Here is a 144,179-nt window from a genome sequence, read left to right on the forward strand (position 1 = left end):
ACTCCTCTTACCACTACACTATATCTGACTGGGTTAATAACTCCTCTTACCACTACACTATATCTGACTGGGTTAATAACTCCTCTTACCACTACACTATATCTGACTGGGTTAATAACTCCTCTTACCACACACTATATCTGACTGGGTTAATAACTCCTCTTACCACTACACTATATCTGACTGGGTTAATAACTCCTCTCACCACTACACTATATCTGACTGGGTTAATAACTCCTCTTACCACTACACTATATCTGACTGGTTAATAACTCCTCTTACCACTACACTATATCTGACTGGGTTAATAACTCCTCTTACCACTACACTATATCTGACTGGGTTAATAACTCCTCTTACCACTACACTATATCTGACTGGTTAATAACTCCTCTCACCACTACACTATATCTGACTGGTTAATAACTCCTCTTACCACTATATCTGACTGGTTAATAACTCCTCTTACCACTACACTATATCTGACTGGGTTAATAACTCCTCTTACCACTACACTATATCTGACTGGGTTAATAACTCCTCTTACCACTACACTATATCTGACTGGGTTAATAACTCCTCTTACACACACTATATCTGACTGGGTTAATAACTCCTCTTACCACTACACTATATCTGACTGGGTTAATAACTCCTCTCACCACTACACTATATCTGACTGGTTAATAACTCCTCTTACCACTACACTATATCTGACTGGGTTAATAACTCCTCTTACCACTATATCTGACTGGGTTAATAACTCCTCTTACCACTACACTATATCTGACTGGGTTAATAACTCCTCTTACCACTACACTATATCTGACTGGTTAATAACTCCTCTTACCACTACACTATATCTGACTGGGTTAATAACTCCTCTTACCACTACACTATATCTGACTGGGTTAATAACTCCTCTTACCACTACACTATATCTGACTGGGTTAATAACTCCTCTTACCACTACACTATATCTGACTGGGTTAATAACTCCTCTTACCACTACACTATATCTGACTGGGTTAATAACTCCTCTTACCACTATATCTGACTGGGTTAATAACTCCTCTCACCACTACACTATATCTGACTGGTTAATAACTCCTCTCACCACTACACTATATCTGACTGGTTAATAACTCCTCTTACCACTACACTATATCTGACTGGGTTAATACCTCCTCTTACCACTACAGTATATCTGACTGGTTAATAACTCCTCTTACCACTACACTATATCTGACTGGGTTAATAACTCCTCTTACCACTACACTATATCTGACTGGGTTAATAACTCCTCTTACCACTACACTATATCTGACTGGGTTAATAACTCCTCTTACCACTACACTATATCTGACTGGTTAATAACTCCTCTTACCACTACACTATATCTGACTGGTTAATAACTCCTCTTACCCACACTATATCTGACTGGGTTAATAACTCCTCTTACCACTACACTATATCTGACTGGGTTAATAACTCCTCTTACCACTACACTATATCTGACTGGTTAATAACTCCTCTTACCACTACACTATATCTGACTGGGTTAATAACTCCTCTTACCACTACACTATATCTGACTGGTTAATAACTCCTCTTACCACTACACTATATCTGACTGGGTTAATAACTCCTCTTACCACTACACTATATCTGACTGGGTTAATAACTCCTCTTACCACTACACTATATCTGACTGGTTAATAACTCCTCTTACCACTACACTATATCTGACTGGTTAATAACTCCTCTTACCACTACACTATATCTGACTGGTTAATAACTCCTCTTACCACTACACTATATCTGACTGGGTTAATAACTCCTCTCACCACTACACTATATCTGACTGGTTAATAACTCCTCTTACCACTACACTATATCTGACTGGGTTAATAACTCCTCTTACCACTACACTATATCTGACTGGGTTAATAACTCCTCTTACCACTACACTATATCTGACTGGTTAATAACTCCTCTTACCACTACACTATATCTGACTGGGTTAATAACTCCTCTTACCACTACAGTATATCTGACTGGGTTAATAACTCCTCTTACCACTACACTATATCTGACTGGGTTAATAACTCCTCTTACCACTACACTATATCTGACTGGGTTAATAACTCCTCTTACCACTACACTATATCTGACTGGTTAATAACTCCTCTTACCACTACACTATATCTGACTGGGTTAATAACTCCTCTTACCACTACACTATATCTGACTGGTTAATAACTCCTCTTACCACTACACTATATCTGACTGGTTAATAACTCCTCTTACCACTACACTATATCTGACTGGTTAATAACTCCTCTCACCACTACACTATATCTGACTGGTTAATACCTCCTCTTACCACTACACTATATCTGACTGGTTAATAACTCCTCTCACCCTACACTATATCTGACTGGGTTAATAACTCCTCTTACCACTACACTATATCTGACTGGGTTAATAACTCCTCTTACCACTACACTATATCTGACTGGTTAATAACTCCTCTTACCACTACACTATATCTGACTGGGTTAATAACTCCTCTTACCACTACACTATATCTGACTGGGTTAATAACTCCTCTTACCACTACACTATATCTGACTGGGTTAATAACTCCTCTTACCACTACACTATATCTGACTGGGTTAATAACTCCTCTTACCACTATATCTGACTGGGTTAATAACTCCTCTTACCACTACACTATATCTGACTGGTTAATAACTCCTCTTACCACTACACTATATCTGACTGGGTTAATAACTCATCTTACCACTCCACTATATCTGACTGGTTAATAACTCCTCTTACCACTACACTATATCTGACTGGGTTAATAACTCTTCTTACCACTACACTATATCTGACTGGGTTAATAACTCCTCTTACCACTACACTATATCTGACTGGTTAATAACTCCTCTTACCACTACACTATATCTGACTGGGTTAATAACTCCTCTTACCACTACACTATATCTGACTGGGTTAATAACTCCTCTTACCACTACACTATATCTGACTGGGTTAATAACTCCTCTTACCACTATATCTGACTGGGTTAATAACTCCTCTCACCACTACACTATATCTGACTGGGTTAATAACTCCTCTTACCACTACACTATATCTGACTGGGTTAATAACTCCTCTTACCACTACACTATATCTGACTGGTTAATAACTCCTCTTACACACACTATATCTGACTGGGTTAATAACTCCTCTTACCACTACACTATATCTGACTGGGTTAATAACTCCTCTTACCACTACACTATATCTGACTGGTTAATAACTCCTCTTACCACTACACTATATCTGACTGGTTAATAACTCCTCTTACCACTACACTATATCTGACTGGGTTAATAACTCCTCTTACCACTACACTATATCTGACTGGTTAATAACTCCTCTTACCACTACACTATATCTGACTGGGTTAATAACTCCTCTTACCACTACACTATATCTGACTGGTTAATAACTCCTCTTACCACTACACTATATCTGACTGGGTTAATAACTCCTCTTTACCACTACACTATATCTGACTGGGTTAATAACTCCTCTTACCACTACACTATATCTGACTGGGTTAATAACTCCTCTTACCACTACACTATATCTGACTGGGTTAATAACTCCTCTTACCACTACACTATATCTGACTGGGTTAATAACTCCTCTTACCACTACACTATATCTGACTGGTTAATAACTCCTCTCACCACTACACTATATCTGACTGGTTAATAACTCCTCTCACCACTACACTATATCTGACTGGGTTAATAACTCCTCTTACCACTACACTATATCTGACTGGTTAATAACTCCTCTTACCACTACACTATATCTGACTGGTTAATAACTCCTCTTACCACTATATCTGACTGGGTTAATAACTCCTCTTACCACTACACTATATCTGACTGGGTTAATAACTCCTCTTACCACTACACTATATCTGACTGGGTTAATAACTCCTCTTACCACTACACTATATCTGACTGGGTTAATAACTCCTCTCACCACTACACTATATCTGACTGGGTTAATAACTCCTCTTACCACTACACTATATCTGACTGGTTAATAACTCCTCTTACCACTACACTATATCTGACTGGGTTAATAACTCCTCTTACCACTACACTATATCTGACTGGGTTAATAACTCCTCTTACCACTACACTATATCTGACTGGTTAATAACTCCTCTTACCACTACACTATATCTGACTGGTTAATAACTCCTCTTACACACTATATCTGACTGGGTTAATAACTCCTCTTACCACTACACTATATCTGACTGGGTTAATAACTCCTCTTACCACTACACTATATCTGACTGGGTTAATAACTCCTCTTACCACTACACTATATCTGACTGGGTTAATAACTCCTCTTACCACTACACTATATCTGACTGGTTAATAACTCCTCTTACCACTACACTATATCTGACTGGGTTAATAACTCCTCTTACCACTACACTATATCTGACTGGGTTAATAACTCCTCTTACCACTGCACTATATCTGACTGGGTTAATACCTCCTCTTACCACTACACTATATCTGACTGGGTTAATAACTCCTCTTACCACTACACTATATCTGACTGGGTTAATAACTCCTCTTACCACTACACTATATCTGACTGGGTTAATAACTCCTCTTACCACTTCACTATATCTGACTGGGTTAATAACTCCTCTTACCACTACACTATATCTGACTGGGTTAATACCTCCTCTTACCACTACACTATATCTGACTGGGTTAATACCTCCTCTTACCACTACACTATATCTGACTGGTTAATAACTCCTCTCACCACTACACTATATCTGACTGGGTTAATAACTCCTCTTACCACTACACTATATCTGACTGGGTTAATAACTCCTCTTACCACTACACTATATCTGACTGGGTTAATAACTCCTCTTACCACTACACTATATCTGACTGGTTAATAACTCCTCTTACCACTACACTATATCTGACTGGGTTAATTACTCCTCTTACCACTACACTATATCTGACTGGTTAATAACTCCTCTTACCACTACACTATATCTGACTGGTTAATAACTCCTCTTACCACTACACTATATCTGACTGGTTAATAACTCCTCTTACCACTATATCTGACTGATTTAATAACTCTTCTTACCACTACACTATATCTGACTGGGTTAATAACTCCTCTCACCACTACACTATATCTGCCTGGTTAATAACTCCTCTTACCACTACACTATATCTGACTGGTTAATAACTCCTCTTACCACTACACTATATCTGACTGGGTTAATAACTCCTCTTACCACTACACTATATCTGACTGGGTTAATAACTCCTCTTACCACTATATCTGACTGGGTTAATAACTCCTCTCACCACTACACTATATCTGACTGGTTAATAACTCCTCTCACCACTACACTATATCTGACTGGGTTAATAACTCCTCTCACCACTACACTATATCTGACTGGTTAATAACTCCTCTTACCACTATATCTGACTGGGTTAATAACTCTTCTTACCACTACACTATATCTGACTGGGTTAATAACTCCTCTCACCACTACACTATATCTGACTGGTTAATAACTCCTCTTACCACTACACTATATCTGACTGGTTAATAACTCCTCTTACCACTACACTATATCTGACTGGGTTAATAACTCCTCTTACCACTACACTATATCTGACTGGGTAAATAACTCCTCTTACCACTACACTATATCTGACTGGTTAATAACTCCTCTTACCACTACACTATATCTGACTGGTTAATAACTCCTCTTACCACTACACTATATCTGACTGGGTTAATAACTCCTCTTACCACTACACTATATCTGACTGGTTAATAACTCCTCTTACCACTACACTATATCTGACTGGGTTAATAACTCCTCTTACCACTACACTATATCTGACTGGGTTAATAACTCCTCTTACCACTACACTATATCTGACTGGGTTAATAACTCCTCTTACCACTATATCTGACTGGGTTAATAACTCCTCTCACCACTACACTATATCTGACTGGTTAATAACTCCTCTTACCACTACACTATATCTGACTGGTTAATAACTCCTCTCAGCACTACACTATATCTGACTGGTTAATAACTCCTCTTACCACTATATCTGACTGGTTAATAACTCCTCTTACCACTACACTATATCTGACTGGGTTAATAACTCCTCTTACCACTACACTATATCTGACTGGTTAATAACTCCTCTCACCACTACACTATATCTGACTAGGTTAATAACTCCTCTTACCACCACTATATCTGACTGGGTTAATAACTCCTCTTACCACTACACTATATCTGACTGGGTTAATAACTCCTCTTACCACTACACTATATCTGACTGGGTTAATACCTCCTCTTACCACTACACTATATCTGACTGGGTTAATAACTCCTCTCACCACTACACTATATCTGACTGGTTAATAACTCCTCTCACCACTACACTATATCTGACTGGGTTAATAACTCCTCTTGGCACTACACTATATTTGACTGGTTAATAACTCCTCTTACCACTACAATATATCTGACTGGGTTAATAACTCCTCTTACCACTACACTATATCTGACTGGGTTAATAACTCCTCTTACCACTACACTATATCTGACTGGTTAATAACTCCTCTCACCACTACACTATATCTGACTGGCTTAATAACTCCTCTTACCACTATATCTGACTGGTCAATAACTCCTCTTACCACTACACTATATCTGACTGGTTAATAACTCCTCTTACCACTACACTATATCTGACTGGTTAATAACTCCTCTTACCACTACACCATATCTGACTGGTTAATAACTCCTCTTACCACTACACTATATCTGACTGGGTAAATTACTCCTATTGCAACTACACTATATCTGACTGGTTAATAACTCCTCTTACCACTACACTATATCTGACTGGGTTAATAACTCCTCTTACCACTACACTATATCTGACTGGTTAATAACTCCTCTTACCACTATATCTGACTGATTTAATAACTCTTCTTACCACTACACTATATCTGACTGGGTTAATAACTCCTCTCACCACTACACTATATCTGCCTGGTTAATAACTCCTCTTACCACTACACTATATCTGACTGGTTAATAACTCCTCTTACCACTACACTATATCTGACTGGGTTAATAACTCCTCTTACCACTACACTATATCTGACTGGTTAATAACTCCTCTTACCACTATATCTGACTGGGTTAATAACTCCTCTCACCACTACACTATATCTGACTGGTTAATAACTCTTCTCACCACTACACTATATCTGACTGGGTTAATAACTCCTCTCACCACTACACTATATCTGACTGGTTAATAACTCCTCTTACCACTATATCTGACTGGGTTAATAACTCTTCTTACCACTACACTATATCTGACTGGTTTAATAACTCCTCTCACCACTACACTATATCTGACTGGTTAATAACTCCTCTTACCACTACACTATATCTGACTGGTTAATAACTCCTCTTACCACTACACTATATCTGACTGGGTTAATAACTCCTCTTACCACTACACTATATCTGACTGGTTAATAACTCCTCTTACCACTACACTATATCTGACTGGGTTAATAACTCCTCTTACCACTACACTATATCTGACTGGGTTAATAACTCCTCTTACCACTACACTATATCTGACTGGGTTAATAACTCCTCTTACCACTATATCTGACTGGGTTAATAACTCCTCTCACCACTACACTATATCTGACTGGTTAATAACTCCTCTCACCACTACACTATATCTGACTGGTTAATAACTCCTCTCAGCACTACACTATATCTGACTGGGTTAATAACTCCTCTTACCACTATATCTGACTGGTCAATAACTCCTCTTACCACTACACTATATCTGACTGGGTTAATAACTCCTCTTACCACTACACTATATCTGACTGGTTAATAACTCCTCTCACCACTACACTATATCTGACTGGCTTAATAACTCCTCTTACCACTATATCTGACTGGTCAATAACTCCTCTTACCACTACACTATATCTGACTGGGTTAATAACTCCTCTTACCACTACACTATATCTGACTGGGTTAATAACTCCTCTTACCACTACACTATATCTGACTGGGTTAATAACTCCTCTCACCACTACACTATATCTGACTGGTTAATAACTCCTCTCACCACTACACTATATCTGACTGGTTAATAACTCCTCTCAGCACTACACTATATCTGACTGGTTAATAACTCCTCTTACCACTATATCTGACTGGTCAATAACTCCTCTTACCACTACACTATATCTGACTGGGTTAATAACTCCTCTTACCACTACACTATATCTGACTGGTTAATAACTCCTCTCACCACTACACTATATCTGACTGGCTTAATAACTCCTCTTACCACTATATCTGACTGGTCAATAACTCCTCTTACCACTACACTATATCTGACTGGGTTAATAACTCCTCTTACCACTACACTATATCTGACTGGGTTAATAACTCCTCTTACCACTACACTATATCTGACTGGTTAATAACTCCTCTTACCACTATATCTGACTGGGTTAATAACTCCTCTTACCACTACACTATATCTGACTGGTTAATAACTCCTCTTACCACTACACTATATCTGACTGGGTTAATAACTCCTCTTACCACTACACTATATCTGACTGCGTTAATAACTCCTCTTACCACTACACTATATCTGACTGGGTTAATAACTCCTCTTACCACTACACTATATCTGACTGGGTTAATAACTCCTCTTACCACTACACTATATCTGACTGGGTTAATAACTCCTCTTACCACTACACTATATCTGACTGGTTAATAACTCCTCTTACCACTACACTATATCTGACTGGTTAATAACTCCTCTTACCACTACACTATATCTGACTGGGTTAATAACTCCTCTTACCACTACACTATATCTGACTGGGTTAATAACTCCTCTTACCACTATATCTGACTGGGTTAATAACTCCTCTTACCACTACACTATATCTGACTGGTTAATAACTCCTCTCACCACTACACTATATCTGACTGGTTAATAACTCCTCTTACCACTATATCTGACTGGGTTAATAACTCCTCTTACCACTACACTATATCTGACTGCGTTAATAACTCCTCTTACCACTACACTATATCTGACTGGGTTAATAACTCCTCTTACCACTACACTATATCTGACTGGGTTAATAACTCCTCTTACCACTACACTATATCTGACTGGTTAATAACTCCTCTTACCACTACACTATATCTGACTGGTTAATAACTCCTCTTACCACTACACTATATCTGACTGGTTAATAACTCCTCTTACCACTGCACTATATCTGACTGGGTTAATACCTCCTCTTACCACTACACTATATCTGACTGGGTTAATAACTCCTCTTACCACTACACTATATCTGACTGGGTTAATAACTCCTCTTACCACTACACTATATCTGACTGGTTAATAACTCCTCTTACCACTACACTATATCTGACTGGTTAATAACTCCTCTTACCACTACACTATATCTGACTGGGTAAATTACTCCTATTGCCACTACACTATATCTGACTGGTTAATAACTCCTCTTACCACTACACTATATCTGACTGGGTTAATAACTCCTCTTACCACTACACTATATCTGACTGGGTTAATAACTCCTCTTACCACTACACTATATCTGACTGGTTAATAACTCCTCTTACCACTACACTATATCTGACTGGGTTAATAACTCCTCTTACCACTACACTATATCTGACTGGGTTAATAACTCCTCTTACCACTACACTATATCTGACTGGTTAATAACTCCTCTTACCACTACACTATATCTGACTGGTTAATAACTCCTCTTACCACTACACTATATCTGACTGGTTAATAACTCCTCTTACCACTGCACTATATCTGACTGGGTTAATACCTCCTCTTACCACTACACTATATCTGACTGGGTTAATAACTCCTCTTACCACTACACTATATCTGACTGGGTTAATACCTCCTCTTACCACTACACTATATCTGACTGGTTAATAACTCCTCTTACCACTACACTATATCTGACTGGTTAATAACTCCTCTTACCACTACACTATATCTGACTGGGTAAATTACTCCTATTGCAACTACACTATATCTGACTGGTTAATAACTCCTCTTACCACTACACTATATCTGACTGGGTTAATAACTCCTCATACCACTACACTATATCTGACTGGGTTAATAACTCCTCTTACCACTACACTATATCTGACTGGTTAATAACTCCTCTTACCACTACACTATATCTGACTGGTTAATAACTCATCTTACCACTACACTATATCTGACTGGTTAATAACTCCTCTCACCACTACACTATATCTGACTGGGTTAATAACTCCTCTTACCACTACACTATATCTGACTGGTTAATAACTCCTCTTACCACTACACTATATCTGACTGGGTTAATAACTCCTCTCACCACTACACTATATCTGACTGGTTAATAACTCCTCTTACCACTACACTATATCTGACTGGGTTAATAACTCCTCTTACCACTACACTATATCTGACTGGTTAATAACTCCTCTTACCACTACACTATATCTGACTGGTTAATACCTCCTCTTACCACTACACTATATCTGACTGGGTTAATACCTCCTCTCACCACTACACAATATCTGACTGGTTAATACCTCCTCTTACCACTACAATATATATGACTGGGTTAATACCTCCTCTCACCACTACACTATATCTGACTCCTCTGCATTTTTGTAGCCATTTGCTACAGCCTGTCAACTATGCCTCTGCCTATCCCTGTTCTCTCCTCTCTGCACAGGCTACACAAACAACGCACCACACCGCGCGGCTGCTGCCTCTCTAACCTGGTGGTCCCTGCACGCACCCCTCACCTGGAGTTCCAGGTCGCAGGCAGCCTCTGGAACTGCCGTTCTGCTGCCAACAAAGCTGACTTCATCCCAGCCTATGCCAACCTCCAGTCCCTCGACTTCCTGGCGCTGACGGAAACATGGATCACCACTGAAAACACGGCTACTCCTACTGCTCTCTCCTCGTCTGACCATGTGTTCTCGCATACCCCGAGAGCATCTGGTCAGAGGGGGTGGTGGTACAGGAATCCTCATCTCTCCCAAGTGGACATTCTCAATTTTTCCCCTAACCCATCTGTCTATCTCCTCATTTGAATTCCATGCTGTCACAGTCACTAGCCCATTTAAGCTTAATATCCTTGTCATCTATCGCCCTCCAGGTTCCCTTGGAGAGTTCATCAATGAGCTTGACGCCTTGATAAGTTCCTTTCCTGAGGATGGCTCACCCCTCACAGTTTTGGGGGATTTCAACCTCCCTATGTCCACGTTTGACTCATTTCTCTCTGCCTCCTTCTTTCCACTCCTCTCCTCTTTTGACCTCACCCTCTCACCGTCCCCCCCTACTCACAAGGCAGGCAATACGCTTGACCTCATCTTCACTAGATGCTGCTCCTCTACTAATCTCACTGCAACTCCCCTCCATGCCTCCGACCATTACTTTGTTTCCTTTTCTCTCTCGCTCTCCTCCCACACTACTCACTCTGCCCCTACACAGATGGTAATGCGCCGCCGCAACCTTCGCTCTCTCTCTCCCACTACTCTCTCCTCTTCCATCCTATCATCTCTTCCCTCTGCTCAATCCTTCTCCCTCCAATCTCCTGATTCTGCCTCCTCAACCCTCCTCTCCTCCCTTTCTGCATCCTTTGACTCTCTGTGTCCCCTATCCTCCCGGCCGGCTCGGTCCTCCCCTCCAGCTCCGTGGCTTGATGACTCACTGCGAGCTCACAGAACAGAGCTCCGGGCAGCGGAGCGGAAATGGAAGAAAACTAAACTCCCTACCGACCTGGCATCTTTTCACTCCCTCCTCTCTACATTTTCTTCATCTGTTTCTGCTGCTAAGGCCACCTTCTACCACTCTAAATTCCAAGCATCTGCCTCTAACCCTAGGAAGCTCTTTGCCACATTTTCCTCCCTCCTGAATCCCCCCTCCTCTCTCTCTGTGGATGACTTCGTCAACCACTTTGAAAAGAAGGTTGACGACATCCGATCCTCATTTGTTAAGTCTAATGACACTGCTGGTCCTGCTCACACTGCCCTACCCTATGCTTTGACTTCTTTCTCCCCTCTCTCTCCAGATAAAATCCTGCGACTTGTGACTGCAGGCCGCCCAACAACCTGCCCGCTTGACCCCATCCCCTCCTCCCTTCTCCAGACCATCTCCGGTGACCTTCTCCCCTACCTCACCTCGCTGATCAACTCATCCTTGACCGCCGGCCATGTCCCTTCCGTCTTCAAGAGAGCGAGAGTTGCTCCCCTTCTCAAAAAACCAACACTCGACCCCACTGATGTCAACAACTACAGACCAGTATCCCTTCTCTCTTTTCTTTCCAAAACTATTGAGCGTGCCGTCTTTAGCCAACTCTCTTGCTATCTCTCTCAGAATGACCTTCTTGATCCAAACCAATCAGGTTTCAGGACTGGTCATTCAACTGAGACTGCTCTTCTCTGTGTCACGGAGACTCTCCGCACTGCTAAAGCTAACTCTCTCTCCTCTGCTCTTGTCCTTCTAGACCTGTCTGCTGCCTTTGATACTGTGAACCATCAGATCCTCCTCTCCACCCTCTCCGAGTTGGGCATCTCAGGCGCGGCTCACTCCTGGATTGCATCCTACATGACCGGTCGCTCCTACCAAGTGGCGTGGCGAGAAGCTGTCTCCGCACCACGTGCTCTCACCACTGGTGTCCCCCAAGGCTCAGTTCTAGGCCCTCTCCTTTTCTCCCTATACACCAAGTCACTTGGCTCTGTCATATCCTCACATGGTCTCTCCTATCATTGCTACGCTGACGATACACAACTAATCTTCTCCTTTCCCCCTTCTGATAACCAGGTGGCGAATCGCATCTCTGCATGTCTGGCAGACATATCAGTATGGATGACGGATCACCACCTCAAGCTGAACCCTGGCAAGACGGAGCTGCTCTTCCTCCCGGGAAGGACTGCCCGTTCCATGATCTCGCCATCACGGTTGACAACTCCGCTGTGTCCTCCTCCCAGAGTGCGAAGAGCCTAGGCGTGACCCTGGACAACACCCTGTCGTTCTCCGCCAACATCAAGGCGGTGACCCGCTCCTGCAGGTTCATGCTCTACAACATTCGGAGAGTACGACCCTGCCTTACACAGGAAGCGGCACAGGTCCTAATCCAGGCACTTGTCATCTCCCGTCTGGACTACTGCAACTCGCTGTTGGCTGGCCTCCCTGCCTGTGCCATTAAACCCCTACAACTCATCCAGAATGCCGCAGCCCGTCTGGTGTTCAACCTTCCCAAGTTCTCTCACGTCACCCCCTCCTCCGCACACTCCACTGGCTTCCAGTTGAAGCTCGCATCCGCTACAAGACCATGGTGCTTGCCTATGGAGCAGTGAGGGGAACGGCACCTCTGTACCTTCAGGCTCTGATCAGTCCCTACACCCAAACGAGGGCATTGCGCTCATCCACCTCTGGCCTGCTGGCTCCCTTCCTCTGCGGAAGCATAGTTCCCGCTCAGCCCAGTCAAAACTGTTCGCTGCTCTGGCACCCCAATGGTGGAACAAGCTCCCTCACGACGCCAGGACAGCGGAGTCACTCACCACCTTCCGGAGACATTTGAAACCCCACCTCTTTAAGGAATACCTGGGATAGGATAAAGGAATCCTTCTACCCCCCCTCCCCCAATTGTAAAGTGGTTATCCCACTGGCTATAGGGTGAACGCACCAATTTGTGAGTCGCTCTGGCTAAGAGCGTCTGCTAAATGACGTTAATGTGCCCTTGAGCAAGGCACTTGGCCCTAATTGCTCCTGTAAGTCGCTCTGGATAAGAGCGTCTGCTAAATGACTAAAATGTAAATGTAATGTAAATGTTAATACCTCCTCTCACCACTGCACTATATCTGACTTGGTTAATACCTCCTCTCACCACTACACTATATCTGACTGGGTTAATACCTCCTCTCACCACTGCACTATATCTGACTGGGTTAATACCTCCTCTTACCACTACACTATATCTGACTGGGTTAATACCTCCTCTCACCACTGCACTATATCTGACTGGGTTAATACCTCCTCTTACCACTACACTATATCTGACTGGGTTAATAACTCCTCTTACCACTACACTATATCTGACTGGTTAATAACTCCTCTTACCACTACACTATATCTGACTGGTTAATAACTCCTCTTACCACTACACTATATCTGACTGGGTTAATAACTCCTCTTACCACTACACTATATCTGACTGGGTTAATAACTCCTCTCACCACTACACTATATCTGACTGGTTAATAACTCCTCTTACCACTACACTATATCTGACTGGTTAATAACTCCTCTTACCACTATATCTGACTGGGTTAATAACTCCTCTTACCACTACACTATATCTGACTGGTTAATAACTCCTCTTACCACTACACTATATCTGACTGGGTTAATAACTCCTCTTACCACTACACTATATCTGACTGGGTTAATAACTCCTCTCATCACTACACTATATCTGACTGGTTAATAACTCCTCTTACCACTACACTATATCTCACTGGTTAATAACTCCTGTTACCACTATATCTGACTGGGTTAATAACTCCTCTTACCACTACACTATATCTGACTGGTTAATAACTCCTCTTACCACTACACTATAACTGACTGGGTTAATAACTCCTCTTACCACTACACTATATCTGACTGGTTAATACCTCCTCTTACCACTACATTATATCTGACTGGGTTAATAACTCCTCTTACCACTACACTATATCTGACTGGTTAATAACTCCTCTTACCACTACACTATATCTGACTGGTTAATAACTCCTCTTACCACTACACTATATCTGACTGGTTAATAACTCCTCTTACCACTACACTATATCTGACTGGTTAATAACTCCTCTTACCACTACACTATATCTGACTGGGTTAATAACTCCTCTTACCACTACACTATATCTGACTGGGTTAATAACTCCTCTTACCACTACACTATATCTGACTGGGTTAATAACTCCTCTTACCACTACACTATATCTGACTGGTTAATAACTCCTCTTACCACTATATCTGACTGGGTTAATAACTCCTCTTACCACTACACTATATCTGACTGGTTAATAACTCCTCTTACCACTACACTATATCTGACTGGTTAATACCTCCTCTTACCACTACACTATATCTGACTGGTTAATAACTCCTCTTACCACTACACTATATCTGACTGGTTAATAACTCCTCTTACCACTACACTATATCTGACTGGTTAATAACTCCTCTTACCACTACACTATATCTGACTGGGTTAATAACTCCTCTTACCACTACACTATATCTGACTGGGTTAATAACTCCTCTTACCACTACACTATATCTGACTGGGCTAATAACTCCTCTTACCACTACACTATATCTGACTGGTTAATAACTCCTCTTACCACTATATCTGACTGGGTTAATAACTCCTCTTACCACTACACTATATCTGACTGGTTAATAACTCCTCTTACCACTACACTATATCTGACTGATTATTAACTCCTCTTACCACTATATCTGACTGGGTTAATAACTCCTCTTACCACTACACTATATCTGACTGGTTAATAACTCCTCTTACCACTACACTATATCTGACTGGTTAATAACTCCTCTTACCACTACACTATATCTGACTGGATTAATAACTCCTCTTACCACTACACTATATCTGACTGGTTAATAACTCCTCTTACCACTACACTATATCTGACAGGTTAATAACTCCTCTTACCACTACACTATATCTGACTGGTTAATAACTCCTCTTACCACTACACTATATCTGACTGGGTTAATAACTCCTATTGCCACTACACTATATCTGACTGGGTTAATAACTCCTCTTACCACTACACTATATCTGACTGGTTAATAACTCCTCTTACCACTACACTATGTCTGACTGGGTTAATAACTCCTCTTACACCTACACTATATCTGACTGGGTAAATTACTCCTCTTACCACTACACTATATCTGACTGGTTAATAACTCCTCTTACCACTACACTATATCTGACTGGTTAATAACTCCTCCTACCACTACACTATATCTGACTGGGTTAATAACTCCTCTTACCACTACACTATATCTGACTGGTTAATAACTCCTCTTACCACTAAACTATATCTGACTGGGTTAATAACTCCTCTTACCACTACACTATATTTGACTGGGTTAATAACTCCTCTTACCACTACACTATATCTGACTGGTTAATAACTCCTCTCACCACTACACTATATCTGACTGGGTTAATAACTCCTCTTACCACTACACTATATCTGACTGGTTAATAACTCCTCTTACCACTACACTATATCTGACTGGTTAATAACTCCTCTTACCACTACACTATATCTGACTGGGTTAATAACTCCTATTGCCACTACACTATATCTGACTGGGTTAATAACTCCTCTTACCACTACACTATATCTGACTGGTTAATAACTCCTCTTACCACTACACTATGTCTGACTGGGTTAATAACTCCTCTTACACCTACACTATATCTGACTGGGTAAATTACTCCTCTTACCACTACACTATATCTGACTGGTTAATAACTCCTCTTACCACTACACTATATCTGACTGGTTAATAACTCCTCTTACCACTACACTATATCTGACTGGGTTAATAACTCCTCTTACCACTACACTATATCTGACTGGTTAATAACTCCTCTTACCACTAAACTATATCTGACTGGGTTAATAACTCCTCTTACCACTACACTATATTTGACTGGGTTAATAACTCCTCTTACCACTACACTATATCTGACTGGTTAATAACTCCTCTCACCACTACACTATATCTGACTGGGTTAATAACTCCTCTTACCACTACACTATATCTGACTGGTTAATATCTCCTCTTACCACTACACTATATCTGACTGGGTTAATAACTCCTCTTACCACTACACTATATCTGACTGGTTAATATCTCCTCTTACCACTACACTATATCTGACTGGGTTAATAACTCCTCTTACCACTACACTATATCTGACTGGTTAATAACTCCTCTTACCACTACACTATATCTGACTGGGTTAATAACTCCTCTTACCACTACACTATATCTGACTGGTTAATATCTCCTCTTACCACTACACTATATCTGACTGGTTAATAACTCCTCTTACCACTACACTATATCTGACTGGGTTAATAACTCCTCTTACCACTACACTATATCTGACTGGGTTAATAACTCCTCTTACCACTACACTATATCTGACTGGGCTAATAACTCCTCTTACCACTACACTATATCTGACTGGTTAATAACTCCTCTTACCACTATATCTGACTGGGTTAATAACTCCTCTTACCACTACACTATATCTGACTGGTTAATAACTCCTCTTACCACTACACTATATCTGACTGATTAATAACTCCTCTTACCACTACACTATATCTGACTGGGTTAATAACTCCTCTTACCACTACACTATATCTGACTGGGTTAATAACTCCTCTTACCACTACACTATATCTGACTGGTTAATAACTCCTCTTACCACTACACTATATCTGACTGGTTAATAACTCCTCTTACCACTACACTATATCTGACTGGTTAATAACTCCTCTTACCACTACACTATATCTGACTGGTTAATAACTCCTCTTACCACTACACTATATCTGACTGGATTAATAACTCCTCTTACCACTACACTATATCTGACTGGTTAATAACTCCTCTTACCACTACACTATATCTGACTGGTTAATAACTCCTCTTACCACTACACTATATCTGACTGGTTAATAACTCCTCTTACCACTACACTATATCTGACTGGGTTAATAACTCCTATTGCCACTACACTATATCTGACTGGGTTAATAACTCCTCTTACCACTACACTATATCTGACTGGTTAATAACTCCTCTTACCACTACACTATGTCTGACTGGGTTAATAACTCCTCTTACCACTACACTATATCTGACTGGGTAAATTACTCCTCTTACCACTACACTATATCTGACTGGTTAATAACTCCTCTTACCACTACACTATATCTGACTGGTTAATAACTCCTCTTACCACAACACTATATCTGACTGGGTTAATAACTCCTCTTACCACTACACTATATCTGACTGGTTAATAACTCCTCTTACCACTAAACTATATCTGACTGGGTTAATAACTCCTCTTACCACTACACTATATTTGACTGGGTTAATAACTCCTCTTACCACTACACTATATCTGACTGGTTAATAACTCCTCTCACCACTACACTATATCTGACTGGGTTAATAACTCCTCTTACCACTACACTATATCTGACTGGTTAATAACTCCTCTTACCACTACACTATATCTGACTGGGTTAATAACTCCTCTTACCACTACACTATATCTGACTGGTTAATAACTCCTCTTACCACTACACTATATCTGACTGGTTAATACCTCCTCTCACCACTTCACTATATCTGACTGGGTTAATACCTCCTCTCACCACTGCACTATATCTGACTGGGTTAATACCTCCTCTTACCACTACACTATATCTGACTGGGTTAATACCTCCTCTCACCACTGCACTATATCTGACTGGGTTAATACCTCCTCTTACCATTACACTATATCTGACTGGGTTAATACCTCCTCTTACCACTACACTATATCTGACTGGGTTAATAACTCCTCTTACCACTATATCTGACTGGGTTAATAACTCCTCTCACCACTACACTATATCTGACTGGGTTAATAACTCCTCTTACCACTACACTATATCTGACTGGGTTAATAACTCCTCTTACCACTATATCTGACTGGTTAATACCTCCTCTTACCACTACACTATATCTGACTGGGTTAATAACTCCTCTTACCACTATATCTGACTGGGTTAATAACTCCTCTTACCACTACACTATATCTGACTGGGTTAATAACTCCTCTTACCACTACACTATATCTGACTGGTTAATAACTCCTCTTACCACTACACTAGCTTCCGAGATCAGACTAGATCAGGCATATTCAGGGAGGTATGGCCATAAGCTCAGGAACAACTCTTGGTACACTATATAAAGACATTAACAAAATTTACCAGTGATTCGAATTTCCGTGCAACTTAATGAACCGACTAAAAACAAAGGCTGAATGTACTGCCTATATTTTGAGGGAAAAACTTTGTCTATTATTTAATTTGACCAGGGCAGGGCAGCACATATAAAAAATGCATGTAGTCCAATAAAATACATGATATTATTAAGGTGATAAATAAAAGGCAATTGTTCCATGACACAAGACCACTCTCTAGTGGAACAATAAACTTACAGCACATGGTATTCCCAGGCGGTCTCCCATCCAAGTACTAACCAGGCCCAATCCTGCTTAGCTTCCGAGATCAGACGAGATCGGGTGTATTTTATTTTATTTATTTTTTTATGTTTAATTCCTCCACATCATAGCTTCCTATATCATGTCATAGCTCCTTATGAAACACCATAGCTTCAGAGCTTTTAATTACATGTCAAAGCTTCTTATATCACAGCTCCTAATAACCCATCATAGCTTCACAGCTTATTTTTTTTTTTACATATCATAGCTTCATATTTCACATCATATATTCACATCTCAGCTTATAACACAGATTATCATACAATGTCATAGCTTCTTATGAATCACCATAGCTTCAGAGCTTTTTAATTACATGTCAAAGCTTCTTATATCTCAGCTCCTAATAACCCATCATAGCTTCACAGCTTATTTTTACATATCATAGCTTCATATTTCACATCATATATTCACATCTCAGCTTATAACACAGATTATCATACAATGTCATAGCTTCTTACATGCTTTTACAGCAACTGGTATTCCAAGGTGGTCCCCCATCCAAGTACTAACCAGCCCTAAACCTGCTTAGCTTCCGAGATCTGACGAGATCGGGTGTATTCAGGCTGGTATGGCCTTAAGCGAGTTAACAACTCTTGGTACACTATATAAAGACATGAACAAAATTTACCAGCGTTTCGAATTTCCGTGCAACTTAATGAACCGACTAAAAACAAAGGCTGAATGTACTGCCTATATTTTGAGGGAAACGCTTTTTCTATTATTTAATTTTAACAGGGAAGGGCAGCACATACAAACTGCATTTAGTCCAATAAAAATACAGGATATTATTAGGGTCATACATAAAAGGCGGTTGCTCCATGACACATGTATTTTGAGGGAAACGCACTGTCTATTATTTAAATTGATTAGAGCAGGGCAGGGCAGCACATAGAAACTGCATTTAGTCCAAAAAAATACATGATATTATTAGGGTGATTAATAAAAGGCAGTTGCTCCATGATACATATATTTTGAGGGAAACGCACTGTCTATTATTTAAATTGATCAGGGCAGGGCAGCACATAAAAACTGCATTTAGCCCAATAAAAATACATGATATTATTAAGGTTATAAATAAAAGGCAGTTGCTCCATGACACAAGAGTACTCTCTAGTGGAACAAAAAGCTTACAGCACCTGGTATTCCCAGTCTGTCTCCCATCCAAGTACTAACCAGGCACGATCCTGCTTAACTTCCGAGATCAGACGAGATAAGGCATACTCAGGAAGGTATGGCCGTAAGCGCAGGAACAACTCTTGGTACACTATTTAAAGACATGAACAAAATTTATCAGCGATTCGTACTTCCATGCAAGTTAATGAACAGACTAAAAACAAAGGCTGAATGTACTGCCTATATTTTCAGGGAAACGCTTTGTCTATTATTTAATTTGACCAGGGCAGGGCAGGACATACAAACTGCATTTAGTCCAATAAAAATACAGGATATTATTAGGGTGATAAATAAAAGGCAGTTGCTCCATGATACATATATTTTGAGGGAAACGCACTGTCTATTATTTAAATTGATCAGGGCAGGGCAGCACATAAAACTGCATTTAGTCCAATAAAAATACATGATAATATTAGGGTGATAAATAAAAGGCAGCTGCTCCATGACACAAGAGCACTCTCTAGTGGAACAAAAAGCTTACAGCACATGGTATTCCCAGGCAGTCTCCCATCCAAGTCCTACATGTCAAAGCTTCTTATATCTCAGCTCCTAATAACCCATCATAGCTTCACAGCTTATTTTTACATATCATAGCTTCATATTTCACATCATATATTCACATCTCAGCTTATAACACAGATTATCATACAATGTCATAGCTTCTTACATGCTTTTACAGCAACTGGTATTCCAAGGTGGTCCCCCATCCAAGTACTAACCAGCCCTAAACCTGCTTAGCTTCCGAGATCTGACGAGATCGGGTGTATTCAGGCTGGTATGGCCTTAAGCGAGTTAACAACTCTTGGTACACTATATAAAGACATGAACAAAATTTACCAGCGTTTCGAATTTCCGTGCAACTTAATGAACCGACTAAAAACAAAGGCTGAATGTACTGCCTATATTTTGAGGGAAACGCTTTTTCTATTATTTAATTTTAACAGGGAAGGGCAGCACATACAAACTGCATTTAGTCCAATAAAAATACAGGATATTATTAGGGTCATACATAAAAGGCGGTTGCTCCATGACACATGTATTTTGAGGGAAACGCACTGTCTATTATTTAAATTGATTAGAGCAGGGCAGGGCAGCACATAGAAACTGCATTTAGTCCAAAAAAATACATGATATTATTAGGGTGATAAATAAAAGGCAGTTGCTCCATGATACATATATTTTGAGGGAAACGCACTGTCTATTATTTAAATTGATCAGGGCAGGGCAGCACATAAAAACTGCATTTAGCCCAATAAAAATACATGATATTATTAAGGTTATAAATAAAAGGCAGTTGCTCCATGACACAAGAGTACTCTCTAGTGGAACAAAAAGCTTACAGCACCTGGTATTCCCAGTCTGTCTCCCATCCAAGTACTAACCAGGCACGATCCTGCTTAACTTCCGAGATCAGACGAGATAAGGCATACTCAGGAAGGTATGGCCGTAAGCGCAGGAACAACTCTTGGTACACTATTTAAAGACATGAACAAAATTTATCAGCGATTCGTACTTCCATGCAAGTTAATGAACAGACTAAAAACAAAGGCTGAATGTACTGCCTATATTTTCAGGGAAACGCTTTGTCTATTATTTAATTTGACCAGGGCAGGGCAGGACATACAAACTGCATTTAGTCCAATAAAAATACAGGATATTATTAGGGTGATAAATAAAAGGCAGTTGCTCCATGATACATATATTTTGAGGGAAACGCACTGTCTATTATTTAAATTGATCAGGGCAGGGCAGCACATAAAACTGCATTTAGTCCAATAAAAATACATGATAATATTAGGGTGATAAATAAAAGGCAGCTGCTCCATGACACAAGAGCACTCTCTAGTGGAACAAAAAGCTTACAGCACATGGTATTCCCAGGCAGTCTCCCATCCAAGTCCTAACCAGGCCCAATCCTGCTTAGCTTCCGAGATCAGACGAGATCGGGTGTATTTTTTTTTTTTTTTTTTTAAAGAATTAACCCATCATAGCTTTTTTACAGCTTATATTTTTTTACATATCATAGCTTCATATTTCACATCACATAGCTTCACAGCTTATTTTTACATATCATAGCTTCATATTTCACATCTCATAGCTTCACAGCTTATTTTTACATATCATAGCTTCATATTTCACATCACATCTTCACATCTCATAGCTTCACAGCTTATTTTTTTCCATATCATAGCTTCATATTTCACATCTTCACATCTCAGCCTATAACGCAGATTATCAGTCCACGTCATAGCTTCTTACATGCTTTTACAGCAACTGGTATTCCAAGGTGGTCCCCCATCCAAGTACTAACCAGCCCTAAACCTGCTTAGCTTCCGAGATCTGACGAGATCGGGCGTATTCAGGCTGGTATGGCCGTAAGCGAGTGAACAACTCTTGGTACACTATATAAAAACATGAACAAAATTTACCAGTGATTCGAATTTCCGTGCAACTTAATGAACCGACTAAAAACAAAGGCTGAATGTACTGCCTATATTTTTTGAGGGAAACGCTTTGTCTATTATTTAATTTGACCAGGGCAGGGCAGCACATACAAACTGCATTTAGTCCAATAAAAATACATGATATTATTAGGGTGATAAATAAAAGGCAGTTGCTCTTTGACACATATATTTTGAGGGAAACGCAATGTCTATTATTTAAATTGATCAGGGCAGGGCAGCATATAAAAACTGCATTTAGCCCAATAAAAATACATGATATTATTAAGGTTATAAATAAAAGGCAGTTGCTCCATGACACAATAGTACTCTCTAGTGGAACAAAATGCTTACAGCACCTGGTATTCCCAGTCTGTCTCCCATCCAAGTACTAACCAGGCACGATCCTCCTTAACTTCCGAGATCAGACGAGATCAGGTACACTCAGGATGTTATGGCCGTAAGCGTAGGAACAACTCTTGGTACACTATTTAAAGACATGAACAAAATTTATCAGCGATTCGTATTTCCATGCAAGTTAATGAACAGACTAAAAACAAAGGCTGAATGTACTGCCTATATTTTCAGGGAAACGCTTTGTCTATTATTTAATTTGACCAGGGCAGGGCAGCACATACAAACTGCATTTAGTCCAATAAAAATACATGATATTATTAGGGTGATAAATAAAGGCAGTTGCTCCATGACACATATATTTTGAGGGAAACGCAATGTCTATTATTTAAATTGATCAGGGCAGGGCAGGGCAGCACATACAAACTGAATTTAGTCCATTAAGATTACATTATATTATTAGGGTGATAAATAAAAAGCAGTTCTCCATGACACATATATTTTGAGGGAAACACACTGACTATTATTTAATTTGATCAGGGCATGGCAGGGCAGCACATACAAACTGCATTTAGTCCAATAAAAATACATGATATTATTAGGGTGATAAATAAAAGGCAGTTGCTCCATGACACATATATTTTGAGGGAAACGCAATGTCTATTATTTAAATTGATCAGGGCAGGGCAGGGCAGCACATACAAACTGAATTTAGTCCAATAAGATTACATTATATTATTAGGGTGATAAATAAAAGGCAGTTACTCCATGACACATATATTTTGAGGGAAACACACTGACTATTATTTAATTTGATCAGGGCAGGGCAGGGCAGCACATACAAACTGCATTTAGTCCAATAAAATACATGATATTATTAGGGTGATAAATAAAAGGCAGTTGCTCCATGACACAAGAGTACTCTCTAGTGGAACAAAAAGCTTACAGCACCTGGTATTCGCAGGCATTCTCCAATCCAAGTACTAACCAAGCCCATTCCTGCTTAGCTTCCGAGATCAGACATATTTTTTTTTTTTTTTTTTTTTATTAACCCATCATAGCTTTTTTACAGCTTTTTTTTTTTTTTTACATATCATAGCTTCATATTTCACATCACATCTTCACATCTCATAGCTTCACAGCTTATTTTTTCATATCATAGCTTCATATTTCACATCACATCTTCACAGCTTATTTTTTACATATCATAGCTTCATATTTCACATCACATCTTCACATCTCATAGCTTATTTTTTTCCATATCATAGCTTCATATTTCACATCACATCTTCACAGCTTATTTTTTTTACATATCATAGCTTCATATTTCACATCTTCACATCTCAGCCTATAACGCAGATTATCAGTCCACGTCATAGCTTCTTACATGCTTTTACAGCAACTGGTATTCCAAGGTGGTCCCCCATCCAAGTACTAACCAGCCCTAAACCTGCTTAGCTTCCGAGATCTGACGAGATCGGGCGTATTTTTATTTTATTTTTTTTATTTTTTTTATTATCAAAAAATTCAATTTTTTACAATATTTACAGTACAATATTACAAAGAACAATACAGAAGACACTAGCCTAACATAGGCAGGTGAACAATTCACCCCCTATCAAATCAAAGAACCCAAAGAAATAAAAATAACAAAAACTAGTATACAAAAAACCCAGACATGACTAAGACATAACAAATTCCACCCACAAAATAGGCAGATTAAAAGCAACCCCCTATCAAATAAAAATAAACAAAGAAAATATTCAAAATAATTCTTTCAAAAATTATAAGTGATTCCTCCACCATCCACCTTTGCAATCAACCCACACCCCTCAACAAAATGTTCATCAAAATCTTCCATCCCATAATTAAACAACATATCCATGTGTTTACTAAACAGTGATATAAAAATACCCCACACCTTCACCCTCTTCCTTTCAAAAAAACCATAATTCCTCCTACAAAAAATCTCGTCTGATCTCGGAAGCTAAGCAGGATTGGGCCTGGTTAGTACTTGGTTCGGAGACCGCCTGGGAATACCAGGTGCTGTAAGCTTTTTGTTCCACTAGAGAGTACTCTTTATTTATTTATCACCCTAATAATATCATGTAATTTTATTGGAATAAATGCAGTTTGTATGTGCTGCCCTGCCCTGCCCTGATCAAATTAAATAATAGTCAGTGCGTTTCCCTCAAAATACATGTGTCATGGAGAAACTGCCTTTTATTTATCACCATAATATTATCCTGTATTTTTATTGGACTAAATGCAGTTTGTATGTGCTGCCCTACCCTGGTCAAATTAAATAATAGACAAAGCGTTTCCCTCAAAATATAGGCAGTACATTCAGCCTTTGTTTTTAGTCGGTTCATTAAGTTGCACAGAAATTTGAATCACTGGTAAATTTTGTTCATTTCTTCATATAGTGTACCAAGAGTTGTTCGCTCCCTTAAGGCCATACCAGCCTAAATACACCCGATCTCGTCTGATCTCGGAAGCTAAGCAGGATTGGGCCTGGTTAGTACTTGGTTGGGTGACCGCCTGGGAATACCAGGTGCTGTAAGCTTTTTGTTCCACTAGAGCGTACTCTTGTGTCATAGAGCAACTGCTTTTATTTATCACCCTAATAATATCATGTAATTTTATTGGACTAAATGCAGTTTGTATGTTCTAACCTGCCCTGCTCAATTTAAATAATAGACAGTGCGTTTCCCTCAAAATACATGTGTCATGGAGCAACTGCCTTTTATTTATCACCATATTAATATCCTGTATTTTTATTGGACTAAATGCAGTTTGTATGTGCTGCCCTGCCCTGGTCAAATTAAATAATAGACAAAGCGTTTCCCTGAAAATATAGGCAGTACATTCAGCCTTTGTTTTTAGTCTGTTCATTAAGTTGCATGGAAATACGAATCGCTGATACATTTTGTTCATTTCTTTATATAGTGTACCAAGAATTGATCCTGCGCTTACGGCCATACCATCCTGAATATGCCTGATCTCGTCTGATCTCGAAAGTTAAGCAGGATCGTGCCTGGTTAGTACTTGGATGGGACACCGCCTGGGAATACCAGGTGCTGTAAGCTTTTTGTTCCACTGGAGAGTACTCTTGTGTCATGGAGCAACTGCCTTTTATATATCACCCTAATAATATCATGTAATTTTATTGGACTAAATGCAGTTTGTATGTGCTGCCCTGCCCCGCCCTGATCAATTTAAATAATAGACAGTGCGTTTCCCTCAAAATATAAGTGTCATGGAGCAACTGCCTTTTATTTATCACCCTAATAATATCATGTATTTTTATTGGACTAAATGCAGTTTGTATGTGCTGCACTGCCCTGGTCAAATTAAATAATAGACAAAGCGTTTCCCTCAAAATATAGGCAGTACATTCAGCCTTTGTTTTTAGTCGGTTCATTAAGTTGCACGGAAATTCGAATCACTGGTAAATTTTGTTCATGTTTTTATATAGTGTACCAAGAGTTGTTAACTCGCTTACGGCCATACCAGCCTGAATACACCCGATCTCGTCTGATCTCGGAAGCTAAGCAGGATTGGGACTGGTTAGTACTTGGTTCGGAGACCGCCTGGGAATACCAGGTGCTGTAAGCTTTTTGTTCCACTAGAGAGTACTCTTTATTTATTTATCACCCTAATAATATCATGTATTTTTATTGTACTAAATGCAGTTTGTATGTGCTGCCCTGCCCTGCCCTGCCCTGATCAAATTAAATAATAGTCAGTGCGTTTCCCTCAAAATACTTGTGTCATGGAGCAACTGCCTTTTATTTATCACCATAATAATATCCTGTATTTTTATTGGACTAAATGCAGTTTGAATGTGCTGCCCTGCCCTGGTCAAATTAAATAATAGACAAAGCGTTTCCCTGAAAATATAGGCAGTACATTCAGCCTTTGTTTTTAGTCTGTTCATTAACTTGCATGGAAATACGAATCGCTGATACATTTTGTTCATGTCTTTAAATAGTGTACCAAGAGTTATTCCTGCGCTTACGGCCATACCATCCTGAATATGCCTGATCTCGTCTGATCTCGGAAGTTAAGCAGGATCGTGCCTGGTTAGTACTTGGATGGGACACCGCCTGGGAATACCAGGTGCTGTAAGCTTTTTGTTCCACTAGAGAGTACTCTTGTGTCATGGAGCAACTGCCTTTTATTTATAACCCTAATAAAATCAAGTATTTTTATTGGACTAAATGCAGTTTGTATGTGCTGCCCTGCCCTGCCCTGCCCTGATCAATTTAAATAATAGACAGTGCATTTCCCTCAAAATATATGTGTCATGGAGCAACTGCCTTATATTTATCACCCTAATAATATCATGTATTTTTATTGGACTAAATGCAGTTTGTATGTGCAGCCCTGACCTGCCCTGATCAAATTAAATAATAGTCAGTGCGTTTCCCTCAAAATACATGTGTCATGGAGCAACTGCCTTTTATTTATCACCCTAATAATATCATGTATTTTTATTGGACTAAATGCAGTTTTATGTGCTATCCTGCCCTGATCAATTTAAATAATAGACAGTGCGTTTCCCTCAAAATATATGTATCATGGAGCAACTGCCTTTTATTTATCACCCTAATAATATCATGTATTTTTATTGGACTAAATGCAGTTTGTATGTGCTGCCCTGCCCTGCCCTGATCAATTTAAATAATGGACAGTGCGTTTCCCTCTAAAGATATGTGTCATGGAGCAACTGCCTGTTATTTATCACCCGAATAATATCATGTATTTTTATTGGACTAAATGCAGTTTGTATGTGCTGCCCTGGTCAAATTAAATAATAGACAAAGCGTTTCCCTGAAAATATAGGCAGTACATTCAGCCTTTGTTTTTTGTCTATTCATTAAGTTGCATGGAAATACGAATCACTGATACATTTTGTTTATTTCTTTATATAGTGTACCAATAGTTTTTCCTGCGCTTACGGCCATACCATCCTGAATATGCCTGATCTCGTCCGATCTCGGAAGCTAAGCAGGATCGGGCCTGGTTAGTACTTGGATTGGAGACCGCCTGGGAATACCAGGTGCTGTAAGCTTTTTGTTCCACTAGAGAGTGCTCTTGTGTCATGGAGCAACTGCCTTTTATTTATCACCCTAATAAAATCATGTATTTTATTGGACTAAATGCAGTTTGTATGTGCTGCCCTGCCCTGCCCTGATCAAATTAAATAATAGTCAGTGCGTTTCCCTCAAAATACATGTATCATGGAGCAACTGCCTTTTATTTATCACCCTAATAATATCATGTATTTTTATTGGACTAAATGCAGTTTGTATGTGCTGCCCTGCCCTGGTCAAATTAAATAATAGACAAAGCGTTTCCCTCAAAATATAGGCAGTACATTCAGCCCTTGTTTTTAGTCGGTTCATTAAGTTGCACGGAAATTCGAATCACTGGAAAATTTTGTTAATGTCTTTATATAGTGTACCAAGAGTTGTTTACTCGCTTACGGCCATACCAGCCTGAATACACCCGATCTCGTCTGATCTCGGAAGCTAAGCATTATTGGGCCTGGTTAGTACTTGGATTGGAGAACTCCTGGGAATACCAGGTGCTGTAAGCTTTTTGTTCCACTAGAAAGTGCTCTTGTGTCATGGAGCAACTGCCTTTTATTTATCACCCTAATAATATCATGTTTTTTATTGGACTAAATGCAGTTTGTATGTGCTGCCCTGCCCTGCCCTGATCAAATTAAATAATAGTCAGTGTGTTTCCCTCAAAATACATGTATCATGGAGCAACTGCCTTTTATTTATCACCCTAATAATATCCTGTATTTTTATTGGACTAAATACAGTTTGTATGTGCTGCCCTGCCCTGGTCAATTTAAATAATAGACAAAGCGTTTCCCTCAAAATATAGGCAGTACATTCAGCCTTTGTTTTTAATCGGTTCATTAAGTTACACGGAAATTCGAATCGCTGGTAAATTTTGTTAATGTCTTTATATAGTGTACCAAGAGTTGTTCACTTGCTTACGGCCATACCAGCCTGAATACACCCGATCTCGTCTGATCTCGGAAGATAAGCAGGATTGGGCCTGGTTAGTACTTGGATGGGAGACCGCCTGGGAATATCAGGTCCTGTAAGCTTTTTGTTCCACTATAGAGTACTCTTGTGTCATGGAGCAACTGCCTTTTATTTATCACCATAATAATATCATTTAATTTTATTGGACTAAATGCAGTTTGTATGTGCTGCCCTGCCCTGATCAAATTAAATAATAGACAGTGCGTTTCCCTGAAAATGTAGGCAGTACATTCAGCCTTTGTTTTTAGTTGGTTCATTAAGTTGCATGGAAATTTGAATCACTGATACATTTTGTTCATGTCTTTATATAGTGTACCAAGAGATGCTCCTGCGCTTACGGCCATACCAGCCTGAATATTCCTGATCTCGTCCGATCTCGGAAGCTGAGCAGGATCGGGCCTGGTTAGTACTTGGATGGGAGACCGCCTGGGAATACAAGGTGCTGTAAACTTTTTGTTCCACTAGAGAGTACTCTTGTGTCATGGAGCAACTGCCTTTTATATATCACCCTAATAATATCATGTTATTTTATTGGACTAAATGCAGTTTGTATGTGCTGCCCTGCCCTGTCCTGATGAATTTAATTAATAGACAGTGCGTTTCCCTCAAAATATATGTGTCATGGAGCAACTGCCTTTTATTTATCACCCTAATAATATCATGTATTTTTATTGGACTAAATGCAGTTTGTATGTGCTGCCCTGCCCTGGTCAAATTAAATAATAGACAAAGCGTTTCCCTCAAAATATAGGCAGTACATTCAGCCTTTGTTTTTAGTCGGTTCATTAAGTTGCACGGAAATTCGAATCACTGGTAAATTTTGTTAATGTCTTTATATAGTGTACCAAGAGTTGTTTACTCGCTTACGGCCATACCAGCCTGAATACACCCGATCTCGTCTGATCTCGGAAGCTAATTAGGATTGGGCCTGGTTAGTACTTGGATTGGAGACCTCCTGGGAATACCAGGTGCTGTAAGCTTTTTGTTCCACTAGAAAGTGCTCTTGTGTCATGGAGCAACTGCCTTTTCTATATCACCCTAATAATATTATGTAATTTTATTGGACTAAATGCAGTTTGTGTGTGCTGCCCTGCCCTGGTCAAATTAAATAATAGACAAAGCGTCCCTCAAAATATAGGCAGTACATTCAGCCTTTGTTTTTAGTCGTTTCATTAAGTTGCACGGAAATTCGAATCACTGGTAAATTTTGTTCATGTCTTTATATAGTGAACCAAGAGTTGTTCTCTCGCTTATGGCTATACCAGCCTGAATACACCCATCCTGATTGGAGAAGTGACGACAGGTGCGAGGTTTGAGCTGTGAGTGAGTGTTTGCTGAAGAGTTTTTTCGAGAGAGCTATTTTTGTTAATTATTTGGATTTCGAAATATATTTTTTGTTTTAGCTTTCCCCCCTTGCAGTTTTGCTGCTTGGGGGAGAGGTTTTTTTTGAAGCACTATGACGGACAACATGGAAATGACAAACGGAATGGACAAAGACAACGAAAAGGCGAAACGGAAGAAAAATGAAGATAAAGAAGGAAGGAAATATGGCAAAGAATACACGGTGGCAATTGAGTTGGAAGGAGATGACAAAGTGACGACAATGGAACTACTACGAGCAATTAAGGAGGCGTGTGGAGAGGTGGTGGGATGCCGAATGAAAGGAGAAAAGAAGTATGAAATTACGATGAGAAACGGAAAAGGAAAAGAACGGTTAATGGATGGAATACGGATAAAGGACACCAGGATTGTGGCGAGAGACGTTAATGTGAAGGAATTGGTGGTGTCTTTTATGAATCTCCCAGTATATGTAGAAGATAGTGAGATACTGGACAAGCTGATTAGATGGGGAGTGGAAGCCGTATCGGAGATAAGGAGGAGAGTTTGGCCAGGAACGGAGGTGGCTGATGGGACACGTTATTGCAAAGTCAAGTTCACAGAAAAAGTGACATCATTGCCATACTCTACAAGAATTGAGACGTTGGAGGGAGCAGAATATTTTAGGGTCCTTCATGACAAACAGGTCAGAGTGTGTCGGTTGTGTATTCAACCCGGGCACATAGTTAAAGACTGCCCTGAATTTAAGTGTTTCAAATGTGGCAAGCAAGGACACTATGTGAGAGAATGTGTTGGAGAGAGGGAAAGGAATTTCTGTGGTGGATGCAGAAAGAGATTGGCGGAGTGCAACTGTGGAGAGGATAAGGATGAAGAGGGGAGTCAAGCACTATTCGAGGAAGAAGGTGTATTGTCGCAAGAAGGAGAAGAAGATGGAGGAGAGGACGTGGTGGAGAGTGGAGAGACGGAGGAAGGAAGAAGGGAGAAGGACCAGAAGATGAATGAAATTGGGAGTAGTATGGACTCAGAAATAAGAAGAGGGAGTTTTCAGGAGGAGGGGGAGTGGACTGGGGGGAAGTACGGGGGACTCACAGGTATTGGGGGGATAGCACAGTACTAACAAGTACCTCGGGGGGTGAAGAAATGGAGAGGGGTTCGAGTTTGAGAACAATAACAGAAACGACAACGACGGCTATACATGAGACGGAGATGAACACGGGGAGCACAACGATGACAATACCAGAGACGGAGATGAAAATGGGGAGCACAACGGATGAGGGTGACAAGAAATTGAGTTGGATGGATAACATGGACTTGGAGGAGATATCGGACACGGATGATGGAGAAAAGATTGAAAGAACGAGGGAAGGATACAGGAAGAGGAAAGCGGGGGGAAGAGGGGGAGAGAAAGGGTGGAAGAGGAAAGAAACTGGATAACAGGTAGAGGATAATGAAATTATATTTTATTATTCTATTATTTATTAGAATGGTAAATATAATGTCAATAAATGCAAATGGTTTGAGAACAATGGGAAAATTTAATAGAATAGTACAAATGAAGAATTCAGATATTTTATGTATTCAAGAGACGCACTGGGATAATGCATGTGTTTTAGAAGTAAAACAAATATGGAGGGATTTTATTTATGTTAACAATGGCAGGGGAAATTCAAGTGGGGTCGCAATTTTATTAAGGAAGGATGTAGTAGAAAATGTGAAGAAGATATATAATGATAATAATGGGAGGATTTTAATTTTGGATTTTGAATATATGAATAGGGTTTTTAGGATTATAAATATTTATGCGCCGAATAATGAGATAGAGCGAAAGAATTTATTTTTAGAATTAGGGAAATGGTGCAAGGGTAACTGTATTTTAGTAGGGGATTTTAATGTTAAAAATGAATAGATTAGATATGAAAAGGGGAGCTATTTTTAGAAATGACGTATCTAGGGGGGTCTTAAGGAAGATTATGTTTGAAAACAGTTTGATTGATATATGGAGGGAGGAGAATCCGAACAAGAGAGGAATTTCTAGAAGGCAGGTGGTTTTAGGGGAGTTGAAACAGACGCGAATAGATCTGGTTTTAGTAAATGAGGGTTTAAGGAATTTTATGAAAGAAATTAAGTATGTTTTTACAGCTTTTAGTGATCATGCGGCGGTGGTATTTTCTTGTGGAGTAAGGATACATACTAAATCTGGTGGGCTGTGGTGTTTAAATAATAGCTTGCTAGAGGAGGAAAATTATATTGAGATGATATCAGAATGTATTGGGAAGGCCAAAAGACAACAGTTAATGGAGGTGAATATGGGGTTGTGGTGGGAGGGGCTGAAAACCAAATGTAAGGAATTGACTATAAAATATGCTGTTAAGAGGAATTATTTTTTGAAAAAGAAGGAAAGGGAATTACGTAAGAAGGTTAAACATGAACTTGAGTGTATAGAAAAGGATGAAGGTCATGGGGTGGAGGATTATTTACTGGCTAAGGATGCACTTGATGAATATGAGAAGAAGAAATGCAATGCGGCGATTGTAAGGAGTAGAGTGCAATATGCGATAGAGGGGGGAAAGATGTACTTCATTTTTCTTGAATTTAGAAAAAAGAAGACAAGAGAAGATTTATATTACGGAGTTAATTAATGATAAAGGGGAAAAGGTTAATGATTTGGTGGGGATTCTGGATACGGTCGAGAGATATTATGAATGCTTATTTAAAAAAGAAGAGGTTAATGAAGCCTGTATGGATAAGGTGCTTGAACAAGTGGATACTAAGTTAACAGAAGGAGAAAAAAACATGTGTGATGAAGATATGAGTCTAACTAACATTAAGGAAGCCATATTAGAAGCTAATTGCAATAGGAGTCCGGGGTCTGATGGCCTAACTGCGGAATTTTATAAATCTTTTGCAGATTTGTTGGCTCCAATTTTAAGAAAACTGTATGAATATATTGAAAAGACTCAAGTGGTGCCAGATTCGCTGGCCACAGGAGTTGTAACCATATTGTATAAAAATAAAGGGAGTCGTGAAAATTTGGATAATTATCGACCGTTGACACTTTTAAATTGTGATTATAAGATCTTAGCCAAGGTCTTAGCTAATAGAGTTAAAAAAGTTATGGGAGGAGTAATAGCAGAGACACAAGGATATAGTGTACCAGGGAGGGATATTTCTGACACAGTGGGAACAATAAGGGATGTGATAAAGCATATGGGGGAGGTATGGGGGTTTGTGATGAGTTTGGATCTAAATAAGGCTTTTGATAGAGTTGATCATTCCTTTTTACTGCGTACACTTGGGAAATTTGGGTTTGGTGAAAGAATGATAGGTTGGATTAGACTACTGAATGGATATGCAAGGAGTAGAGTAAAATGTAATGGGATTTTAACAGATTCTTTTCCTCTGGAGAGATCTGTTAGGCAGGGATGTCCGTTATCAGCTGCTCTTTATAGTTTATCGGTGGAGCCGCTTGCAGCAATGATTAAAGCAAACAAATTAATTCGAGGTATACGGATACCGGATGGGGGGAGAGTGTTATACAGCAATATGCGGATGATACTACATGTACTGTGATAGATGTTGAAAGTGTGAAGAATGTAATGGAGTGTTTTGAGGTATATGGCAAGGCATCAGGGGCAAAACTTAATGTTGAAAAATCTGAAATAATGTATGTGGGGATAGATGAAAAAAGTGGACTGTGGATTCCCTTTCAAAAAGGCTGAAGGTTATATAAAGACTTTAGGGGTGGTTTTGGGGGTGGATAAAGAAGGGACGAGAGATGAGACATGGACTGGGGTTTTGAATAAAATAAAACATACTCTATCCTATTGGAAGGCAAGAAAACTGTTCTTGAGGGGGAAGGTGGTGGTGATTAATTCATTGGTGGCATCCAAATGTATCTATGTTCTAGGTTCGTTGGATATGCCACAATGGGTGTTAAAAGAATTCAATGGTTTGGTTACAGATTTCCTATGGGAGGGGAAGGGGACTAGGATTGCAAGGGCAACTCTTATCTCGGATTTAAAGGATGGGGGGTTGAAATTGGTAGATTTGGATGTGAAGAGAAAAGCAATGAGAATAAAAACTGTGCAAAAAATACTTATATGGGGAGGTAGATTATGGATGGAAAAGGTTTTTAAACATTTTTGTACAGAAGTGGGGGGTTGTGAAGAAAGTGGATTATTGATGGCATGGAAGAAGGATATGTTGGAGGGTTTGCCTGAGTTCTATAAAGAGGTGTTCTTGGCATGGGGGGAATTTCTTCCTAAGATTGAGTACACATGTACAAATAAGGACAACATATTTAATCAGCCTGTGTTTTTGAATCCGAAAATAGAGAGTGGTGGGAAGGTGCTGTACAACAAAATGTTCATGAAGGCTGGGTTAATATTGGTAAAAGATTTTCTTTACGAGGTTATACCGGGGGTTTTTAAGGGGGCAGGCAATTCTGGATACTGTGTGGGAGGTTGATGATACAGTGGAGAGAAAATTAGTATTGCAGATATATGAAAGAATTAAATTATGCATTCCGGGTGAGTGGATAAAAGTGATAAATGGGGAGGGGGGAATATGAGGACTTGTATGTGCTGCCAAGTCTCTATGTGGGTAAAGGATCGGGGAAACAAGTTTTATCAAAAGTAACACAGAAAAGATTGTACAAGTGTATGTTGAAGTCTGTGTGTGTGAGGCCTGCGGCTGAGAGGATGTGGAAAAAAATGTTTATTGATTTGGATGTTTCTTTGATGTGGGAGAATTTGGTTTTGTTTGGGAATAAACGAAATTGTGAGAACATGGATTTTATGATACGGCATAATCGTATATACACAAATATTATTTTACATCAGATAAACCGCGATGTACGGCGGGAATGTGATGTGTGTATGATGAAGCCAGAGTCTTTGTTGCATTTATTTGTTGAATGTCCAAGTCTGACAGGTTTTTTTAAGGAAGTAAAAATTTTACTGTGGAGGCACTGGAGAAAAGAGTTTTTAGAAAGCTTTGTATGGGATAGGTTAATATTATTTGGAGTAATGGGGAAATGTTTGGGTGTGAATGTGTACCTGTTGAATATTGTGTTGAGTTTTGTGAGGTATGCAATTTACTGTAGAAGGAATATGAAACATTTCGAAGGGAAAAAGGTGAATGTCTGGGTAATTTTTAAAGCAGGTTTAAGAAAGCAGGTGGATTTAATGTATAATGCAAAACTAGAGAAATTTGAAAGTATGTTTATAAAGGGGAGTACTTTAGTGTCTATGGAGGAGGGAGGAGGGGGAGTTAGGGTTAACTTCTGAAATGGAGTATGTCTAATGTCTATATTAGATTATTTTTTGAAAGAATTATTTTGAATATTTTCTTTGTTTATTTTTTTGATAGGGGGTGGTTTTTATCTGCCTATTTTGTGGGTGGATTTTGTTATGTCTTAGTCATGTCTGAGTTTTTTCTGTATTTTTATTTCTTTGGGTTCTTTGATTTGATAGGGGGTGAATTGTTCACCTGCCTATGTTAGGATAGTGTCTGCTGTATTGTTCATTGTAATATTGTACTGTAAATATTGTAAAAAATTGAATTTTTTGATAATAAAAAGAGAAAAAAAAAAAAATACACCAGATCTCGTCAGATCTCGGAAGCTAAGCAGGATTGGGCCTGGTTAGTACTTGGATGGGAGACTGCCTGGGAATACCATGTGCTGTAAGCTTTTTGTTCCACTAGAGAGTGCTCTTGTGTCATGGAGCAACTGCCTTTTATTTATCACCCTAATAATATCATGTATTTTTATTGGACTAAATGCAGTTTGTATGTGCTGCCCTGCCCTGCCCTGATCAATTTAAATAATAGACAGTGCGTTTCCCTCAAAATATATGTGTCATGGAGCAACTGCCTTTTATTTATCACCCTAATAATATCATGTATTTTTATTGGACTAAATGCAGTTTGTATGTGCTGCCCTGATCAATTTAAATAATAGACAGTGCGTTTCCCTCAAAATATAGGCAGTACATTCAGCCTTTGTTTTTAGTCGGTTCATTAAGTTGCACGGAAATTCGAATCACTGGTAAATTTTGTTCATGTCTTTATATAGTGAACCAAGAGTTGTTCACTCGCTCACGCCCATACCAGACTGAATACACCCGATCTCGTCTGATCTTGGAAGCTAAGCAGGATCGTGCATGGTTAGTACTTCGATGGGAGACTGCATGGGAATACCAGGTGCTGTAAGCTTTCTGTTCCACTAGAGAGTACTCTTGTGTCATGGGACAACTGCCTTTTATTTATCACCCTAATAATATCCTGTATTTTTAATGGACTAAATGCAGTTTGTATGTGCTGCCCTGCCCTGATTAAAATAAATAATAGACAGTGCGTTTCCCTCAAAATATAGGCAGTACATTCAGCATTTGTTTTTAGTCGGTTCATTAAGTTGCATGGAAATACGAATCACTGATACATTTTGTTCATGTCTTTATATAGTGTACCAAGAGTTGTTCCCTCGCTTACGGCCATACCAGCCTGAATACACCCCTTTTTGGAATTTCAGGAAGTGGATGAGCGGCAGGTGTCTGAGTGCTTGAGAGAGGATATCGTTTGTTTGGAGTTTTTTTTAAATTTATAAGTTTGAAAGTTTGTGTGTGATTGTAGTTGATTTTCTTTGAAACTTTTTTGTTATTATCCCCCATCGGCGTGAGCTGTTTGGGGGATATTGATTAAAATAACCGGATGGACAACATGGCGTCAACATCAAGAATACAAACGACGACGAGAAAGGACAACAGTGAAATCAGAATTTCAAATGAAGAACTGAAGAAAAGAAAGTATGAGAAGGAACTGACGGTGAACGTGGAAATAATTGGAGAAGGGAAAATAACAACGATGGAATTGCTGAGAGGAATAAGGGAAGTTTGTGGAACAATACTTGGATGTAGAATGAGAGACGGAAATAAGTATGAAATAACAATGTCTCATGTAAAGGGAAAAGAAAGACTAATGGACGGGCTAAAGATAAAGAACTGTCAAATCATGGCTAAAGAGCTAGGGAACGATGAGCTTGTGGTGTCCTTTTTGAACTTGCCTGCATACATTACAGATGGGGAGATATATGAGAAACTAAGAGGCTGGAAAGTGAAGGCGACCACGCCAATCAAGAGGAGGATGTGGCCAGGAACAGACATTGTAGACGGGACGAGATTTTGCAAGGTGAAGTTCACAGACAATGTGCAATCCTTGCCATATTCTACCAAATTTAACACTGTCGAGGGATTTGAATATTTTCGTGTAATCCATGACAATCAAGTGAAGGTATGTAGACTATGTATTCAGCCGGGGCACATACTTAAGGAATGTCCAGAATTCACTTGCCATAAATGTAGTGAACAAGGGCATTATGCCAGAGAATGTTTGAACATAGGTAATGTGTGTGAAATGTGTGACAGACCGAAAGTTAGATGTAGCTGTAAGAAGGGAAAAGATCACTTACTTTTGCAAACAATGGACCTCACTTCTGAGGAAGAGGAGGGGAGTGTGTTTATGGAAGGAGAAAAAGAGAGTGACATGGGGAGTGTGACTTCAGAGACAGTGGCAGATATGCCTGAAGAGCCTGTAATGTCTTCTGGCAAAACACGAGACGCAGTTTTGGTCTCTGCTGCTGACAAGGTGGAACAGCAGCACATGATGGGTGAAATACATACACAGGTAGAGATGGTGCAAGGTGCTTCTCAGGTGCCTGAGCCAGTTTCAAGCGTGTGTAAAAATGACACCAAAGAGCGAGCTGGGTCCACTGAAGTCACTGGCACTGTTAAAGCGCACTTTTCAAAAGGCTTCCCTGCCGCTCCAAATCAGGAGACGGAGGATGAAATAGATAGTGAGGATCATCAGTTGTTTGCAAAAAATAAGAGGTCATTGTCGAAAACTAGGGAGATGATGGGATTTGGAAAAAAGAAAAAAGTAGGTTTTGAAAGGACTTGTTTTGCTCTGATTATACCTCTGCACACATTACTAATGATTACAGTCGCATCCCTAAATGGTAACAGTTTGAGAAACATGAGCAAATTTGAGCAGGTTTTAGTGTCTGTTAAGGCAGACATGTTGTGTTTTCAAGAGACCAATTGGACAGATTCCAAAATACAGGAGATTAAGAGTAAATGGTCTGATTTAATTTTTGTAGTCATGGAAGTGATAAAACATGTGGTGTGGCTATTTTGATAAAAAAACGATGTGGTTCAAAATGTAAAACAAATATATGCTGACAATGATGGCAGACTTATTGCAATTGAATTTGAAGTGCAAAATGTAGTTTTTCGTTTAATCAATGTTTATGCTTCAAACATTGAATCTGAAAGGAGAGAAATGTTTCACAACTTAAAAACACTGTGCTCAGAAAACTGTATATTGATGGGAGACTTTAATGTGAGGTGTAGTAGAATGGATGCCTCTAGTTGTGCTAGATTCAGATATGACTCTTCTAGAAATGCATTATGGAAACTTATGAATGAGGAGAATCTAGTAGATATATGGAGGGCTGAAAATCCAAACAGAAGAGTGTTTTCTAGAAGGCAGGTGGTGCTAAAGGAATTAAAACAAAGCAGAATTGATTTATGTCTAGCAAAACAAGAATTGGTGCAGCATGTTAAGAAGATGTCATATAACTTTACAGCATATAGTGATCACGCAGTAATGTCATTTCAAATGGGTTTTGGTGTGGAGAGGAGAGGGGGAGGTGTCTGGTGTTTAAATGCCAGTCTGTTAAAGGAGGAAGGATATAGAAATGAAATTGTTGAATGTATTAATGATGAAATGTCTAATGTACTGTTAAAAGAGAATGTGTGTTTATGGTGGGAGGAAGTGAAAGGAAAAGTAAAAAACAGGAGTATTAGGTATGCTAGAAATCACAACCGGTTAGATAAGCAGAAAGAAACAATGCTTAGAAATAGGATGTTGCATGAACTTGAAAAAGGCTGATACTGATCCAGACTATGATGTTGTGAACTATTTGAAAATCCATGCAGAGCTGGGTCGTTATGAAAAAAAGAAATGTTTGGGTGCTATTGTTAGGAGTAGGGCACAGTACGCTTTGGAGGGAGAGAAATGTACATCCTTTTTTTGGGGCTTGAAAAAAGAAAACAAACTAAGAGTTACATTGTAGAGTTGGAAAATGAAAAAGGTGTAAAGGTAAACGATTTTGTTGAGATCTTAGATACAGTTGAATCCTTTTACAGAAATCTTTACAAAAAGAATGATGTAGATAAAGTATGTGTTGAAAAAGTGCTGGATACAATTAGTGCCAAAGTATCTCAGGTAGATAGAATGATGTGTGATGAAGAGATTTCGATTATGGAAATCAAGGAAGCAATTGTTAACACTCAAGGCAATAAAAGTCCGGGTTTGGATGGTTTAACAAATGAGTTCTATAAAGTCTTTGTAGATATTTTGGCACCCATTTTAGGGAAGGTGTTTCATTATATGGAAGAGAATAAGGAAATCCCTGAGTCTATGTCAACTGGTATGCTAACGATTTTATTCAAGAATAGGGGCAGTAGATTAAAGTTAGAAAATTATAGGCCTATTAGTCTTCTAAATTCCGATTATAAGATATTGACTAAAGTGTTAGCGAATAGGATGAAAAAGGTGATTGGGAGTATTATTGCATCAACACAAGCCTACGGTATACCTGGAAGAGATGTTGCAGATGTAATTTGTACAATTAGAGATGTTGTTAATCAAATGAAAAATGAAGGCGGTATAGTATTAAGTTTGGATTTTAACAAAGCCTTTGATAGAGTGGAGCATAGCTTCCTATTACAGACTATGGAGAGGTTTGGTTTTGGGCCAAAGTTTGTAGCTTGGATCAACCTGTTGTACAGCGGGGCTAAAAGTTGTGTCAAATGTAACGGAGTGGTAACAGATACTTTTCCTGTAGAGAGGTCAGTAAGGCAGGGCTGTCCTTTGTCAGCTCTGTTGTACAGTATTTCTACAGAACCGTTAGCTACTTTAATAAATAGTAATAAAGAGGTAAGGGGTGTCGGAATCCCAGGTGGTGGTATCAGTGTTGTACATCAGTACGCTGATGACACTACTTGCACTGTGAAAGATATAGGAAGCATTGGAAGCATTATGAGAATCATAGATATATATGGTAAGGCATCGGGCGCTAAAGTTAATATAGAGAAGACTGAAATAATGTTTGTTGGGGATATCGATGCAAATAAGTGTGAGATTCCATTCAAGATAGCAAGGGATTTTATTAAAGTGCTGGGAGTAAACATTGGTGTAAAGGAGAAAGAGGCAAAAGATATAACTTGGACTGGGATCCTTAATAAAGTCAAGCTAACGTTAAATTTCTGGAAAAATAGAAAATTAAGGTTAAAAGGTAAAGTAATTGTTGCAAATGCTTTGGTATTATCTAAATTTGTGTATGTTTTGGGAGTCCTGGACATGCCTGAGTGGGTGCTAAATGAATTAAATAAGGTGGTGTCTAATTTTATATGGGATGGTAAAGGTGTTAGAATATCTCAGAAAACATTGATAGCTGACTATGTGGATGGAGGTTTAAAACTTGTAGATTTAGATGTCAAAAGAAAAGCTATTAGGATAAAAACAGTAAAGAAATATTTGTATGACAGTGAAGATTATGGCTGGAAACACTTCTTTAAGGTCTACTTAGAGGAGAGTGGTGGATGTGGAGATAATGGTTTATTGATGGGGCTTAAAAGGAAAATGTTTGAAAAGGTACCAGATTTTTATAAAGAGGTGCTAAATGCATGGGCAGAGTTGTTGCCTAATGTATATTATGAATGTGGTCATATTGACCTGATTATGAATCAACCTATATTTCTGAATGAGAAAATCAAGAACAAAGAACAAGTTTTGTATAATAAAGTATTTAGGAGTGCAGGTCTACGACAAATAAAAGATTATACCTATGAGGTAATTCCAGGGTTTTTACCTGAAGAAGCTATTTTTGATATTATCAAGGAATGGGATGAAGAGGTGGGAAGGGGAACAGTGAATAATATGTATGACAAGATAAAGAATAGCATACCAAGCGCATGGGTGGATTTAATAAATAGTGAGGTTGAAAGAGAAAATCTGTTTGTATTTCCTAATTTGTTCATTGGTAGCAGTGAGAAGAAAGTACATTTATCTACTATACCAGTGAAAATATTGTATAGAATAATGGTAGGAAAATGTTATAGAAGGCCGGCTGCTGAAAAATTTTGGAAAACAGTTTTTCCAGAATTGGATGAAAAAAAGATATGGGAAAATTTAAATGTAAAATATAATAGTAAGGAGTGTGAAAATAATGATTTTAAGTTAAGACACAATAGAATATTTACAAAGGTGGTGTTACATCAAATTAATTGTGAAGTAAAAAAGGGAATGCGATATATGTGGATGTTTCCCAGAAACGCTTATGCATTTGTTTATAGAATGTGAGGAATTAAAAGATATGTTTTGTAAAGTTAAGGAAATGTTAAGTAAAAACTGGGGGGTGATTTCTTGAAAAAGTATGTGTGGGAGGAACTTGTGTTATTTGGAGTGTCTGGTAAATGTGATGGCGTTAATGTGTGCTTGTTGAATATTGTTTTGAGTTTTGTGAGGTATGCTATTTTTTGTAGGAGGAATTATGGTTTTTTTGACAGGAAGAGGGTGAAGGTGTGGGGCATTTTCATATCACTGTTTAGTAAACACATGGATATGTTGTTTAATTATGGGATGGAAGATTTTGATGAACATTTTGTTGAGGGGTGTGGGTTGATTGCAAAGGTGGATGGTGGAGGAATCACTTATAATTTTTGAAAGAATTATTTTGAATATTTTCTTTGTTTATTTTCTTTGATAGGGGGTGTTTTTAATCTGCCTATTTTGTGGGTGGAATTTGTTATGTCTTAGTCATGTCTGGGGGTTTTTTTGTATACTAGTTTTTGTTGTATTTTTATTTCTTTGGGTTCTTTGATTTGATAGGGGGTGAATTGTTCACCTGCCTATGTTAGGCTAGTGTCTTCTGTATTGTTCTTTGTAATATTGTACTGTAAATATTGTAAAAATTGAATTTTTGATAATAAAAAAAAAAAAAAAAAAAAAAAACACCAGATCTCGTCTGATCTCGGAAGCTAAGCAGGGTTGGCCCTGGTTAGTACTTGGATGGGAGACCTCCTGGGAATACCAGGTGCTGTAAGCTTTTTGTTCCACTAGAGAGTGCTCTTGTGTCATGGAGCAACTGCCTTTTATTTATCACCCTAATAATATCATGTATTTTTATTGCACTAAATGCAGTTTGTATGTGCTGCCCTGCCCTGCCCTGATCAAATTAAATAATAGACAGTGCGTTTCCCTCAAAATATAGGCAGTACATTCAGCCTTTGTTTTTAGTCGGTTCATTAAGTTGCATGGAAATACGAATCGCTGATACATTTAGTTCATGTCTTTATATAGTGTACCAAGAGTTGTTCCTTTGCTTACGGCCATACCAGCCTGAATACGCCCGATCTCGTCTGATCTCGGAAGCTAAGCAGGATCGGACTTGGTTAGTACTTGGATGGGTGACTGCCTGCGAATACCAGGTGCTGTAAGCTTTTTGTTCCACTAGAGAGAACTCTTGTGTCATGGAGCAACTGCCTTTTATTTATCACCCTAATAATATCCTGTATTTTTAATGGACTAAATGCAGTTTGTATGTGCTGCCCTGCCCTGCCCTGATTAAATTAAATAATAGACAGTGCGTTTCCCTCAAAATATAGGCAGTACATTGAGCCTTCGTTTTTAGTCGGTTCATTAAGTTGCATGGAAATACGAATCACTGATACATTTTGTTCATGTCTTTATATAGTGTACCAAGAGTTGTTCCCTCGCTTACGGCCATACCAGCCTGAAAACACCCGATCTCGTAAAATCTCGGAAAATAAGCAAGGTTGTGCCTGGCTAGTACTTGGATGGGAGACCGCCTAGGAATACCAGGTGCTGTAAGCTTTTTGTTCCACTAGAGAGTGATCTTGTGTCATGGAGCAACTGCCTTTTATTTATCACCCTAATAATATCATGTATTTTTATTGGACTAAATGCAGTTTGCAGGTGCTGCCCTGCCCTGCCCTGATCAATTTAAATAATAGACAGTGCATTTCCCTCAAAATATATGTGTCATTGAGCAACTGCCTTTTATTTATCACCCTAATAATATCATGTATTTTTATTTGACTAAATGCAGTTTGTATGTGCTGACCTGCCCTGCCCTGATCAATTTAAATAATAGACAGTGCGTTTCCCTCAAAATACATGTGTCATGGAGCAACTGCCTTTTATTTATCACCCTAATAATATCATGTATTTTTATTGGACTAAATGCAGTTTGTATGTGCTGCCCTGCCCTGGTCAAATTAAATAATAGACAAAGCGTTTCCCTCAAAATATAGGCAGTACATTCAGCCTTTGTTTTTAGTCGGTTCATTAAGTTGCACGGAAATTCGAATCACTGGTAAATTTTGTTCATGTCTTTATATAGTGTACCAAGAGTTGCTCTCTGGCTTACGCCATACCAGCCTGAATACATCTGATCTCGGAAGCTAAGATGGATCGGGCCTGGTTAGTACTTGGATGGGAGACCTCCTGGGAATACCAGGTGCTGTAAGCTTTTTGTTCCACTAGAGAGTACTCTTGTGTCATGGAGCAACTGCCTTTTATATATCACCCTAATAATATCATGTAATTGTATTGGACTAAATGCAGTTTGTATGTGCTGCCCTGGTCAAATTAAATAATAGACAAACCGTTCCCCTCAAAATATAGGCATTACATTCAGCCTTTGTTTTTAGTCGGTTCATTAAGTTATACGGAAATTCGAATCACTGGTAAATTTTGTTCATGTCTTTATATAGTGTACCAAGAGTTTTTCCTGCGCTTACGGCCATACCAGCCTGAATATGTCAGATCTCGTCTGATCTCGGAAGCTAAGCAGGATCGTGCCTGGTTAGTACTTCGATGGGAGACTGCATGGGAATACCAGGTGCTGTAAGCTTTCTGTTCCACTAGAGAGTACTCTTGTGTCATGGGACAACTGCCTTTTATTTATCACCCTAATAATATCCTGTATTTTTAATGGACTAAATGCAGTTTGTATGTGCTGCCCTGCCCTGATTAAAATAAATAATAGACAGTGTGTTTCCCTCAAAATATAGGCAGTACATTCAGCCTTTGTTTTTAGTCGGTTCATTAAGTTGCATGGAAATACGAATCACTGATACATTTTGTTCATGTCTTTATATAGTGTACCAAGAGTTGTTCCTGCGCTTACGGCCATACCAGCCTGAATACGCCCCTTTTTGGAATTTCAGGAAGTGGATGAGCGGCAGGTGTCTGAGTGCTTGAGAGAGGATATCGTTTGTTTGGAGTTTTTTTTAAATTTATAAGTTTGAAAGTTTGTGTGTGATTGTAGTTGATTTTCTTTGAAACTTTTTTGTTATTATCCCCCATCGGCGTGAGCTGTTTGGGGGATATTGATTAAAATAACCGGATGGACAACATGGCGTCAACATCAAGAATACAAACGACGACGAGAAAGGACAACAGTGAAATCAGAATTTCAAATGAAGAACTGAAGAAAAGAAAGTATGAGAAGGAACTGACGGTGAACGTGGAAATAATTGGAGAAGGGAAAATAACAACGATGGAATTGCTGAGAGGAATAAGGGAAGTTTGTGGAACAATACTTGGATGTAGAATGAGAGACGGAAATAAGTATGAAATAACAATGTCTCATGTAAAGGGAAAAGAAAGACTAATGGACGGGCTAAAGATAAAGAACTGTCAAATCATGGCTAAAGAGCTAGGGGAACGATGAGCTTGTGGTGTCCTTTTTGAACTTGCCTGCATACATTACAGATGGGGAGATATATGAGAAACTAAGAGGCTGGAAAGTGAAGGCGACCACGCCAATCAAGAGGAGGATGTGGCCAGGAACAGACATTGTAGACGGGACGAGATTTTGCAAGGTGAAGTTCACAGACAATGTGCAATCCTTGCCATATTCTACCAAATTTAACACTGTCGAGGGATTTGAATATTTTCGTGTAATCCATGACAATCAAGTGAAGGTATGTAGACTATGTATTCAGCCGGGGCACATACTTAAGGAATGTCCAGAATTCACTTGCCATAAATGTAGTGAACAAGGGCATTATGCCAGAGAATGTTTGAACATAGGTAATGTGTGTGAAATGTGTGACAGACCGAAAGTTAGATGTAGCTGTAAGAAGGGAAAAGATCACTTACTTTTGCAAACAATGGACCTCACTTCTGAGGAAGAGGAGGGGAGTGTGTTTATGGAAGGAGAAAAAGAGAGTGACATGGGGAGTGTGACTTCAGAGACAGTGGCAGATATGCCTGAAGAGCCTGTAATGTCTTCTGGCAAAACACGAGACGCAGTTTTGGTCTCTGCTGCTGACAAGGTGGAACAGCAGCACATGATGGGTGAAATACATACACAGGTAGAGATGGTGCAAGGTGCTTCTCAGGTGCCTGAGCCAGTTTCAAGCGTGTGTAAAAATGACACCAAAGAGCGAGCTGGGTCCACTGAAGTCACTGGCACTGTTAAAGCGCACTTTTCAAAAGGCTTCCCTGCCGCTCCAAATCAGGAGACGGAGGATGAAATAGATAGTGAGGATCATCAGTTGTTTGCAAAAAATAAGAGGTCATTGTCGAAAACTAGGGAGATGATGGGATTTGGAAAAAAGAAAAAGTAGGTTTTGAAAGGACTTGTTTTGCTCTGATTATACCTCTGCACACATTACTAATGATTACAGTCGCATCCCTAAATGGTAACAGTTTGAGAAACATGAGCAAATTTGAGCAGGTTTTAGTGTCTGTTAAGGCAGACATGTTGTGTTTTCAAGAGACCAATTGGACAGATTCCAAAATACAGGAGATTAAGAGTAAATGGTCTGATTTAATTTTTTGTAGTCATGGAAGTGATAAAACATGTGGTGTGGCTATTTTGATAAAAAAAACGATGTGGTTCAAAATGTAAAACAAATATATGCTGACAATGATGGCAGACTTATTGCAATTGAATTTGAAGTGCAAAATGTAGTTTTTCGTTTAATCAATGTTTATGCTTCAAACATTGAATCTGAAAGGAGAGAAATGTTTCACAACTTAAAAACACTGTGCTCAGAAAACTGTATATTGATGGGAGACTTTAATGTGAGGTGTAGTAGAATGGATGCCTCTAGTTGTGCTAGATTCAGATATGACTCTTCTAGAAATGCATTATGGAAACTTATGAATGAGGAGAATCTAGTAGATATATGGAGGGCTGAAAATCCAAACAGAAGAGTGTTTTCTAGAAGGCAGGTGGTGCTAAAGGAATTAAAACAAAGCAGAATTGATTTATGTCTAGCAAAACAAGAATTGGTGCAGCATGTTAAGAAGATGTCATATAACTTTACAGCATATAGTGATCACGCAGTAATGTCATTTCAAATGGGTTTTGGTGTGGAGAGGAGAGGGGGAGGTGTCTGGTGTTTAAATGCCAGTCTGTTAAAGGAGGAAGGATATAGAAATGAAATTGTTGAATGTATTAATGATGAAATGTCTAATGTACTGTTAAAAGAGAATGTGTGTTTATGGTGGGAGGAAGTGAAAGGAAAAGTAAAAAACAGGAGTATTAGGTATGCTAGAAATCACAACCGGTTAGATAAGCAGAAAGAAACAATGCTTAGAAATAGGATGTTGCATGAACTTGAAAAGGCTGATACTGATCCAGACTATGATGTTGTGAACTATTTGAAAATCCATGCAGAGCTGGGTCGTTATGAAAAAAGAAATGTTTGGGTGCTATTGTTAGGAGTAGGGCACAGTACGCTTTGGAGGGAGAGAAATGTACATCCTTTTTTTTGGGGCTTGAAAAAAGAAAACAAACTAAGAGTTACATTGTAGAGTTGGAAAATGAAAAAGGTGTAAAGGTAAACGATTTTGTTGAGATCTTAGATACAGTTGAATCCTTTTACAGAAATCTTTACAAAAAGAATGATGTAGATAAAGTATGTGTTGAAAAAGTGCTGGATACAATTAGTGCCAAAGTATCTCAGGTAGATAGAATGATGTGTGATGAAGAGATTTCGATTATGGAAATCAAGGAAGCAATTGTTAACACTCAAGGCAATAAAAGTCCGGGTTTGGATGGTTTAACAAATGAGTTCTATAAAGTCTTTGTAGATATTTTGGCACCCATTTTAGGGAAGGTGTTTCATTATATGGAAGAGAATAAGGAAATCCCTGAGTCTATGTCAACTGGTATGCTAACGATTTTATTCAAGAATAGGGGCAGTAGATTAAAGTTAGAAAATTATAGGCCTATTAGTCTTCTAAATTCCGATTATAAGATATTGACTAAAGTGTTAGCGAATAGGATGAAAAAGGTGATTGGGAGTATTATTGCATCAACACAAGCCTACGGTATACCTGGAAGAGATGTTGCAGATGTAATTTGTACAATTAGAGATGTTGTTAATCAAATGAAAAATGAAGGCGGTATAGTATTAAGTTTGGATTTTAACAAAGCCTTTGATAGAGTGGAGCATAGCTTCCTATTACAGACTATGGAGAGGTTTGGTTTTGGGCCAAAGTTTGTAGCTTGGATCAACCTGTTGTACAGCGGGGCTAAAAGTTGTGTCAAATGTAACGGAGTGGTAACAGATACTTTTCCTGTAGAGAGGTCAGTAAGGCAGGGCTGTCCTTTGTCAGCTCTGTTGTACAGTATTTCTACAGAACCGTTAGCTACTTTAATAAATAGTAATAAAGAGGTAAGGGGTGTCGGAATCCCAGGTGGTGGTATCAGTGTTGTACATCAGTACGCTGATGACACTACTTGCACTGTGAAAGATATAGGAAGCATTGGAAGCATTATGAGAATCATAGATATATATGGTAAGGCATCGGGCGCTAAAGTTAATATAGAGAAGACTGAAATAATGTTTGTTGGGGATATCGATGCAAATAAGTGTGAGATTCCATTCAAGATAGCAAGGGATTTTATTAAAGTGCTGGGAGTAAACATTGGTGTAAAGGAGAAAGAGGCAAAAGATATAACTTGGACTGGGATCCTTAATAAAGTCAAGCTAACGTTAAATTTCTGGAAAAATAGAAAATTAAGGTTAAAAGGTAAAGTAATTGTTGCAAATGCTTTGGTATTATCTAAATTTGTGTATGTTTTGGGAGTCCTGGACATGCCTGAGTGGGTGCTAAATGAATTAAATAAGGTGGTGTCTAATTTTATATGGGATGGTAAAGGTGTTAGAATATCTCAGAAAACATTGATAGCTGACTATGTGGATGGAGGTTTAAAACTTGTAGATTTAGATGTCAAAAGAAAAGCTATTAGGATAAAAACAGTAAAGAAATATTTGTATGACAGTGAAGATTATGGCTGGAAACACTTCTTTAAGGTCTACTTAGAGGAGAGTGGTGGATGTGGAGATAATGGTTTATTGATGGGGCTTAAAAGGAAAATGTTTGAAAAGGTACCAGATTTTTATAAAGAGGTGCTAAATGCATGGGCAGAGTTGTTGCCTAATGTATATTATGAATGTGGTCATATTGACCTGATTATGAATCAACCTATATTTCTGAATGAGAAAATCAAGAACAAAGAACAAGTTTTGTATAATAAAGTATTTAGGAGTGCAGGTCTACGACAAATAAAAGATTATACCTATGAGGTAATTCCAGGGTTTTTACCTGAAGAAGCTATTTTTGATATTATCAAGGAATGGGATGAAGAGGTGGGAAGGGGAACAGTGAATAATATGTATGACAAGATAAAGAATAGCATACCAAGCGCATGGGTGGATTTAATAAATAGTGAGGTTGAAAGAGAAAATCTGTTTGTATTTCCTAATTTGTTCATTGGTAGCAGTGAGAAGAAAGTACATTTATCTACTATACCAGTGAAAATATTGTATAGAATAATGGTAGGAAAATGTTATAGAAGGCCGGCTGCTGAAAAATTTTGGAAAACAGTTTTTCCAGAATTGGATGAAAAAAAGATATGGGAAAATTTAAATGTAAAATATAATAGTAAGGAGTGTGAAAATAATGATTTTAAGTTAAGACACAATAGAATATTTACAAAGGTGGTGTTACATCAAATTAATTGTGAAGTAAAAAGGGAATGCGATATATGTGGATGTTTCCCAGAAACGCTTATGCATTTGTTTATAGAATGTGAGGAATTAAAAGATATGTTTTGTTTTTGTTAAGGAAATGTTAAGTAAAAACTGGGGGGGTGATTTCTTGAAAAAGTATGTGTGGGAGGAACTTGTGTTATTTGGAGTGTCTGGTAAATGTGATGGCGTTAATGTGTGCTTGTTGAATATTGTTTTGAGTTTTGTGAGGTATGCTATTTTTTGTAGGAGGAATTATGGTTTTTTTGACAGGAAGAGGGTGAAGGTGTGGGGCATTTTCATATCACTGTTTAGTAAACACATGGATATGTTGTTTAATTATGGGATGGAAGATTTTGATGAACATTTTGTTGAGGGGTGTGGGTTGATTGCAAAGGTGGATGGTGGAGGAATCACTTATAATTTTTGAAAGAATTATTTTGAATATTTTCTTTGTTTATTTTCTTTGATAGGGGGGTGTTTTTAATCTGCCTATTTTGTGGGTGGAATTTGTTATGTCTTAGTCATGTCTGGGGTTTTTTGTATACTAGTTTTTGTTGTATTTTTATTTCTTTGGGTTCTTTGATTTGATAGGGGGTGAATTGTTCACCTGCCTATGTTAGGCTAGTGTCTTCTGTATTGTTCTTTGTAATATTGTACTGTAAATATTGTAAAAAATTGAATTTTTTGATAATAAAAAAAAAAAAAAAAAAAAACACACCAGATCTCGTCTGATCTCGGAAACTAAGCAGGGTTGGCCCTGGTTAGTCCTTGAATGGGAGACCTCCTGGGAATACCAGGTGCTGTAAGCTTTTTGTTCCACTAGAGAGTACTCTTGTGTCATGGAGCAACTGCCTTTTATTTATCACCCTAATAATATCATGTATTTTTATTGCACTAAATGCAGTTTGTATGTGCTGCCCTGCCCTGCCCTGATCAAATTAAATAATAGACAGTGCGTTTCCCTCAAAATATAGGCAGTACATTCAGCCTTTGTTTTTAGTCGGTTCATTAAGTTGCATGGAAATACGAATCGCTGATACATTTAGCTCATGTCTTTATATAGTGTACCAACAGTTTTTCCTTTGCTTACGGCCATATCAGCCTGAATATGCCCGATCTCGTCTGATCTCGGAAGCTAAGCAGGATCGGACTTGGTTAGTACTTGGATGGGTGACTGCCTGCGAATACCAGGTGCTGTAAGCTTTTTGTTCCACTAGAGAGAACTCTTGTGTCATGGAGCAACTGCCTTTTATTTATCACCCTAATAATATCCTGTATTTTTAATGGACTAAATGCAGTTTGTATGTGCTGCCCTGCCCTGCCCTGATTAAATTAAATAATAGACAGTGCGTTTCCCTCAAAATATAGGCAGTACATTGAGCCTTTGTTTTTAGTCGGTTCATTAAGTTGCATGGAAATACGAATCACTGATACATTTTGTTCATGTCTTTATATAGTGTACCAAGAGTTGTTCCCTCGCTTACCGCCATACCAGCCTGAAAACACCCGATCTCGTAAAATCTTGGAAAATAAGCAAGGTTGTGCCTGGCTAGTACTTGGATGGGAGACCGCCTAGGAATACCAGGTGCTGTAAGCTTTTTGTTCCACTAGAGAGTGATCTTGTGTCATGGAGCAACTGCCTTTTATTTATCACCCTAATAATATCATGTATTTTTATTGGACTAAATGCAGTTTGCAGGTGCTGCCCTGCCCTGCCCTGATCAATTTAAATAATAGACAGTGCATTTCCCTCAAAATATATGTGTCATTGAGCAACTGCCTTTTATTTATCACCCTAATAATATCATGTATTTTTATTGGACTAAATGCAGTTTGTATGTGCTGCCCTGCCCTGGTCAAATTAAATAATAGACAAAGCGTTTCCCTCAAAATATAGGCAGTACATTCAGCCTTTGTTTTTAGTCGGTTCATTAAGTTGCACGGAAATTCGAATCTCTGGTAAATTTTGTTCATGTCTTTATATAGTGTACCAAGAGTTGCTCTCTGGCTTACTCCATACCAGCCTGAATACATCTGATCTCGGAAGCTAAGATGGATCGGGCCTGGTTAGTACTTGGATGGGAGACCTCCTGGGAATACCAGGTGCTGTAAGGTTTTTGTTCCACTAGAGAGTACTCTTGTGTCATGGAGCAACTGCCTTTTATATATCACCCTAATAATATCATGTAATTGTATTGGACTAAATGCAGTTTGTATGTGCTGCCCTGGTCAAATTAAATAATAGACAAACCGTTCCCCTCAAAATATAGGCATTACATTCAGCCTTTGTTTTTAGTCGGTTCATTAAGTTATACGGACATTCGAATCACTGGTAAATTTTGTTCATTTCTTTATATAGTGTACCAAGAGTTTTTCCTGCGCTTACGGCCATACCAGCCTGAATATGTCAGAACTCGTCTGATCTCGGAAGCTAAGCAGGATCGTGCATGGTTAGTACTTCGATGGGAGACTGCATGGGAATACCAGGTGCTGTAAGCTTTCTGTTCCACTAGAGAGTACTCTTGTGTCATGGGACAACTGCCTTTTATTTATCACCCTAATAATATCCTGTATTTTTAATGGACTAAATGCAGTTTGTATGTGCTGCCCTGCCCTGATTAAAATAAATAATAGACAGTGCGTTTCCCTCAAAATATAGGCAGTACATTGAGCCTTTGTTTTTAGTCGGTTCATTAAGTTGCATGGAAATACGAATCACTGATACATTTTGTTCATGTCTTTATATAGTGTACCAAGAGTTGTTCCCTCGCTTACCGCCATACCAGCCTGAATACACCCCTTTCGGTAATTGAGGAAGTGGAAACAGGTGCGGTGGTATTGGAGGAGAAGGAGAGGGAATTGGTTGCTGCGTTTTGAAATCTTTTTTTGTTTGGTTATTTATGTGGAATTTGATTTTTGTTTTTGATTTATTAGTAAGAGTTGTTTCTCCCCTAGCAGCTTTTGCTGGGGGGGGAAGGAAAGGAGGGAAAAATACAGATATAATTAGTTAATCGGACGGACAACAATAGATACAACGACCTACGCGATGGAACAGACAAAGAGTACTGGACATGGAGGAAAAGTTCCTGATGCACCATCATCGAGGGAAAAGTCCTATGATAAGACTTGTACGGTGGCGGTGGATATCACTGGGGAAAAGAAATTAACGATGATGGAATTGCTGAGAGGGATAAAGGAGGCGTGTGGAACGGTGATAGGGTGCAGATTTAAAGGTGATCAGAAGTATGAGATTACGATGTCCCATGTCCATGGGAAGGAGAGGTTAATGGATGGACTAAAAATCAAATCGTGCACGGTAATGGCGAGGGACATTTCAGCGGATGAGCTGGTGGTGTCCTTTATGAATTTACCAGTGTATATTAGTGACGATACTATCGTGGCAAAATTGGAAGGATGGGGTGTGAAGGCGGTTTCTGGGATTAAGAGGAGATTATGGCCAGGAACAGAGATCGCTGATGGCACAAGATTCTGTAAAGTTCGGTTTACAGACGTGGTGCGCTCACTACCATATTCTACCAAGTTTGAGACGTTGGAGGGGACTGAGTACTTTCGAGTGATACATGACAGGCAAGTTAAAGTGTGCCGAATTTGTATTCAGTCTGGCCACGTAGTACGGGACTGTCCTGATTTTCTATGTCGGAGATGCGGAGCACAAGGGCACTATGCAAGAGAGTGCGTCGAGAGAGAGGAGAGACCATGTAATGGATGTGGGGAGAGAAGAATGCGCTGTACGTGTACTGGGCCAACAGATGGTGAAGACATGGAACAACAGGAGGAGGAGATGGAAGAAGAGAGAGTGGAGGAGGGGGACGTGATGGAGGACGGGGAAAAAGGAGACAAGGATGGTGGAGGAGGAGGAGATGGTGAATCTACTGCGACAGAGGGGGGATGGAATTGGGGCGAGCATGGATGTCGAATTCCTAGATGACTACTGCACAGATGGAAAGGAGCCTGATGGTGGAGAAGGAGGAGGAGGTGAGCAGGAAACGGAAACATCTGAAGGTGAGGGAGATGAAGATAATGGAGGGGTTGTACCTGACACTATTCCTGAAAGTATGGATGTGAAGGGGGGAATCCGCGAAGAGGAAGGACTCTGAGAGTGAAGTGTCCGCGGGTGAAGTCCAAAGGGTGAGGGAAGAAGCAAAGGAAAGTAGGAAGAGCAAGATCAAGAAGAAGAAGAAAAAGACTGGGTCTTGATGATGGGAAAAATCAACATATTAATTGTACTTATGGTGAGTGTTGTATCTGTTAATATTAATGGACTAAGGAATATGGGAAAGTTAGAACAGACAGTGAGTCTACTACAGGCTGATATTTTATGCTTCCAAGAGACACACTGGACTGACAGTATGATGGATGGAGTAAGAAAGAGATGGATGGATTTGATTTATTATAATAATGGTGGGGAGAGGACGTGTGGGGTTGCTATATTAATTAAGAGGGATAGTGTACAGAATATTAGGCAAGTGTATGCGGATAAAGAGGGTAGACTTTTGAGTGTTAAATTTGAATTTCTAAATGTGCAATACACTTTATTGAATGTTTATGCACCTAATAATGAGAGTGACCGAGAAGTATTTTTTAAGGCACTTGAGCAACATTGTGTGGGTAACTGTATATTGGTTGGGGATTTTAATGTTAGATTGACAAAACTGGACACGTCAAGGAGTACTTTGTTGCGCTCTGACATGTCTAGGCGAGTATTGTTGGGGATAATGAAGGATCATTGTCTGAGTGATGTATGGAGGGGAATGCATCCAGGTCAGAGAGTTTTTTCAAGGAGGCAGGTTGTTTTGAAGGTTCTCAGGCAAAGCCGCATAGATTATTGTTTAGCGGCGGAAAATATAGTGCAATATATACAAAAGATTAGGTATGATTTTAATACATTAAGTGATCATGCCTCTCTTGGTTTCCTGCTGGGTCCTAGTGTGCCTTCTAGAGGGGGTGGTGTATGGTGTTTGAATGCTGAGCTACTAAAAGAAGGAAAATATATTGATATGATTTCTGATTGTATAAATAGAGAAATATTGAGTGATTTTAAAAGTGTTAATATTGGTTTGTGGTGGGAGGGTCTAAAAGAGAAGATTAGAGGGTTGAGCATTAAATATGCAAGACGAAGGAATTTTCTTTTAAAGAGGGAGAGGATAGCTTTGAATAAAAGACTAGACATTGAGCTGGGGAAAGTTGATACGGTGGAGGGTTATGATATGGCAGGTTTTATGGAAGCTCAGGCTGCGGTACATAACTTTGAAAAGAGTGCATGTATGGGGGCAATAGTAAGGAGTAGAGTACAGTATGCCATAGAAGGAGAGAAATGTACATCCTTCTTTTTAGGGTTAGAAAAGAAGAAGCAGGCTAGAAACTATATTACAGAAATCGAGAATGAGAGGGGGGAGACAGTGAATGATCTGGTGGGGATTTTAGATACAATAGAATGTTTTTATAGTAATCTTTTTAAAAAGAATGCAATGATCAAGGATGTATAGAAGAGGTGTTGAGCTATGTAGATGCCAGAATATCAGAGGATGAAAGACTCATGTGTGACACAGACTTGGCGGTCACAGAGATACGGGGAGGCGATTTTGTCTGCTCATAGAAATAAGAGCCCTGGCTCTGATGGGCTGACAAGTGAGTTTTACAAAACATTTGTGGATATAATGGCACCTGTTTTATTAGATGTGTACAAATATATGGAGCAATCTCAGGAAGTCTCGGAATCGATGGCGACTGGCTTAATAACTATAATATATAAAAACAAGGGAAGTAGGAAAAGATTAGAAAATTTTAGGCCATTATCTATTTTAAATGTAGATTATAAGATCTTAACTAAGGTGCTGGCTAACAGAATTAATAAAGTAATGGGAAGTATTATTTCAGAGACACAGGCTTACAGTGTTCCTGGTAGAGAAATAGCAGACATTATTTGCACTTTAAGGGATGTCATAAGACATATGAAGGGTGAGGGAGGTGTAGTATTGAGCATTGATTTAAATAAAGCTTTTGATAGAGTAGAACATTCATTTCTAATGCAGACGCTTAAAACTTTTGGATTTGGGAGCAGAATGGTGGCCTGGATACAGCTGCTATACGGTGCTGCAGTAAGTAGAGTAAAATGTAACGGGTTACTTACTGATGCTTTCCCATTGGAGAGGTCGGTGAGGCAAGGATGTCCATTGTCTGCGGCCTTATATTGTATGTCGGTTGAGCCTCTGGTGGCTCTCCTTAAAGCAGACCACCAGATCCGAGGCGTTTCTATTCCAGGGGGTGGAGTCAGCATTGTGCAGCAATATGCAGATGACACTACAATTACTGTTAGAGATGTGGAAAGTGTAAATAGAGTGATGGAGTGTTTTGAGCTCTTTGGGAAAGCATCAGGTGCTAAGATTAATGTAGAAAAGACTGAGGTTTTGTATGTGGGGCTAGTGAATGATAATGGGTGTAGGTATCATTTTAAAAGAGCTAATGGCTATTTTAAAGCGTTGGGAGTTATTTTGGGTATTGATGAAAAGGAGGCATGTGATAGGACTTGGGCAGGTGTATTGAATAAAATCAAACAAACTATGGCATTTTGGAGATGGAGGAATTTAAAATTGAAAGGAAAGGTAGTGGTAACAAATTCTTTACTAATATCTAAATGTGTATATGTCATGGATGTGCTTCAGATGCCAGAGTGGGTTTTAAAAGAACTTAATTCTATTGTTTCTAACTTCTTGTGGGATGGCAAAGGGGCTAGAATATCTAGGTCTACACTTGCTGCAGAATATAAAGATGGGGGGTCTAAAATTAGTGGACATAGACGTGAAAAGAAAAGCATTAAGAATTAAAATTATACAGAAGTATTTATATGGGGAGGAAGAATATGGGTGGAAGAGGTTCTTTAGGAATTATTTGTATAATAATGGAGGATGTGAAGAGAGTGGGTTATTAATGATATGGAAAAAGCCTATGTATGAACAAGTTCCTCTGTTTTATCAGGAAGTGTTACGTGCATGGGGAGAATTTCTTCCTCGTGTAAAATATGTGTGTGAACATAAGGATATAATACTGAATCAACCTGTGTTTTTAAATCCCAAAATTATGTTCAATGATGAAGTGTTGTATAATCCCCCTTTTTATGAGGGCTGGACTGAGACTTATTAAAGACTTTGTATATGAAGTTATTCCTGGGTTTCTAAGAGGCCAGGCCATTTATGACAATGTGAAGGATGTGGATGATACAGTTTGGAAAGGTACTATATTGAATGGATTTGAACGGGTGAAAAGTAGCATTCCAGCAGAATGGGTTTCTGTCATTAATGGAGATGGAATTTGGGAAGATTTATATGTATTACCGAATTTATATATTGACAATGGGGATAAATGGAAAACATTGGCTAGTGTCAGAACAAATGTTTTTTATAAACAATTACTGGTTACTGACAGGCCTGCTGCTGAGAAGAGGTGGGTAGAACTGTTTCCGAAGATGGATCGAAAAGTATTATGGAAAAACTTATACTTACATGGGAATAAATTGGAATGTGAAAATAACGATTTTAAAATAAGACATAATCGGATATACACAAAAGTAGTGCTGCATCAAATAAATAAAGAAATAAAAAGAGAATGTGATATATGTGGTAAGGCACCAGAAAATTTATTACACTTATTTGTAGAATGCGAGGATTTAAAAGATATGTTTTGTAAAGTAAAGGAAATAATATGTAAAAACTGGGGGAGTGGTTTGTTGGAAAAGAATGCGTGGGAGGAATTGGTTTTATTTGGAGTGGGAGATGAATGTAAAGGGGTTAATGTGAGGTTGTTGAATATTGTATTGAGTTTTGTTAGGTATGCTATTTTTTGTGGGAGGAATTATGCTTATTTTGAAGGGAGGAGGGTAAGGGTGTGGGGTATTTTTGTAGCTTTGTTTAAGAAGCACATCGATATGTTTTATAGTTATGGATTGGAAGATTTTGATGAACTTTTTGTAGAGGGGAGTGGGTTAATTGCAAGGGTGGATGGTGGAGGAATCACTTATAATTTTTGAAAGGAATATTTTGATATTTTCTATGTTTATTTTTATTTGACAGGGAGATGCTTTTAAATCTGCCTATTTAATATGTGGAATTTGATATGTCTTAGTCATGTCTGGTTTTTGTATACTAGGTTTTTGTTTTTATTTCTTTGGGTTCTTTGATTTGATAGGGGGTGAATTGTTCGCCTGCCTATGGTAGAATAGTTTCTAGTGTATGGTTTTTTGTATATAACACTGTACATGGTATAATATAAGTGTATTTGATGAATATTTTACAAAAAAAAAAAAAAAAAAAAAAAATACACCCGATCTCGTAAAATCTTGGAAAATAAGCAAGGTTGTGCCTGGCTAGTACTTGGATGGGAGACCGCCTAGGAATACCAGGTGCTGTAAGCTTTTTGTTCCACTAGAGAGTGATCTTGTGTCATGGAGCAACTGCCTTTTATTTATCACCCTAATAATATCATGTATTTTTATTGGACTAAATGCAGTTTGCAGGTGCTGCCCTGCCCTGCCCTGATCAATTTAAATAATAGACAGTGCGTTTCCCTCAAAATATATGTGTCATTGAGCAACTGCCTTTTATTTATCACCCTAATAATATCATGTATTTTTATTTGACTAAATGCAGTTTGTATGTGCTGACCTGCCCTGCCCTGATCAATTTAAATAATAGACAGTGCGTTTCCCTCAAAATATATGTGTCATGGAGCAACTGCCTTTTATTTATCACCCTAATAATATCATGTATTTTTATTGGACTAAATGCAGTTTGTATGTGCTGCCCTGCCCTGGTCAAATTAAATAATAGACAAAGCGTTTCCCTCAAAATATAGGCAGTACATTCAGCCTTTGTTTTTAGTCGGTTCATTAAGTTGCACGGAAATTCGAATCTCTGGTAAATTTTGTTCATGTCTTTATATAGTGTACCAAGAGTTGCTCCCTGGCTTACTCCATACCAGCCTGAATACATCTGATCTCGGAAGCTAAGATGGATCGGGCCTGGTTAGTACTTGGATGGGAGACTGCCTGGGAATACCAGGTGCTGTAAGCTTTTTGTTCCACTAGAGAGTACTCTTGTGTCATGGAGCAACTGCCTTTTACATATCACCCTAATAATATCATGTAATTGTATTGGACTAAATGCAGTTTGTATGTGCTGCCCTGGTCAAATTAAATAATAGACAAACCGTTCCCCTCAAAATATAGGCATTACATTCAGCCTTTGTTTTTAGTCGGTTCATTTAGTTATACGGACATTCGAATCACTGGTAAATTTTGTTCATTTCTTTATATAGTGTACCAAGAGTTTTTCCTGTGCTTACGGCCATACCAGCCTGAATATGTCCGAACTCGTCTGATCTCGGAAGTTAAGCAGGATCGTGCCTGGTTAGTACTTTGATGGGAGACCGCCTGGGAATACCAGGTGCTGTGAGCTGTTTGTTCCACTAGAGAGTACTCTTGTGTCATGGAGCAACTGCCTTTTATTTATAACCCTAATAATATCATGTATTTTTATTGGACTAAATGCAGTTTGTTTGTGCTGCCCTGTCCTGCCCTGATCAATTTAAATAATAGACAGTGCATTTCCCTCAAAATATATGTGTCATGGAGCAACTGCCTTTTATTTATCACCCTAATAATATCATGTATTTTTATTGGACTAAATGCAGTTTGTATGTGCTGCCCTGCCCTGCCCTGATCAATTTAAATAATAGACAGTGCTTTTCCCTCAAAATATATGTGTCATGGAGCAACTGCCTTTTATTTATCACCCTAATAATATCATGTATTTTTATTGGACTAAATGCAGTTTGTATGTGCTGCCCTGCCCTGCCCTGATCAATTTAAATAATGGACAGTGCGTTTCCCTCAAAAGATATGTGTCATGGAGCAACTGCCTTTTATTTATCACCCGAATAATATCATGTATTTTTATTGGACTAAATGCAGTTTGTATGTGCTGCCCTGGTCAAATTAAATAAAAGACAAAAGGTTTCCCTCAAAATATAGGCAGTACATTCAGCCTTTGTTTTTAGTCGGTTCATTGAGTTGCACGGAAATTCGAATCACTGGTAAATTTTGTTCATGTCTTTATATAGTGTACCAAGAGTTGTTCACTCGCTTACGGCCATACCAGCCTGAATACACCCGATCTCGTCAGATCTCGGAAGCTAAGCAGGTTTAGGGCTGGTTAGTACTTGGATGGGGGACCACCTTGGAATACCAGTTGCTGTAAAAGCATGTAAGAAGCTATGACGTGGACTGATAATCTGCGTTATAGGCTGAGATGTGAAGATGTGAAATATGAAGCTATGATATGGAAAAAAAATAAGCTGTGAAGCTATGAGATGTGAAGATGTGATGTGAAATATGAAGCTATGATATGTAAAAATAAGCTGTGAAGCTATGAGATGTGAAATATGAAGCTATGATATGTAAAAATAAGCTGTGAAGATGTGATGTGAAATATGAAGCTATGATATGTAAAAATAAGCTGTGAAGCTATGAGATGTGAAGATGTGATGTGAAATATGAAGCTATGATATGTAAAAAAATAAGCTGTGAAGCTATGAGATGTGAAATATGAAGCTATGATATGTAAAAATAAGCTGTGAAGATGTGATGTGAAATATGAAGCTATGATATGTAAAAAAATATAAGCTGTAAAAAAGCTATGATGGGTTAATTTAAAAAAAAAAAAAAAATACACCCGATCTCGTCAGATCTCGGAAGCTAAGCAGGTTTAGGGCTGGTTAGTACTTGGATGGGGGACCACCTTGGAATACCAGTTGCTGTAAAAGCATGTAAGAAGCTATGACGTGGACTGATAATCTGTGTTATATGCTGTGATGTGAAATATGAAGCTATGATATGTAAAAATAAGCTGTGAAGCTATGAGATGTGAAGATGTGATGTGAAATATGAAGCTATGATATGAAAAAAAAAAAATAAGCTATGAGATGTGAAGATGTGATGTGAAATATGAAGCTATGATATGTACAAATAAGCTGTGAAGCTGTGAAGATGTGATGTGAAATATGAAGCTATGATATGTAAAAAAAAAAAAAAAAAGCTGTAAAGCTATGATGGGTTATTAAAAAAAAATAATAATAATAATAAAAATACACCCGATCTCGTCTGATCTCGGAAGCTAAGCAGGATTGGGCGTGGTTAGTACTTGGATGGGAGACCCCCTGGGAATACCATGTGCTTTAAGCTTTTTGTTCCACTAGAGAGTGCTCTTGTGTCATGGAGCAACTGCCTTTTATTTATCACCCTAAAAATATAATGTATTTTTATTGGACTAAATGCAGTTTGTATGTGCTGTCCTAACCTGATCAAATTAAATAATATATAGTGCGTTTCTCTGAAAATATAGGCAGTACATTCAGCCTTTGTTTTTCGTCTGTTCATTAAGTTGCACGGAAATACGAATCACTGATACATTTTATTCAAGTCTTTATTTAGTGTACCAAGAGTTGTTCCTGCGCTTACAGCCTTACCATCCTGAATATGCCTGATCACGTCCGATCTCGGAAGCTAAGCAGGATCGGGCCTGGTTAGTACTTGGATGGGAGACCGCCTGGGAATACCAGGTGATGTAAACTTTTTGTTCCACTAGAGAGTGCTCTTGTGTCAAGGAGCAACTGCCTTTTATTTATCACCCTAATTATATCATGTATTTTTATTGGACTAAATGCAGTTTGTATGTGCTGCCCTGCCCTGCCCTGCCCTGATCAAATTTAATAATAGACAGTGCGTTTCTCTCAAAATAGATGTGTCATGGAGCAACTGCCTTTTATTTATCACCCTAATAATATCATGTATTTTTATTGGACTAAATGCAGTTTGTATGTGCTGCCCTGGTCAAATTAAATAATAGACAAAGCATTTCCCTCAAAATATAGGCAGTACATTCAGCCATTGTTTTTAGTTGGTTCATTAAGTTGCATGGAAATACGAATCACTGATACATTTTGTTTATGTCTTTATATAGTGTACCAAGAGTTGATCCAGCGCTTACGGCCATACCAGCCTGAATATGCCTGATCTCGTCCGATCTCGGAAGCTAAGCAGGATCGGGCCTTGTTAGTACTTGGATGGGAGACCGCCTGGCAATACCAGGTGCAGTAAGCTTTTTCTTCCACTAGAGAGTACTCTTGTGTCATGGAGCAACTGCCTTTTATATATCACCCTAATAATATCATGTATTTTTAATGGACTAAATGCAGTTTGTATGTGCTGCCCTGGTCAAATTAAATAATAGACAAAGCGTTTCCCTCAAAATATAGGCAGTACATTCAGCCTTTGTTTTTAGTCGGTTCATTAAGATGCACGGAAATTCTAATCACTGGTAAATTTTGTTCATGTCTTTATATAGTGTACCAAGAGTTGTTCACTTGCTTACGGCCATACATTTACATTACATTTACATCATTTAGCAGACACTCTTATCCAGAGCGACTTACAAATTGGTGCATTCACCCTATAGCCAGTGTGATAACCACTTTACAATTATTATTATTATTATTATTTTTTTTTTTTTTTTTTTGGGGGGTGGGGTAGAAGGATTACTTTATCCTATCCCAGGTGTTCCTTAAAGATGTGGGGTTTCAAAAGTCTCCGGAAGGTGGTGAGTGACTCCGCTGTCCTGGCGTCGTGAGGGAGCTTGTTCCACCATTGGGGTGCCAGAGCAGTGAACAGTTTTGACTGGGCTGAGCGGGAAATATGCTTCCGCAGAGGAAGGGGAGCCAGCAGGCCAGAGGTGGATGAACGCAATGCCCTCGTTTGGGTGTAGGGACTGATCAGAGCCTGAAGGTACGGAGGTGCCATTCCCCTCACAGCTCCATAGGCAAGCACCATGGTCTTGTAACAGATGCGAGCTTCAACTGGAAGCCAGTGGAGTGTGCGGAGGAGCGGGGTGACGTGAGAGAACTTGGGAAGGTTGAACACCAGACGGGCTGCGGCATTCTGGATGAGTTGTAGGGGTTTAATGGCACAGGCAGGGAGCCCAGCCAACAGCGAGTTGCAGTGATCCAGACGGGAGATGACAAGTGCCTGGATTAGGACCTGTGCCGCTTCCTGTGTAAGGCAGGGTCGTACTCTCCGAATGTTGTAGAGCATGAACCTGCAGGATCGGGTCACCGCCTTGATGTTAGCGGAGAATGACAGGGTGTTGTCCAGGGTCACGCCAAGGCTCTTCGCACTCTGGGAGGAGGACACAACGGAGTTGTCAACCGTGATGGCGAGATCATGGAACGGGCAGTCCTTCCCCGGGAGGAAGAGCAGCTCCTTCTTGCCAGGGTTCAGCTTGAGGTGGTGATCCGTCATCCATACTGATATGTCTGCCAGACATGCAGAGATGCGATTCGCCACCTGGTTATCAGAAGGGGGAAAGGAGAAGATTAGTTGTGTATCGTCACCGTAGCAATGATAGGAGAGGCCATGTGAGGATATGACAGAGCCAAGTGACTTGGTGTATAGGGAGAATAGGAGAGGGCCTAGAACTGAGCCCTGGGGGACACCAGTGGTGAGAGCACGTGGTGCGGAGACAGCTTCTCGCCACGCCACTTGGTAGGAGCGACCGGTCAGGTAGGACGCAATCCAGGAGTGAGCCGCGCCGGAGATACCCAGCTCGGAGAGTGTGGAGAGGAGGATCTGATGGTTCACAGTATCAAAGGCAGCAGACAGGTCTAGAAGGACAAGAGCAGAGGAGAGAGAGTTAGCTTTAGCAGTGCGGAGAGCCTCCGTGACACAGAGAAGAGCAGTCTCAGTTGAATGACCAGTCCTGAAACCTGACTGGTTTGGATCAAGAAGGTCATTCTGAGAGAGATAGCAAGAGAGTTGGCTAAAGATGGCACGCTCAATAGTTTTGGAAAGAAAAGAAAGAAGGGATACTCGTCTGTAGTTGTTGACATCAGTGGGATCGAGTGTTGGTTTTTTGAGAAGGGGTGCAACTCTCGCTCTCTTGAAGACGGAAGGGACATAGCCAGCGGTCAAGGATGAGTTGATCAGCGAGGTGAGGTAGGGGAGAAGGTCACCGGAGATGGTCTGGAGAAGAGAGGAGGGGATGGGGTCAAGCGGGCAGGTTGTTGGGCGGCCTGCAGTCACAAGTCGCAAGATTTTATCTGGAGAGAGAGGGGAGAAAGAAGTCAAAGCATAGGGTAGGGTGTCCAATTGAGTTTTTATCCCTGTACCCTATGTGCAAAAAACATAACCACATTTTGAAATCCACCTAGCCCCCTCCAAAGCACATCGATGGACATCTATGGCCTCCCAGGAGTACAACAAAACAAACCCCAGCTCCCCACGACATTACCTTCTCCACATACAGAATTGGACAGGGGTGTCCAATTGAGTTTTTATCCCTGTACCCTATGTGCAAAAAACATAACCACATTTTGAAATCCACCTAGCCCCCTCCAAAGCACATCGATGGACATCTATGGCCTCCCAGGAGTACAACCAAACAAACCCCAGCTCCCCACGACATTACCTTCTCCACATACAGAATTGGACAGGGGTGTCCAATTGAGTTTTTATCCCTGTACCTATGTGCAAAAAACATAACCACATTTTGAAATCCACCTAGCCCCCTCCAAAGCACATCGATGGACATCTACGGCCTCCCAGGAGTACAGCAAAACAAACCCCAGCTCCCCACGGCATTACCTTCTCCACATACAGAATTGGACAGGGGTGTCCAATTGAGTTTTTATCCCTGTACCCTAACCCTAACTCTAGCCCCCTCCAAAGCACATCGATTGACATCTACGGCCTCCCAGGAGTACAGCAAAACAAACCCCAGCTCCCCACGACATTACCTTCTCCACATACAGAATTGGACAGGGGTGCAAAAAAAGTGCCCTGTAAAACCATCTAGGAGCACGTTTCAATACCCCCTGAGTCATCTGGAATAGGTTTGTGTTGCACTTTTTTTTAAGTCACCAAAGAGCCAAACACTTAGTCTCCGGCTGTTGGATTCTGTTAAAGCTGCGGCACATGTGCCGCAACTTTAACAGAATCCAACAGCCAGAGACTGTCGTGTTTCTTAAAAATAAAAAAAAGCCCTGTAAAACCATCTAGGAGCACGTTTCAATACCCCCTGAGTCATCTGGAATAGGTTTGTGTTGCACTTTTTTTTAAGTCACCAAAGAGCAAAACACTGCAGAATCCATCAGACGGAGACTAAGTTTTGAAATCCACCTAGCCCCCTCCAAAGCACATCGATGGACATCTACGGCCTCCCAGGAGTACAACAAAACAACAGGGGTGTCCAATTAAGTTTTTATGCCTGCTAACCCTAACCCCAACCCTAACCCTAACCCTAACCCTCTGATGAAGCCTAGTAAGGCGAAACGTCAGGCAGCGCTTTTTATTTGTATATTTGTAAACAATTTTTAATGACTTTTTGGACACCCCCTTTTTTTAAAACAGGGGATTCAGATACTTTTAAAACCAAAAGGACTACAAAATCAACAAACAATTCAAGTGCAGGAGCACACCGATAACATCCACTATTGGATTCTTCCATTCTTCCTCTATCACTAAGGGTAGGCCACCCAAACATTTCAAATGTGAGTATGGAGTAAAGGACCTGGGTAAGAATTTGTTTTGGACTAGGTGTGCACACTGAAGACAACAACATATATATATATATATATATATTGTCCACTTGTTCTTCACTAAGGAAAATACAAAATTGTTTTTATACTACCATTGGAACAAAGTGGAAACTACAAAGGAAGAACCACCAAACACTTCCAGTTCCATACATTTACATTTCAGTCTTTTAGCAGACGCTCTTATCCAGAGCGACTTACATGAGCAATTAGGGTTAAGTGCCTTGCTCAAGGGCACATCGACAGATTCTTCACCTAGTCGGCTCTGGGGATTAGAACCAGCGACCTTTCGGTTACTGGCACAACGCTCTTAACCACTAAGCTACCTGCCGCCCATACCTTTAATGGTGGATGTTTTTTGGTTTTGTGTAGTCTTTAAATGAAAATGATTACATCCTAAATCCACCAGATGGCAGTGAGAGTTTACTCCTTGAGAGTTCACCTGTAAAAGTGAGTGTTTGTTAGATTGAGTGTGGTTTCTAGTTCTCTTCCCAGTCCGGTCATTAATCATTGTGTGTTTTATGTAAACCCCTTTTTTTTTTTAAACCTACCCTACCCTTCCTCTTTTTCTATGCTTGTTTTAGATAGGGATCTTTATATGCTTACCTTACCTGTTTACATTGTTTTTAGCCATCAGCCTTAGAGACAACAGATGCCAATATGTCTGTCCCTCTCCACAATCGCTATGGGAGTTTGGCTCGGAATATTGACTTGGGTGAGTGCACCCCAGCCCTTACCATGAACATAAGGGGAGAGACAGATTATTAATAGACCTATGGCCCCTGTAGATCTGGTACTTACCAAAAAGTACTTTAAGTTACTGCAGGCTCTACACCATTCAGAGATTTTGGCCAACTCTGTTACTATGGGTTCTTGCCCCCCTGGGATGCTTAGACAGGTTGCTAAGCTATCTGCTTTTATTAAACCCTCTTCACCTACTATAGACACTTTAGAGAAGGTTAAGCAGAATACTGCACAGTGGATGGAGGTTAACATGAGTATATTACGGGAACATTATGATATGGTGATAGCTCTGGGTTTAGAGGAACTTCATGATTTTCACCTGGAGGCCTTTAATAAGGCAGTAGTTTGGGGAAAAGCCAGATATAGGCACAAGTTTACTATAACTTCAGTGGATACATTGAGATCCATGCTACAGGCCCGTCGAGTAGCTCCATCTACTCAGACACCTTTAACATTGTGTCTTGTGGAGTTTCCACCTTTGCCTAAGATTTCCCAACCTTTGAGGCCCAAATCGATGGACATCTACGGCCTACCAGGAGTACAACAAAACAAACCCCAGCTCCCCACAACATTACCTTCTCCACATACAGAATTGGACAGGGGTGTCCAATTGAGTTTTTATCCCTGTACCCTATGTGCAAAAAACATAACCACATTTTGAAATCCACCTAGCCCCCTCCAAAGCACATCGATGGACATCTATGGCCTCCCAGGAGTACAACAAAACAAACCCCAGCTCCCCACGACATTACCTTCTCCACATACAGAATTGGACAGGGGTGTCCAATTGAGTTTTTATCCCTGTACCCTATGTGCAAAAACATAACCACATTTTGAAATCCACCTAGCCCCCTCCAAAGCACATCGATGGACATCTATGGCCTGCCAGAGTACAACAAAACAAACCCCAGCTCCCCACGACATTACCTTCTCCACATACAGAATTGGACAGGGGTGTCCAATTGAGTTTTTATCCCTGTACCTATGTGCAAAAAACATAACCACATTTTGAAATCCACCTAGCCCCCTCCAAAGCACATCGATGGACATCTACGGCCTCCCAGGAGTACAGCAAAACAAACCCCAGCTCCCCACGGCATTACCTTCTCCACATACAGAATTGGACAGGGGTGTCCAATTGAGTTTTTATCCCTGTACCCTAACCCTAACCCTAGCCCCCTCCAAAGCACATCGATTGACATATACGGCCTCCCAGGAGTACAGCAAAACAAACCCCAGCTCCCCACGACATTACCTTCTCCACATACAGAATTGGACAGGGGTGTCCAATGGAGTTTTTATCCCTGTACCCTATGTGCAAAAAACATAACCACATTTTGAAATCCACCTAGCCCCCTCCAAAGCACATCGATGGACATCTATGGCCTCCCAGGAGTACAACCAAACAAACCCCAGCTCCCCACGACATTACCTTCTCCACATACAGAATTGGACAGGGGTGTCCGATGGAGTTTTTATCCCTGTACCCTAACCCTAACCCTAACCGCAGTGACTGTGCAAAGAAAAAAGGCCCAAAATGAAGCCTTGACCTCAAATTATATGCTTTTGGGCCACAGCGAGAGAACCGTTGAGGCTAGAAACACAATTCAACCACAGGAACGCTCCTAAGGTCCTCCCGATCCGTGCAAGCCTACCCGTGGCCATGTGGAATTAACCCTTAACAGTGACAACAGCGTGCATTTATTCACACTCATTTCCCCCCATAGAAATACATTGCCTGCTGCCCTAACTTCAAATTGATGCCTATGTGGGTTTTGATTGCCATATCAAACTGTCTTCTTTGTCAACCCATCAGGCCACTATAAGGATTACCTGTGTTGAGTTTAAGCTTCCTGGAGCAACCGGAGGTGGTAAGATTGACCCTAAACATGGTTTAGATTGACCCAACCTGCAGATTGTGAAAACACTACATTCAACCCTCTGTAAAAAAGGTTAACATGAGTATATTACGGGAACATTATGATATGGTGATAGCTCTGGGTTTAGAGGAACTTCATGATTTTCACCTGGAGGCGTTTAATAAGGCAGTAGTTTGGGGAAAAGCCAGATATAGGCACAAGTTTACTATAACTTCAGTGGATACATTGAGATCCATGCTACAGGCCCCTCGAGTTTTTCTCGGATTGACATGAAACTCAGAATTCTGTATGAGCGTATCCCAATGAGGATATGTGTGTAATTACAGCTTCCTGTGACAACCGGAAGTGCCTTAAAATGGGGTCATAGGTGCTGTTTCAAAGGGTTAAAAAGGTCACATCCTTCCAAAATGTCACATGTGTGATTAGGCAAACCTCATGAACCGGTAAATAGCAGAAAACCGGGTTTTTATCAGGGGTTTTTTGAGAGCACAGCTTACTCCATGGAACTATAGACCTCCAGGCCTACACACCCTGCCCGGTCGTCAGGTGCACTCCTGGTAATCCATGCTACAGGCCCCTCGAGTAGCTCCATCTACTCAGACACCTTTAACATCGTGTCCTGTGGAGTCTCCACCTTTGCCTAAGATTTCCCAACCTTTGAGGCCCAAATCGATGGACATCTACGGCCTCCCAGGAGTACAGCAAAACAAACCCCAGCTCCCCACGGCATTACTTTCTCCACATACAGAATTGGACAGGGGTGTCCAATTAAGTTTTATCCCTGTACCCTAACCCTAACCCTAGCCCCCTCCAAAGCACATCGATTGACATCTACGGCCTCCCAGGAGTACAGCAAAACAAACCCCAGCTCCCCACGACATTACCTTCTCCACATACAGAATTGGACAGGGGTGTCCAATTGAGTTTTTATCCCTGTACCTATGTGCAAAAAACATAACCACATTTTGAAATCCACCTAGCCCCCTCCAAAGCACATCGATGGACATCTATGGCCTCCCAGGAGTACAACCAAACAAACCCCAGCTCCCCACGACATTACCTTCTCCACATACAGAATTGGACAGGGGTGTCCGATGGAGTTTTTATCCCTGTACCCTAACCCTAACCCTAACCGCAGTGACTGTGCAAAGAAAAAAGGCCCAAAATGAAGCCTTGACCTCAAATTATATGCTTTTGGGCCACAGCGAGAGAACCGTTGAGGCTAGAAACACAATTCAACCACAGGAACGCTCCTAAGTTCCTCCCGATCCGTGCAAGCCTACCCGTGGCCATGTGGAATTAACCCTTAACAGTGACAACAGCGTGCATTTATTCACACTCATTTCCCCCCATAGAAATACATTGCCTGCTGCCCTAACTTCAAATTGATGCCTATGTGGGTTTTGATTGCCATATCAAACTGTCTTCTTTGTCAACCCATCAAGCCACTATAAGGATTACCTGTGTTGAGTTTAAGCTTCCTGGAGCAACCGGAGGTGGTAAGATTGACCCTAAACATGGTTTAGATTGACCCAACCTGCAGATTGTGAAAACACTACATTCAACCCTCTGTAAAAAAGGTTAACATGAGTATATTACGGGAACATTATGATATGGTGATAGCTCTGGGTTTAGAGGAACTTCATGATTTTCACCTGGAGGCGTTTAATAAGGCAGTAGTTTGGGGAAAAGCCAGATATAGGCACAAGTTTACTATAACTTCAGTGGATACATTGAGATCCATGCTACAGGCCCCTCAAGTTTTTCTCGGATTGACCTGAAACTCAGTATTCTGTATGAGCGTATCCCAATGAGGATATGTGTGTAATTACAGCTTCCTGTGACAACCGGAAGTGCCTTAAAATGGGGTCATAGGTGCTGTTTCAAAGGGTTAAAAAGGTCACATCCTTCCAAAATGTCACATGTGTGATTAGGCAAACCTCATGAACCGGTAAATAGCAGAAAACCGGGTTTTTATCAGGGGGTTTTTTGAGAGCACAGCTTACTCCATGGAACTATAGACCTCCAGGCCTACACACCCTGCCCGGTCGTCAGGTGCACTCCTGGTAATCCATGCTACAGGCCCCTCGAGTAGCTCCATCTACTCAGACACCTTTAACATCGTGTCCTGTGGAGTCTCCACCTTTGCCTAAGATTTCCCAACCTTTGAGGCCCAAATCGATGGACATCTACGGCCTCCCAGGAGTACAGCAAAACAAACCCCAGCTCCCCACGGCATTACCTTCTCCACATACAGAATTGGACAGGGGTGTCCAATTGAGTTTTTATCCCTGTACCCTAACCCTAACCCTAGCCCCCTCCAAAGCACATCGATTGACATCTACGGCCTCCCAGGAGTACAGCAAAACAAACCCCAGCTCCCCACGGCATTACCTTCTCCACATACAGAATTGGACAGGGGTGTCCAATTGAGTTTTTATACCTGTACCCTATGTGCAAAAAACATAACCACATTTTGAAATCCACCTAGCCCCCTCCAAAGCACATCGATGGACATCTATGGCCTCCCAGGAGTACAACAAAACAAACCCCAGCTCCCCACGACATTACCTTCTCCACATACAGAATTGGACAGGGGTGTCCAATTGAGTTTTTATCCCTGTACCCTATGTGCAAAAAACATAACCACATTTTGAAATCCACCTAGCCCCCTCCAAAGCACATCGATGGACATCTATGGCCTCCCAGGGAGTACAACAAAACAAACCCCAGCTCCCCACCGACATTACCTTCTCCACATACAGAATTGGACAGGGGTGTCCAATTGAGTTTTTATCCCTGTACCTATGTGCAAAAAACATAACCACATTTTGAAATCCACCTAGCCCCCTCCAAAGCACATCGATGGACATCTATGGCCTCCCAGGAGTACAACAAAACAAACCCCAGCTCCCCACGACATTACCTTCTCAACATACAGAATTGGACAGGGGTGTCCAATTGAGTTTTTATCCCTGTATGTGTAAAAAACATAACAACATTTTGAAATCCACCTAGCCCCCTACAAAGCACATCAATGGACATCTACGGCCTCCCAGAAGTACAACAAAACAAACCCCAGCTCCCCACGACATTACCTTCTCCACATACAGAATTGGACAGGGGTGTCCGATGGAGTTTTTATCCCTAACCCTAACCCTAACCCTAACCCTAACCCTAACCCTAACCCTAACCCCTAACCCCTAACCCTAACCCTAACCCTAACCCTAACCCTAACCCTAACCCTAACCGCAGTGACTGTGCAAAGAAAAAAGGCCCAAATTGAAGCCTTGACCTCAATTTATAGGCTTTTGGGCCACAGCGAGAGAACTGTTGAGGCTAGAAACACAATTCAACCACAGGAACGCTCCTAAGGTCCTCCCGATCCGTGCAAGCCTACCCGTGGCCATGTGGAATTAACCCTTAACAGTGACAACAGCGTGCATTTATTCACACTCATTTCCCCCCATAGAAATACATTGCCTGCTGCCCTAACTTCAAATTGATGCCTATGTGGGTTTTGATTGCCATATCAAACTGTCTTCTTTGTCAACCCATCAGGCCACTATAAGGATTACCTGTGTTGAGTTTAAGCTTCCTGGAGCAACCGGAGGTGGTAAGATTGACCCTAAACATGGTTTAGATTGACCCAACCTGCAGATTGTGAAAACACTACATTCAACCCTCTGTAAAAAAGGTTAACATGAGTATATTACGGGAACATTATGATATGGTGATAGCTCTGGGTTTAGAGGAACTTCATGATTTTCAACTGGAGGCCTTTAATAAGGCAGTAGTTTGGGGAAAAGCCAGATATAGGCACAAGTTTACTATAACTTCAGTGGATACATTGAGATCCATGCTACAGGCCCCTCGAGTTTTTCTCGGATTGACATGAAACTCAGAATTCTGTATGAGCGTATCCCAATGAGGATATGTGTGTAATTACAGCTTCCTGTGACAACCGGAAGTGCCTTAAAATGGGGTCATAGGTGCTGTTTCAAAGGGTTAAAAAGGTCACATCCTTCCAAAATGTCACATGTGTGATTAGGCAAACCTCATGAACCGGTAAATAGCAGAAAACCGGGTTTTTATCAGGGTTTTTTTGAGAGCACAGCTTACTCCATGGAACTATAGACCTCCAGGCCTACACACCCTGCCCGGTCGTCAGGTGCACTCCTGGTAATCCATGCTACAGGCCCCTCGAGTAGCTCCATCTACTCAGACACCTTTAACATCGTGTCCTGTGGAGTCTCCACCTTTGCCTAAGATTTCCCAACCTTTGAGGCCCAAATCGATGGACATCTACGGCCTCCCAGGAGTACAGCAAAACAAACCCCAGCTCCCCACGGCATTACTTTCTCCACATACAGAATTGGACAGGGGTGTCCAATTGAGTTTTTATCCCTGTACCCTAACCCTAACCCTAGCCCCCTCCAAAGCACATCGATTGACATCTACGGCCTCCCAGGAGTACAGCAAAACAAACCCCAGCTCCCCACGACATTACCTTCTCCACATACAGAATTGGACAGGGGTGTCCAATTGAGTTTTTATCCCTGTACCCTATGTGCAAAAAACATAACCACATTTTGAAATCCACCTAGCCCCCTCCAAAGCACATCGATGGACATCTATGGCCTCCCAGGAGTACAACCAAACAAACCCAAGCTCCCCACGACATTACCTTCTCCACATACAGAATTGGACAGGGGTGTCCGATGGAGTTTTTATCCCTGTACCCTAACCCTAACCCTAACCGCAGTGACTGTGCAAAGAAAAAAGGCCCAAAATGAAGCCTTGACCTCAAATTATATGCTTTTGGGCCACAGCGAGAGAACCGTTGAGGCTAGAAACACAATTCAACCACAGGAACGCTCCTAAGGTCCTCCCGATCCGTAAAAGCCTACCCGTGGCCATGTGGAATTAACCCTTAACAGTGACAACAGCGTGCATTTATTCACACTCATTTCCCCCCATAGAAATACATTGCCTGCTGCCCTAACTTCAAATTGATGCCTATGTGGGTTTTGATTGCCATATCAAACTGTCTTCTTTGTCAACCCATCAGGCCACTATAAGGATTACCTGTGTTGAGGTTAAGCTTCCTGGAGCAACCGGAGGTGGTAAGATTGACCCTAAACATGGTTTAGATTGACCCAACCTGCAGATTGTGAAAACACTACATTCAACCCTCTGTAAAAAAGGTTAACATGAGTATATTACGGGAACATTATGATATGATGATAGCTCTGGGTTTAGAGGAACTTCATGATTTTCAACTGGAGGCCTTTAATAAGGCAGTAGTTTGGGGAAAAGCCAGATATAGGCACAAGTTTACTATAACTTCAGTGGATACATTGAGATCCATGCTACAGGCCCCTCGAGTTTTTCTCGGATTGACATGAAACTCAGAATTCTGTATGAGCGTATCCCAATGAGGATATGTGTGTAATTACAGCTTCCTGTGACAACCGGAAGTGCCTTAAAATGGGGTCATAGGTGCTGTTTCAAAGGGTTAAAAAGGTCACATCCTTCCAAAATGTCACATGTGTGATTAGGCAAACCTCATGAACCGGTAAATAGCAGAAAACCGGGTTTTTATCAGGGGGGTTTTTTTGAGAGCACAGCTTACTCCATGGAACTATAGACCTCCAGGCCTACACACCCTGCCCGGTCGTCAGGTGCACTCCTGGTAATCCATGCTACAGGCCCCTCGAGTAGCTCCATCTACTCAGACACCTTTAACATCGTGTCCTGTGGAGTCTCCACCTTTGCCTAAGATTTCCCAACCTTTGAGGCCCAAATCGATGGACATCTACGGCCTCCCAGGAGTACAGCAAAACAAACCCCAGCTCCCCCACGGCATTACTTTCTCCACATACAGAATTGGACAGGGGTGTCCAATTGAGTTTTTATCCCTGTACCCTAACCCTAACCCTAGCCCCCCTCAAAGCACATCGATTGACATCTACGGCCTCCCAGGAGTACAGCAAAACAAACCCCAGCTCCCCACGACATTACCTTCTCCACATACAGAATTGGACAGGGGGTGTCCAATTGAGTTTTTATCCCTGTACCTATGTGCAAAAAACATAACCACATTTTGAAATCCACCTAGCCCCCTCCAAAGCACATCGATGGACATCTATGGCCTCCCAGGAGTACAACCAAACAAACCCCAGCTCCCCACGACATTACCTTCTCCACATACAGAATTGGACAGGGGTGTCCGATGGAGTTTTTATCCCTGTACCCTAACCCCTAACCCTAACCGCAGTGACTGTGCAAAGAAAAAAGGCCCAAAATGAAGCCTTGACCTCAAATTATATGCTTTTGGGCCACAGCGAGAGAACCGTTGAGGCTAGAAACACAATTCAACCACAGGAACGCTCCTAAGGTCCTCCCGATCCGTGCAAGCCTACCCGTGGCCATGTGGAATTAACCCTTAACAGTGACAACAGCGTGCATTTATTCACACTCATTTCCCCCCATAGAAATACATTGCCTGCTGCCCTAACTTCAAATTGATGCCTATGTGGGTTTTGATTGCCATATCAAACTGTCTTCTTTGTCAACCCATCAAGCCACTATAAGGATTACCTGTGTTGAGTTTAAGCTTCCTGGAGCAACCGGAGGTGGTAAGATTGACCCTAAACATCGTTTAGATTGACCCAACCTGCAGATTGTGAAAACACTACATTCAACCCTCTGTAAAAAAAGGTTAACATGAGTATATTACGGGAACATTATGATATGGTGATAGCTCTGGGTTTAGAGGAACTTCATGATTTTCACCTGGAGGCGTTTAATAAGGCAGTAGTTTGGGAAAAGCCAGATATAGGCACAAGTTTACTATAACTTCAGTGGATACATTGAGATCCATGCTACAGGCCCCTCGAGTTTTTCTCGGATTGACCTGAAACTCAGTATTCTGTATGAGCGTATCCCAATGAGGATATGTGTGTAATTACAGCTTCCTGTGACAACCGGAAGTGCCTTAAAATGGGGTCATAGGTGCTGTTTCAAAGGGTTAAAAGGTCACATCCTTCCAAAATGTCACATGTGTGATTAGGCAAACCTCATGAACCGGTAAATAGCAGAAAACCGGGTTTTTATCAGGGGGTTTTTTGAGAGCACAGCTTACTCCATGGAACTATAGACCTCCAGGCCTACACACCCTGCCCGGTCGTCAGGTGCACTCCTGGTAATCCATGCTACAGGCCCCTCGAGTAGCTCCATCTACTCAGACACCTTTAACATCGTGTCCTGTGGAGTCTCCACCTTTGCCTAAGATTTCCCAACCTTTGAGGCCCAAATCGATGGACATCTACGGCCTCCCAGGAGTACAGCAAAACAAACCCCAGCTCCCCACGGCATTACCTTCTCCACATACAGAATTGGACAGGGGTGTCCAATTGAGTTTTTATCCCTGTACCCTAACCCTAACCCTAGCCCCCTCCAAAGCACATCGATTGACATCTACGGCCTCCCAGGAGTACAGCAAAACAAACCCCAGCTCCCCACGGCATTACCTTCTCCACATACAGAATTGGACAGGGGTGTCCAATTGAGTTTTTATCCCTGTACCCTATGTGCAAAAAACATAACCACATTTTGAAATCCACCTAGCCCCCTCCAAAGCACATCGATGGACATCTATGGCCTCCCAGGAGTACAACAAAACAAACCCCAGCTCCCCACGACATTACCTTCTCCACATACAGAATTGGACAGGGGTGTCCAATTGAGTTTTTATCCCTGTACCCTATGTGCAAAAAACATAACCACATTTTGAAATCCACCTAGCCCCCTCCAAAGCACATCGATGGACATCTATGGCCTCCCAGGAGTACAACAAAACAAACCCCAGCTCCCCACGACATTACCTTCTCCACATACAGAATTGGACAGGGGTGTCCAATTGAGTTTTTATCCCTGTACCTAACCCTAACCCTAACCCTAACCCTAACCCTAACCCTAACCCTAACCCTAACCCTAAACCCTAACCCTAACCCTAACCCTAAACCCTAACCCTAACCCTAACCCCTAACCCTAACCCTAACCCTAACCCCTAACCCTAACCCTAACCCTATTCAACCTCAAAACTACCTGGTTTTGCAGTACATTCAAAACAGCAGGATAGTGCGAAATTGCCTGTGGGTGTTTCAAAATGACAGAAAGCTCTAATCTTTTCCCAAATGGTCTCAAATTATAGGCCTGATCACCCTGGACCAATGCCTGTTGGTAATTTCAGTAGAACCAAGCAACTCAAGTAGCTATTCAACCTCAAAACTACCTGGTTTTGCAGTACATTCAAAACAGCAGGATAGTGCGAAATTGCCTGTGGGTGTTTCAAAATGACAGAAAGCTCTAATCTTTTCCCAAATGGTCTCAAATTATAGGCCTGATCACCCTGGACCAATGCCTGTTGGTAATTTCAGTAGAACCAATCAACTCAAGTAGCTATTCAACCTCAAAACTACCTGGTTTTGCAGTACATTCAAAACAGCAGGATAGTGCGAAATTGCCTGTGGGTGTTTCAAAATGACAGAAAGCTCTAATCTTTTCCCAAATGGTCTCAAATTATAGGCCTGATCACCCTGGACCAATGCCTGTTGGTAATTTCAGTAGAACCAAGCAACTCAAGTAGCTATTCAACCTCAAAACTACCTGGTTTTGCAGTACATTCAAAACAGCAGGATAGTGCGAAATTGCCTGTGGGTGTTTCAAAATGACAGAAAGCTCTAATCTATTCCCAAATGGTCTCAAATTATAGGCCTGATCACCCTGGACCAATGCCTATTGGTAATTTCAGTAGAACCAAGCAACTCAAGTAGCTATTCAACCTCAAAACTACCTGGTTTTGCAGTACATTCAAAACAGCAGGATAGTGCGAAATTGCCTGTGGGTGTTTCAAAATGACAGAAAGCTCTAATCTTTTCCCAAATGGTCTCAAATTATAGGCCTGATCACCCTGGACCAATGCCTGTTGGTAATTTCAGTAGAACCAATCAACTCAAGTAGCTATTCAACCTCAAAACTACCTGGTTTTGCAGTACATTCAAAACAGCAGGATAGTGCGAAATTGCCTGTGGGTGTTTCAAAATGACAGAAAGCTCTAATCTTTTCCCAAATGGTCTCAAATTATATGCCTGATCACCCTGGACCAATGCCTGTTGGTAATTTCAGTAGAACCAAGCAACTCAAGTAGCTATTCAACCTCAAAACTACCTGGTTTTGCAGTACATTCAAAACAGCAGGATAGTGCGAAATTGCCTGTGGGTGTTTCAAAATGTCAGAAAGCTCTAATCTTTTCCCAAATGGTCTCAAATTATAGGCCTGATCACCCTGGACCAATGCCTGTTGGTAATTTCAGTAGAACCAAGAAACTCAAGTAGCTATTCAACCTCAAAACTACCTGGTTTTGCAGTACATTCAAAACAGCAGGAAAGTGCGAAATTGCCTGTGGGTGTTTCAAAATGACAGAAAGCTCTAATCCTTTCCCAAATGGTCTCAAATTATAGGCCTGATCACCCTGGACCAATGCCTGTTGGTAATTTCAGTAGAACCAAGCAACTCAAGTAGCTATTCAACCTCAAAACTACCTGGTTTTGCAGTACATTCAAAACAGCAGGATAGTGCGAAATTGCCTGTGGGTGTTTCAAAATGACAGAAAGCTCTAATCTTTTCCCAAATGGTCTCAAATTATAGGCCTGATCACCCTGGACCAATGCCTGTTGGTAATTTCAGTAGAACCAAGCAACTCCAGTAGCTATTCAACCTCAAAACTACCTGGTTTTGCAGTACATTCAAAACAGCAGGATAGTGCGAAATTGCCTGTGGGTGTTTCAAAATGACAGAAAGCTCTAATCTTTTCCCAAATGGTCTCAAATTATAGGCCTGATCACCCTGGACCAATGCCTGTTGGTAATTTCAGTAGAACCAATCAACTCAAGTAGCTATTCAACCTCAAAACTACCTGGTTTTGCAGTACATTCAAAACAGCAGGATAGTGCGAAATTGCCTGTGGGTGTTTCAAAATGACAGAAAGCTCTAATCTTTTCCCAAATGGTCTCAAATTATAGGCCTGATCACCCTGGACCAATGCCTGTTGGTAATTTCAGTAGAACCAAGCAACTCAAGTAGCTATTCAACCTCAAAACTACCTGGTTTTGCAGTACATTCAAAACAGCAGGATAGTGCGAAATTGCCTGTGGGTGTTTCAAAATGTCAGAAAGCTCTAATCTTTTCCCAAATGGTCTCACATTATAGGCCTGATCACCCTGGACCAATGCCTGTTGGTAATTTCAGTAGAACCAAGCAACTCAAGTAGCTATTCAACCTCAAAACTACCTGGTTTTGCAGTACATTCAAAACAGCAGGAAAGTGCGAAATTGCCTGTGGGTGTTTCAAAATGACAGAAAGCTCTAATCTTTTCCCAAATGGTCTCAAATTATAGGCCTGATCACCCTGGACCAATGCCTGTTGGTAATTTCAGTAGAACCAAGCAACTCAAGTAGCTATTCAACCTCAAAACTACCTGGTTTTGCAGTACATTCAAAACAGCAGGATAGTGCGAAATTGCCTGTGGGTGTTTCAAAATGTCAGAAAGCTCTAATCTTTTCCCAAATGGTCTCAAATTATAGGCCTGATCACCCTGGACCAATGCCTGTTGGTAATTTCAGTAGAACCAAGAAACTCAAGTAGCTATTCAACCTCAAAACTACCTGGTTTTGCAGTACATTCAAAACAGCAGGAAAGTGCGAAATTGCCTGTGGGTGTTTCAAAATGACAGAAAGCTCTAATCTTTTCCCAAATGGTCTCAAATTATAGGCCTGATCACCCTGGACCAATGCCTGTTGGTAATTTCAGTAGAACCAAGCAACTCAAGTAGCTATTCAACCTCAAAACTACCTGGTTTTGCAGTACATTCAAAACAGCAGGATAGTGCGAAATTGCCTGTGGGTGTTTCAAAATGACAGAAAGCTCTAATCTTTTCCCAAATGGTCTCAAATTATAGGCCTGATCACCCTGGACCAATGCCTGTTGGTAATTTCAGTAGAACCAAGCAACTCCAGTAGCTATTCAACCTCAAAACTACCTGGTTTTGCAGTACATTCAAAACAGCAGGATAGTGCGAAATTGCCTGTGGGTGTTTCAAAATGACAGAAAGCTCTAATCTTTTCCCAAATGGTCTCAAATTATAGGCCTGATCACCCTGGACCAATGCCTGTTGGTAATTTCAGTAGAACCAATCAACTCAAGTAGCTATTCAACCTCAAAACTACCTGGTTTTGCAGTACATTCAAAACAGCAGGATAGTGCGAAATTGCCTGTGGGTGTTTCAAAATGACAGAAAGCTCTAATCTTTTCCCAAATGGTCTCAAATTATAGGCCTGATCACCCTGGACCAATGCCTGTTGGTAATTTCAGTAGAACCAAGCAACTCAAGTAGCTATTCAACCTCAAAACTACCTGGTTTTGCAGTACATTCAAAACAGCAGGATAGTGCGAAATTGCCTGTGGGTGTTTCAAAATGTCAGAAAGCTCTAATCTTTTCCCAAATGGTCTCAAATTATAGGCCTGATCACCCTGGACCAATTCCTGTTGGTAATTTCAGTAGAACCAAGCAACTCAAGTAGCTATTCAACCTCAAAACTACCTGGTTTTGCATTACATTCAAAACAGCAGGAAAGTGCGAAATTGCCTGTGGGTGTTTCAAAATGACAGAAAGCTCTAATCTTTTCCCAAATGGTCTCAAATTATAGGCCTGATCACCCTGGACCAATGCCTGTTGGTAATTTCAATAGAACCAAGCAACTCAAGTAGCTATTCAACCTCAAAACTACCTGGTTTTGCAGTACATTCAAAACAGCAGGATAGTGCGAAATTGCCTGTGGGTGTTTCAAAAAAACAGAAAGCTCTAATCTTTTCCCAAATGGTCTCAAATTATAGGCCTGATCACCCTGGACCAATGCCTGTTGGTAATTTCAGTAGAACCAATCAACTCAAGTAGCTATTCAACCTCAAAACTACCTGGTTTTGCAGTACATTCAAAACAGCAGGATAGTGCGAAATTGCCTGTGGGTGTTTCAAAATGACAGAAAGCTCTAATCTTTTCCCAAATGGTCTCAAATTATATGCCTGATCACCCTGGACCAATGCCTGTTGGTAATTTCAGTGGAACCAAGCAACTCAAGTAGCTATTCAACCTCAAAACTACCTGGTTTTGCAGTACATTCAAAACAGCAGGATAGTGCGAAATTGCCTGTGGGTGTTTCAAAATGACAGAAAGCTCTAATCTTTTCCCAAATGGTCTCAAATTATAGGCCTGATCACCCTGGACCAATGCCTGTTGGTAATTTCAGTAGAACCAAGCAACTCAAGTAGCTATTCAACCTCAAAACTACCTGGTTTTGCAGTACATTCAAAACAGCAGGATAGTGCGAAATTGCCTGTGGGTGTTTCAAAATGTCAGAAAGCTCTAATCTTTTCCCAAATGGTCTCAAATTATAGGCCTGATCACCCTGGACCAATGCCTGTTGGTAATTTCAGTAGAACCAAGCAACTCAAGTAGCTATTCAACCTCAAAACTACCTGGTTTTGCAGTACATTCAAAACAGCAGGATAGTGCGAAATTGCCTGTGGGTGTTTCAAAATGTCAGAAAGCTCTAATCTTTTCCCAAATGGTCTCAAATTATAGGCCTGATCACCCTGGACCAATGCCTGTTGGTAATTTCAGTAGAACCAAGCAACTCAAGTAGCTATTCAACCTCAAAACTACCTGGTTTTGCAGTACATTCAAAACAGCAGGATAGTGCGAAATTGCCTGTGGGTGTTTCAAAATGACAGAAAGCTCTAATCTTTTCCCAAATGGTCTCAAATTATAGGCCTGATCACCCTGGACCAATGCCTGTTGGTAATTTCAGTAGAACCAAGCAACTCAAGTAGCTATTCAACCTCAAAACTACCTGGTTTTGCAGTACATTCAAAACAGCAGGATAGTGCGAAATTGCCTGTGGGTGTTTCAAAATGTCAGAAAGCTCTAATCTTTTCCCAAATGGTCTCACATTATAGGCCTGATCACCCTGGACCAATGCCTGTTGGTAATTTCAGTAGAACCAAGCAACTCAAGTAGCTATTCAACCTCAAAACTACCTGGTTTTGCAGTACATTCAAAACAGCAGGAAAGTGCGAAATTGCCTGTGGGTGTTTCAAAATGACAGAAAGCTCTAATCTTTTCCCAAATGGTCTCAAATTATAGGCCTGATCACCCTGGACCAATGCCTGTTGGTAATTTCAGTAGAACCAAGCAACTCAAGTAGCTATTCAACCTCAAAACTACCTGGTTTTGCAGTACATTCAAAACAGCAGGATAGTGCGAAATTGCCTGTGGGTGTTTCAAAATGTCAGAAAGCTCTAATCTTTTCCCAAATGGTCTCAAATTATAGGCCTGATCACCCTGGACCAATGCCTGTTGGTAATTTCAGTAGAACCAAGAAACTCAAGTAGCTATTCAACCTCAAAACTACCTGGTTTTGCAGTACATTCAAAACAGCAGGAAAGTGCGAAATTGCCTGTGGGTGTTTCAAAATGACAGAAAGCTCTAATCTTTTCCCAAATGGTCTCAAATTATAGGCCTGATCACCCTGGACCAATGCCTGTTGGTAATTTCAGTAGAACCAAGCAACTCAAGTAGCTATTCAACCTCAAAACTACCTGGTTTTGCAGTACATTCAAAACAGCAGGATAGTGCGAAATTGCCTGTGGGTGTTTCAAAATGACAGAAAGCTCTAATCTTTTCCCAAATGGTCTCAAATTATAGGCCTGATCACCCTGGACCAATGCCTGTTGGTAATTTCAGTAGAACCAAGCAACTCCAGTAGCTATTCAACCTCAAAACTACCTGGTTTTGCAGTACATTCAAAACAGCAGGATAGTGCGAAATTGCCTGTGGGTGTTTCAAAATGACAGAAAGCTCTAATCTTTTCCCAAATGGTCTCAAATTATAGGCCTGATCACCCTGGACCAATGCCTGTTGGTAATTTCAGTAGAACCAATCAACTCAAGTAGCTATTCAACCTCAAAACTACCTGGTTTTGCAGTACATTCAAAACAGCAGGATAGTGCGAAATTGCCTGTGGGTGTTTCAAAATGACAGAAAGCTCTAATCTTTTCCCAAATGGTCTCAAATTATAGGCCTGATCACCCTGGACCAATGCCTGTTGGTAATTTCAGTAGAACCAAGCAACTCAAGTAGCTATTCAACCTCAAAACTACCTGGTTTTGCAGTACATTCAAAACAGCAGGATAGTGCGAAATTGCCTGTGGGTGTTTCAAAATGTCAGAAAGCTCTAATCTTTTCCCAAATGGTCTCAAATTATAGGCCTGATCACCCTGGACCAATGCCTGTTGGTAATTTCAGTAGAACCAAGCAACTCAAGTAGCTATTCAACCTCAAAACTACCTGGTTTTGCAGTACATTCAAAACAGCAGGATAGTGCGAAATTGCCTGTGGGTGTTTCAAAATGACAGAAAGCTCTAATCTTTTCCCAAATGGTCTCAAATTATAGGCCTGATCACCCTGGACCAATGCCTGTTGGTAATTTCAGTAGAACCAATCAACTCAAGTAGCTATTCAACCTCAAAACTACCTGGTTTTGCAGTACATTCAAAACAGCAGGATAGTGCGAAATTGCCTGTGGGTGTTTCAAAATGACAGAAAGCTCTAATCTTTTCCCAAATGGTCTCAAATTATATGCCTGATCACCCTGGACCAATGCCTGTTGGTAATTTCAGTGGAACCAAGCAACTCCAGTAGCTATTCAACCTCAAAACTACCTGGTTTTGCAGTACATTCAAAACAGCAGGATAGTGCGAAATTGCCTGTGGGTGTTTCAAAATGACAGAAAGCTCTAATCTTTTCCCAAATGGTCTCAAATTATAGGCCTGATCACCCTGGACCAATGCCTGTTGGTAATTTCAGTAGAACCAAGCAACTCAAGTAGCTATTCAACCTCAAAACTACCTGGTTTTGCAGTACATTCAAAACAGCAGGATAGTGCGAAATTGCCTGTGGGTGTTTCAAAATGTCAGAAAGCTCTAATCTTTTCCCAAATGGTCTCAAATTATAGGCCTGATCACCCTGGACCAATGCCTGTTGGTAATTTCAGTAGAACCAAGCAACTCAAGTAGCTATTCAACCTCAAAACTACCTGGTTTTGCAGTACATTCAAAACAGCAGGATAGTGCGAAATTGCCTGTGGGTGTTTCAAAATGTCAGAAAGCTCTAATCTTTTCCCAAATGGTCTCAAATTATAGGCCTGATCACCCCTGGACCAATGCCTGTTGGTAATTTCAGTAGAACCAAGCAACTCAAGTAGCTATTCAACCTCAAAACTACCTGGTTTTGCAGTACATTCAAAACAGCAGGATAGTGCGAAATTGCCTGTGGGTGTTTCAAAATGACAGAAAGCTCTAATCTTTTCCCAAATGGTCTCAAATTATAGGCCTGATCACCCTGGACCAATGCCTGTTGGTAATTTCAGTAGAACCAAGCAACTCAAGTAGCTATTCAACCTCAAAACTACCTGGTTTTGCAGTACATTCAAAACAGCAGGATAGTGCGAAATTGCCTGTGGGTGTTTCAAAATGTCAGAAAGCTCTAATCTTTTCCCAAATGGTCTCAAATTATAGGCCTGATCACCCTGGACCAATGCCTGTTGGTAATTTCAGTAGAACCAAGCAACTCAAGTAGCTATTCAACCTCAAAACTACCTGGTTTTGCAGTACATTCAAAACAGCAGGAAAGTGCGAAATTGCCTGTGGGTGTTTCAAAATGACAGAAAGCTCTAATCTTTTCCCAAATGGTCTCAAATTATAGGCCTGATCACCCTGGACCAATGCCTGTTGGTAATTTCAGTAGAACCAAGCAACTCAAGTAGCTATTCAACCTCAAAACTACCTGGTTTTGCAGTACATTCAAAACAGCAGGATAGTGCGAAATTGCCTGTGGGTGTTTCAAAATGACAGAAAGCTCTAATCTTTTCCCAAATGGTCTCAAATTATAGGCCTGATCACCCTGGACCAATGCCTGTTGGTAATTTCAGTAGAACCAATCAACTCAAGTAGCTATTCAACCTCAAAACTACCTGGTTTTGCAGTACATTCAAAACAGCAGGATAGTGCGAAATTGCCTGTGGGTGTTTCAAAATGACAGAAAGCTCTAATCTTTTCCCAAATGGTCTCAAATTATATGCCTGATCACCCTGGACCAATGCCTGTTGGTAATTTCAGTGGAACCAAGCAACTCCAGTAGCTATTCAACCTCAAAACTACCTGGTTTTGCAGTACATTCAAAACAGCAGGATAGTGCGAAATTGCCTGTGGGTGTTTCAAAATGACAGAAAGCTCTAATCTTTTCCCAAATGGTCTCAAATTATAGGCCTGATCACCCTGGACCAATGCCTGTTGGTAATTTCAGTAGAACCAAGCATCTCAAGTAGCTATTCAACCTCAAAACTACCTGGTTTTGCAGTACATTCAAAACAGCAGGATAGTGCGAAATTGCCTGTGGGTGTTTCAAAATGTCAGAAAGCTCTAATCTTTTCCCAAATGGTCTCAAATTATAGGCCTGATCACCCTGGACCAATGCCTGTTGGTAATTTCAGTAGAACCAAGCAACTCAAGTAGCTATTCAACCTCAAAACTACCTGGTTTTGCAGTACATTCAAAACAGCAGGATAGTGCGAAATTGCCTGTGGGTGTTTCAAAATGTCAGAAAGCTCTAATCTTTTCCCAAATGGTCTCAAATTATAGGCCTGATCACCCTGGACCAATGCCTGTTGGTAATTTCAGTAGAACCAAGCAACTCAAGTAGCTATTCAACCTCAAAACTACCTGGTTTTGCAGTACATTCAAAACAGCAGGATAGTGCGAAATTGCCTGTGGGTGTTTCAAAATGACAGAAAGCTCTAATCTTTTCCCAAATGGTCTCAAATTATAGGCCTGATCACCCTGGACCAATGCCTGTTGGTAATTTCAGTAGAACCAAGCAACTCAAGTAGCTATTCAACCTCAAAACTACCTGGTTTTGCAGTACATTCAAAACAGCAGGATAGTGCGAAATTGCCTGTGGGTGTTTCAAAATGACAGAAAGCTCTAATCTTTTCCCAAATGGTCTCAAATTATAGGCCTGATCACCCTGGACCAATGCCTGTTGGTAATTTCAGTAGAACCAATCAACTCAAGTAGCTATTCAACCTCAAAACTACCTGGTTTTGCAGTACATTCAAAACAGCAGGATAGTGCGAAATTGCCTGTGGGTGTTTCAAAATGACAGAAAGCTCTAATCTTTTCCCAAATGGTCTCAAATTATAGGCCTGATCACCCTGGACCAATGCCTGTTGGTAATTTCAGTAGAACCAAGCAACTCAAGTAGCTATTCAACCTCAAAACTACCTGGTTTTGCAGTACATTCAAAACAGCAGGATAGTGCGAAATTGCCTGTGGGTGTTTCAAAATGACAGAAAGCTCTAATCTATTCCCAAATGGTCTCAAATTATAGGCCTGATCACCCTGGACCAATGCCTGTTGGTAATTTCAGTAGAACCAAGCAACTCAAGTAGCTATTCAACCTCAAAACTACCTGGTTTTGCAGTACATTCAAAACAGCAGGATAGTGCGAAATTGCCTGTGGGTGTTTCAAAATGTCAGAAAGCTCTAATCTTTTCCCAAATGGTCTCAAATTATAGGCCTGATCACCCTGGACCAATGCCTGTTGGTAATTTCAGTAGAACCAAGAAACTCAAGTAGCTATTCAACCTCAAAACTACCTGGTTTTGCAGTACATTCAAAACAGCAGGAAAGTGCGAAATTGCCTGTGGGTGTTTCAAAATGACAGAAAGCTCTAATCTTTTCCCAAATGGTCTCAAATTATAGGCCTGATCACCCTGGACCAATGCCTGTTGGTAATTTCAGTAGAACCAAGCAACTCAAGTAGCTATTCAACCTCAAAACTACCTGGTTTTGCAGTACATTCAAAACAGCAGGATAGTGCGAAATTGCCTGTGGGTGTTTCAAAATGACAGAAAGCTCTAATCTTTTCCCAAATGGTCTCAAATTATAGGCCTGATCACCCTGGACCAATGCCTGTTGGTAATTTCAGTAGAACCAATCAACTCAAGTAGCTATTCAACCTCAAAACTACCTGGTTTTGCAGTACATTCAAAACAGCAGGATAGTGCGAAATTGCCTGTGGGTGTTTCAAAATGACAGAAACTCTAATCTTTTCCCAAATGGTCTCAAATTATATGCCTGATCACCCTGGACCAATGCCTGTTGGTAATTTCAGTAGAACCAAGCAACTCAAGTAGCTATTCAACCTCAAAACTACCTGGTTTTGCAGTACATTCAAAACAGCAGGATAGTGCGAAATTGCCTGTGGGTGTTTCAAAATGTCAGAAAGCTCTAATCTTTTCCCAAATGGTCTCAAATTATAGGCCTGATCACCCTGGACCAATGCCTGTTGGTAATTTCAGTAGAACCAAGAAACTCAAGTAGCTATTCAACCTCAAAACTACCTGGTTTTGCAGTACATTCAAAACAGCAGGAAAGTGCGAAATTGCCTGTGGGTGTTTCAAAATGACAGAAAGCTCTAATATTTTCCCAAATGGTCTCAAATTATAGGCCTGATCACCCTGGACCAATGCCTGTTGGTAATTTCAGTAGAACCAATCAACTCAAGTAGCTATTCAACCTCAAAACTACCTGGTTTTGCAGTACATTCAAAACAGCAGGATAGTGCGAAATTGCCTGTGGGTGTTTCAAAATGACAGAAAGCTCTAATCTTTTCCCAAATGGTCTCAAATTATATGCCTGATCACCCTGGACCAATGCCTGTTGGTAATTTCAGTGGAACCAAGCAACTCCAGTAGCTATTCAACCTCAAAACTACCTGGTTTTGCAGTACATTCAAAACAGCAGGATAGTGCGAAATTGCCTGTGGGTGTTTCAAAATGACAGAAAGCTCTAATCTTTTCCCAAATGGTCTCAAATTATAGGCCTGATCACCCTGGACCAATGCCTGTTGGTAATTTCAGTAGAACCAAGCAACTCAAGTAGCTATTCAACCTCAAAACTACCTGGTTTTGCAGTACATTCAAAACAGCAGGATAGTGCGAAATTGCCTGTGGGTGTTTCAAAATGTCAGAAAGCTCTAATCTTTTCCCAAATGGTCTCAAATTATAGGCCTGATCACCCTGGACCAATGCCTGTTGGTAATTTCAGTAGAACCAAGCAACTCAAGTAGCTATTCAACCTCAAAACTACCTGGTTTTGCAGTACATTCAAAACAGCAGGATAGTGCGAAATTGCCTGTGGGTGTTTCAAAATGTCAGAAAGCTCTAATCTTTTCCCAAATGGTCTCAAATTATAGGCCTGATCACCCTGGACCAATGCCTGTTGGTAATTTCAGTAGAACCAAGCAACTCAAGTAGCTATTCAACCTCAAAACTACCTGGTTTTGCAGTACATTCAAAACAGCAGGATAGTGCGAAATTGCCTGTGGGTGTTTCAAAATGACAGAAAGCTCTAATCTTTTCCCAAATGGTCTCAAATTATAGGCCTGATCACCCTGGACCAATGCCTGTTGGTAATTTCAGTAGAACCAAGCAACTCAAGTAGCTATTCAACCTCAAAACTACCTGGTTTTGCAGTACATTCAAAACAGCAGGATAGTGCGAAATTGCCTGTGGGTGTTTCAAAATGACAGAAAGCTCTAATCTTTTCCCAAATGGTCTCAAATTATAGGCCTGATCACCCTGGACCAATGCCTGTTGGTAATTTCAGTAGAACCAATCAACTCAAGTAGCTATTCAACCTCAAAACTACCTGGTTTTGCAGTACATTCAAAACAGCAGGATAGTGCGAAATTGCCTGTGGGTGTTTCAAAATGACAGAAAGCTCTAATCTTTTCCCAAATGGTCTCAAATTATAGGCCTGATCACCCTGGACCAATGCCTGTTGGTAATTTCAGTAGAACCAAGCAACTCAAGTAGCTATTCAACCTCAAAACTACCTGGTTTTGCAGTACATTCAAAACAGCAGGATAGTGCGAAATTGCCTGTGGGTGTTTCAAAATGACAGAAAGCTCTAATCTATTCCCAAATGGTCTCAAATTATAGGCCTGATCACCCTGGACCAATGCCTGTTGGTAATTTCAGTAGAACCAAGCAACTCAAGTAGCTATTCAACCTCAAAACTACCTGGTTTTGCAGTACATTCAAAACAGCAGGATAGTGCGAAATTGCCTGTGGGTGTTTCAAAATGTCAGAAAGCTCTAATCTTTTCCCAAATGGTCTCAAATTATAGGCCTGATCACCCTGGACCAATGCCTGTTGGTAATTTCAGTAGAACCAAGAAACTCAAGTAGCTATTCAACCTCAAAACTACCTGGTTTTGCAGTACATTCAAAACAGCAGGAAAGTGCGAAATTGCCTGTGGGTGTTTCAAAATGACAGAAAGCTCTAATCTTTTCCCAAATGGTCTCAAATTATAGGCCTGATCACCCTGGACCAATGCCTGTTGGTAATTTCAGTAGAACCAAGCAACTCAAGTAGCTATTCAACCTCAAAACTACCTGGTTTTGCAGTACATTCAAAACAGCAGGATAGTGCGAAATTGCCTGTGGGTGTTTCAAAATGACAGAAAGCTCTAATCTTTTCCCAAATGGTCTCAAATTATAGGCCTGATCACCCTGGACCAATGCCTGTTGGTAATTTCAGTAGAACCAATCAACTCAAGTAGCTATTCAACCTCAAAACTACCTGGTTTTGCAGTACATTCAAAACAGCAGGATAGTGCGAAATTGCCTGTGGGTGTTTCAAAATGACAGAAACTCTAATCTTTTCCCAAATGGTCTCAAATTATATGCCTGATCACCCTGGACCAATGCCTGTTGGTAATTTCAGTAGAACCAAGCAACTCAAGTAGCTATTCAACCTCAAAACTACCTGGTTTTGCAGTACATTCAAAACAGCAGGATAGTGCGAAATTGCCTGTGGGTGTTTCAAAATGTCAGAAAGCTCTAATCTTTTCCCAAATGGTCTCAAATTATAGGCCTGATCACCCTGGACCAATGCCTGTTGGTAATTTCAGTAGAACCAAGAAACTCAAGTAGCTATTCAACCTCAAAACTACCTGGTTTTGCAGTACATTCAAAACAGCAGGAAAGTGCGAAATTGCCTGTGGGTGTTTCAAAATGACAGAAAGCTCTAATCTATTCCCAAATGGTCTCAAATTATAGGCCTGATCACCCTGGACCAATGCCTGTTGGTAATTTCAGTAGAACCAAGCAACTCAAGTAGCTATTCAACCTCAAAACTACCTGGTTTTGCAGTACATTCAAAACAGCAGGATAGTGCGAAATTGCCTGTGGGTGTTTCAAAATGTCAGAAAGCTCTAATCTTTTCCCAAATGGTCTCAAATTATAGGCCTGATCACCCTGGACCAATGCCTGTTGGTAATTTCAGTAGAACCAAGAAACTCAAGTAGCTATTCAACCTCAAAACTACCTGGTTTTGCAGTACATTCAAAACAGCAGGAAAGTGCGAAATTGCCTGTGGGTGTTTCAAAATGACAGAAAGCTCTAATCTTTTCCCAAATGGTCTCAAATTATAGGCCTGATCACCCTGGACCAATGCCTGTTGGTAATTTCAGTAGAACCAAGCAACTCAAGTAGCTATTCAACCTCAAAACTACCTGGTTTTGCAGTACATTCAAAACAGCAGGATAGTGCGAAATTGCCTGTGGGTGTTTCAAAATGACAGAAAGCTCTAATCTTTTCCCAAATGGTCTCAAATTATAGGCCTGATCACCCTGGACCAATGCCTGTTGGTAATTTCAGTAGAACCAATCAACTCAAGTAGCTATTCAACCTCAAAACTACCTGGTTTTGCAGTACATTCAAAACAGCAGGATAGTGCGAAATTGCCTGTGGGTGTTTCAAAATGACAGAAACTCTAATCTTTTCCCAAATGGTCTCAAATTATATGCCTGATCACCCTGGACCAATGCCTGTTGGTAATTTCAGTAGAACCAAGCAACTCAAGTAGCTATTCAACCTCAAAACTACCTGGTTTTGCAGTACATTCAAAACAGCAGGATAGTGCGAAATTGCCTGTGGGTGTTTCAAAATGTCAGAAAGCTCTAATCTTTTCCCAAATGGTCTCAAATTATAGGCCTGATCACCCTGGACCAATGCCTGTTGGTAATTTCAGTAGAACCAAGAAACTCAAGTAGCTATTCAACCTCAAAACTACCTGGTTTTGCAGTACATTCAAAACAGCAGGAAAGTGCGAAATTGCCTGTGGGTGTTTCAAAATGACAGAAAGCTCTAATCTTTTCCCAAATGGTCTCAAATTATAGGCCTGATCACCCTGGACCAATGCCTGTTGGTAATTTCAGTAGAACCAATCAACTCAAGTAGCTATTCAACCTCAAAACTACCTGGTTTTGCAGTACATTCAAAACAGCAGGATAGTGCGAAATTGCCTGTGGGTGTTTCAAAATGACAGAAAGCTCTAATCTTTTCCCAAATGGTCTCAAATTATATGCCTGATCACCCTGGACCAATGCCTGTTGGTAATTTCAGTGGAACCAAGCAACTCAAGTAGCTATTCATTCTCAAAACTACCTGGTTTTGCAGTACATTCAAAACAGCAGGATAGTGCGAAATTGCCTGTGGGTGTTTCAAAATGACAGAAAGCTCTAATCTTTTCCCAAATGGTCTCAAATTATAGGCCTGATCACCCTGGACCAATGCCTGTTGGTAATTTCAGTAGAACCAAGCAACTCAAGTAGCTATTCAACCTCAAAACTACCTGGTTTTGCAGTACATTCAAAACAGCAGGATAGTGCGAAATTGCCTGTGGGTGTTTCAAAATGTCAGAAAGCTCTAATCTTTTCCCAAATGGTCTCAAATTATAGGCCTGATCACCCTGGACCAATGCCTGTTGGTAATTTCAGTAGAACCAAGCAACTCAAGTAGCTATTCAACCTCAAAACTACCTGGTTTTGCAGTACATTCAAAACAGCAGGATAGTGCGAAATTGCCTGTGGGTGTTTCAAAATGTCAGAAAGCTCTAATCTTTTCCCAAATGGTCTCAAATTATAGGCCTGATCACCCTGGACCAATGCCTGTTGGTAATTTCAGTAGAACCAAGCAACTCAAGTAGCTATTCAACCTCAAAACTACCTGGTTTTGCAGTACATTCAAAACAGCAGGATAGTGCGAAATTGCCTGTGGGTGTTTCAAAATGACAGAAAGCTCTAATCTTTTCCCAAATGGTCTCAAATTATAGGCCTGATCACCCTGGACCAATGCCTGTTGGTAATTTCAGTAGAACCAAGCAACTCAAGTAGCTATTCAACCTCAAAACTACCTGGTTTTGCAGTACATTCAAAACAGCAGGATAGTGCGAAATTGCCTGTGGGTGTTTCAAAATGACAGAAAGCTCTAATCTTTTCCCAAATGGTCTCAAATTATAGGCCTGATCACCCTGGACCAATGCCTGTTGGTAATTTCAGTAGAACCAATCAACTCAAGTAGCTATTCAACCTCAAAACTACCTGGTTTTGCAGTACATTCAAAACAGCAGGATAGTGCGAAATTGCCTGTGGGTGTTTCAAAATGACAGAAAGCTCTAATCTTTTCCCAAATGGTCTCAAATTATAGGCCTGATCACCCTGGACCAATGCCTGTTGGTAATTTCAGTAGAACCAAGCAACTCAAGTAGCTATTCAACCTCAAAACTACCTGGTTTTGCAGTACATTCAAAACAGCAGGATAGTGCGAAATTGCCTGTGGGTGTTTCAAAATGACAGAAAGCTCTAATCTATTCCCAAATGGTCTCAAATTATAGGCCTGATCACCCTGGACCAATGCCTGTTGGTAATTTCAGTAGAACCAAGCAACTCAAGTAGCTATTCAACCTCAAAACTACCTGGTTTTGCAGTACATTCAAAACAGCAGGATAGTGCGAAATTGCCTGTGGGTGTTTCAAAATGACAGAAACTCTAATCTTTTCCCAAATGGTCTCAAATTATATGCCTGATCACCCTGGACCAATGCCTGTTGGTAATTTCAGTAGAACCAAGCAACTCAAGTAGCTATTCAACCTCAAAACTACCTGGTTTTGCAGTACATTCAAAACAGCAGGATAGTGCGAAATTGCCTGTGGGTGTTTCAAAATGTCAGAAAGCTCTAATCTTTTCCCAAATGGTCTCAAATTATAGGCCTGATCACCCTGGACCAATGCCTGTTGGTAATTTCAGTAGAACCAAGAAACTCAAGTAGCTATTCAACCTCAAAACTACCTGGTTTTGCAGTACATTCAAAACAGCAGGAAAGTGCGAAATTGCCTGTGGGTGTTTCAAAATGACAGAAAGCTCTAATATTTTCCCAAATGGTCTCAAATTATAGGCCTGATCACCCTGGACCAATGCCTGTTGGTAATTTCAGTAGAACCAATCAACTCAAGTAGCTATTCAACCTCAAAACTACCTGGTTTTGCAGTACATTCAAAACAGCAGGATAGTGCGAAATTGCCTGTGGGTGTTTCAAAATGACAGAAAGCTCTAATCTTTTCCCAAATGGTCTCAAATTATATGCCTGATCACCCTGGACCAATGCCTGTTGGTAATTTCAGTGGAACCAAGCAACTCCAGTAGCTATTCAACCTCAAAACTACCTGGTTTTGCAGTACATTCAAAACAGCAGGATAGTGCGAAATTGCCTGTGGGTGTTTCAAAATGACAGAAAGCTCTAATCTTTTCCCAAATGGTCTCAAATTATAGGCCTGATCACCCTGGACCAATGCCTGTTGGTAATTTCAGTAGAACCAAGCAACTCAAGTAGCTATTCAACCTCAAAACTACCTGGTTTTGCAGTACATTCAAAACAGCAGGATAGTGCGAAATTGCCTGTGGGTGTTTCAAAATGTCAGAAAGCTCTAATCTTTTCCCAAATGGTCTCAAATTATAGGCCTGATCACCCTGGACCAATGCCTGTTGGTAATTTCAGTAGAACCAAGCAACTCAAGTAGCTATTCAACCTCAAAAACTACCTGGTTTTGCAGTACATTCAAAACAGCAGGATAGTGCGAAATTGCCTGTGGGTGTTTCAAAATGTCAGAAAGCTCTAATCTTTTCCCAAATGGTCTCAAATTATAGGCCTGATCACCCCTGGACCAATGCCTGTTGGTAATTTCAGTAGAACCAAGCAACTCAAGTAGCTATTCAACCTCAAAACTACCTGGTTTTGCAGTACATTCAAAACAGCAGGATAGTGCGAAATTGCCTGTGGGTGTTTCAAAATGACAGAAAGCTCTAATCTTTTCCCAAATGGTCTCAAATTATAGGCCTGATCACCCTGGACCAATGCCTGTTGGTAATTTCAGTAGAACCAAGCAACTCAAGTAGCTATTCAACCTCAAAACTACCTGGTTTTGCAGTACATTCAAAACAGCAGGATAGTGCGAAAATTGCCTGTGGGTGTTTCAAAATGACAGAAAGCTCTAATCTTTTCCCAAATGGTCTCAAATTATAGGCCTGATCACCCTGGACCAATGCCTGTTGGTAATTTCAGTAGAACCAATCAACTCAAGTAGCTATTCAACCTCAAAACTACCTGGTTTTGCAGTACATTCAAAACAGCAGGATAGTGCGAAATTGCCTGTGGGTGTTTCAAAATGACAGAAAGCTCTAATCTTTTCCCAAATGGTCTCAAATTATAGGCCTGATCACCCTGGACCAATGCCTGTTGGTAATTTCAGTAGAACCAAGCAACTCAAGTAGCTATTCAACCTCAAAACTACCTGGTTTTGCAGTACATTCAAAACAGCAGGATAGTGCGAAATTGCCTGTGGGTGTTTCAAAATGACAGAAAGCTCTAATCTATTCCCAAATGGTCTCAAATTATAGGCCTGATCACCCTGGACCAATGCCTGTTGGTAATTTCAGTAGAACCAAGCAACTCAAGTAGCTATTCAACCTCAAAACTACCTGGTTTTGCAGTACATTCAAAACAGCAGGATAGTGCGAAATTGCCTGTGGGTGTTTCAAAATGTCAGAAAGCTCTAATCTTTTCCCAAATGGTCTCAAATTATAGGCCTGATCACCCTGGACCAATGCCTGTTGGTAATTTCAGTAGAACCAAGAAACTCAAGTAGCTATTCAACCTCAAAACTACCTGGTTTTGCAGTACATTCAAAACAGCAGGAAAGTGCGAAATTGCCTGTGGGTGTTTCAAAATGACAGAAAGCTCTAATATTTTCCCAAATGGTCTCAAATTATAGGCCTGATCACCCTGGACCAATGCCTGTTGGTAATTTCAGTAGAACCAATCAACTCAAGTAGCTATTCAACCTCAAAACTACCTGGTTTTGCAGTACATTCAAAACAGCAGGATAGTGCGAAATTGCCTGTGGGTGTTTCAAAATGACAGAAAGCTCTAATCTTTTCCCAAATGGTCTCAAATTATATGCCTGATCACCCTGGACCAATGCCTGTTGGTAATTTCAGTGGAACCAAGCAACTCCAGTAGCTATTCAACCTCAAAACTACCTGGTTTTGCAGTACATTCAAAACAGCAGGATAGTGCGAAATTGCCTGTGGGTGTTTCAAAATGACAGAAAGCTCTAATCTTTTCCCAAATGGTCTCAAATTATAGGCCTGATCACCCTGGACCAATGCCTGTTGGTAATTTCAGTAGAACCAAGCAACTCAAGTAGCTATTCAACCTCAAAACTACCTGGTTTTGCAGTACATTCAAAACAGCAGGATAGTGCGAAATTGCCTGTGGGTGTTTCAAAATGTCAGAAAGCTCTAATCTTTTCCCAAATGGTCTCAAATTATAGGCCTGATCACCCTGGACCAATGCCTGTTGGTAATTTCAGTAGAACCAAGCAACTCAAGTAGCTATTCAACCTCAAAACTACCTGGTTTTGCAGTACATTCAAAACAGCAGGATAGTGCGAAATTGCCTGTGGGTGTTTCAAAATGTCAGAAAGCTCTAATCTTTTCCCAAATGGTCTCAAATTATAGGCCTGATCACCCTGGACCAATGCCTGTTGGTAATTTCAGTAGAACCAAGCAACTCAAGTAGCTATTCAACCTCAAAACTACCTGGTTTTGCAGTACATTCAAAACAGCAGGATAGTGCGAAATTGCCTGTGGGTGTTTCAAAATGACAGAAAGCTCTAATCTTTTCCCAAATGGTCTCAAATTATAGGCCTGATCACCCTGGACCAATGCCTGTTGGTAATTTCAGTAGAACCAAGCAACTCAAGTAGCTATTCAACCTCAAAACTACCTGGTTTTGCAGTACATTCAAAACAGCAGGATAGTGCGAAATTGCCTGTGGGTGTTTCAAAATGACAGAAAGCTCTAATCTTTTCCCAAATGGTCTCAAATTATAGGCCTGATCACCCTGGACCAATGCCTGTTGGTAATTTCAGTAGAACCAATCAACTCAAGTAGCTATTCAACCTCAAAACTACCTGGTTTTGCAGTACATTCAAAACAGCAGGATAGTGCGAAATTGCCTGTGGGTGTTTCAAAATGACAGAAAGCTCTAATCTTTTCCCAAATGGTCTCAAATTATAGGCCTGATCACCCTGGACCAATGCCTGTTGGTAATTTCAGTAGAACCAAGCAACTCAAGTAGCTATTCAACCTCAAAACTACCTGGTTTTGCAGTACATTCAAAACAGCAGGATAGTGCGAAATTGCCTGTGGGTGTTTCAAAATGACAGAAAGCTCTAATCTATTCCCAAATGGTCTCAAATTATAGGCCTGATCACCCTGGACCAATGCCTGTTGGTAATTTCAGTAGAACCAAGCAACTCAAGTAGCTATTCAACCTCAAAACTACCTGGTTTTGCAGTACATTCAAAACAGCAGGATAGTGCGAAATTGCCTGTGGGTGTTTCAAAATGTCAGAAAGCTCTAATCTTTTCCCAAATGGTCTCAAATTATAGGCCTGATCACCCTGGACCAATGCCTGTTGGTAATTTCAGTAGAACCAAGAAACTCAAGTAGCTATTCAACCTCAAAACTACCTGGTTTTGCAGTACATTCAAAACAGCAGGAAAGTGCGAAATTGCCTGTGGGTGTTTCAAAATGACAGAAAGCTCTAATCTTTTCCCAAATGGTCTCAAATTATAGGCCTGATCACCCTGGACCAATGCCTGTTGGTAATTTCAGTAGAACCAAGCAACTCAAGTAGCTATTCAACCTCAAAACTACCTGGTTTTGCAGTACATTCAAAACAGCAGGATAGTGCGAAATTGCCTGTGGGTGTTTCAAAATGACAGAAAGCTCTAATCTTTTCCCAAATGGTCTCAAATTATAGGCCTGATCACCCTGGACCAATGCCTGTTGGTAATTTCAGTAGAACCAATCAACTCAAGTAGCTATTCAACCTCAAAACTACCTGGTTTTGCAGTACATTCAAAACAGCAGGATAGTGCGAAATTGCCTGTGGGTGTTTCAAAATGACAGAAACTCTAATCTTTTCCCAAATGGTCTCAAATTATATGCCTGATCACCCTGGACCAATGCCTGTTGGTAATTTCAGTAGAACCAAGCAACTCAAGTAGCTATTCAACCTCAAAACTACCTGGTTTTGCAGTACATTCAAAACAGCAGGATAGTGCGAAATTGCCTGTGGGTGTTTCAAAATGTCAGAAAGCTCTAATCTTTTCCCAAATGGTCTCAAATTATAGGCCTGATCACCCTGGACCAATGCCTGTTGGTAATTTCAGTAGAACCAAGAAACTCAAGTAGCTATTCAACCTCAAAACTACCTGGTTTTGCAGTACATTCAAAACAGCAGGAAAGTGCGAAATTGCCTGTGGGTGTTTCAAAATGACAGAAAGCTCTAATATTTTCCCAAATGGTCTCAAATTATAGGCCTGATCACCCTGGACCAATGCCTGTTGGTAATTTCAGTAGAACCAATCAACTCAAGTAGCTATTCAACCTCAAAACTACCTGGTTTTGCAGTACATTCAAAACAGCAGGATAGTGCGAAATTGCCTGTGGGTGTTTCAAAATGACAGAAAGCTCTAATCTTTTCCCAAATGGTCTCAAATTATATGCCTGATCACCCTGGACCAATGCCTGTTGGTAATTTCAGTGGAACCAAGCAACTCCAGTAGCTATTCAACCTCAAAACTACCTGGTTTTGCAGTACATTCAAAACAGCAGGATAGTGCGAAATTGCCTGTGGGTGTTTCAAAATGACAGAAAGCTCTAATCTTTTCCCAAATGGTCTCAAATTATATGCCTGATCACCCTGGACCAATGCCTGTTGGTAATTTCAGTAGAACCAAGCAACTCAAGTAGCTATTCAACCTCAAAACTACCTGGTTTTGCAGTACATTCAAAACAGCAGGATAGTGCGAAATTGCCTGTGGGTGTTTCAAAATGTCAGAAAGCTCTAATCTTTTCCCAAATGGTCTCAAATTATAGGCCTGATCACCCTGGACCAATGCCTGTTGGTAATTTCAGTAGAACCAAGCAACTCAAGTAGCTATTCAACCTCAAAACTACCTGGTTTTGCAGTACATTCAAAACAGCAGGATAGTGCGAAATTGCCTGTGGGTGTTTCAAAATGTCAGAAAGCTCTAATCTTTTCCCAAATGGTCTCAAATTATAGGCCTGATCACCCTGGACCAATGCCTGTTGGTAATTTCAGTAGAACCAAGCAACTCAAGTAGCAATTCAACCTCAAAACTACCTGGTTTTGCAGTACATTCAAAACAGCAGGATAGTGCGAAATTGCCTGTGGGTGTTTCAAAATGACAGAAAGCTCTAATCTTTTCCCAAATGGTCTCAAATTATAGGCCTGATCACCCTGGACCAATGCCTGTTGGTAATTTCAGTAGAACCAAGCAACTCAAGTAGCTATTCAACCTCAAAACTACCTGGTTTTGCAGTACATTCAAAACAGCAGGATAGTGCGAAATTGCCTGTGGGTGTTTCAAAATGACAGAAAGCTCTAATATTTTCCCAAATGGTCTCAAATTATAGGCCTGATCACCCTGGACCAATGCCTGTTGGTAATTTCAGTAGAACCAATCAACTCAAGTAGCTATTCAACCTCAAAACTACCTGGTTTTGCAGTACATTCAAAACAGCAGGATAGTGCGAAATTGCCTGTGGGTGTTTCAAAATGACAGAAAGCTCTAATCTTTTCCCAAATGGTCTCAAATTATATGCCTGATCACCCTGGACCAATGCCTGTTGGTAATTTCAGTGGAACCAAGCAACTCCAGTAGCTATTCAACCTCAAAACTACCTGGTTTTGCAGTACATTCAAAACAGCAGGATAGTGCGAAATTGCCTGTGGGTGTTTCAAAATGACAGAAAGCTCTAATCTTTTCCCAAATGGTCTCAAATTATAGGCCTGATCACCCTGGACCAATGCCTGTTGGTAATTTCAGTAGAACCAAGCAACTCAAGTAGCTATTCAACCTCAAAACTACCTGGTTTTGCAGTACATTCAAAACAGCAGGATAGTGCGAAATTGCCTGTGGGTGTTTCAAAATGTCAGAAAGCTCTAATCTTTTCCCAAATGGTCTCAAATTATAGGCCTGATCACCCTGGACCAATGCCTGTTGGTAATTTCAGTAGAACCAAGCAACTCAAGTAGCTATTCAACCTCAAAACTACCTGGTTTTGCAGTACATTCAAAACAGCAGGATAGTGCGAAATTGCCTGTGGGTGTTTCAAAATGACAGAAAGCTCTAATCTTTTCCCAAATGGTCTCAAATTATAGGCCTGATCACCCTGGACCAATGCCTGTTGGTAATTTCAGTAGAACCAAGCAACTCAAGTAGCTATTCAACCTCAAAACTACCTGGTTTTGCAGTACATTCAAAACAGCAGGATAGTGCGAAATTGCCTGTGGGTGTTTCAAAATGACAGAAAGCTCTAATCTTTTCCCAAATGGTCTCAAATTATAGGCCTGATCACCCTGGACCAATGCCTGTTGGTAATTTCAGTAGAACCAATCAACTCAAGTAGCTATTCAACCTCAAAACTACCTGGTTTTGCAGTACATTCAAAACAGCAGGATAGTGCGAAATTGCCTGTGGGTGTTTCAAAATGACAGAAAGCTCTAATCTTTTCCCAAATGGTCTCAAATTATAGGCCTGATCACCCTGGACCAATGCCTGTTGGTAATTTCAGTAGAACCAAGCAACTCAAGTAGCTATTCAACCTCAAAACTACCTGGTTTTGCAGTACATTCAAAACAGCAGGATAGTGCGAAATTGCCTGTGGGTGTTTCAAAATGACAGAAAGCTCTAATCTATTCCCAAATGGTCTCAAATTATAGGCCTGATCACCCTGGACCAATGCCTGTTGGTAATTTCAGTAGAACCAAGCAACTCAAGTAGCTATTCAACCTCAAAACTACCTGGTTTTGCAGTACATTCAAAACAGCAGGATAGTGCGAAATTGCCTGTGGGTGTTTCAAAATGTCAGAAAGCTCTAATCTTTTCCCAAATGGTCTCAAATTATAGGCCTGATCACCCTGGACCAATGCCTGTTGGTAATTTCAGTAGAACCAAGAAACTCAAGTAGCTATTCAACCTCAAAACTACCTGGTTTTGCAGTACATTCAAAACAGCAGGAAAGTGCGAAATTGCCTGTGGGTGTTTCAAAATGACAGAAAGCTCTAATCTTTTCCCAAATGGTCTCAAATTATAGGCCTGATCACCCTGGACCAATGCCTGTTGGTAATTTCAGTAGAACCAAGCAACTCAAGTAGCTATTCAACCTCAAAACTACCTGGTTTTGCAGTACATTCAAAACAGCAGGATAGTGCGAAATTGCCTGTGGGTGTTTCAAAATGACAGAAAGCTCTAATCTTTTCCCAAATGGTCTCAAATTATAGGCCTGATCACCCTGGACCAATGCCTGTTGGTAATTTCAGTAGAACCAATCAACTCAAGTAGCTATTCAACCTCAAAACTACCTGGTTTTGCAGTACATTCAAAACAGCAGGATAGTGCGAAATTGCCTGTGGGTGTTTCAAAATGACAGAAACTCTAATCTTTTCCCAAATGGTCTCAAATTATATGCCTGATCACCCTGGACCAATGCCTGTTGGTAATTTCAGTAGAACCAAGCAACTCAAGTAGCTATTCAACCTCAAAACTACCTGGTTTTGCAGTACATTCAAAACAGCAGGATAGTGCGAAATTGCCTGTGGGTGTTTCAAAATGTCAGAAAGCTCTAATCTTTTCCCAAATGGTCTCAAATTATAGGCCTGATCACCCTGGACCAATGCCTGTTGGTAATTTCAGTAGAACCAAGAAACTCAAGTAGCTATTCAACCTCAAAACTACCTGGTTTTGCAGTACATTCAAAACAGCAGGAAAGTGCGAAATTGCCTGTGGGTGTTTCAAAATGACAGAAAGCTCTAATATTTTCCCAAATGGTCTCAAATTATAGGCCTGATCACCCTGGACCAATGCCTGTTGGTAATTTCAGTAGAACCAATCAACTCAAGTAGCTATTCAACCTCAAAACTACCTGGTTTTGCAGTACATTCAAAACAGCAGGATAGTGCGAAATTGCCTGTGGGTGTTTCAAAATGACAGAAAGCTCTAATCTTTTCCCAAATGGTCTCAAATTATATGCCTGATCACCCTGGACCAATGCCTGTTGGTAATTTCAGTGGAACCAAGCAACTCCAGTAGCTATTCAACCTCAAAACTACCTGGTTTTGCAGTACATTCAAAACAGCAGGATAGTGCGAAATTGCCTGTGGGTGTTTCAAAATGACAGAAAGCTCTAATCTTTTCCCAAATGGTCTCAAATTATATGCCTGATCACCCTGGACCAATGCCTGTTGGTAATTTCAGTAGAACCAAGCAACTCAAGTAGCTATTCAACCTCAAAACTACCTGGTTTTGCAGTACATTCAAAACAGCAGGATAGTGCGAAATTGCCTGTGGGTGTTTCAAAATGTCAGAAAGCTCTAATCTTTTCCCAAATGGTCTCAAATTATAGGCCTGATCACCCTGGACCAATGCCTGTTGGTAATTTCAGTAGAACCAAGCAACTCAAGTAGCTATTCAACCTCAAAACTACCTGGTTTTGCAGTACATTCAAAACAGCAGGATAGTGCGAAATTGCCTGTGGGTGTTTCAAAATGTCAGAAAGCTCTAATCTTTTCCCAAATGGTCTCAAATTATAGGCCTGATCACCCTGGACCAATGCCTGTTGGTAATTTCCAGTAGAACCAAGCAACTCAAGTAGCAATTCAACCTCAAAACTACCTGGTTTTGCAGTACATTCAAAACAGCAGGATAGTGCGAAATTGCCTGTGGGTGTTTCAAAATGACAGAAAGCTCTAATCTTTTCCCAAATGGTCTCAAATTATAGGCCTGATCACCCTGGACCAATGCCTGTTGGTAATTTCAGTAGAACCAAGCAACTCAAGTAGCTATTCAACCTCAAAACTACCTGGTTTTGCAGTACATTCAAAACAGCAGGATAGTGCGAAATTGCCTGTGGGTGTTTCAAAATGACAGAAAGCTCTAATATTTTCCCAAATGGTCTCAAATTATAGGCCTGATCACCCTGGACCAATGCCTGTTGGTAATTTCAGTAGAACCAATCAACTCAAGTAGCTATTCAACCTCAAAACTACCTGGTTTTGCAGTACATTCAAAACAGCAGGATAGTGCGAAATTGCCTGTGGGTGTTTCAAAATGACAGAAAGCTCTAATCTTTTCCCAAATGGTCTCAAATTATATGCCTGATCACCCTGGACCAATGCCTGTTGGTAATTTCAGTGGAACCAAGCAACTCCAGTAGCTATTCAACCTCAAAACTACCTGGTTTTGCAGTACATTCAAAACAGCAGGATAGTGCGAAATTGCCTGTGGGTGTTTCAAAATGACAGAAAGCTCTAATCTTTTCCCAAATGGTCTCAAATTATAGGCCTGATCACCCTGGACCAATGCCTGTTGGTAATTTCAGTAGAACCAAGCAACTCAAGTAGCTATTCAACCTCAAAACTACCTGGTTTTGCAGTACATTCAAAACAGCAGGATAGTGCGAAATTGCCTGTGGGTGTTTCAAAATGTCAGAAAGCTCTAATCTTTTCCCAAATGGTCTCAAATTATAGGCCTGATCACCCTGGACCAATGCCTGTTGGTAATTTCAGTAGAACCAAGCAACTCAAGTAGCTATTCAACCTCAAAACTACCTGGTTTTGCAGTACATTCAAAACAGCAGGATAGTGCGAAATTGCCTGTGGGTGTTTCAAAATGACAGAAAGCTCTAATCTTTTCCCAAATGGTCTCAAATTATAGGCCTGATCACCCTGGACCAATGCCTGTTGGTAATTTCAGTAGAACCAAGCAACTCAAGTAGCTATTCAACCTCAAAACTACCTGGTTTTGCAGTACATTCAAAACAGCAGGATAGTGCGAAATTGCCTGTGGGTGTTTCAAAATGACAGAAAGCTCTAATCTTTTCCCAAATGGTCTCAAATTATAGGCCTGATCACCCTGGACCAATGCCTGTTGGTAATTTCAGTAGAACCAATCAACTCAAGTAGCTATTCAACCTCAAAACTACCTGGTTTTGCAGTACATTCAAAACAGCAGGATAGTGCGAAATTGCCTGTGGGTGTTTCAAAATGACAGAAAGCTCTAATCTTTTCCCAAATGGTCTCAAATTATAGGCCTGATCACCCTGGACCAATGCCTGTTGGTAATTTCAGTAGAACCAAGCAACTCAAGTAGCTATTCAACCTCAAAACTACCTGGTTTTGCAGTACATTCAAAACAGCAGGATAGTGCGAAATTGCCTGTGGGTGTTTCAAAATGACAGAAAGCTCTAATCTATTCCCAAATGGTCTCAAATTATAGGCCTGATCACCCTGGACCAATGCCTGTTGGTAATTTCAGTAGAACCAAGCAACTCAAGTAGCTATTCAACCTCAAAACTACCTGGTTTTGCAGTACATTCAAAACAGCAGGATAGTGCGAAATTGCCTGTGGGTGTTTCAAAATGTCAGAAAGCTCTAATCTTTTCCCAAATGGTCTCAAATTATAGGCCTGATCACCCTGGACCAATGCCTGTTGGTAATTTCAGTAGAACCAAGAAACTCAAGTAGCTATTCAACCTCAAAACTACCTGGTTTTGCAGTACATTCAAAACAGCAGGAAAGTGCGAAATTGCCTGTGGGTGTTTCAAAATGACAGAAAGCTCTAATCTTTTCCCAAATGGTCTCAAATTATAGGCCTGATCACCCTGGACCAATGCCTGTTGGTAATTTCAGTAGAACCAAGCAACTCAAGTAGCTATTCAACCTCAAAACTACCTGGTTTTGCAGTACATTCAAAACAGCAGGATAGTGCGAAATTGCCTGTGGGTGTTTCAAAATGACAGAAAGCTCTAATCTTTTCCCAAATGGTCTCAAATTATAGGCCTGATCACCCTGGACCAATGCCTGTTGGTAATTTCAGTAGAACCAATCAACTCAAGTAGCTATTCAACCTCAAAACTACCTGGTTTTGCAGTACATTCAAAACAGCAGGATAGTGCGAAATTGCCTGTGGGTGTTTCAAAATGACAGAAAGCTCTAATCTTTTCCCAAATGGTCTCAAATTATATGCCTGATCACCCTGGACCAATGCCTGTTGGTAATTTCAGTAGAACCAAGCAACTCAAGTAGCTATTCAACCTCAAAACTACCTGGTTTTGCAGTACATTCAAAACAGCAGGATAGTGCGAAATTGCCTGTGGGTGTTTCAAAATGACAGAAAGCTCTAATCTTTTCCCAAATGGTCTCAAATTATAGGCCTGATCACCCTGGACCAATGCCTGTTGGTAATTTCAGTAGAACCAAGAAACTCAAGTAGCTATTCAACCTCAAAACTACCTGGTTTTGCAGTACATTCAAAACAGCAGGAAAGTGCGAAATTGCCTGTGGGTGTTTCAAAATGACAGAAAGCTCTAATATTTTCCCAAATGGTCTCAAATTATAGGCCTGATCACCCTGGACCAATGCCTGTTGGTAATTTCAGTAGAACCAAGCAACTCAAGTAGCTATTCAACCTCAAAACTACCTGGTTTTGCAGTACATTCAAAACAGCAGGATAGTGCGAAATTGCCTGTGGGTGTTTCAAAATGACAGAAAGCTCTAATCTTTTCCCAAATGGTCTCAAATTATATGCCTGATCACCCTGGACCAATGCCTGTTGGTAATTTCAGTGGAACCAAGCAACTCAAGTAGCTATTCAACCTCAAAACTACCTGGTTTTGCAGTACATTCAAAACAGCAGGATAGTGCGAAATTGCCTGTGGGTGTTTCAAAATGACAGAAAGCTCTAATCTTTTCCCAAATGGTCTCAAATTATAGGCCTGATCACCCTGGACCAATGCCTGTTGGTAATTTCAGTAGAACCAAGCAACTCAAGTAGCTATTCAACCTCAAAACTACCTGGTTTTGCAGTACATTCAAAACAGCAGGATAGTGCGAAATTGCCTGTGGGTGTTTCAAAATGTCAGAAAGCTCTAATCTTTTCCCAAATGGTCTCAAATTATAGGCCTGATCACCCTGGACCAATGCCTGTTGGTAATTTCAGTAGAACCAAGCAACTCAAGTAGCTATTCAACCTCAAAACTACCTGGTTTTGCAGTACATTCAAAACAGCAGGATAGTGCGAAATTGCCTGTGGGTGTTTCAAAATGTCAGAAAGCTCTAATCTTTTCCCAAATGGTCTCAAATTATAGGCCTGATCACCCTGGACCAATGCCTGTTGGTAATTTCAGTAGAACCAAGCAACTCAAGTAGCTATTCAACCTCAAAACTACCTGGTTTTGCAGTACATTCAAAACAGCAGGATAGTGCGAAATTGCCTGTGGGTGTTTCAAAATGACAGAAAGCTCTAATCTTTTCCCAAATGGTCTCAAATTATAGGCCTGATCACCCTGGACCAATGCCTGTTGGTAATTTCAGTAGAACCAAGCAACTCAAGTAGCTATTCAACCTCAAAACTACCTGGTTTTGCAGTACATTCAAAACAGCAGGATAGTGCGAAATTGCCTGTGGGTGTTTCAAAATGACAGAAAGCTCTAATATTTTCCCAAATGGTCTCAAATTATAGGCCTGATCACCCTGGACCAATGCCTGTTGGTAATTTCAGTAGAACCAATCAACTCAAGTAGCTATTCAACCTCAAAACTACCTGGTTTTGCAGTACATTCAAAACAGCAGGATAGTGCGAAATTGCCTGTGGGTGTTTCAAAATGACAGAAAGCTCTAATCTTTTCCCAAATGGTCTCAAATTATATGCCTGATCACCCTGGACCAATGCCTGTTGGTAATTTCAGTGGAACCAAGCAACTCAAGTAGCTATTCAACCTCAAAACTACCTGGTTTTGCAGTACATTCAAAACAGCAGGATAGTGCGAAATTGCCTGTGGGTGTTTCAAAATGACAGAAAGCTCTAATCTTTTCCCAAATGGTCTCAAATTATAGGCCTGATCACCCTGGACCAATGCCTGTTGGTAATTTCAGTAGAACCAAGCAACTCAAGTAGCTATTCAACCTCAAAACTACCTGGTTTTGCAGTACATTCAAAACAGCAGGATAGTGCGAAATTGCCTGTGGGTGTTTCAAAATGACAGAAAGCTCTAATCTTTTCCCAAATGGTCTCAAATTATAGGCCTGATCACCCTGGACCAATGCCTGTTGGTAATTTCAGTAGAACCAAGCAACTCAAGTAGCTATTCAACCTCAAAACTACCTGGTTTTGCAGTACATTCAAAACAGCAGGATAGTGCGAAATTGCCTGTGGGTGTTTCAAAATGACAGAAAGCTCTAATCTTTTCCCAAATGGTCTCAAATTATAGGCCTGATCACCCCTGGACCAATGCCTGTTGGTAATTTCAGTAGAACCAAGCAACTCAAGTAGCTATTCAACCTCAAAACTACCTGGTTTTGCAGTACATTCAAAACAGCAGGATAGTGCGAAATTGCCTGTGGGTGTTTCAAAATGACAGAAAGCTCTAATCTTTTCCCAAATGGTCTCAAATTATAGGCCTGATCACCCTGGACCAATGCCTGTTGGTAATTTCAGTAGAACCAAGCAACTCAAGTAGCTATTCAACCTCAAAACTACCTGGTTTTGCAGTACATTCAAAACAGCAGGATAGTGCGAAATTGCCTGTGGGTGTTTCAAAATGACAGAAAGCTCTAATCTTTTCCCAAATGGTCTCAAATTATAGGCCTGATCACCCTGGACCAATGCCTGTTGGTAATTTCAGTAGAACCAAGCAACTCAAGTAGCTATTCAACCTCAAAACTACCTGGTTTTGCAGTACATTCAAAACAGCAGGATAGTGCGAAATTGCCTGTGGGTGTTTCAAAATGACAGAAAGCTCTAATCTATTCCCAAATGGTCTCAAATTATAGGCCTGATCACCCTGGACCAATGCCTGTTGGTAATTTCAGTAGAACCAAGCAACTCAAGTAGCTATTCAACCTCAAAACTACCTGGTTTTGCAGTACATTCAAAACAGCAGGATAGTGCGAAATTGCCTGTGGGTGTTTCAAAATGTCAGAAAGCTCTAATCTTTTCCCAAATGGTCTCAAATTATAGGCCTGATCACCCTGGACCAATGCCTGTTGGTAATTTCAGTAGAACCAAGAAACTCAAGTAGCTATTCAACCTCAAAACTACCTGGTTTTGCAGTACATTCAAAACAGCAGGAAAGTGCGAAATTGCCTGTGGGTGTTTCAAAATGACAGAAAGCTCTAATCTTTTCCCCAAATGGTCTCAAATTATAGGCCTGATCACCCTGGACCAATGCCTGTTGGTAATTTCAGTAGAACCAAGCAACTCAAGTAGCTATTCAACCTCAAAACTACCTGGTTTTGCAGTACATTCAAAACAGCAGGATAGTGCGAAATTGCCTGTGGGTGTTTCAAAATGACAGAAAGCTCTAATCTTTTCCCAAATGGTCTCAAATTATAGGCCTGATCACCCTGGACCAATGCCTGTTGGTAATTTCAGTAGAACCAATCAACTGAAGTAGCTATTCAACCTCAAAACTACCTGGTTTTGCAGTACATTCAAAACAGCAGGATAGTGCGAAATTGCCTGTGGGTGTTTCAAAATGACAGAAACTCTAATCTTTTCCCAAATGGTCTCAAATTATATGCCTGATCACCCTGGACCAATGCCTGTTGGTAATTTCAGTAGAACCAAGCAACTCAAGTAGCTATTCAACCTCAAAACTACCTGGTTTTGCAGTACATTCAAAACAGCAGGATAGTGCGAAATTGCCTGTGGGTGTTTCAAAATGTCAGAAAGCTCTAATCTTTTCCCAAATGGTCTCAAATTATAGGCCTGATCACCCTGGACCAATGCCTGTTGGTAATTTCAGTAGAACCAAGAAACTCAAGTAGCTATTCAACCTCAAAACTACCTGGTTTTGCAGTACATTCAAAACAGCAGGAAAGTGCGAAATTGCCTGTGGGTGTTTCAAAATGACAGAAAGCTCTAATCTATTCCCAAATGGTCTCAAATTATAGGCCTGATCACCCTGGACCAATGCCTGTTGGTAATTTCAGTAGAACCAAGCAACTCAAGTAGCTATTCAACCTCAAAACTACCTGGTTTTGCAGTACATTCAAAACAGCAGGATAGTGCGAAATTGCCTGTGGGTGTTTCAAAATGTCAGAAAGCTCTAATCTTTTCCCAAATGGTCTCAAATTATAGGCCTGATCACCCTGGACCAATGCCTGTTGGTAATTTCAGTAGAACCAAGAAACTCAAGTAGCTATTCAACCTCAAAACTACCTGGTTTTGCAGTACATTCAAAACAGCAGGAAAGTGCGAAATTGCCTGTGGGTGTTTCAAAATGACAGAAAGCTCTAATCTTTTCCCAAATGGTCTCAAATTATAGGCCTGATCACCCTGGACCAATGCCTGTTGGTAATTTCAGTAGAACCAAGCAACTCAAGTAGCTATTCAACCTCAAAACTACCTGGTTTTGCAGTACATTCAAAACAGCAGGATAGTGCGAAATTGCCTGTGGGTGTTTCAAAATGACAGAAAGCTCTAATCTTTTCCCAAATGGTCTCAAATTATAGGCCTGATCACCCTGGACCAATGCCTGTTGGTAATTTCAGTAGAACCAATCAACTCAAGTAGCTATTCAACCTCAAAACTACCTGGTTTTGCAGTACATTCAAAACAGCAGGATAGTGCGAAATTGCCTGTGGGTGTTTCAAAATGACAGAAACTCTAATCTTTTCCCAAATGGTCTCAAATTATATGCCTGATCACCCTGGACCAATGCCTGTTGGTAATTTCAGTAGAACCAAGCAACTCAAGTAGCTATTCAACCTCAAAACTACCTGGTTTTGCAGTACATTCAAAACAGCAGGATAGTGCGAAATTGCCTGTGGGTGTTTCAAAATGTCAGAAAGCTCTAATCTTTTCCCAAATGGTCTCAAATTATAGGCCTGATCACCCTGGACCAATGCCTGTTGGTAATTTCAGTAGAACCAAGAAACTCAAGTAGCTATTCAACCTCAAAACTACCTGGTTTTGCAGTACATTCAAAACAGCAGGAAAGTGCGAAATTGCCTGTGGGTGTTTCAAAATGACAGAAAGCTCTAATCTTTTCCCAAATGGTCTCAAATTATAGGCCTGATCACCCTGGACCAATGCCTGTTGGTAATTTCAGTAGAACCAATCAACTCAAGTAGCTATTCAACCTCAAAACTACCTGGTTTTGCAGTACATTCAAAACAGCAGGATAGTGCGAAATTGCCTGTGGGTGTTTCAAAATGACAGAAAGCTCTAATCTTTTCCCAAATGGTCTCAAATTATATGCCTGATCACCCTGGACCAATGCCTGTTGGTAATTTCAGTGGAACCAAGCAACTCCAGTAGCTATTCATTCTCAAAACTACCTGGTTTTGCAGTACATTCAAAACAGCAGGATAGTGCGAAATTGCCTGTGGGTGTTTCAAAATGACAGAAAGCTCTAATCTTTTCCCAAATGGTCTCAAATTATAGGCCTGATCACCCTGGACCAATGCCTGTTGGTAATTTCAGTAGAACCAAGCAACTCAAGTAGCTATTCAACCTCAAAACTACCTGGTTTTGCAGTACATTCAAAACAGCAGGATAGTGCGAAATTGCCTGTGGGTGTTTCAAAATGTCAGAAAGCTCTAATCTTTTCCCAAATGGTCTCAAATTATAGGCCTGATCACCCTGGACCAATGCCTGTTGGTAATTTCAGTAGAACCAAGCAACTCAAGTAGCTATTCAACCTCAAAACTACCTGGTTTTGCAGTACATTCAAAACAGCAGGATAGTGCGAAATTGCCTGTGGGTGTTTCAAAATGTCAGAAAGCTCTAATCTTTTCCCAAATGGTCTCAAATTATAGGCCTGATCACCCTGGACCAATGCCTGTTGGTAATTTCAGTAGAACCAAGCAACTCAAGTAGCTATTCAACCTCAAAACTACCTGGTTTTGCAGTACATTCAAAACAGCAGGATAGTGCGAAATTGCCTGTGGGTGTTTCAAAATGACAGAAAGCTCTAATCTTTTCCCAAATGGTCTCAAATTATAGGCCTGATCACCCTGGACCAATGCCTGTTGGTAATTTCAGTAGAACCAAGCAACTCAAGTAGCTATTCAACCTCAAAACTACCTGGTTTTGCAGTACATTCAAAACAGCAGGATAGTGCGAAATTGCCTGTGGGTGTTTCAAAATGACAGAAAGCTCTAATCTTTTCCCAAATGGTCTCAAATTATAGGCCTGATCACCCTGGACCAATGCCTGTTGGTAATTTCAGTAGAACCAATCAACTCAAGTAGCTATTCAACCTCAAAACTACCTGGTTTTGCAGTACATTCAAAACAGCAGGATAGTGCGAAATTGCCTGTGGGTGTTTCAAAATGACAGAAAGCTCTAATCTTTTCCCAAATGGTCTCAAATTATAGGCCTGATCACCCTGGACCAATGCCTGTTGGTAATTTCAGTAGAACCAAGCAACTCAAGTAGCTATTCAACCTCAAAACTACCTGGTTTTGCAGTACATTCAAAACAGCAGGATAGTGCGAAATTGCCTGTGGGTGTTTCAAAATGACAGAAAGCTCTAATCTATTCCCAAATGGTCTCAAATTATAGGCCTGATCACCCTGGACCAATGCCTGTTGGTAATTTCAGTAGAACCAAGCAACTCAAGTAGCTATTCAACCTCAAAACTACCTGGTTTTGCAGTACATTCAAAACAGCAGGATAGTGCGAAATTGCCTGTGGGTGTTTCAAAATGTCAGAAAGCTCTAATCTTTTCCCAAATGGTCTAAAATTATAGGCCTGATCACCCTGGACCAATGCCTGTTGGTAATTTCAGTAGAACCAAGAAACTCAAGTAGCTATTCAACCTCAAAACTACCTGGTTTTGCAGTACATTCAAAACAGCAGGAAAGTGCGAAATTGCCTGTGGGTGTTTCAAAATGACAGAAAGCTCTAATCTTTTCCCAAATGGTCTCAAATTATAGGCCTGATCACCCTGGACCAATGCCTGTTGGTAATTTCAGTAGAACCAAGCAACTCAAGTAGCTATTCAACCTCAAAACTACCTGGTTTTGCAGTACATTCAAAACAGCAGGATAGTGCGAAATTGCCTGTGGGTGTTTCAAAATGACAGAAAGCTCTAATCTTTTCCCAAATGGTCTCAAATTATAGGCCTGATCACCCTGGACCAATGCCTGTTGGTAATTTCAGTAGAACCAATCAACTCAAGTAGCTATTCAACCTCAAAACTACCTGGTTTTGCAGTACATTCAAAACAGCAGGATAGTGCGAAATTGCCTGTGGGTGTTTCAAAATGACAGAAAGCTCTAATCTTTTCCCAAATGGTCTCAAATTATATGCCTGATCACCCTGGACCAATGCCTGTTGGTAATTTCAGTAGAACCAAGCAACTCAAGTAGCTATTCAACCTCAAAACTACCTGGTTTTGCAGTACATTCAAAACAGCAGGATAGTGCTAAATTGCCTGTGGGTGTTTCAAAATGACAGAAAGCTCTAATCTTTTCCCAAATGGTCTCAAATTATAGGCCTGATCACCCTGGACCAATGCCTGTTGGTAATTTCAGTAGAACCAAGCAAATCCAGTAGCTATTCAACCTCAAAACTACCTGGTTTTGCAGTACATTCAAAACAGCAGGATAGTGCGAAATTGCCTGTGGGTGTTTCAAAATGACAGAAAGCTCTAATCTTTTCCCAAATGGTCTCAAATTATAGGCCTGATCACCCTGGACCAATGCCTGTTGGTAATTTCAGTAGAACCAATCAACTCAAGTAGCTATTCAACCTCAAAACTACCTGGTTTTGCAGTACATTCAAAACAGCAGGATAGTGCGAAATTGCCTGTGGGTGTTTCAAAATGACAGAAAGCTCTAATCTTTTCCCAAATGGTCTAAAATTATAGGCCTGATCACCCTGGACCAATGCCTGTTGGTAATTTCAGTAGAACCAAGCAACTCAAGTAGCTATTCAACCTCAAAACTACCTGGTTTTGCAGTACATTCAAAACAGCAGGATAGTGCGAAATTGCCTGTGGGTGTTTCAAAATGACAGAAAGCTCTAATCTTTTCCCAAATGGTCTCAAATTATAGGCCTGATCACCCTGGACCAATGCCTGTTGGTAATTTCAGTAGAACCAATCAACTCAAGTAGCTATTCAACCTCAAAACTACCTGGTTTTGCAGTACATTCAAAACAGCAGGATAGTGCGAAATTGCCTGTGGGTGTTTCAAAATGACAGAAAGCTCTAATCTTTTCCCAAATGGTCTCAAATTATAGGCCTGATGACCCTGGACCAATGCCTGTTGGTAATTTCAGTAGAACCAAGCAACTCAAGTAGCTATTCAACCTCAAAACTACCTGGTTTTGCAGTACATTCAAAACAGCAGGATAGTGCGAAATTGCCTGTGGGTGTTTCAAAATGTCAGAAAGCTCTAATCTTTTCCCAAATGGTCTCAAATTATAGGCCTGATCACCCTGGACCAATGCCTGTTGGTAATTTCAGTAGAACCAAGCAACTCAAGTAGCTATTCAACCTCAAAACTACCTGGTTTTGCAGTACATTCAAAACAGCAGGAAAGTGCGAAATTGCCTGTGGGTGTTTCAAAATGACAGAAAGCTCTAATCTTTTCCCAAATGGTCTCAAATTATAGGCCTGATCACCCTGGACCAATGCCTGTTGGTAATTTCAGTAGAACAAAGCAACTCAAGTAGCTATTCAACCTCAAAACTACCTGGTTTTGCAGTACATTCAAAACAGCAGGATAGTGCGAAATTGCCTGTGGGTGTTTCAAAATGACAGAAAGCTCTAATCTTTTCCCAAATGGTCTCAAATTATAGGCCTGATCACCCTGGACCAATGCCTGTTGGTAATTTCAGTAGAACCAAGCAACTCCAGTAGCTATTCAACCTCAAAACTACCTGGTTTTGCAGTACATTCAAAACAGCAGGATAGTGCGAAATTGCCTGTGGGTGTTTCAAAATGACAGAAAGCTCTAATCTTTTCCCAAATGGTCTCAAATTATAGGCCTGATCACCCTGGACCAATGCCTGTTGGTAATTTCAGTAGAATCAATCAATTCAAGTAGCTATTCAACTTCAAAACTACCTGGTTTTGCCTTACATTCAAAACAGCAGGATAGTGCGAAATTGCCTGTGGGTGTTTCAAAATGACAGAAAGCTCTAATCTTTTCCCAAATGGTCTCAAATTATAGGCCTGATAACCCTGGACCAATGCCTGTTGGTAATTTCAGTAGAACCAAGCAACTCAAGTAGCTATTCAACCTCAAAACTACCTGGTTTTGCAGTACATTCAAAACAGCAGGATAGTGCGAAATTGCCTGTGGGTGTTTCAAAATGTCAGAAAGCTCTAATCTTTTCCCAAATGGTCTCAAATTATAGGCCTGATCACCCTGGACAAATGCCTGTTGGTAATTTCAGTAGAACCAAGCAACTCAAGTAGCTATTCAACCTCAAAACTACCTGGTTTTGCAGTACATTCAAAACAGCAGGAAAGTGCGAAATTGCCTGTGGGTGTTTCAAAATGACAGAAAGCTCTAATCTTTTCCCAAATGGTCTCAAATTATAGGCCTGATCACCCTGGACCAATGCCTGTTGGTAATTTCAGTAGAACCAAGCAACTCAAGTAGCTATTCAACCTCAAAACTACCTGGTTTTGCAGTACATTCAAAACAGCAGGATAGTGCGAAATTGCCTGTGGGTGTTTCAAAATGACAGAAAGCTCTAATCTTTTCCCAAATGGTCTCAAATTATAGGCCTGATCACCCTGGACCAATGCCTGTTGGTAATTTCAGTAGAACCAATCAACTCAAGTAGCTATTCAACCTCAAAACTACCTGGTTTTGCAGTACATTCAAAACAGCAGGATAGTGCGAAATTGCCTGTGGGTGTTTCAAAATGACAGAAAGCTCTAATCTTTTCCCAAATGGTCTCAAATTATATGCCTGATCACCCTGGACCAATGCCTGTTGGTAATTTCAGTGGAACCAAGCAACTCCAGTAGCTATTCAACCTCAAAACTACCTGGTTTTGCAGTACATTCAAAACAGCAGGATAGTGCGAAATTGCCTGTGGGTGTTTCAAAATGACAGAAAGCTCTAATCTTTTCCCAAATGGTCTCAAATTATAGGCCTGATCACCCTGGACCAATGCCTGTTGGTAATTTCAGTAGAACCAAGCAACTCAAGTAGCTATTCAACCTCAAAACTACCTGGTTTTGCAGTACATTCAAAACAGCAGGATAGTGTGAAATTGCCTGTGGGTGTTTCAAAATGTCAGAAAGCTCTAATCTTTTCCCAAATGGTCTCAAATTATAGGCCTGATCACCCTGGACCAATGCCTGTTGGTAATTTCAGTAGAACCAAGCAACTCAAGTAGCTATTCAACCTCAAAACTACCTGGTTTTGCAGTACATTCAAAACAGCAGGATAGTGCGAAATTGCCTGTGGGTGTTTCAAAATGTCAGAAAGCTCTAATCTTTTCCCAAATGGTCTCAAATTATAGGCCTGATCACCCTGGACCAATGCCTGTTGGTAATTTCAGTAGAACCAAGCAACTCAAGTAGCTATTCAACCTCAAAACTACCTGGTTTTGCAGTACATTCAAAACAGCAGGATAGTGCGAAATTGCCTGTGGGTGTTTCAAAATGACAGAAAGCTCTAATCTTTTCCCAAATGGTCTCAAATTATAGGCCTGATCACCCTGGACCAATGCCTGTTGGTAATTTCAGTAGAACCAATCAACTCAAGTAGCTATTCAACCTCAAAACTACCTGGTTTTGCAGTACATTCAAAACAGCAGGATAGTGCGAAATTGCCTGTGGGTGTTTCAAAATGACAGAAAGCTCTAATCTTTTCCCAAATGGTCTCAAATTATAGGCCTGATCACCCTGGACCAATGCCTGTTGGTAATTTCAGTAGAACCAAGCAACTCAAGTAGCTATTCAACCTCAAAACTACCTGGTTTTGCAGTACATTCAAAACAGCAGGATAGTGCGAAATTGCCTGTGGGTGTTTCAAAATGACAGAAAGCTCTAATCTATTCCCAAATGGTCTCAAATTATAGGCCTGATCACCCTGGACCAATGCCTGTTGGTAATTTCAGTAGAACCAAGCAACTCAAGTAGCTATTCAACCTCAAAACTACCTGGTTTTGCAGTACATTCAAAACAGCAGGATTGTGCGAAATTGCCTGTGGGTGTTTCAAAATGTCAGAAAGCTCTAATCTTTTCCCAAACGGTCTCAAATTATAGGCCTGATCACCCTGGACCAATGCCTGTTGGTAATTTCAGTAGAACCAAGAAACTCAAGTAGCTATTCAACCTCAAAACTACCTGGTTTTGCAGTACATTCAAAACAGCAGGAAAGTGCGAAATTGCCTGTGGGTGTTTCAAAATGACAGAAAGCTCTAATCTTTTCCCAAATGGTCTCAAATTATAGGCCTGATCACCCTGGACCAATGGCTGTTGGTAATTTCAGTAGAACCAAGCAACTCAAGTAGCTATTCAACCTCAAAACTACCTGGTTTTGCAGTACATTCAAAACAGCAGGATAGTGCGAAATTGCCTGTGGGTGTTTCAAAATGACAGAAAGCTCTAATCTTTTCCCAAATGGTCTCAAATTATAGGCCTGATCACCCTGGACCAATGCCTGTTGGTAATTTCAGTAGAACCAATCAACTCAAGTAGCTATTCAACCTCAAAACTACCTGGTTTTGCAGTACATTCAAAACAGCTGGATAGTGCGAAATTGCCTGTGGGTGTTTCAAAATGACAGAAAGCTCTAATCTTTTCCCAAATGGTCTCAAATTATATGCCTGATCACCCTGGACCAATGCCTGTTGGTAATTTCAGTAGAACCAAGCAACTCAAGTAGCTATTCAACCTCAAAACTACCTGGTTTTGCAGTACATTCAAAACAGCAGGATAGTGCGAAATTGCCTGTGGGTGTTTCAAAATGTCAGAAAGCTCTAATCTTTTCCCAAATGGTCTCAAATTATAGGCCTGATCACCCTGGACCAATGCCTGTTGGTAATTTCAGTAGAACCAAGAAACTCAAGTAGCTATTCAACCTCAAAACTACCTGGTTTTGCAGTACATTCAAAACAGCAGGAAAGTGCGAAATTGCCTGTGGGTGTTTCAAAATGACAGAAAGCTCTAATCTTTTCCCAAATGGTCTCAAATTATAGGCCTGATCACCCTGGACCAATGCCTGTTGGTAATTTCAGTAGAACCAAGCAACTCAAGTAGCTATTCAACCTCAAAACTACCTGGTTTTGCAGTACATTCAAAACAGCAGGATAGTGCGAAATTGCCTGTGGGTGTTTCAAAATGACAGAAAGCTCTAATCTTTTCCCAAATGGTCTCAAATTATAGGCCTGATCACCCTGGACCAATGCCTGTTGGTAATTTCAGTAGAACCAATCAACTCAAGTAGCTATTCAACCTCAAAACTACCTGGTTTTGCAGTACATTCAAAACAGCAGGATAGTGCGAAATTGCCTGTGGGTGTTTCAAAATGACAGAAAGCTCTAATCTTTTCCCAAATGGTCTCAAATTATATGCCTGATCACCCTGGACCAATGCCTGTTGGTAATTTCAGTAGAACCAAGCAACTCCAGTAGCTATTCAACCTCAAAACTACCTGGTTTTGCAGTACATTCAAAACAGCAGGATAGTGCGAAATTGCCTGTGGGTGTTTCAAAATGACAGAAAGCTCTAATCTTTTCCCAAATGGTCTCAAATTATAGGCCTGATCACCCTGGACCAATGCCTGTTGGTAATTTCAGTAGAACCAATCAACTCAAGTAGCTATTCAACCTCAAAACTACCTGGTTTTGCAGTACATTCAAAACAGCAGGATAGTGCGAAATTGCCTGTGGGTGTTTCAAAATGTCAGAAAGCTCTAATCTTTTCCCAAATGGTCTCAAATTATAGGCCTGATCACCCTGGACCAATGCCTGTTGGTAATTTCAGTAGAACCAAGCAACTCAAGTAGCTATTCAACCTCAAAACTACCTGGTTTTGCAGTACATTCAAAACAGCAGGATAGTGCGAAATTGCCTGTGGGTGTTTCAAAATGACAGAAAGCTCTAATCTTTTCCCAAATGGTCTCAAATTATAGGCCTGATCACCCTGGACCAATGCCTGTTGGTAATTTCAGTAGAACCAATCAACTCAAGTAGCTATTCAACCTCAAAACTACCTGGTTTTGCAGTACATTCAAAACAGCAGGATAGTGCGAAATTGCCTGTGGGTGTTTCAAAATGACAGAAAGCTCTAATCTTTTCCCAAATGGTCTCAAATTATATGCCTGATCACCCTGGACCAATGCCTGTTGGTAATTTCAGTGGAACCAAGCAACCCCAGTAGCTATTCAACCTCAAAACTACCTGGTTTTGCAGTACATTCAAAACAGCAGGATAGTGCGAAATTGCCTGTGGGTGTTTCAAAATGACAAAAAGCTCTAATCTTTTCCCAAATGGTCTCAAATTATAGGCCTGATCACCCTGGACCAATGCCTGTTGGTAATTTCAGTAGAACCAAGCAACTCAAGTAGCTATTCAACCTCAAAACTACCTGGTTTTGCAGTACATTCAAAACAGCAGGATAGTGCGAAATTGCCTGTGGGTGTTTCAAAATGACAGAAAGCTCTAATCTTTTCCCAAATGGTCTCAAATTATAGGCCTGATCACCCTGGACCAATGCCTGTTGGTAATTTCAGTAGAACCAAGCAACTCAAGTAGCTATTCAACCTCAAAACTACCTGGTTTTGCTGTACATTCAAAACAGCAGTATAATGTGAAACTTTAACAATGACAGAAAGCTCTAATCTATTCCCCCAGCCCGCCCATGTGTGAGTCAGGAGCCATCCCCTTGTTCTCCTAGTGAAAACCGTCAGATAACCAGGTGCATGGATGGGGGGGGGGGGGGCCCTTTGGGGTCCCCCCCAAACCCAGCCATGGACCCCCAGCATGCCCATGTGTGAGTCAGGAGCCGTCCCCATGTTCCCATAGTGAAAACCGTCCTAAAATGACAGGTGGTGCCCCCTTGTGGACGAATCCGAGTGGGTGGGTTTGCCCCCCCTTTGGGTCCCCCCCAACCCGGCCATGGACCCCCAGCACGCCCATGTGTGAGACAAGAGCCATCCCCTGGTTCTCCTATTGAAAACTATCCGATTACCAGGGGAACGGTTGAGCGGGGTTTGCCCCCCCTTGTGGTCCCCCCCAAACCCGGCCATGGACCCCCAGCACGCCCATGTGTGAGTCAGGAGCCGTCCCCATGTTCCCATAGTGAAAACCGTCCTAAAATGACAGGTGGCGCACCCTTGTGGACGAATTCGAGTGAGTGGGTTTGCCCCCCCTTGGGGTCCCCCCCAACCTGGCAATGGACCCCCAGCACGCCCATGTGTGAGACAAGAGCCATCCCCTGGTTCTCCTAGTGAAAACCATCCGATTACCAGGGGAACGGTTGGGGGGGTTTGCCCCCCCTTGGGGTCCCCCCCAAACCCGGCCATTGACCCCCAGCACGCCCATGAGTGAGTCAGGAGCCGTCCCCATGTTCCCATATTGAAAACCGTCCTAAAATGACAGGTGGCGCACACTTGTGGACGAATCCGAGTGGGGGGGTTTGCCCCCCCTTGGGGTCCCCCCCCAACCCAGCCATGGACCCCCAGCACGCCCATGTGTGAGTCAGGAGCCGTCCCCATGTTCCCATAGTGAAAACCGTCCTAAAATGACAGGTGGCGCACCCTTGTGGACGAATCCTAGTGGGGGGGTTTGCCCCCCCTTGGGGTCCCCCCCAACCCGGCCTTGGACCCCCTGCACGCCTAAAATGCGAATTGGCGCCCCCCTATGGCCAAAAATCAGCTGGGGGGTAGTGCACCCACACCCCCAACACCCCCAAACCCCCAAGCCCCTTGGGGTCTCCCCCAGGCCATGAGCACCCATGGGTGTGGTAAAGGGAGTTAAAGGTGTTTAGTGGTGAAATGGGTGTGGTAAAGGGAGTTAAAGGTGTTTAGTGGTGAAATGGGTGTGGTAAAGGGAGTTAAAGGTGTTTAGTGGTGAAATGGGTGTGGTAAAGGGAGTTAAAGGTGTTTAGTGGTGAAATGGGTGTGGTAAAGGGAGTTAAAGGTGTTTAGTGGTGAAATGGGTGTGGTAAAGGGAGTTAAAGGTGTTTAGTGGTGAAATGGGTGGGGTAAAGGGAGTTAAAGGTGTTTAGTGGTGAAATGGGTGTGGTAAAGGGAGTTAAAGGTGTTTAGTGGTGAAATGGGTGTGGTAAAGGTAGTTAAAGGTGTTTAGTGGTGAAATGGGTGTGGTAAAGGGAGTTAAAGGTGTTTAGTGGTGAAATGGGTGTGGTAAAGGTAGTTAAAGGTGTTTAGTGGTGAAATGGGTGGGGTAAAGGGAGTTAAAGGTGTTTAGTGGTGAAATGGGTGGGGTAAAGGGAGTTAAAGGTGTTTAGTGGTGAAATGGGTGTGGTAAAGGGAGTTAAAGGTGTTTAGTGGTGAAATGGGTGTGGTAAAGGGAGTTAAAGGTGTTTAGTGGTGAAATGGGTGTGGTAAAGGGAGTTAAAGCCAACAAGTGTCAGAGAAAGCTGTTCCAATGTGTTATAAGGTTAGACCTTATGCACTCAGAGAGGCAGTAGACAAACAGCTTACAGAGATAGAAAAACAAGGAGGGATCACACCATTAGAATATAGTGAATGGGCAGCACCTATAGTTTGCCTTCCAAAGACAAAACGGGGGTGTCAGAATATGTCATGATTACAAGGTGACTGTAAATGCATTGGTGGATGTGGACCAGTACCCCTTACCAAAGACCCAGGACTTGTTTGCTACTCTAGCCGGGGGTAAACGGTTCACATAGTTAGACCTTACACAGGAACTACCAGCAAGTGGAGGTAGATCAAGAGTCAAAGCATTTCCTGACTATAAACAAGGGTTTCTACCAGATGAATAGACTGCCTTATGGAGTATCAAGCGCTCCAGCTATATTCCAACGTATTATGGACCAGGTCTTACAGGGTTGACCTGGGGTTGGGTGCTTTCTGGATCACATTCTCATCACGGGGAAATCGGCAGAGGACCACTTCCAGAACGTAGAAGCAGCAGTGTTACAGAGACTGCAAGAGCCTGGGTTAAGAGTAAAACGGGAAGTTTATGGAGAATCTCTCTACTCTCATCAAACCTGTGACAGAGCTCTTCCAGAAAGATAGACCTTGGGTGGGGTCAGAACAATGTCAGCAGGCATTTGAAACAACGAAGACGCAGCTGTCTTCCTCCTCAGTGTTAGTGCACTACGACCCTCACATGCCAGTAATATTGGCTTGTGATGCTTCACCATATGGAGTGGGTGCTGTCATCTCACATACAATGCCTGACAGTAGTGAGAGGCCTATTGCATATGCTTCACCCACACTCAAATAGAGAAGACAGAGGTGAAGTATGCCCCAATAGAGAAGACAGAGGTGAAGTATGCCCCAATAGAGAAGACAGAGGTGAAGTATGTCCCAATAGAGAAGACAGAGGTGAAGTATGCCCCAATAGAGAAGACAGAGGTGATGTATGCCCAAATAGAGAAGACAGAGGTGATGTATGCCCCAATAGAGAAGACAGAGGTGAAGTATGCCCAAATAGAGAAGACAGAGGTGATGTATGCCCCAATAGAGAAGACAGAGGTGAAGTATGCCCAATAGAGAAGACAGAGGTGAAGTATGCCCCAATAGAGAAGACAGAGGTGAAGTATGTCCCAATAGAGAAGACAGAGGTGAAGTATGTCCCAATAGAGAAGACAGAGGTGAAGTATGCCCCAATAGAGAAGACAGAGGTGAAGTATGCCCAATAGAGAAGACAGAGGTGTAGTATGCCCCAATAGAGAAGACAGAGGTGAAGTATGCCCCAATAGAGAAGACAGAGGTGAAGTATGCCCCAATAGAGAAGACAGAGGTGAAGTATGCCCCAATAGAGGAGGAGGCCCTAGGGATCATATTTGGGTTAATGAAGTTCCAAGACTACCTATATGGTGGTAAGTTTACATTGACAGACCATCAGCCTCTTGTTAAAATACTAGGACCAACAACAGACGACCCAGCTCCAGCAGCAGCCAGACTCCAGAGGAGGGCGTTAATACTAGCTGCATATCAGTATGACATACAATACAAGTCCTCTCAGCTGCATATCAGTATGACATACAATACAAGTCCTCTCAGCTGCATATCAGTATGACATACAATACAAGTCCTCTCAGCAGCATATCAGTATGACATACAATACAAGTCCTCTCAGCTGCATATCAGTATGACATACAATACAAGTCCTCTCAGCTGCATATCAGTATGACATACAATACAAGTCCTCTCAGCAGCATATCAGTATGACATACAATACAAGTCCTCTCAGCTGCATATCAGTATGACATACAATACAAGTCCTCTCAGCTGCATATCAGTATGACATACAATACAAGTCCTCTCAGCTGCATATCAGTATGACATACAATACAAGTCCTCTCAGCTGCATATCAGTATGACATACAATACAAGTCCTCTCAGCAGCATATCAGCTATCCAGTGTCAAACTATCCAGTGTCAGAGCGATCCAAACTATCCAGTGTCATTTGTAGATGTACTTCCCATTGTAGCTAAGGACACAGCCAGGGAAACTACCAAGTACAAGGGTTTGGCTAAAGTGAAGCACTTCACACTTACAGGGTGACCTAACCATGTTACTGATCCTGAACTAAAGCCTGATTGGGTGAGAAGGGATGAGCTCACTGTAGACAGGGATTGTGTGTTATGGGGTATGAGAGCGGTGGTGCCGGCTACTCTACAGAGGAACCTACTGAAGGAGCTACATGAAAACCACTGGAGCATGGTTCAAATGGAAGCTCTGGCAAGGAGCCACTTCTGTTGGCCCAGGATAGACTCAGACATAGAAGACATGGTAAGGAGATGGCCCAGGTTAGACTCAGACATAGAAGACATGGTAAGGAGATGGCCCAGGATAGACTCAGACATAGAAGACATGGTAAGGAGATGGCCCAGGTTAGACACAGACATAGAAGACATGGTAAGGAGATGGCCCAGGTTAGACTCAGACATAGAAGACATGGTAAGGAGATGGCCCAGGTTAGACTCAGACATAGAAGACATGGTAAGGAGATGGCCCAGGTTAGACTCAGACATAGAAGACATGGTAAGGAGATGGCCCAGGTTAGACTCAGACATAGAAGACATGGTAAGGAGATGGCCCAGGTTAGACTCAGACATAGAAGACATGGTAAGGAGATGGCCCAGGTTAGACTCAGACATAGAAGACATGGTAAGGAGATGGCCCAGGTTAGACTCAGATATAGAAGACATGGTAAGGAGATGGCCCAGGTTAGACTCAGACATAGAAGACATGGTAAGGAACTGGCCCAGGTTAGACTCAGACATAGAAGACATGGTAAGGAGATGGCCCAGGTTAGACTCAGACATAGAAGACATGGTAAGGAGATGGCCCAGGTTAGACTCAGACATAGAAGACATGGTAAGGAGATGGCCCAGGTTAGACTCAGACATAGAAGACAAGGTAAGGAGATGGCCCAGGTTAGACTCAGACATAGAAGACATGGTAAGGAGATGGCCCAGGTTAGACTCAGACATAGAAGACATGGTAAGGAGATGGCCCAGGTTAGACTCAGACATAGAAGACATGGTAAGGAGATGGCCCAGGTTAGACTCAGACATAGAAGACATGGTAAGGAGATGGCCCAGGTTAGACTCAGACATAGAAGACATGGTAAGGAGATGGCCCAGGTTAGACTCAGACATAGAAGACATGGTAAGGAGATGGCCCAGGTTAGACTCAGACATATAAGACATGGTAAGGAGATGGCCCAGGTTAGACTCAGACATAGAAGACATGGTAAGGAGATGGCCCAGGTTAGACTCAGACATAGAAGACATGGTAAGGAGATGGCCCAGGTTAGACTCAGACATAGAAGACATGGTAAGGGAGATGGCCCAGGTTAGACTCAGACATAGAAGACATGGTAAGGAACTGGCCCAGGTTAGACTCAGACATAGAAGACATGGTAAGGAGATGGCCCAGGTTAGACTCAGACATAGAAGACATGGTAAGGAGATGGCCCAGGTTAGACTCAGACATAGAAGACATGGTAAGGAGATGGCCCAGGTTAGACTCAGACATAGAAGACATGGTAAGGAGATGGCCCAGGTTAGACTCAGACATAGAAGACATGGTAAGGAGATGGCCCAGGTTAGACTCAGACATAGAAGACATGGTAAGTAGATGGCCCAGGTTAGACTCAGACATAGAAGACATGGTAAGGAGATGGCCCAGGTTATACTCAGACATAGAAGACATGGTAAGGAGATGGCCCAGGTTAGACTCAGACATAGAAGACATGGTAAGGAGATGGCCCAGGTTAGACTCAGACATAGAAGACATGGTAAGGAGATGGCCCAGGTTAGACTCAGACATAGAAGACATGGTAAGGAGATGGCCCAGGTTAGACTCAGACATAGAAGACATGGTAAGGAACTGGCCCAGGTTAGACTCAGACATAGAAGACATGGTAAGGAGATGGCCCAGGTTAGACTCAGACATAGAAGACATGGTAAGGAGATGGCCCAGGTTAGACTCAGACATAGAAGACATGGTAAGGAGATGGCCCAGGTTAGACTCAGACATAGAAGACATGGTAAGGAGATGGCCCAGGTTAGACTCAGACATAGAAGACATGGTAAGGAGATGGCCCAGGTTAGACTCAGACATAGAAGACATGGTAAGGAGATGGCCCAGGTTAGACTCAGACATAGAAGACATGGTAAGGAGATGGACCAGGTTAGACTCAGACATAGAAGACATGGTAAGGAGATGGCCCAGGTTAGACTCAGACATAGAAGACATGGTAAGGAGATGGCCCAGGTTAGACTCAGACATAGAAGACATGGTAAGGAGATGGCCCAGGTTAGACTCAGACATAGAAGACATGGTAAGGAGATGGCCCAGGTTAGACTCAGACATAGAAGACATGGTAAGGAGATGGCCCAGGTTAGACACAGACATAGAAGACATGGTAAGGAGATGGCCCAGGTTAGACACAGACATAGAAGACATGGTAAGGAGATGGCCCAGGTTAGACTCAGATATAGAAGACATGGTAAGAAGATTGGCCCAGGTTAGACTCAGACATAGAAGACAAGGTAAGGAGATGGCCCAGGTTAGACTCAGACATAGAAGACATGGTAAGGAGATGGCCCAGGTTAGACTCAGACATAGAAGACATGGTAAGGAGATGGCCCAGGTTAGACTCAGACATAGAAGACATGGTAAGGGAGATGGCCCAGGTTAGACTCAGACATAGAAGACATGGTAAGGAGATGGCCCAAGTTAGACTCAGACATAGAAGACATGGTAAGGAGATGGCCCAGGTTAGACTCAGACATAGAAGACATGGTAAGGAGATGGCCCAGGTTAGACTCAGACATAGAAGACATGGTAAGGAGATGGCCCAGGTTAGACTCAGACATAGAAGACATGGTAAGGAGATGGCCCAGGTTAGACTCAGACATAGAAGACATGGTAAGGAGATGGCCCAGGTTAGACTCAGACATAGAAGACATGGTAAGGAGATGGCCCAGGTTAGACTCAGACATAGAAGACATGGTAAGTAGATGGCCCAGGTTAGACTCAGACATAGAAGACATGGTAAGGAGATGGCCCAGGTTAGACTCAGACATAGAAGACATGGTAAGGAGATGGCCCAGGTTAGACTCAGACATAGAAGACATGGTAAGGAGATGGCCCAGGTTAGACTCAGACATAGAAGACATGGTAAGGAGATGGCCCAGGTTAGACTCAGACATAGAAGACATGGTAAGGAGATGGCCCAGGTTAGACTCAGACATAGAAGACATGGTAAGGAACTGGCCCAGGTTAGACTCAGACATAGAAGACATGGTAAGGAGATGGCCCAGGTTAGACTCAGACATAGAAGACATGGTAAGGAGATGGCCCAGGTTAGACTCAGACATAGAAGACATGGTAAGGAGATGGCCCAGGTTAGACTCAGACATAGAAGACATGGTAAGGAGATGGCCCAGGTTAGACTCAGACATAGAAGACATGGTAAGGAGATGGCCCAGGTTAGACTCAGACATAGAAGACATGGTAAGGAGATGGCCCAGGTTAGACTCAGACATAGAAGACATGGTAAGGAGATGGACCAGGTTAGACTCAGACATAGAAGACATGGTAAGGAGATGGCCCAGGTTAGACTCAGACATAGAAGACATGGTAAGGAGATGGCCCAGGTTAGACTCAGACATAGAAGACATGGTAAGGAGATGGCCCAGGTTAGACTCAGACATAGAAGACATGGTAAGGGAGATGGCCCAGGTTAGACTCAGACATAGAAGACATGGTAAGGAGATGGCCCAGGTTAGACACAGACATAGAAGACATGGTAAGGAGATGGCCCAGGTTAGACACAGACATAGAAGACATGGTAAGGAGATGGCCCAGGTTAGACTCAGATATAGAAGACATGGTAAGGAGATGGCCCAGGTTAGACTCAGACATAGAAGACAAGGTAAGGAGATGGCCCAGGTTAGACTCAGACATAGAAGACATGGTAAGGAGATGGCCCAGGTTAGACTCAGACATAGAAGACATGGTAAGGAGATGGCCCAGGTTAGACTCAGACATAGAAGACATGGTAAGGAGATGGCCCAGGTTAGACTCAGACATAGAAGACATGGTAAGGAGATGGCCCAAGTTAGACTCAGACATAGAATGATTACTTTATCCTATCCCAGGTATTCCTTAAAGAGGTGGGGTTTCAAATGTCTCCGGAAGGTGGTGAGTGACTCCGCTGTCCTGGCGTCGTGAGGGAGCTTGTTCCACCGTCGTGAGGGAGCTTGTTCCACCATTGGGGTGCCAGGTCCCACAGTTGACACACCCCACTCTATTGTCATTGGTTGCACTAATTGAACTGTTTGTCTACATAACCTGGTTCAGTCATTCATGACATCAGTTGATATACAGAGTGTGAGACTCTCTATATATATTTTTATAGCTTCCAGTTCATTCTCCGTTAGTCAGCACCTCTACACTAAATAATGTTCTCTGGGGGTGTGCCAGCTCATGCTTTTTATTAGAGACTTTAGTCCCCAGAGGTCTTAACCTGGAAAAGGACTATAGTATGTTTTAGAGACTTTAGTCCCCAGAGGTCTTAACCTGGAAAAGGACTATAGTATGTTTTAGAGACTTTAGTCCCCAGAGGTCTTAACCTGGAAAAGGACTATAGTATGTTTTAGAGACATTAGTCCCCAGAGGTCTTAACCTGGAAAAGGACTATAGTATGTTTTAGAGACTTTAGTCCCCAGAGGTCTTAACCTGGAAAAGGACTATAGTATGTTTTAGAGACTTTAGTCCCCAGAGGTCTTAACCTGGAAAAGGACTATAGTATGTTTTAGAGACTTTAGTCCCCAGAGGTCTTAACCTGGAAAAGGACTATAGTATGTTTTAGAGACTTTAGTCCCCAGAGGTCTTAACCTGGAACCACTACAACAATTTGGGAGACAGGGCAATCATATTTTTTGTGAAGAGTCCATTCCCTTGGTAGTCCAGTCCACCCCCCCCCCAACTTGTTGTTGTTTATTTTCCAATACCTAACATATTGAACATGTGTTATATAGCAATGGTTTTACATCAATGATATCTACTGCAGTTGAAATATGATTGCCCTGTCTCCCAAATTGTTTTAGTGGTTCCATTTGTGTAATTGACCACTAGGTGGAGACATTGACCACAGTACCGCTCACCCTGAGGACCAACCTGTATAGTCCACCACACCCTCTCTCATTAGCACCACCAGCTGAAGAGAGTTTCTCCCTAATTGTGTTCCCCATGCAGGCCCTGTGCCACGAGGGGGCAAAAGGGGGCAATGGCATTGTGTGCATGGAGCACTTTAACAACTCCATGTCCAAGGAGGTCTGGGTGCAGTGTTGGGAATGATGGGCTCACCAAGCCTGAACCCCAGGACAGCCATACCACTGTCCCCAAGCCAGAACCCCAGGACAGCCATACCACTGTCACCAAGCCAGAACCCCAGGACAGCCATACCACTGTCACCAAGCCTGAACCCCAGGACAGCCATACCACTGTCACCAAGGCTGAACCCCAGGACAGCCATACCACTGTCACCAAGCCTGAACCCCAGGACAGCCATACCACTGTCCCCAAGCCAGAACCCCAGGACAGCCATACCACTGTCACCAAGGCTGAACCCCAGGACAGCCATACCACTGTCACCAAGCCAGAACCCCAGGACAGCCATACCACTGTCACCAAGGCTGAACCCCAGGACAGCCATACCACTGTCACCAAGGCTGAACCCCAGGACAGCCATACCACTGTCACCAAGCCTGAATCCCAGGACAGCCATACCACTGTCACCAAGCCTGAACCCCAGGACAGCCATACCACTGTCACCAAGCCTGAACCCCAGGACAGCCATACCACTGTCACCAAGCCTGAACCCCAGGACAGCCATACCACTGTCACCAAGCCTGAACCCCAGGACAGCCATACCACTGTCCCCAAGCCTGAACCCCAGGACAGCCATACCACTGTCACCAAGCCTGAACCCCAGGACAGCCATACCACTGTCACCAAGCCAGAACCCCAGGACAGCCATACCACTGTCACCAAGCCTGAACCCCAGGACAGCCATACCACTGTCACCAAGCCTGAACCCCAGGACAGCCATACCACTGTCACCAAGCCTGAACCCCAGGACAGCCATACCACTGTCACCAAGCCAGAACCCCAGGACAGCCATACCACTGTCACCAAGCCTGAACCCCAGGACAGCCATACCACTGTCACCAAGCCTGAACCCCAGGACAGCCATACCACTGTCACCAAGCCTGAACCCCAGGACAGCCATACCACTGTCACCAAGGCTGAACCCCAGGACAGCCATACCACTGTCACCAAGCCTGAACCCCAGGACAGCCATACCACTGTCCCCAAGCCAGAACCCCAGGACAGCCATACCACTGTCACCAAGGCTGAACCCCAGGACAGCCATACCACTGTCACCAAGCCAGAACCCCAGGACAGCCATACCACTGTCACCAAGGCTGAACCCCAGGACAGCCATACCACTGTCACCAAGGCTGAACCCCAGGACAGCCATACCACTGTCACCAAGCCTGAATCCCAGGACAGCCATACCACTGTCACCAAGCCTGAACCCCAGGACAGCCATACCACTGTCACCAAGCCTGAACCCCAGGACAGCCATACCACTGTCACCAAGCCTGAACCCCAGGACAGCCATACCACTGTCACCAAGCCTGAACCCCAGGACAGCCATACCACTGTCCCCAAGCCTGAACCCCAGGACAGCCATACCACTGTCACCAAGCCTGAACCCCAGGACAGCCATACCACTGTCACCAAGCCAGAACCCCAGGACAGCCATACCACTGTCACCAAGCCTGAACCCCAGGACAGCCATACCACTGTCACCAAGCCTGAACCCCAGGACAGCCATACCACTGTCACCAAGCCTGAACCCCAGGACAGCCATACCACTGTCACCAAGCCAGAACCCCAGGACAGCCATACCACTGTCACCAAGCCTGAACCCCAGGACAGCCATACCACTGTCACCAAGCCTGAACCCCAGGACAGCCATACCACTGTCACCAAGCCTGAACCCCAGGACAGCCATACCACTGTCACCAAGCCTGAACCCCAGGACAGCCATACCACTGTCACCAAGCCTGAACCCCAGGACAGCCATACCACTGTCACCAAGCCTGAACCCCAGGACAGCCATACCACTGTCACCAAGCCTGAACCCCAGGACAGCCATACCACTGTCACCAAGCCAGAACCCCAGGACAGCCATACCACTGTCACCAAGCCTGAACCCCAGGACAGCCATACCACTGTCACCAAGCCTGAACCCCAGGACAGCCATACCACTGTCACCAAGCCTGAACCCCAGGACAGCCATACCACTGTCACCAAGCCTGAACCCCAGGACAGCCATACCACTGTCACCAAGCCTGAACCCCAGGACAGCCATACCACTGTCACCAAGCCTGAACCCCAGGACAGCCATACCACTGTCACCAAGCCTGAACCCCAGGACAGCCATACCACTGTCACCAAGCCTGAACCCCAGGACAGCCATACCACTGTCACCAAGCCTGAACCCCAGGACAGCCATACCACTGTCACCAAGCCTGAACCCCAGGACAGCCATACCACTGTCACAACTGTCACCAAGCCTGAACCCCAGGACAGCCATACCACTGTCACCAAGCCTGAACCCCAGGACAGCCATACCACTGTCACCAAGCCCGAACCCCAGGACAGCCATACCACTGTCACCAAGCCTGAACCCCAGGACAGCCATACCACTGTCACCAAGCCTGAACCCCAGGACAGCCATACCACTGTCACCAAGCCTGAACCCCAGGACAGCCATACCACTGTCACCAAGCCTGAACCCCAGGACAGCCATACCACTGTCCCCAAGCCTGAACCCCAGGACAGCCATACCACTGTCACCACTGTGACTCTGATTAAATGTCCAACATTCAGTCACAGACACACACACACATACAGACACACACACACAGACACACACACACACAGACACACACATACAGACACACACACGCACACACACACCACAAACGTTCAGGTTTTTAGTTTTGGCTAGATGTTGTTTGGTTGAGAAAGACCATTTAGTGGAGGGGAAAATAATACAATATAATTTTTTTATATTTATTATTATTTCTGCCAAATGAAATGTTGAACATGGCAATGTTGCTCTAATGGTCTCAATAAAGTTGTACAATATTTAGTTGCATGTCATGATTAATGCACTTTTTCATTATGTTCCAATTCAGCCCAAGCACTGTTCCAATTCAGCCAGACCATGGGGTAAACTGGAACACTTCACTCCTTGTAGTTAAGACAACACCATTCATTTGCAGTTTGATTTACATATATAATAACCACACCAATTTGTAAAGGACAGATGTAGGTTGTTTGTATCAAGTTTTGGACACACCACCATAAAGGATCTCTGAGAAACTGACCAAAAGGTGAAAAGTGTTACAACCATCTCCGGTCTCCCCTACATGTTCAACTTAATAGACATGTTTTCCATCTCAAGAGGTCAAATAAAACAAATGTCTATAGTGCCTGTTAAGTGCAGGGCCGGCGCCACCAGGGGGCAGAAGAGGACAATGCCCCCTTAGTTGGAATATTGTGCCTCCTCAGTTCTGTATCCATATTCTGTCCCACAATCTGCCCCCTCCGTCACGCCCAACCCATTTGTTGTGTATTCTTCATTCATGCAACTCCCTTGCACGCATCATACGTACGTCATCCACATTTTACCGGTTGAAAAAAACTTCACAGTAGAAGGGTGGGTCAATTTGACCGTTTAGGTTTTTCCTTTCAAAGTTACGTACTACGAAGAAAAAACGCGCAGCTGGATGGAATTTAGCTAATGTTAACAGTTATGTAGGTAGCTGATAGTATGATGGATATTAGAAAGTGGCTTCTCCAGGGCACAACGGCAGCATCGGATCAAAGCGGCGGGGAGGAGGAGAAGCCTGCCACATAGAGGCCAAAGGCAAGGCTGCTGGTCGACGCTAATCACCGAGGCCAAGGCCGCTGAGCCGACGCTAATCACCGAGGCCAAGACCGCTGAGCCCAGCAGCAAAGACACCTGCTCAACCGTCTTGCAGCCTGGTGACATAGGAGGTAACCAACCCGGCCTGCAGCCGCCAAGACCGAACCTAGCAGCAGTACCGCCAGTATATTACAAGCACCGACGCCTCCGTTAGTGCCTGACGACCTCGGTGATGAGGAGCCAGCGCAGGTTTGTCTGGGGAAATACCCAACCCGCCTGTACTGTGGGAGAAAACTTACATTTTGTAGCATGTGGTTCAAAGGCAGAGAGTGACTGCTGCAAGGCAGATGCAGTTTGATGAGTTATGGGAGAAATACAAGCACACAGACACCCCCGCTCCAAGCAAACGGCAAAGAGTAGTGAGTAGTAATCTGAAAGAATATGTGGTTGAAACACCAATGGGCCAGCTAGAAGAGGACAATGAGAGGGAGTGTAACAGACTGTTTTTCAGCACTCTGGATGCTGTACTGGGAGAAATGTCAGCAAGATTTAACCAACGAAACAGCCAACCTGTTGAGGCCCTGTGTGCCTTGCACCCAGAGAATGAAACCTTTATGGATGTGGAAAAAGTGGAACCACTGCTGGACTTAATCTCAGGAGATTTTGTGAAAAACTGAGTTTACTGTCGCATGCCAGTTTCTACAGACTGGAATCGCCCGATCTGGAGAAGAAAAATGAACAACGTAGAGCATTTTAGATAGATTCTCCGGGCCTCTAACAGCAATGTCTACTGTGATGATGGCATTGAAGCTGGGATTAACATTTGGAGCATCCACGGCAACTTGCCAGAACTCTTTTTCAACATTGAAAAACGTATTCAGTGAGCACAGACGGAGCATGTTGCAGAGGAGGAAAGCGCAGCTGATTCAACTGGCATTTGAGAGGGGATCTTACAAGCAAATTCCGTATAAAGAGTAGGAGTACTGATCTGGGATCAGTTTTGCCTTTTAGATCATAATGAAACAGATTAAATGGACAGGGGGGACCTGATCCTAGATCAGCACTCCTCCTCTGGGAAACTGCATGTATGAAACCGAACACATAGTCGTAGTCTAGTTTACTGCCATCTAGTGGAAGGTACCAATAAAACACTCTATTATCAGGATGGGGAGACGGTTGAGCTGAAACTGAATGTACAGGATCCATTTGGAGATGACAGAGCAGAAAACACTATATGGAGAGAACTGAAAAATAAAGTGAATATTTCTGAATAATAATCTATTCTAATGGACAGAGTAAGATAATGAATACCTGGAATTAGATATTACTAGTTAGTAGAACTGCTACTTGAGCTGAGTTGCTGACAGACAGCAGTTTCCAAAGTGTTATCACATGTTATCAGTCAAACGTCTGGTAAAGATGGTGGAGGAGCTTTTAAATGATAGGGTTTTATGTTTATCTCAGGGTTTCTCAATCCTTTTGTTCTTGCCCAGCATTTACACACCTGATTCAACTAATCATCAGATATTTGAAGACAGTTTAATATTTGAGGCATACAAATGAACATTCTCAAATTAAAACCTTTTGGATTTGTAGGCCTGTTTACAATTATTATAGGTCTACAGTAAATCACATTTTGGAGGAAAAAAAACACAGCTAAAACTGGTTTAGAGTAATATATATGTTTATCAAAAATAATGTAAGAGAAATGTCTTGAAGAAGGACTATAAGAAAAAAAAACTGAAGCAAGATTCGGTACAATGTCATGAGTTACTGCTGTGGCATGCAACTGACTGTTAGCGCCACCCTCTGGTTACTGTTGTTAAGGGGTGACACCTTGAAGCGTTCCCTGAAGTCTAAACGCCTCTGGGTTTAGACTGACTGTTAGCGCCACCCTCTGGTTACTGTTGTTAAGGGGAGACACCTTGAAGCGTTCCCTGAAGTCTAAACGCCTCTGGGTTTAGACTGACTGTTAGCGCCACCCTCTGGTTACTGTTGTTAAGGGGTGACACCTTGAAGCGTTCCCTGAAGTCTAAACGCCTCTGGGTTTAGACTGACTGTTAGCGCCACCCTCTGGTTACTGTTGTTAAGGGGTGACACCTTGAAGCGTTCCCTGAAGTCTAAACGCCTCTGGGTTTAGACTGACTGTTAGCGCCACCCTCTGGTTACTGTTGTTAAGGGGAGACACCTTGAAGCGTTCCCTGAAGTCTAAACGCCTCTGGGTTTAGACTGACTGTTAGCGCCACCCTCTGGTTACTGTTGTTAAGGGGTGACACCTTGAAGCGTTCCTGAAGTCTAAACGCCTCTGGGTTTAGACTGACTGTTAGCGCCACCCTCTGGTTACTGTTGTTAAGGGGAGACACCTTGAAGCGTTCCCTGAAGTCTAAACGCCTCTGGGTTTAGACTGACTGTTAGCGCCACCCTCTGGTTACTGTTGTTAAGGGGAGACACCTTGAAGCGTTCCCTGAAGTCTAAACGCCTCTGGGTTTAGACTGACTGTTAGCGCCACCCTCTGGTTACTGTTGTTAAGGGGTGACACCTTGAAGCGTTCCCTGAAGTCTAAACGCCTCTGGGTTTAGACTGACTGTTAGCGCCACCCTCTGGTTACTGTTGTTAAGGGGTGACACCTTGAAGCGTTCCCTGAAGTCTAAACGCCTCTGGGTTTAGACTGACTGTTAGCGCCACCCTCTGGTTACTGTTGTTAAGGGGTGACACCTTGAAGCGTTCCCTGAAGTCTAAACGCCTCTGGGTTTAGACTGACTGTTAGCGCCACCCTCTGGTTACTGTTGTTAAGGGGTGACACCTTGAAGCGTTCCCTGAAGTCTAAACGCCTCTGGGTTTAGACTGACTGTTAGCGCCACCCTCTGGTTACTGTTGTTAAGGGGTGACACCTTGAAGCGTTCCCTGAAGTCTAAACGCCTCTGGGTTTAGACTGACTGTTAGCGCCACCCTCTGGTTACTGTTGTTAAGGGGTGACACCTTGAAGCGTTCCCTGAAGTCTAAACGCCTCTGGGTTTAGACTGACTGTTAGCGCCACCCTCTGGTTACTGTTGTTAAGGGGTGACACCTTGAAGCGTTTCCTGAAGTCTAAACGCCTCTGGGTTTAGACTGACTGTTAGCGCCACCCTCTGGTTACTGTTGTTAAGGGGTGACACCTTGAAGCGTTCCCTGAAGTCTAAACGCCTCTGGGTTTAGACTGACTGTTAGCGCCACCCTCTGGTTACTGTTGTTAAGGGGTGACACCTTGAAGCGTTCCCTGAAGTCTAAACGCCTCTGGGTTTAGACTGACTGTTAGCGCCACCCTCTGGTTACTGTTGTTAAGGGGTGACACCTTGAAGCGTTCCCTGAAGTCTAAACGCCTCTGGGTTTAGACTGACTGTTAGCGCCACCCTCTGGTTACTGTTGTTAAGGGGTGACACCTTGAAGCGTTTCCTGAAGTCTAAACGCCTCTGGGTTTAGACTGACTGTTAGCGCCACCCTCTGGTTACTGTTGTTAAGGGAGACACCTTGAAGCGCTTCCCTGAAGTCTAAACGCCTCTGGGTTTAGACTGACTGTTAGCGCCACCCTCTGGTTACTGTTGTTAAGGGGAGACACCTTGAAGCGTTCCCTGAAGTCTAAACGCCTCTGGGTTTAGACTGACTGTTAGCGCCACCCTCTGGTTACTGTTGTTAAGGGGTGACACCTTGAAGCGTTCCCTGAAGTCTAAACGCCTCTGGGTTTAGACTGACTGTTAGCGCCACCCTCTGGTTACTGTTGTTAAGGGGAGACACCTTGAAGCGTTCCCTGAAGTCTAAACGCCTCTGGGTTTAGACTGACTGTTAGCGCCACCCTCTGGTTACTGTTGTTAAGGGGTGACACCTTGAAGCGTTTCCCTGAAGTCTAAACGCCTCTGGGTTTAGACTGACTGTTAGCGCCACCCTCTGGTTACTGTTGTTAAGGGGTGACACCTTGAAGCGTTCCCTGAAGTCTAAACGCCTCTGGGTTTAGACTGACTGTTAGCGCCACCCTCTGGTTACTGTTGTTAAGGGGTGACACCTTGAAGCGTTCCCTGAAGTCTAAACGCCTCTGGGTTTAGACTGACTGTTAGCGCCACCCTCTGGTTACTGTTGTTAAGGGGTGACACCTTGAAGCGTTCCCTGAAGTCTAAACGCCTCTGGGTTTAGACTGACTGTTAGCGCCACCCTCTGGTTACTGTTGTTAAGGGGTGACACCTTGAAGCGTTCCCTGAAGTCTAAACGCCTCTGGGTTTAGACTGACTGTTAGCGCCACCCTCTGGTTACTGTTGTTAAGGGGTGACACCTTGAAGCGTTCCCTGAAGTCTAAACGCCTCTGGGTTTAGACTGACTGTTAGCGCCACCCTCTGGTTACTGTTGTTAAGGGGTGACACCTTGAAGCGTTCCCTGAAGTCTAAACGCCTCTGGGTTTAGACTGACTGTTAGCGCCACCCTCTGGTTACTGTTGTTAAGGGGAGACACCTTGAAGCGTTCCCTGAAGTCTAAACGCCTCTGGGTTTAGACTGACTGTTAGCGCCACCCTCTGGTTACTGTTGTTAGGGGAGACACCTTGAAGCGTTCCCTGAAGTCTAAACGCCTCTGGGTTTAGACTGACTGTTAGCGCCACCCTCTGGTTACTGTTGTTAAGGGGAGACACCTTGAAGCGTTTCCCTGAAGTCTAAACGCCTCTGGGTTTAGACTGACTGTTAGCGCCACCCTCTGGTTACTGTTGTTAAGGGGTGACACCTTGAAGCGTTCCCTGAAGTCTAAACGCCTCTGGGTTTAGACTGACTGTTAGCGCCACCCTCTGGTTACTGTTGTTAAGGGGAGACACCTTGAAGCGTTCCCTGAAGTCTAAACGCCTCTGGGTTTAGACTGACTGTTAGCGCCACCCTCTGGTTACTGTTGTTAAGGGGTGACACCTTGAAGCGTTCCCTGAAGTCTAAACGCCTCTGGGTTTAGACTGACTGTTAGCGCCACCCTCTGGTTACTGTTGTTAAGGGGAGACACCTTGAAGCGTTCCCTGAAGTCTAAACGCCTCTGGGTTTAGACTGACTGTTAGCGCCACCCTCTGGTTACTGTTGTTAAGGGGAGACACCTTGAAGCGTTCCCTGAAGTCTAAACGCCTCTGGGTTTAGACTGACTGTTAGCGCCACCCTCTGGTTACTGTTGTTAAGGGGAGACACCTTGAAGCGTTCCCTGAAGTCTAAACGCCTCTGGGTTTAGACTGACTGTTAGCGCCACCCTCTGGTTACTGTTGTTAAGGGGTGACACCTTGAAGGCGTTCCCTGAAGTCTAAACGCCTCTGGGTTTAGACTGACTGTTAGCGCCACCCTCTGGTTACTGTTGTTAAGGGGTGACACCTTGAAGCGTTTCCCTGAAGTCTAAACGCCTCTGGGTTTAGACTGACTGTTAGCGCCACCCTCTGGTTACTGTTGTTAAGGGGTGACACCTTGAAGCGTTCCCTGAAGTCTAAACGCCTCTGGGTTTAGACTGACTGTTAGCGCCACCCTCTGGTTACTGTTGTTAAGGGGAGACACCTTGAAGCGTTCCCTGAAGTCTAAACGCCTCTGGGTTTAGACTGACTGTTAGCGCCACCCTCTGGTTACTGTTGTTAAGGGGAGACACCTTGAAGCGTTCCCTGAAGTCTAAACGCCTCTGGGTTTAGACTGACTGTTAGCGCCACCCTCTGGTTACTGTTGTTAAGGGGAGACACCTTGAAGCGTTCCCTGAAGTCTAAACGCCTCTGGGTTTAGACTGACTGTTAGCGCCACCCTCTGGTTACTGTTGTTAAGGGGTGACACCTTGAAGCGTTCCCTGAAGTCTAAACGCCTCTGGGTTTAGACTGACTGTTAGCGCCACCCTCTGGTTACTGTTGTTAAGGGGAGACACCTTGAAGCGTTCCCTGAAGTCTAAACGCCTCTGGGTTTAGACTGACTGTTAGCGCCACCCTCTGGTTACTGTTGTTAAGGGGAGACACCTTGAAGCGTTCCCTGAAGTCTAAACGCCTCTGGGTTTAGACTGACTGTTAGCGCCACCCTCTGGTTACTGTTGTTAAGGGGTGACACCTTGAAGCGTTCCCTGAAGTCTAAACGCCTCTGGGTTTAGACTGACTGTTAGCGCCACCCTCTGGTTACTGTTGTTAAGGGGAGACACCTTGAAGCGTTCCCTGAAGTCTAAACGCCTCTGGGTTTAGACTGACTGTTAGCGCCACCCTCTGGTTACTGTTGTTAAGGGGTGACACCTTGAAGCGTTCCCTGAAGTCTAAACGCCTCTGGGTTTAGACTGACTGTTAGCGCCACCCTCTGGTTACTGTTGTTAAGGGGAGACACCTTGAAGCGTTCCCTGAAGTCTAAACGCCTCTGGGTTTAGACTGACTGTTAGCGCCACCCTCTGGTTACTGTTGTTAAGGGGAGACACCTTGAAGCGTTCCCTGAAGTCTAAACGCCTCTGGGTTTAGACTGACTGTTAGCGCCACCCTCTGGTTACTGTTGTTAAGGGGTGACACCTTGAAGCGTTCCCCTGAAGTCTAAACGCCTCTGGGTTTAGACTGACTGTTAGCGCCACCCTCTGGTTACTGTTGTTAAGGGGAGACACCTTGAAGCGTTCCCTGAAGTCTAAACGCCTCTGGGTTTAGACTGACTGTTAGCGCCACCCTCTGGTTACTGTTGTTAAGGGGAGACACCTTGAAGCGTTCCCTGAAGTCTAAACGCCTCTGGGTTTAGACTGACTGTTAGCGCCACCCTCTGGTTACTGTTGTTAAGGGGAGACACCTTGAAGCGTTCCCTGAAGTCTAAACGCCTCTGGGTTTAGACTGACTGTTAGCGCCACCCTCTGGTTACTGTTGTTAAGGGGAGACACCTTGAAGCGTTCCCTGAAGTCTAAACGCCTCTGGGTTTAGACTGACTGTTAGCGCCACCCTCTGGTTACTGTTGTTAAGGGGTGACACCTTGAAGCGTTCCCTGAAGTCTAAACGCCTCTGGGTTTAGACTGACTGTTAGCGCCACCCTCTGGTTACTGTTGTTAAGGGGAGACACCTTGAAGCGTTCCCTGAAGTCTAAACGCCTCTGGGTTTAGACTGACTGTTAGCGCCACCCTCTGGTTACTGTTGTTAAGGGGTGACACCTTGAAGCGTTCCCTGAAGTCTAAACGCCTCTGGGTTTAGACTGACTGTTAGCGCCACCCTCTGGTTACTGTTGTTAAGGGGAGACACCTTGAAGCGTTCCCTGAAGTCTAAACGCCTCTGGGTTTAGACTGACTGTTAGCGCCACCCTCTGGTTACTGTTGTTAAGGGGTGACACCTTGAAGCGTTCCCTGAAGTCTAAACGCCTCTGGGTTTAGACTGACTGTTAGCGCCACCCTCTGGTTACTGTTGTTAAGGGGAGACACCTTGAAGCGTTCCCTGAAGTCTAAACGCCTCTGGGTTTAGACTGACTGTTAGCGCCACCCTCTGGTTACTGTTGTTAAGGGGTGACACCTTGAAGCGTTCCCTGAAGTCTAAACGCCTCTGGGTTTAGACTGACTGTTAGCGCCACCCTCTGGTTACTGTTGTTAAGGGGTGACACCTTGAAGCGTTTCCTGAAGTCTAAACGCCTCTGGGTTTAGACTGACTGTTAGCGCCACCCTCTGGTTACTGTTGTTAAGGGGAGACACCTTGAAGCGTTCCCTGAAGTCTAAACGCCTCTGGGTTTAGACTGACTGTTAGCGCCACCCTCTGGTTACTGTTGTTAAGGGGTGACACCTTGAAGCGTTCCCTGAAGTCTAAACGCCTCTGGGTTTAGACTGACTGTTAGCGCCACCCTCTGGTTACTGTTGTTAAGGGGAGACACCTTGAAGCGTTCCCTGAAGTCTAAACGCCTCTGGGTTTAGACTGACTGTTAGCGCCACCCTCTGGTTACTGTTGTTAAGGGGAGACACCTTGAAGCGTTCCCTGAAGTCTAAACGCCTCTGGGTTTAGACTGACTGTTAGCGCCACCCTCTGGTTACTGTTGTTAAGGGGAGACACCTTGAAGCGTTCCCTGAAGTCTAAACGCCTCTGGGTTTAGACTGACTGTTAGCGCCACCCTCTGGTTACTGTTGTTAAGGGGAGACACCTTGAAGCGTTCCCTGAAGTCTAAACGCCTCTGGGTTTAGACTGACTGTTAGCGCCACCCTCTGGTTACTGTTGTTAAGGGGAGACACCTTGAAGCGTTCCCTGAAGTCTAAACGCCTCTGGGTTTAGACTGACTGTTAGCGCCACCCTCTGGTTACTGTTGTTAAGGGGGACACCTTGAAGCGTTTCCTGAAGTCTAAACGCCTCTGGGTTTAGACTGACTGTTAGCGCCACCCTCTGGTTACTGTTGTTAAGGGGTGACACCTTGAAGCGTTCCCTGAAGTCTAAACGCCTCTGGGTTTAGACTGACTGTTAGCGCCACCCTCTGGTTACTGTTGTTAAGGGGTGACACCTTGAAGCGTTCCCTGAAGTCTAAACGCCTCTGGGTTTAGACTGACTGTTAGCGCCACCCTCTGGTTACTGTTGTTAAGGGGAGACACCTTGAAGCGTTCCCTGAAGTCTAAACGCCTCTGGGTTTAGACTGACTGTTAGCGCCACCCTCTGGTTACTGTTGTTAAGGGGTGACACCTTGAAGCGTTCCCTGAAGTCTAAACGCCTCTGGGTTTAGACTGACTGTTAGCGCCACCCTCTGGTTACTGTTGTTAAGGGGAGACACCTTGAAGCGTTCCCTGAAGTCTAAACGCCTCTGGGTTTAGACTGACTGTTAGCGCCACCCTCTGGTTACTGTTGTTAAGGGGAGACACCTTGAAGCGTTCCCTGAAGTCTAAACGCCTCTGGGTTTAGACTGACTGTTAGCGCCACCCTCTGGTTACTGTTGTTAAGGGGAGACACCTTGAAGCGTTCCCTGAAGTCTAAACGCCTCTGGGTTTAGACTGACTGTTAGCGCCACCCTCTGGTTACTGTTGTTAAGGGGTGACACCTTGAAGCGTTTCCCTGAAGTCTAAACGCCTCTGGGTTTAGACTGACTGTTAGCGCCACCCTCTGGTTACTGTTGTTAAGGGGAGACACCTTGAAGCGTTCCCTGAAGTCTAAACGCCTCTGGGTTTAGACTGACTGTTAGCGCCACCCTCTGGTTACTGTTGTTAAGGGGTGACACCTTGAAGCGTTCCCTGAAGTCTAAACGCCTCTGGGTTTAGACTGACTGTTAGCGCCACCCTCTGGTTACTGTTGTTAAGGGGAGACACCTTGAAGCGTTCCCTGAAGTCTAAACGCCTCTGGGTTTAGACTGACTGTTAGCGCCACCCTCTGGTTACTGTTGTTAAGGGAGACACCTTGAAGCGTTCCCTGAAGTCTAAACGCCTCTGGGTTTAGACTGACTGTTAGCGCCACCCTCTGGTTACTGTTGTTAAGGGGTGACACCTTGAAGCGTTCCCTGAAGTCTAAACGCCTCTGGGTTTAGACTGACTGTTAGCGCCACCCTCTGGTTACTGTTGTTAAGGGGGTGACACCTTGAAGCGTTCCCTGAAGTCTAAACGCCTCTGGGTTTAGACTGACTGTTAGCGCCACCCTCTGGTTACTGTTGTTAAGGGGAGACACCTTGAAGCGTTCCCTGAAGTCTAAACGCCTCTGGGTTTAGACTGACTGTTAGCGCCACCCTCTGGTTACTGTTGTTAAGGGGAGACACCTTGAAGCGTTCCCTGAAGTCTAAACGCCTCTGGGTTTAGACTGACTGTTAGCGCCACCCTCTGGTTACTGTTGTTAAGGGGGAGACACCTTGAAGCGTTCCCTGAAGTCTAAACGCCTCTGGGTTTAGACTGACTGTTAGCGCCACCCTCTGGTTACTGTTGTTAAGGGGAGACACCTTGAAGCGTTCCCTGAAGTCTAAACGCCTCTGGGTTTAGACTGACTGTTAGCGCCACCCTCTGGTTACTGTTGTTAAGGGGAGACACCTTGAAGCGTTCCCTGAAGTCTAAACGCCTCTGGGTTTAGACTGACTGTTAGCGCCACCCTCTGGTTACTGTTGTTAAGGGGTGACACCTTGAAGCGTTCCCTGAAGTCTAAACGCCTCTGGGTTTAGACTGACTGTTAGCGCCACCCTCTGGTTACTGTTGTTAAGGGGAGACACCTTGAAGCGTTCCCTGAAGTCTAAACGCCTCTGGGTTTAGACTGACTGTTAGCGCCACCCTCTGGTTACTGTTGTTAGGGGTGACACCTTGAAGGCGTTCCCTGAAGTCTAAACGCCTCTGGGTTTAGACTGACTGTTAGCGCCACCCTCTGGTTACTGTTGTTAAGGGGAGACACCTTGAAGGCGTTCCCTGAAGTCTAAACGCCTCTGGGTTTAGACTGACTGTTAGCGCCACCCTCTGGTTACTGTTGTTAAGGGGTGACACCTTGAAGCGTTCCCTGAAGTCTAAACGCCTCTGGGTTTAGACTGACTGTTAGCGCCACCCTCTGGTTACTGTTGTTAAGGGGAGACACCTTGAAGCGTTCCCTGAAGTCTAAACGCCTCTGGGTTTAGACTGACTGTTAGCGCCACCCTCTGGTTACTGTTGTTAAGGGGAGACACCTTGAAGCGTTCCCTGAAGTCTAAACGCCTCTGGGTTTAGACTGACTGTTAGCGCCACCCTCTGGTTACTGTTGTTAAGGGGAGACACCTTGAAGCGTTCCCTGAAGTCTAAACGCCTCTGGGTTTAGACTGACTGTTAGCGCCACCCTCTGGTTACTGTTGTTAAGGGGAGACACCTTGAAGCGTTCCCTGAAGTCTAAACGCCTCTGGGTTTAGACTGACTGTTAGCGCCACCCTCTGGTTACTGTTGTTAAGGGGAGACACCTTGAAGCGTTCCCTGAAGTCTAAACGCCTCTGGGTTTAGACTGACTGTTAGCGCCACCCTCTGGTTACTGTTGTTAAGGGGAGACACCTTGAAGCGTTCCCTGAAGTCTAAACGCCTCTGGGTTTAGACTGACTGTTAGCGCCACCCTCTGGTTACTGTTGTTAAGGGGAGACACCTTGAAGCGCTTCCCTGAAGTCTAAACGCCTCTGGGTTTAGACTGACTGTTAGCGCCACCCTCTGGTTACTGTTGTTAAGGGGAGACACCTTGAAGCGTTCCCTGAAGTCTAAACGCCTCTGGGTTTAGACTGACTGTTAGCGCCACCCTCTGGTTACTGTTGTTAAGGGGAGACACCTTGAAGCGTTCCCTGAAGTCTAAACGCCTCTGGGTTTAGACTGACTGTTAGCGCCACCCTCTGGTTACTGTTGTTAAGGGGTGACACCTTGAAGCGCTTCCTGAAGTCTAAACGCCTCTGGGTTTAGACTGACTGTTAGCGCCACCCTCTGGTTACTGTTGTTAAGGGGAGACACCTTGAAGCGTTCCCTGAAGTCTAAACGCCTCTGGGTTTAGACTGACTGTTAGCGCCACCCTCTGGTTACTGTTGTTAAGGGGAGACACCTTGAAGCGTTTCCTGAAGTCTAAACGCCTCTGGGTTTAGACTGACTGTTAGCGCCACCCTCTGGTTACTGTTGTTAAGGGGAGACACCTTGAAGCGTTCCCTGAAGTCTAAACGCCTCTGGGTTTAGACTGACTGTTAGCGCCACCCTCTGGTTACTGTTGTTAAGGGGAGACACCTTGAAGCGTTTCCTGAAGTCTAAACGCCTCTGGGTTTAGACTGACTGTTAGCGCCACCCTCTGGTTACTGTTGTTAAGGGGAGACACCTTGAAGCGTTTCCCTGAAGTCTAAACGCCTCTGGGTTTAGACTGACTGTTAGCGCCACCCTCTGGTTACTGTTGTTAAGGGGGTGACACCTTGAAGCGTTCCCTGAAGTCTAAACGCCTCTGGGTTTAGACTGACTGTTAGCGCCACCCTCTGGTTACTGTTGTTAAGGGGAGACACCTTGAAGCGTTCCCTGAAGTCTAAACGCCTCTGGGTTTAGACTGACTGTTAGCGCCACCCTCTGGTTACTGTTGTTAAGGGGAGACACCTTGAAGCGTTCCCTGAAGTCTAAACGCCTCTGGGTTTAGACTGACTGTTAGCGCCACCCTCTGGTTACTGTTGTTAAGGGGAGACACCTTGAAGCGTTTCCCTGAAGTCTAAACGCCTCTGGGTTTAGACTGACTGTTAGCGCCACCCTCTGGTTACTGTTGTTAAGGGGGTGACACCTTGAAGCGTTCCCTGAAGTCTAAACGCCTCTGGGTTTAGACTGACTGTTAGCGCCACCCTCTGGTTACTGTTGTTAAGGGGAGACACCTTGAAGCGTTCCCTGAAGTCTAAACGCCTCTGGGTTTAGACTGACTGTTAGCGCCACCCTCTGGTTACTGTTGTTAAGGGGGGACACCTTGAAGCGTTCCCTGAAGTCTAAACGCCTCTGGGTTTAGACTGACTGTTAGCGCCACCCTCTGGTTACTGTTGTTAAGGGAGACACCTTGAAGCGTTCCCTGAAGTCTAAACGCCTCTGGGTTTAGACTGACTGTTAGCGCCACCCTCTGGTTACTGTTGTTAAGGGGAGACACCTTGAAGCGTTCCCTGAAGTCTAAACGCCTCTGGGTTTAGACTGACTGTTAGCGCCACCCTCTGGTTACTGTTGTTAAGGGGAGACACCTTGAAGCGTTCCCTGAAGTCTAAACGCCTCTGGGTTTAGACTGACTGTTAGCGCCACCCTCTGGTTACTGTTGTTAAGGGGTGACACCTTGAAGCGTTCCCTGAAGTCTAAACGCCTCTGGGTTTAGACTGACTGTTAGCGCCACCCTCTGGTTACTGTTGTTAAGGGGAGACACCTTGAAGCGTTCCCTGAAGTCTAAACGCCTCTGGGTTTAGACTGACTGTTAGCGCCACCCTCTGGTTACTGTTGTTAAGGGGTGACACCTTGAAGCGTTCCCTGAAGTCTAAACGCCTCTGGGTTTAGACTGACTGTTAGCGCCACCCTCTGGTTACTGTTGTTAAGGGGAGACACCTTGAAGCGTTGCCTGAAGTCTAAACGCCTCTGGGTTTAGACTGACTGTTAGCGCCACCCTCTGGTTACTGTTGTTAAGGGGTGACACCTTGAAGCGTTCCCTGAAGTCTAAACGCCTCTGGGTTTAGACTGACTGTTAGCGCCACCCTCTGGTTACTGTTGTTAAGGGGAGACACCTTGAAGCGTTCCCTGAAGTCTAAACGCCTCTGGGTTTAGACTGACTGTTAGCGCCACCCTCTGGTTACTGTTGTTAAGGGAGACACCTTGAAGCGTTCCCTGAAGTCTAAACGCCTCTGGGTTTAGACTGACTGTTAGCGCCACCCTCTGGTTACTGTTGTTAAGGGGAGACACCTTGAAGGTTCCCTGAAGTCTAAACGCCTCTGGGTTTAGACTGACTGTTAGCGCCACCCTCTGGTTACTGTTGTTAAGGGG

The 144,179-nt window shown here is 42.1% G+C and overlaps 12 non-coding genes and 15 pseudogenes across 12 annotated transcripts; 21 read left to right on the forward strand and 6 right to left on the reverse strand.

The window, feature by feature from the left end:
* Window positions 1-20,123: 20,123 nt before the first annotated feature.
* LOC123486270 lies at window positions 20,124-20,242 on the reverse strand (annotated as a pseudogene).
* Window positions 20,243-20,786: 544 nt separating this feature from the next.
* On the reverse strand, window positions 20,787-20,905 carry LOC123486275 (annotated as a pseudogene).
* Window positions 20,906-21,505: 600 nt separating this feature from the next.
* On the reverse strand, window positions 21,506-21,624 carry LOC123486271 (annotated as a pseudogene).
* Window positions 21,625-22,168: 544 nt separating this feature from the next.
* Window positions 22,169-22,287, reverse strand: LOC123486276 (annotated as a pseudogene).
* An 810-nt stretch (window positions 22,288-23,097) lies between these two features.
* LOC123486265 lies at window positions 23,098-23,216 on the reverse strand (annotated as a pseudogene).
* A 407-nt stretch (window positions 23,217-23,623) lies between these two features.
* Window positions 23,624-23,742, reverse strand: LOC123486266 (annotated as a pseudogene).
* A 2,335-nt stretch (window positions 23,743-26,077) lies between these two features.
* On the forward strand, window positions 26,078-26,196 carry LOC123486259. The gene has a single exon (XR_006659313.1). It is a non-coding gene; the product is annotated as a 5S ribosomal RNA (ribosomal RNA).
* Window positions 26,197-26,600: 404 nt separating this feature from the next.
* LOC123486258 lies at window positions 26,601-26,719 on the forward strand. Its single transcript, XR_006659312.1, has one exon. It is a non-coding gene; the product is annotated as a 5S ribosomal RNA (ribosomal RNA).
* A 410-nt stretch (window positions 26,720-27,129) lies between these two features.
* On the forward strand, window positions 27,130-27,248 carry LOC123486260. The gene has a single exon (XR_006659314.1). It is a non-coding gene; the product is annotated as a 5S ribosomal RNA (ribosomal RNA).
* A 397-nt stretch (window positions 27,249-27,645) lies between these two features.
* Window positions 27,646-27,764, forward strand: LOC123486279. The gene has a single exon (XR_006659320.1). It is a non-coding gene; the product is annotated as a 5S ribosomal RNA (ribosomal RNA).
* An 824-nt stretch (window positions 27,765-28,588) lies between these two features.
* Window positions 28,589-28,707, forward strand: LOC123486268. Its single transcript, XR_006659319.1, has one exon. It is a non-coding gene; the product is annotated as a 5S ribosomal RNA (ribosomal RNA).
* Window positions 28,708-29,116: 409 nt separating this feature from the next.
* Window positions 29,117-29,235, forward strand: LOC123486267 (annotated as a pseudogene).
* Window positions 29,236-29,644: 409 nt separating this feature from the next.
* On the forward strand, window positions 29,645-29,763 carry LOC123486257. Its single transcript, XR_006659311.1, has one exon. It is a non-coding gene; the product is annotated as a 5S ribosomal RNA (ribosomal RNA).
* Window positions 29,764-30,033: 270 nt separating this feature from the next.
* Window positions 30,034-30,152, forward strand: LOC123486269 (annotated as a pseudogene).
* Window positions 30,153-30,562: 410 nt separating this feature from the next.
* On the forward strand, window positions 30,563-30,681 carry LOC123486282. Its single transcript, XR_006659321.1, has one exon. It is a non-coding gene; the product is annotated as a 5S ribosomal RNA (ribosomal RNA).
* A 6,455-nt stretch (window positions 30,682-37,136) lies between these two features.
* On the forward strand, window positions 37,137-37,255 carry LOC123486278 (annotated as a pseudogene).
* Window positions 37,256-43,483: 6,228 nt separating this feature from the next.
* LOC123486283 lies at window positions 43,484-43,602 on the forward strand. The gene has a single exon (XR_006659322.1). It is a non-coding gene; the product is annotated as a 5S ribosomal RNA (ribosomal RNA).
* A 275-nt stretch (window positions 43,603-43,877) lies between these two features.
* LOC123486274 lies at window positions 43,878-43,996 on the forward strand (annotated as a pseudogene).
* A 550-nt stretch (window positions 43,997-44,546) lies between these two features.
* LOC123486281 lies at window positions 44,547-44,654 on the forward strand (annotated as a pseudogene).
* A 265-nt stretch (window positions 44,655-44,919) lies between these two features.
* Window positions 44,920-45,038, forward strand: LOC123486273 (annotated as a pseudogene).
* Window positions 45,039-51,268: 6,230 nt separating this feature from the next.
* Window positions 51,269-51,387, forward strand: LOC123486263. The gene has a single exon (XR_006659317.1). It is a non-coding gene; the product is annotated as a 5S ribosomal RNA (ribosomal RNA).
* A 275-nt stretch (window positions 51,388-51,662) lies between these two features.
* On the forward strand, window positions 51,663-51,781 carry LOC123486280 (annotated as a pseudogene).
* Window positions 51,782-52,564: 783 nt separating this feature from the next.
* Window positions 52,565-52,683, forward strand: LOC123486277 (annotated as a pseudogene).
* A 6,852-nt stretch (window positions 52,684-59,535) lies between these two features.
* On the forward strand, window positions 59,536-59,654 carry LOC123486264. The gene has a single exon (XR_006659318.1). It is a non-coding gene; the product is annotated as a 5S ribosomal RNA (ribosomal RNA).
* Window positions 59,655-60,339: 685 nt separating this feature from the next.
* Window positions 60,340-60,458, forward strand: LOC123486262. Its single transcript, XR_006659316.1, has one exon. It is a non-coding gene; the product is annotated as a 5S ribosomal RNA (ribosomal RNA).
* A 1,250-nt stretch (window positions 60,459-61,708) lies between these two features.
* On the forward strand, window positions 61,709-61,827 carry LOC123486261. Its single transcript, XR_006659315.1, has one exon. It is a non-coding gene; the product is annotated as a 5S ribosomal RNA (ribosomal RNA).
* A 410-nt stretch (window positions 61,828-62,237) lies between these two features.
* LOC123486272 lies at window positions 62,238-62,356 on the forward strand (annotated as a pseudogene).
* Window positions 62,357-144,179: the final 81,823 nt, after the last annotated feature.

The sequence above is a fragment of the Coregonus clupeaformis genome, unplaced genomic scaffold (assembly GCF_020615455.1).
Source record: "Coregonus clupeaformis isolate EN_2021a unplaced genomic scaffold, ASM2061545v1 scaf1098, whole genome shotgun sequence".
NCBI lineage: Eukaryota > Metazoa > Chordata > Actinopteri > Salmoniformes > Salmonidae > Coregonus > Coregonus clupeaformis.